General features: G+C 35.6%; 5 protein-coding genes and 1 non-coding gene across 22 annotated transcripts in view; 3 read left to right on the top strand and 3 right to left on the bottom strand.

Moving 5' to 3' along the window:
• Positions 1-16,775, top strand: part of limch1a (LIM and calponin homology domains 1a) — a 50,431-nt gene extending 33,656 nt beyond the window's left edge. For 4 of the 6 annotated variants that reach the window (XM_026203919.1, XM_026203923.1, XM_026203924.1 and 1 more), the window contains 17 exons: positions 1,493-1,522; positions 2,360-2,492; positions 2,574-2,731; positions 3,436-3,892; positions 4,544-4,823; positions 5,794-5,912; positions 6,706-6,784; positions 7,948-7,973; positions 8,634-8,747; positions 9,971-10,063; positions 10,136-10,341; positions 10,557-10,651; positions 11,269-11,377; positions 11,604-11,690; positions 12,892-13,000; positions 13,081-13,183; positions 13,920-16,775. In XM_026203919.1, the coding sequence (XP_026059704.1) occupies positions 1,493-1,522; positions 2,360-2,492; positions 2,574-2,731; positions 3,436-3,892; positions 4,544-4,823; positions 5,794-5,912; positions 6,706-6,784; positions 7,948-7,973; positions 8,634-8,747; positions 9,971-10,063; positions 10,136-10,341; positions 10,557-10,651; positions 11,269-11,377; positions 11,604-11,690; positions 12,892-13,000; positions 13,081-13,183; positions 13,920-13,945 (2,224 nt within the window). In that variant the 3' untranslated portion in view covers positions 13,946-16,775. The remainder of the gene's footprint in view (positions 1-1,492; positions 1,523-2,359; positions 2,493-2,573; positions 2,732-3,435; positions 3,893-4,543; positions 4,824-5,793; positions 5,913-6,705; positions 6,785-7,947; positions 7,974-8,633; positions 8,748-9,970; positions 10,064-10,135; positions 10,342-10,556; positions 10,652-11,268; positions 11,378-11,603; positions 11,691-12,891; positions 13,001-13,080; positions 13,184-13,919) is intronic. The other 2 variants (XM_026203920.1, XM_026203921.1) reach the window with 2 other exon arrangements.
• A 467-nt stretch (positions 16,776-17,242) lies between these two features.
• Positions 17,243-19,346, bottom strand: LOC113043957 (paired mesoderm homeobox protein 2B-like). The gene is made up of 3 exons (XM_026203509.1): positions 19,124-19,346; positions 18,166-18,353; positions 17,243-17,542 (listed from the first exon to the last, which is right to left on the bottom strand). The coding sequence occupies exons 1-3, from the start codon at positions 19,314-19,316 to the stop codon at positions 17,243-17,245; spliced, it is 681 nt and encodes a 226-aa protein (XP_026059294.1). The 5' UTR covers positions 19,317-19,346.
• Positions 19,347-21,356: 2,010 nt separating this feature from the next.
• LOC113044196 (exosome complex component RRP45) lies at positions 21,357-32,914 on the top strand. Its single transcript, XM_026203926.1, has 12 exons — positions 21,357-21,518; positions 21,643-21,737; positions 21,913-22,032; positions 22,141-22,243; positions 22,501-22,638; positions 22,721-22,803; positions 30,401-30,533; positions 30,708-30,796; positions 31,882-32,028; positions 32,220-32,338; positions 32,582-32,645; positions 32,759-32,914. Exons 1-12 carry the CDS (start codon positions 21,453-21,455, stop codon positions 32,787-32,789), a joined length of 1,188 nt encoding a protein of 395 aa, XP_026059711.1. The 5' UTR covers positions 21,357-21,452; the 3' UTR covers positions 32,790-32,914.
• A 198-nt stretch (positions 32,915-33,112) lies between these two features.
• Positions 33,113-33,186, bottom strand: trnai-aau (transfer RNA isoleucine (anticodon AAU)). Its single transcript has one exon. It is a non-coding gene; the product is annotated as a tRNA-Ile (tRNA).
• A 190-nt stretch (positions 33,187-33,376) lies between these two features.
• Positions 33,377-51,342, top strand: LOC113044198 (tyrosine-protein phosphatase non-receptor type 9-like). Of its 2 annotated transcripts, XM_026203941.1 has the most exons (14): positions 33,468-33,530; positions 35,779-35,873; positions 36,619-36,762; positions 36,846-36,935; positions 41,990-42,114; positions 42,203-42,308; positions 44,109-44,219; positions 44,347-45,200; positions 45,293-45,389; positions 47,169-47,238; positions 47,347-47,425; positions 48,196-48,346; positions 48,567-48,774; positions 48,859-51,342. In XM_026203941.1, the coding sequence occupies exons 3-14, from the start codon at positions 36,688-36,690 to the stop codon at positions 49,080-49,082; spliced, it is 2,190 nt and encodes a 729-aa protein (XP_026059726.1). In that variant the 5' UTR covers positions 33,468-33,530; positions 35,779-35,873; positions 36,619-36,687; the 3' UTR covers positions 49,083-51,342. The 2 variants fall into 2 exon arrangements, with proteins under 2 accessions (XP_026059725.1, XP_026059726.1); XM_026203940.1 differs by lacking the exon at positions 35,779-35,873 and having other exon boundaries at positions 33,377-33,530.
• Positions 51,343-52,654: 1,312 nt separating this feature from the next.
• Positions 52,655-119,887, bottom strand: ptprdb (protein tyrosine phosphatase receptor type Db). 11 transcript variants are annotated; one of them, XM_026203937.1, is made up of 38 exons: positions 119,392-119,887; positions 116,854-116,876; positions 114,314-114,395; positions 110,388-110,427; positions 94,298-94,437; positions 92,363-92,508; positions 91,992-92,133; positions 90,950-91,135; positions 85,300-85,410; positions 85,102-85,113; positions 83,498-83,767; positions 82,031-82,612; positions 81,777-81,919; positions 81,556-81,697; positions 77,727-78,029; positions 77,204-77,397; positions 75,073-75,096; positions 74,464-74,581; positions 72,880-73,533; positions 72,265-72,362; positions 70,796-71,052; positions 69,820-69,913; positions 69,430-69,639; positions 69,016-69,176; positions 68,588-68,599; positions 68,363-68,478; positions 64,630-64,727; positions 64,249-64,372; positions 63,118-63,293; positions 61,483-61,602; positions 60,905-61,059; positions 59,448-59,733; positions 59,011-59,189; positions 58,741-58,867; positions 58,255-58,380; positions 57,584-57,738; positions 57,316-57,451; positions 52,655-55,449 (listed from the first exon to the last, which is right to left on the bottom strand). In XM_026203937.1, the coding sequence occupies exons 5-38, from the start codon at positions 94,383-94,385 to the stop codon at positions 55,381-55,383; spliced, it is 5,814 nt and encodes a 1,937-aa protein (XP_026059722.1). In that variant the 5' UTR covers positions 94,386-94,437; positions 110,388-110,427; positions 114,314-114,395; positions 116,854-116,876; positions 119,392-119,887; the 3' UTR covers positions 52,655-55,380. The 11 variants fall into 11 exon arrangements, with proteins under 11 accessions (XP_026059722.1, XP_026059712.1, XP_026059714.1 ...); XM_026203927.1 differs by lacking the exons at positions 72,880-73,533; positions 74,464-74,581; positions 75,073-75,096; positions 77,204-77,397; positions 77,727-78,029 and adding exons at positions 62,199-62,222; positions 68,190-68,228; positions 88,422-88,439; positions 89,890-89,898 and having other exon boundaries at positions 119,392-119,875; XM_026203929.1 differs by lacking the exons at positions 72,880-73,533; positions 74,464-74,581; positions 75,073-75,096; positions 77,204-77,397; positions 77,727-78,029 and adding exons at positions 62,199-62,222; positions 68,190-68,228; positions 88,422-88,439 and having other exon boundaries at positions 119,392-119,875.
• Positions 119,888-121,896: the final 2,009 nt, after the last annotated feature.

The following is a 121,896-nucleotide window of genomic DNA, read 5'->3' on the forward strand; positions in this document are numbered from 1 at the left end:
TCTGATTGAAATGTAGTTTTGTATTTCTGCATGGAATGAGATTGTGTCCCATGCTTGTGTCTCCGCATTTTATCACTGTTTCACCTTAATTTGTTCATTGATGCAATGGTTATCCTTAAAGGTTCTGTAAGAGATTTTATTAGTGAAAAGCAACCTTTTTTATTTTTAGAAGTTTAGATTTGCTTTTACGTGTCATTAGAAGGTGGAATTTTGGAAGGAGCAGATGCTTTAATGCAGTGACTAAACTGGGGGGAGTTCGTGAAATGGCTAACATCACTTACAGCACCTTTAAAGTCATTATGAAATGCTGTTGAGAACTCATTTTAGTGACATGTTTTGTGAAATCAGATTTCAGAAATCAGACATTATATACACACAGAAACATATATAAACTGCTCAAAAAAATTTAAGGAACATTTTGAAAACACCTTAGATCTAAATCATGAAAAATATGATGCTGGATATCTATACTGATATGGACTGGGTAATGTGTTAGAAATGAAAGGATGCCACATCGTTTGATGGCAATAAAAATTAACAACCTACAGGGGGCTGAATGCCATCTGATGGTGGACCAGGGTATCACTGAGCTTCTGGACAGTCTGAGGTGCTGAGGTTTCATCCCGATACCTAATGGCTAATGCCAATCGAGCTGTGCGGGGCAGTGAGCACAGGGCCCACTAGAGGACGTCAGACCCTCAGGCCAGCCTCATGAAGTCGGTTTCTGATTGTTTGGTCGGAGATATACAGACCACACACACACACACACACATAGAGAGAGAGAGATACAGAGCTATATAGATGTACACATACATACACATGTTGAAGTTGCATCCTGGAAGAGTTTGACTGCCTGTGCAACTTCTGTAGGGTCGAAGTATTGACTCATGCTACCAGTAGTGACACTGACCCTAGCCAAATGTAAAACTAGTGAAAAACAGTCCAAAAAGGTAAAAAATGTCAGTTGCCTCCACCTATAAATCCCTTCCTGTTTTGTGGGTCATCTCGTTGCACATTCAGTGTACATGTTGTTAATTTCTTTAACACTAAAGCAGCTGAAACTGATTAACAACCCCCTGTGCTACTTAATTGACCTGGTCTGCGTTTCCCAAAAGCTTCGTAAGCCTAAGATGATCGTAGATCCATTGGTGGCAATGGGTTGATGTACTTAGGCTGCCCTGACCAGGAGTTTAATTGACTTGATTTACTCTGATTAAAAAGTGTTCCTTAAAATAGTTTTGAGCAGTGTGTGTGTGTGTGTATGTATGTATGTTAAAAAATTATTTTTAAAAAATGTAAATTTTAACTGCTTATTCAAATGTGGGGCCCGTTGTGACCGCACCAGTTTCACCCCCCATAAGGATGGCCCTGGGTAGGCCTAATAATATTTTTTTTAAAGATATGTAATTAGTGTTCTATTATGTTCAACCATTTTTTTCTTTAAAGCTCCACTTTATTTACATTGTTTTTTTTTTATCCATTAATGTTTTAGATTCAGAGCTACTAGTGTTTCTGACACAGAGTAAGTTTATTTTCCTTTCTCTCTGTATTTCTACTGTTGCTGCAGAACTGAGCAGTTGCATGTACTGTACATTACACATGCATTCAGCAGTGTCTCTGTTCACATAAAGATACAACCATTTTCTAAACTCTCTCTTGAACTTTGTGCATGCATTTTCAAAAGTCAAGCCTGCCCCTACACATGCATGTAATAATGTGTTTCACTCTTTCTCATGGTTTGCTGTGGTGGATACTTCAGCTCCCTGTATTAAAGGAATATTCAGCCTTTACTCCTCATGTCGTTCTAAATCGATGACTATGTGAGGGAGAAAAACACAAATGTGCTACTCTCTCTTTTCTTTTCCATGCATTTATTATAAATTGGAGTTTACAAGCTTCAAAAATATGTAAATGTGACTCGTGTGCACCAAAGTCATCCGATTTGAATTAAATGAGAACATAAATTTAATATGGTATCATGATAATATGGGTTTTGAACAACATGGGGGTTTCTTGAGCAAAAAGAAATTATGTTGTCAAAAATTGACATTTTTCTTGTAGTTCTGTTTGCATTGGTCATGGTCCCAATAACCATGTGTTGCTCTTGCACTAACATATCTCCATTTATCTATGTCATTCCTCTTTAACATCATACTGTCATTATTTATATATATATATATATATATATATAATACACATACATACTTTTTTTATCAAGAATTTCCTATTTTTGTGCCTTCAGGTCTCAGAGGAAGAGATGTGTTGTTATTTTCGATCTGGCTGTGATTGCACCTTTCCTTCTTCAGCTAAAAACGTTACAGCACTTGTAAACATACCTGTTTTTGTTTGTTGTTCAAAGGAGTATGAGTTTGATTGACATGCGTGATGAAGAGGATGAGATGGCGTACCTTCGGCCACACAGCCAATCACGACATGAGCTCCTACACAACCAGTACAACAAACTCAAAGAGGAGGAGGACCAGTGGCAGGACGTGAGTCATACAAACCCACACAAGCAATGTTTAATGAGCTCACACACACGAGTGTGTACATTCTCTGGCTTCTACATGTAGGACTTGGCTCGCTGGAAGAATCGGAGGAGAAGTGCATCTCAAGATTTGATCAAAAAGGAAGAAGAGAGGAAGATGATGGAGAAGCTAATGACAGCAGACGGAGGATCTGGCCATCGCAGGAAGAGCATCAAGACATACAAAGAAATCGTAGAGGAGAAGTGAGACACAAACTGAAATCTCTATCCCCTCCTGATTTAGCAGATCATGGGTTTAGTGAATATGAAGCATTGGTATTGAAATACAAAGTGCAAAATTGACTGCTTTTTAGTGAAGCAACCTTTTAGAATTGATCAAGGCTTAGGGTGACATCTTGACTAAAATACACCTTCTATGATGAGCATGTTTTAAATTTTTGGATTCAAATCAGCATATAAAAATAATTCGTAACACTGAAGACCAGATTAATGGCTGCTGAAATTTCAGCTTTGCATATTTAAATGAAAAAGAGTTATTTTGAATTGCAATAATATTTCACAGTATTACAGTTTTTGATTAAATAATACTTTGATTAATACGTAATACTTAATGAGCAACTGAGACTTCTTTTAAAAGCATTGAAATTCTTTAGTGTATGTAATATTTTGTTATTTCTTAGAATTTAAAAAAAATATATATATTTTTAGATTTTATAAATATAATATTTTTGTTCACCTAATAAAGCTTGTTTAGTGTGACCAGCCACCTACAGACCATTATGACTGTATGTCAAGGTTAGTAATTATGAAAAAATAGTTGACAATGCAGTGTTAGTACCCCAAAACTTTTTTCACAATTAAACATTTATCATTAATCTATATTGATTAATTAATTATCATTCTACTATGTAATTGACATTCTATTGATCTCACTCTTTGGCTTTCAGAGAGCGTAGGGAACAGGAACTACATGAACAATACTGTAAGGCCTCCACCCCAGAAGAGAAAGCAGCTGTGCTACAGCGCTATGCTCTCCGTTTCACCATCAGCGATGCCATATTGGAGAAACTCCAGCTCCCCAAACTGCCTTCTGCTGCTCCACCAATGCACACGTCACCACTTCATCAACCCGAGAAGAAGCTGACATGCACCACCTTAGTAGAAGCAGAGGTCCCAGAGCCTGAACAGACTACCCAAACACACCACAGTGGTTATACAGACCAGAAGACTGCACAAAAACAGGCACCAACCCCTGAACCATTACCTTCTGAGACCTCCAAAGCTCCAGAAGTCCTGTCAGCACCCACAAGAGTTCCTCCGGCTCCACTGAAGCCTGTACCCCTGATCACCCCAAAGCCCTACAGCCAGCCCAAATTCAGCCAAAGCCTCCACAAATCAGTGAAGGCAAGTATGACGTTCCTTGGACTGTAATATCTAAAGCAAATTCATTTAACAATGGCAAAAAGATTGGGTTGAATGGCTAGAGATGCTGAGATTTTCAAACTTTTAGGACCTCGAAGTGTGATAATCTTTCCAAAGTGATTATCTTACCATGTGATGATCTAAAAAAATATAAAGGCAGTTATAGACCTGTTTATATTGTATGAGAAAACACAAGGCAAAATGCTTTTTACAAAATTAAATATTTGACTTTTAAAATTTAAATATTTCTACTATACCTGAAGCCAAAGTAGAATTATAAACATAAAATGAAGCAAAATAATTAAATCAATTAATTAAAAGAGGTAAGTAAATGTACATCCATTTCATAAAATTCGATTTTATTCCCTCTCTTAATTTTTTTTGCGTAAAACACAACAGAAATTATCTTTCATAATGTATTTTTCCATATATTGAAAATGTATGAGACTGATGACGTTGTGGTTGCCATTGGCTTCCATTCTATGATAAAGACCAACCTAAACCTCTTGCTAGATACAGTAGCTCCTTATGAGTTTCACGCAAGAACGACGTGAAGGCAAGTTAATTATCTTAGAGGTTTAAGCTGATAATAATCAGCTTAAATAAATGTGTGGTGTTGTTTTTTTATTACAGAGTGATGGGCTGATCCGTGTGAACGGTGACAGCAGAGAGAGGGATGACAAAGATTCTATGTTGTGTCCTCAAATCAACGTCTCTTCCTCACCTCCAAAGCCAGATACTCAGAGTCAACAAAAGGAGGAGCTCATTGTTTTAGAAGCCTCAGAACACCAGCAAAACGTACAGACTTCCATTTCTGACAAGGAGAAAGAAGTCATAAAGGAGGGAAAAAAGTGTTCTCTTAGTCCTCAGGAAGAAGACACCTCAACTACACTGTTGCTGTCAGAACCAGAAGGTTGAGAATTCTAATATTAGCCACAGATTTTGTTGTGATGCAACAACATTCTTAGGCCGAGCTGATTGTTTATTGTAACGTTCAAAAATCAAAACTTCTTCCCCAGTACAAAAATAATTTTATTTTGATCATTAAAGGGATAATTCCATCCAAAATGAAAACCTGTGATCACTTGCTCACCCTCTGTAAACTGTATGCATCTCTTTCTTCTGTGGAACATAAAAGAAGATATTTAGAGAAATGTTACAGTGTTACAATGTTTTTAATTATTATTATAATTTTTTTTTTTTGGTCCATACAATGGCTGTGTCCGAAAGGTGAAAAATGATGACACAATCCTGTGCGTCCCATTTCATGATAGTTGAGCTTAAAAAATAAGGATGGCAATTTGTGTTTTATACATAGTTTGTGTACAATGTATGTTTCTGACCAACTCTTGATGTTATTTGTAGCGAGAAATTAGTATTATAGTTATTAAATATTCGCTTTTTTATCACCAAAGATTGGTGCCTTTGAGCACAAACACCTCCTGCTAGTCATTGTCTGATATGGCAGCAGGGCAACAAGTCCGCAGCCCAAGCTTTTGGACACAGCCAATGGAAGTCAATGGGCTACAGTTATGTTTCCTGACATTTTTCAAAATCTTCCACAAAACTAAGACATGCATACAGGTTTGGAATGGCAATAGGGTGAGTAAATAATGACATCATTTTCCTTTTTAGGTGGACTATCATTTTAAGTAGTGAAAGTAGTTCAATTTTTTGCATCTATTCACCTTAATATATTGACCCTAAGCTGCCCATATTTCACTTCAGCGACATCCATTACAGCAGGTGTTAAAATACTTAACCCTTTAGGGCAAATACATACAAATTCTAATTGAGCAAAAACATAAAGATGTGACTTGTTTAAAGCAGAGGTAGACTGAATCATTTTTATATTAACTTATAGTAGTTTCCTATTTCTTCAGGAAAGCAGCCAGTGCCTGACACAATGATGAAGCGCAGCTGTGTTGTTACAACAACCATAGTGACAGAACTCACTCAGACACACCCCGTCCCACCAACTGATGCGTCCAGCACCGAGCAGGTGGGCCTTGATTTCTCTCTCTTCAATTTTAATAAAACAATTATTCAATGATTTTCAAATACATCGGCTGATTCTTGAAGTTAGACCCTTGGGCTGGCTGAAAGTAAGCAATTAGTTAAGAGTAGTCTTTATTATTTTGTATGACATTATCTTGTTTAAATCTTTGAACTTAATACTTTATTCTTATTGGTCGGTGTCTTTGCATTCATGACTACTAAACTGTTTAACTGACCCAAATGTGTAATTTCCCATATAGTTGTATTAGTTTTATGTCCACAGTCTCATAAATAAAATATCCAAATAAATCATGAATAAAATTAAACCAGTTTGCCATGTAATGAGCAGGATGATGGACTGATAATTTTCTGACTGTATGTACAGCTGACTGTATATTATCCCGTAATTATTTATACAGCTAATTTTTGTCAGTGCTTAATACCTTAATAGCATACCTTTTAAAATGGAGGTGAATGTGCTATTGTCCCTGTTGAAAAAAAACAGTATATGCTGGATAGGTATGTTTTGATGCATGGCTGCTGGTTTGAGCTGGTTTAAGATGGTCTTTAGCTGGTCATAAGTAGCTGGTCTGGAGCTTGTCCCTAGCTGGTCATCATAAGCTTGTCGTAAGCAACTAACTCCTGCTCAGAACCAGCTCAAACCAGCTGCCATGCTTCAAAACATACCTAACCATCATATGCTGGATTTTCCAACAGGGGTGTATTCTATTGGAAACCTGCTTTTATTTAAATTTTGACTGTGAAAACAGGAATGACTTTCTTTTCATTCCCCTCAGCTCAATTCGGTCTATAGTTCATGTGATGTGAGTTCAACTGCCGAGTCAAGCAAGACTTCATGCTCGCTCTCATTGACAGGTAATACAACTCCACTTTAATCTTTCATAATGTGATGACCAAACGAATCCCTATTCCAACTTTCCCACTTTTAGTTGTTCGTTTAACTCCCCTAAATCCTCTTTTGGGGTTACCTTTCTTCCTGGTTTATGTTTTTCTATTTTTTTCTCTTGCTTTTTGTCTCTTTCATTGACTTCCCCTCTGTCATTTGGTGTGTGTGTGTGTGGGTCTGTTAGAGTCCTCACAAACCTCTAATAGCTCTAGATTACGCTGGGAGTTCTTCTCTCCAACAGGTAAAACCGATAGATTAACTAATCACACAGGGCTTCCTTCCCCACGAACAGCAAACGCTCCGTCTGCCCATCGCTGGTCATCTCTCGTTTGTCCGCCTCCTTTGACTACTCCTGTGGAGGTGCATTGTATAGTAAATGTTTGTCTGCTGAGGACATTATGAGGCACTACAGATTTATAAACTGGTTTTTGAGTGTAGAGGAGCATGGAGTAAGCTTATTCAGTTTAAACACTCTCACATCTTACCCCACTCTTTCCTTCTAAACATAGAGCTGAGTGCCATTTTGTCCTCATCAGGCATCCGTAGCATGGACCCATGGACATGTGTCAGCACTCTGTGACTATAGATTAGATTTCTTTAGTCGGATCATTGTACAGTCATGCACAGTAACTGAAATGAAGATGCTCTGCGTTATTGCTTTTTTCTGTTGTATTCATGTCTAGATTTACGACTCTCAGAGAATAGATCCTTCTTGTCTTTGCCTCTGCTTATGCCAGTTATTCATATCCATCTCAGGTGATAGAATCATAAGTGGGCAGCTACATAAAACAGAGTCCAAAATCAGTGATTGAATCCCTCAAACCATATTTGGAAGTGGTGAAGTATATAAATATAGTAACACAATGAGACCTGTTAAAATCTGATCATAATTGGACACAGGAGATCAATTGGAGATGCAAGTGAGTAATAATTATAATAATAACAAGGATCACCAGATGGATGTTAGTACCGGGTGTAAATAAAGACATCAAGTCTCAACTGTTTTTTCTTCTGAGTCATTTTAATGTTTAATACTCTGTTTACCTGTTTGAAATCCTATGGTGCTATTGCTTTCATTAGCACATGAAGAGATTTAGTATATGATGAGTTTCCCCTCTTCTTTCCTCCACAGAGGGGATTGACTACTCCATTGATTGTGTAAGTATTTAAGTAAGCCAAAATCTCACCCACTCTTCCTGAATCTCTCTTTATTTCCTCTTTCTGCATTTCCTTTCACTCTTCTTTTCCTTCGTTAGTCATTCATTGTAACATTTTGGTCATTTTGGCTGTTAGAGTACTGGCTTGATTGGAACAGATTGTCTGTGGCATGTTTGCTGTTGCACTGCTTTTCACTGAAGTTTCAGTGTATCGCACCAGTAGCTTTATGCTTTCAATACAGCGTGTCAAGTTCCAACACAAATAGTTAAAAAGTGTTGATGCATTCTGTTGCATTCATATTTTATATGAACTTTTATATTTATTTATACTTTTTTTTTTAATTAAAAAATTATATATATATAAAATAGCTTTGATTTAATTTTTATTTCAGTTTTTAGCTCTTCAACTTAAATTTTTGAAATCTTGTCAGCGGCAAAGTACCACTCAAATTGTTACTTTAACAAATCACAAAATAAAGTTTTGGCACGTTAACTGATTTTTAGTAATTGATCATTACTTATGCTCATACCTAGTAAGAACAGCATAGATGCACCCTGTCTTCTTACCTACTTTCCTTTATTTCCTTTCTGCTTCTGTGTGTGTGTTTGTGTGTATGTATGTGTGTACTTTGTGTGTGTGTGTGCGTGCGTGCGTGATCAGATTGAAACCCCAATGTCAAACCTTGCAAAAAGGGTTGATCACTGGACATGGGATCCTAATGAGGAGCGCAGACGACAGGAGAGGTGGCAGCAGGAGCAGGAACGCCTGCTGCAGGTACAGAAGCCAGCTCGGGGTTAGGTTTGTCTGAGAGAAGTGAGCACCTGCTGTTCTGTAGAGACAACTATCTCTGTTGTTGTGTTCTGGTTAGCAATTTACCATCTGTTCCTGTCTTCCCCTTCACATTCTCTCAAATCTATCACACTTTTTGTTGACTTTTGTATACGTGTGAAACACAAAAGGAGGAATTTTGAAGAATGTGTTGATTAGTCTTGTCCATGCCGTAACAATAATCTGGACTGATGACTGAAGCTTTCAATCTTCATAAAGGTCACAAAAGCACTTGGGTACTTATGTCTAATATACTAATACCTTTTTTTTTAATTACAGGTTTTATTCTCTTCCTATTTTTAATTGGCTAATAAATCAAATATACTGCTGAACAATAACAAATTTGTTTCATTCTATAATATTTTCCTAATGACAATTTTGTGATTTTAGATAATTTTTTTTCCATTTTTATCACAGAAGGCAGCAGTATAGTTTTTAAACTTATAATAATTCCTACTTCTATTAGCACTGCATGATTCATAACTTTATTAATTACATGGGGAGGTTTTGAAAAACACATAAACCATAAAGTTCATCAGTCATACGTTTCTGCTTTGTATTCAGCAATATCTGGATGCTTCTGGGATCAAGATTTTTTGTTAAGAAATTATTACTTATTTCTTATTAATACTATATTTCTATTTTATTTTTTTATTTTTTTAATCCTACACAAACTTTTTTCTATCTTTTTATAAAAAGTAGGCACTCAAAAATGTCAAGTAGTACTGTTCCTGTAGCTAATTTGGTAGAGCAATGTTAGGGGTTCGATTCCCCGGGAACACATGATAGGTAAAAATTGATAGCCTGAATGCACTGTAAGTTGCGTCTGTTAAATGCATAAATTTAATTTAATTTAATTTAAGTAAAGTGCGATAATAATAATATACCACAAATAATACAAAAAGTACAAATTATTGTCAAAAATGTTTACATTTCATAAATAGTTATCTTAGAGTTCCTCCATTTGACCCGAATAAAGTGTATCACAAAAATAATGATTCCCATTCGTTGTTATTGCATGAATAAGGGCAAACAGTACATTTTTCAGAATTTCTCCTTTTGTGCTCCACAGATAAAAGTAAAGTTATGCAGCTTGAAACAACATGAGGTTGAATAAATTATGACTGAAGTGAACTATATCTTTGATCCCTCTTTTTCTTTTTCTGAAGGAGAAATATCAGCGAGAGCAAGAGAAGCTGAAGGAGGAGTGGGAGAGAGCGCAGAGAGAAGTGGAAGAGGAGGAGAGGAGGCACCATGAAGAGGTATGTATTTGAACTGCTTCACATGAGCTCTAATTGGTTCTTGATGAGCACTAACTAGCTCTTAATCACTAGGAAAGGCGGATACTGGAGGAAACCGTGACCCCACTGACCCCTCGGACCTCAGGTTTATCATCCTGTATGGTGACAGATGCTCCGCCCCTCAGCCAGCCCTCTGCCCCACATGACACCATTGTCCTCTCCTTGGCTGACTGGGAAAGGAAACAGGAAATGTTGGAGAAAGAGGCACAGACAAACCAGAGTAACAGACTTACACACAGGTGGAGCACATACAAGTCCATTATAGTAACAAAACCTGCAAACATTTTCAATTACAATTTTAATATCAAATACAATTTATTTTCTGATTTTGATGTACTCTGGCAACCTATCACTTGAAAAGGTGTAATGGTCAAGTACAGATGTAGGTGTTGATATCATAACTCACACAGGATATGTCTGAATGGATGTTTCAGTGTTTAAATAACCTCTCTAGCCCTGATCAAGGAATCACACCGGCTCAGCAGAATGGTCAGAGAACTGAACCTCAGCAGAGCCAAACAGCTAAACCACAACTGCAGTTTATACAGGGTAAGACACAAACACTAGCCCTGGCTCAAAATGGATATTAATTTTCTTTGTTTCATACATTTTTGATCTACAAAAAAGAATAAAATAATAGACTGTAAAATGTCAAGTGAAGCAACCATCATGTAAAAAAGTAACTTTTCAAACACAATTTTCAACATGAATTAATATTATTATAATATTAATTAAATATCATGACCTTGATTTGGAGGACAGGATGTTTTTAGAAATAACAGGTCTTCTTTTAAAATATTTTTTATGTAATAAATTTGATATATTATTATTGTTAATATTATTTATTACTATAACACAACTATCTATGTAACAGAGTGTGTGTTTAAGTATGTTTGTGTGTGTACATTTTTTCATTAATACCAATTTTATTGAATGTACAGTGTACATTTAGGTACTGTATAATACTTATTAACTACATGTACTATATGATTAGGTTTAGGATCAGGGTTTGGCTTAGGGTTACTTGCACGTAATTGTGCATAATTTATTGTTATTATAATAGTAAATACATGTAACATGTAACAAGGACAGCTTAAAAGTGTTACCTAGAAAACACACTGGATACTCAATTAAAACACATGTTTTTTCTCTTTGTGTTATTACAGATGGCTCTTGGAGCTGTAAGTCTAAAGACAGACAAGAAGATTTGAAGAAAACCGCCTCATTGGATCGTAATCAGAGTCCACCTCAGAGCCAGACCACGAGGATGAGGAGGTGTGTGTGTGTGTGTGTCTGTTGTGGGAATGCATGTTGGCTTGCATACACTCATGTGTGCCAAAATGCTGCTTGGCTTTGCTATGAGTGGAGGATGTTTTAAAGATCAGATCACATGAGTTTTTTTTTTTCTGGCACATGGAACATTTCTGCATATGACTTGCTTTCACAGTAGTGTGTCTCTGTGCTTGTGTGTATGTGTGTATGTGTGTGCGGCTGCTGGCAGGACTGGGTCGTATGAAAATGTATTAGAGACACACCCATCAAAATCACCCACACCATCACAAGACACGCCACCTCCATCACCCAGCAGGTATGAGCCTTCCCTCCAACACATACTCAATCACATGGAGATACATGTGTGTGTATGTGGAGGCTTCGAAAGCATTTGTGCGCTTCACCCATACACGGTGATTACGTCATGCTGTTGAACTGGTCTGTAAGATTTCTTGCATTTAATTTAAATGCAAAAATATCGGTTTAAAGGAACAATTCCCCCAGAAAGGAATATTTGCTAAAACCTTACTCATCCTCATACCTTCCAAGATGTAGATGAGTTTGTTTCTTCATTGGAACAGATTTAGAGAGATGTAGCATTGCATCACCTGCTGCAGTGAATGGGTGCCGTCAGAATGAGTCAAACAGCTGATAAAAACATCACAATAATGTACAAGTAATCCATGCTTCAGTCCTTCAATTGGCACCTTGTGAAGTGAAAAGCGGTGTGTTTAAAGTTTTATTTCAACTTTAAACCATTGCTTCTGAACAGAATACATCCATAAGCCATAATAACACTTCCAACCCCAAAAGTCCAACCACTGTTGTTTTCTCACATGAAAACCCACAAACATATTTGTTTAGAACTGATTTTGCTTGTAAATGTTGCTCGATCCATGCATATCACTCTCCTGAATCAGATAAGACAACTGTTTCCCTGAAGAAATGTTTTGCAATTACATTGCAATTACAAACACACATCTTTTCACTTCACAAAGACATTCATTGATGGACAAAAGCTGTTTGGATTACCTGTGGATTATAGTAATGCTTTTATCAGCTGTTTAGACTCTAATTCTCACGGCAGCCATTCACTGCAGAGGACTCATTGGTGAGCAAGTAATGTAATGCTGCATTTTTCGTAAATCTTTTCAGACGGAGAAACAAATTCACTCACATCTGGAGGGTGAGTGAAGTTTCAGCATATTTATAATTTTAGGTGAACGACTCCTTAGTTTAATGCATCCAATTGAAATTTAGGTTCAGCATATGATGATCCAAGTTGTGCCACCATGATAATAAGGCATAACCATTGCTTTCATTTCAGTAGTTACATAATCATGCTAAATGCTTTGCGCACAGTCCTATTTATTTAAATTCCGTGCCTTTATTGCATTTGTTACCTCTCTAAAGTCTTTTTTTTATAATTGCTTTTCATTTAAGACCTGACAAGAAAAGATTGTTAAATGATAAAAAGTTTCACCTTAATATATGGCTTTATATGGCGCCCTCTGCAGGTCAGTAAGTGGAAAGAAGCTTTGCTCCAGTTGTGCACATCCATTGGGTAAAGGAGCAGCTATGATCATTGAAAGCTTGGGGTTGTACTTCCACATTCAGTGTTTTAAGGTAAAACTTAGACACTTTTGGCTCGGTGTGTGCGTAAGAAACTTGTGCATCCTCTTTAATCATTATCTGATGTGTTCTAGTGTGGCATTTGTAAAGGGTTACTTGGAGACACAAGTGCTGGAACTGACGTCAGAATTCGAAATGGACTTCTTAATTGTCAAGAATGCTACATAAAATCAAGAGGTGAGGCTTAATGTGTTTTAATTGCATCTTTAACGTGATCCTTAATGTGCAGGTTACTGTAATTCCCTTTATTCTGTATTTTGTATCATAAACAGGAAAATCTATGATCAAAATCTTAATGACATTAGCTTTTAATCATTTTAATAATTTCTTCAACTATGGGGCCTGTTGACTTTTAGAAAATTAACCCCTTTAAACACTTTTCACAATCTCACTAGTTCATTTGTTGATGTATACGTAAATCAAATGAGTTTTCTGTCAAGTCTTCACCACGTTTCAGATTTTGTATTATGATTAATAATATTCTGTGGTGGAAATAAAATAAACTCCTTTGCCTTGCTTAGTCTAATTTTACTGCTAGCATTTTATTTATCCTAAATACAATTAAATGTTATTATAAAATGTATTGTTTTAATATAATTACAATTTAATACGATTTTCAAAATGTTTACATAATTTGACAAAAAAATATAAAAATAGTCCGGCAAAGTAGTATTTGTATTGATTTTTCTTTTTCTTCACACATCACACGAGATATTTCATATCAATCAGAAATAATTTTAAGTAACAATTTACCATAAAATATATTTTAGAGTAAAAATGTATCATGGTTTAATGCTATTTTCACGTTTTTTTTTATTTTCTTATTTTAAGAATGAACATCTGGCACTAGTAAAAGGTTAAAACAAGCCTAAACATATTTTCAGGACATTTTTAATGTGCTCCTTCTTTGCAGCTGCTGGCCAGCCAACAACATTGTGATGCCTCTGCACTTCTGACAAAGAAATGGAACTGAATTCAGGTTAAACCGACCCAGGACCATACCCAAGAAGAACGGATTTTACGTTTATACCATGTTTTCCTTACAGCACAATCAAGCATAGACATTAAAGTCAAAAATCAGGAATCAAGGACACCTGATGGGTTTTACTCTGGACTTTCTTTGACTGTCATTGTGCTCGATGAAAAACAACTTTATCGCTTACATGATAAAAAGTCCATGAGATATTAATGCGATTACAGAGACTACAGCAAGTCTGTTCATACTGGTAGTTTTACACTTTAGAAATGAGAAGTAACAGTACTTTACCTCACAGTGGCCATGTTACACACATCTCAATAGCAATAAGGCCAGAAACATACTTTACACAAATGCAGATGGATGTGTCAATATCAAACCTCAGTTCTAAAGGCTGAGATAGACATCAGTCAAATGCCTGTGCCATTAACCCCAAAAATATCTAGGTAGCTGTTAACACTCTCACAACACTTGTCAGTGGGGCAGTATCTTTTCTAAATGTCCTAACATGTACCTTAAAGGTACTTATAATATTTTGAGAGTGTATAAACAATATAAAAAACTAAAATCACGATTCTCTTGAAACTGTTGCTTCATGAGAGAGAAAACTGATTTGAAGAAGCCAGTGGGTCAAGGCTTACTACATCATTCTGGGAGCAAAAAGCGTCTTTTGCCATTGACAGCCATTCAAAAGTAGCATTGTATTCTGACTAAATAAGCAAGTCGAGGCTGTAAACATTGGACCACCATTTTTTGGAGGGGGTTTGTAATGGTCTTTTTATTTAAAGGAATTAAATAATTAAAGGATTCTTAAAAAATATGAACGAAATAAGAATTGCGTAGTAAGAAAAATGTTAATTTTTTGTAAGTTATCTATTTGGACAGTTTGGAAATATTTTTATTTAAAAATGTACCACCATTCACTCTTATTCATATGCCTAGGTAAAAATTGGCAACATCATTCAGAATGGCAAAACTGGATATTATTGTTTCAAATATTAAATGTTTAGCTGCTTACCTTGCGCTCTTTTACTGTTCGTTATCTGTGCACAGTCAATGCAGCATGAATTTGTCTTGATGTTTTTTCAACATCAAGAATATCACCTGTTGTCTCTGGTGGTTAAGGCACTTAAGCAATTAATAAATGGCAGATATTACATGTTCATGTTTTATATGTTTATAAGTGAAATCGACGTAATAGTTTAGTATACTCACTACTGAGGGTGCATAGCTAGAATCATCTACTTTCACATAATTGTCTAGAGTATGTTTTGGGCCTAACACCACTGACACGAAATTATAAACTTCCACAAATTAACTACATATTGACTACAACTGTTCATGAGTATCACTCAAGTCCTTGCAGGAATACAGTGTAACATGGGCACTGTAATGTAGAGTGAGACTGAATCCATTTCCATTGTGAGGAATATAAGGTAGCAAATGTCCGGTTTTCTTTTCAAGAAAATTAAGCATTATTAATAATCTCAGTTTTTGTAAAGGTCTTGCCGGTATGTCACACATGTTTTCAAATGTTCCACTAACAGACGACTGCATAATGTGCAACTCTTAGGCCTAGCTGATTCGTCCTGATGCCTTAACTGACAACGTGAAATAAATACAGATAAGATTGTCCATCACTTTTTTCATTTACGTTTTGAAAACATGAACTGGAGTGGTTTTGATTGAAATGTTCTGTTCCTTCCTCCGTTTCTCATCACCTGTTTTTTCTTGTTTGATAAGTGAGGGGTTTGATACTTTATTTGTGCAGTATTGTTTAACAGCATGTTGCTAATGTGTAGATCTAACATTTCCATTTGATTTTTTCTAAATTTGTTAGTAATATTTAAGTTTTGCTCTGCAGTTGAATAGTAAAAAGATTGCATGATCCCAGAAACTTTCCTTGATTAAGCTTTACATTACAATGTCAATGTACAATTACTAAAAAGTAATAACATTAACTCTTCAAAGCAGCTCTGCATAATCAGAAGTATATTATGTAATAACACTGTAATGTAAAGTGTAACCCTTTTCTTTTTTTTCTTTTTTTTTTTCTTTAAATATTCCTTTAATGTATTCTGTTGCCTTTTTCTCTTCTGCGATGTTGTGCCTTAGAAATGCGCTCCTAGATAACGTCTAGTGTCGGCCACCCTTGCATCCAAAGCTTCAAGTTATCAGTGTGCACTGATGAGAGTATTATGCATATGCACTGAGCACTCTGCTTTCACCCTTGTACTTTATTCAAACACTATGAATGTGCAAACAAGAGATTTAAAAATGAAACTAACACCCTCTGTAAACTTCACTTATGTCATGTGAATTAAGAGATGTAAAATTGTTAAATATATCTATATTTATCTAAATCTACTGGAAAGGATTGCAATCCTAAATGTCACCAAAATATCAAATTCAACAACGAGGACAGCTTGTATTCAGAAACACTAGCATATAATTCCTGCTGTTTTAACTTCTGCTTATGCTTTCTGGTAATATTTGAGATTTAAAGACATTGTTATTTAGATGCGGGGGTTTTTGATCGTTGCTTGTATATTGTTTGTTTTATTTCGTGACATTGTTGGAATATGAACTGAAACTGAAGGAGGGCAATAATTACTGGAAAGAGTAGCCAAGGATGAGTGAGATGTGTGTGACACATAACATCATATTCTGTATTTATTATACCATTAAAAAAAAAAATAGTGATATAAGACAACCTACAAGACGCTGAAATGCAATGGCTTTTATAGCAAGTGTATGTTTTTAAATAAACTGTAATAAACTATTTTAAATGCACTAGTGTTTGACCCACATGCTACTGTTTGTGACTGTAATAGGAGCCCGAATTAAGTGGTAAATAATTTTTTCCAATGTAATTTCAAAAAAGAATGTTGCTCTGTTTATGTTAGTTGTTAATCTAAATATTTGTTATTATAAATAACTGGAGCTAACATATTTTCCAGAACAAAAAGCAGTAAAAGATTGCATGTTTACTGATTATATGACACTTCTACTATCCACTTTCTCTTTTTGCATTTGAATAAAATTAAAAAAGATACGTTTCCCATACTTGCAAAATGTATACAAAAGTTCCCTAAGCATTATAGGTATTACTTGTCAATAAATAGACCAATGCATTATTAATTTCCTATTTGCATGAGATCCTAACAGATAAATAACATAAATGAGGTAATCAAATGGCACTATAGCGATCTAGACAGTGGGTTCTGATGTTTGAACTGGCACATCATGTCTTTCATTGCTCAACACATGCAGGCAGTGGTTGCACAGTGAGTTTGGTGACCTCTTGACCTCTGTGTTTCAAGAGAAGAGACCCCAAACAAGGGCAGTTGGTCTGGGGCCTGATCCTCTCGGAGACTGCTGGTGTCCTGTTTGTGGTCTGGGTTTAGGGTAAGAGTGGGTTGTGTGCTGTCTGGGTCAGGGACTGTCATCGTTTTGGAGCTGTCATGGGAAGGTGAACTGTTCACTTTGGAAGATGACTCGGTCCATGTAGCTGCACGCTCCTGTTTGCGAAATTTCGCGCGTCTGTTCTGGAACCAGACCTAAATAAAATAAAATAAAATAAACCCATTTAATGAATCAATACTTCAAAATGTACCTGACCTAATTAAATCCAGTCAACAGATACATTATTTTGCCAAAAGTATTGGGCATCCCCCTTCTAATGAAAAGGTTTGACTACTTTAATAATTTCTATGAGTATTATTTTTTAATGTTTTAATACATGAATTATGTTTCCATAGTGTTGCAACAGTTTTGGAAGGGTCTAAAATGGCTGTACCCATATGTACAGGTCATTGGTGTTTGGTGATGAGTTTTTGTCTCAAGGTCTGTATTTAATGTCACACCAGTGGCAGGCAAATCAATCATTTCTTTTTGAACCCTGCTTTATTCACAGAGGCATTGTCATGAATAGAAAAGGGTCCTATCCAAACTGTTGCTATAAAACTAGAACCACACAATTCCCTACAATATCATTATATGCTGAAACATTTAACATTGTACTCATGGAAATGACTTATGGAAAATACTTCTAATGAAATAGTCAAACCTGTTCATTAGAATTCGGGCTTTCCAAAACTTTTGGCAAAGGGGATCTTATGTATCTTAGAACCCAAAAAGAGCATAGACAGTTGAAGAATGATCAGAGCAGAAGCTCCGATACCTGAACTCGAGCTTCAGTAAGATGGATCTCCTGCGCGAGCCCCTCTCGGGTGTAGATGTCTGGATAATGAGTCTGTGCGAACACGCGCTCGAGCGCTTTCAGCTGCGCGCTGGTGAAGATGGTGCGCACGCGCCTTTGTTTGCGTCTCTCCTGGACACCTCGTTCGTAAGGCAGAAGATTATGATGAACTGGAAATTGAATTAAATTCTAATTAAACACAAATATATATTTTATATTGCAGTAACTGTTTACGCCCTTCAAAAGTTTGGGGTCGGTAAGATTTTTTAAAAGGCTCTTATTTTAAAGATACAGTAAAACAGCAATATTGTGAAATATTGTAACAATTTGAAATAACCGTTTTCTATTTTAATAGATTTTAAAATATAATTAATGAGATAGCGAGAGCTGAATTTTCCACAACCATTACGCCAGTCTTTAATGCCTCATGATCTTTCAGAAATCAGTCGCCAATTCGGAATTTTGTGCATTTATTAATTTATTATACACTTTTCAAAATGAGCGATAAGACAACCAACAAGAAGCTAAAATGGAATGGCTTTTGTAGGCTAGCTAATTTGTGTTTTTAGACGATATAATAGGCTTCATTGTTTTAAATGCACTTAAACTGCATTTGACCAAATGCTTCTTTAACACTTAAAAAAAAAGTATTAATATGCTACATAAGGGAACTTTTTAATAATTAAACATTGTAATATTAATGTATTGGTGCTCAAGAAACATTTATTTATCTAATTTCTGCATGATACGTCGATGAATGTAAAGTTTAAAAGTAGTACAATATTTATTTGAAATTTTTGATCAATTGCTGAACAAAAGTATAGGCTACTATTAGTGTCTGTAAAATAAATGTACAAATATTTTTTCCCTGCAAATGGTGTAGCCAAATCAAATACCATCCTTAATAAATCTGAAAAATGGGATTAAAGCATAAACTAACCTGTTATGAAGCGTGAGGGTTGGTGAGAGCCAGGTGCAAGGAAATGGCAACTGGTTGTGTTTCCCAGATTGCACCTGTTATATTGAAAACTGAAGGGCTGACTGCAGGAGCTGAACTCCGTGGAGCGGCCAGAAGCTCGGCCAGTGTCCATCCCGGACTCGTACCCAGGAGACGTCAGGTAGCTGTACTCCATCACTATTGCAACTCTCGCGAAGTCTCTTCGATGTCCTCGGAACTGTTCTCATGTGAGGGCTCTGTGGCTTTTATTAGCCCTGGAGTTTAGTTGATTAAATCGGTCACTGACACGTGGCGGTGGGGCTCATTGTATTATGTTTTTGACATGTCTCTCCATCATCTCTGCCTCCACCTGCATCATATCAGCCAGCAGTTTAAGAAATGCATTACCATATCCCTTTACAGCTAAAACTATTTATTTATTTATTTTTGGGGGGATTTTGCACTATTGCATTAAAACATTTTTTTTATAATAATAATAATGAAAACATTTCTCAAAGGTCCACACCTCTGATGCCAGGTGATATATATATATATTTTTTACAATTACCGTTATGAAATATGTTTGTGATTTTTCTCAATTAAATATTAAAAGGACATTTTTACCCTACAACTTCTAAAGTTATTAAAAGTTATTAAAGTAATTACTCATTAGTATTAATATACCCTGCTCACGATGACAATTTAAAAACAGGCTAATTAGAGTTTTTTTTATTTTATATATATATATATATATATATATATATATATATATATATATATATATATATATATATATATATATATATATATATATATATATATATATATATATATTATAGCCACTATTATTATTAGGCCTACTTAATAGAATAGAATAGAATAGAATAGAATAGAATAGCATTTTATCAAAATCTGATAAATCAGGAATTATCTATGCTTGCTTTTAATGGTTAAAGTTTCTTGTATCCTTTCTTCCTGATTCTTACAGCACATTTTCGTGGTTCTATGCCCGCTTCAGATTGGGTTTCTGTGCCTTCATCGCGTACGCTATGTCTGAAGCTTTAGCCGTTTTGATTGTATTCATAATATGTGTTCTTACTTACTTTGAACCTTGCATGCCATTTGACATGAGCTCAACCCGTTATTGTGTCTACTAAGTGTATATGTAGGTGGAAAAGAAAGACAGGAGATGATAGAGTGGGTTTTGATGCAAATATCCACGACGCTTTGTGCTCAACAAGCGAGTATCACGTTGAGCTGCTCAAAGGATTGGCGAGTGCACACCCATCCATCATAACGTTATGAGAGCACCAGGCCTACACAAGAGCACCAGCTGAACAATAAAACATACACGCTGCTATGATTAGTCGGGTTTGGCGGATACCATTCGCCTACCAGCGCTTTTAAAAGAGACATCTGCGTACATGTGAATCTGCCACAGGCGCATTACAGCTTAACAATAGCTTTCCAATAATATCAAATAATAAATCACATTATTTTGTTACAGAGTGCATGATATTATTATTAATCAAAATATGAATTGTTGCACTGAAAAGGGGACTGGTCCATAAACAAGTCTGATTGTTTAATATACGCTTAATTTGCTTAATAAATCACTTTCCACACACTGACCCAGCGCTGGGCTGCCAATATGACTTGGGTAAAACAAGTTGATTTAAACGTTTTAGATTAATGATCCGACATCCGGGCTATGTCTGAAAACTACTACTGGATAGAAAAAGCAAGCAATTATTTTTTGTGTAAAAAATGAACACAAGTATAATTATGTTTTTCTTCTTTTTGTTATTTCAAAAATCTATCTATCTTTAGGACATTATGCGTTCTTTTGACCTGGAACTTTTTCAAAATAGGCTAGATACCTTTATTGTAGAAAAAAAAAATACTGTAATATAATATTATTCTAAATAATATAACTTAATTTAATAATATTATTAGTTAGGAAAGTGCAATTATTTATTTATATATTATTTTACACCTTGAACAATGAGAAAGTAGCATACAACTACATAAAAAAAATCTATATCCACATAAATTTATATTCGGAATTCTAGATTTAAAAATGATGCATTTAATTTTTATTCATATTTTCATTTTTGGTTGACCGTGAAATTTCAAACAACGGGACCTGTTTAGCCATAGACTGTTTATTATTATTATTATTTACAGCTGACTCTGGTTTTAGCCATACGCAAATACCGTGCGCCTCCGTTACACCACGTCATAACAGTGCGCGGGTTCTACGCTTAAATAAGCGTGTGAGAGGATACAGTGATAGATTCAGTTGTTTATTTGATATTTTCAGGCTGTCAGTATGAGGGATACTCCGCTGTCTAACTGCGAGAGGCGTTTTCTTCTTAAAGCTATAGAGGAGAAAAAAGTAAGTTACACCTTGTAAATATAATTTTGATGTGATGTCGTTGGTAATAAAAGGTTTTGATTATTGCCCTTCTACAATTCACATCTCTGTTTTACCCGCTAAACAATATTTCTGTATTCTGTAGCGCTTAGATGGGAGACAAACATATGATTACCGGAATATTAAAATCACCTTTGGAACTGATTATGGCTGCTGCATCGTGGAACTTGGGAGAACAAGGTATCAGTCATAGTTGCTTTAACATTTACAGTGTTTACAAACGATGTGCTACCCTACACTACCGATTTAAAGTCATACTCACAACAAATAATCTCTTGCATGGTAAGTGAAGAAAATACATTTTGACAGGGACACTTCCTCAGAAAACCCTCTCTGAATGTGTTTTTCCTTTCAGGGTGTTGTGTCAGGTGTCTTGTGAGTTGGTCCCTCCAAAAGATTCACGTCCCACGGAAGGCATCATGTTTTTTAATTTGGAGTTGTCTCCCATGGCATCGCCAGCCTTTGAGCCAAACAGGTTCACAATTATTTACACACAGTTTTGCAAATTATTCTCTTTGTCAGATTTTTTAATATCCGAATGCCTGTGAGTTTCTCAATGTGTCTCTGTGTGTGTGTTTTGTAGGCAGTCAGAGTTGTTGGTGATGTTAAACCGACAGCTTGAGCGGTGTCTGAGGAACTCTAAATGCATAGACACCGAGTCTCTCTGTGTAGTTTCAGGAGAAAAGGTAATATGGATATGTCATGTAACGTTTATTAAGTGAGGATGCATTAAACTGATCAGAAGTACACTGACAGTAAAGTCTTTTACAGCAACATTTAAAATGGAAAAGTTTACAGAACTTAAAAGTGTAATAATATTTCACTTTATACATATTACTGTTTTTACTCTTATTTTTCATCAAATAAATGCAGCCTTAGTGAGCATTTATCCCATGTCCCGCATGCAATGGCCCTTCACTCGCTGTACCTCTATTATTGATAGGTTTGGCAAATACGGGTTGATGTCCATGTGTTAAATCATGATGGAAACTTGATGGATGCAGCAAGCATTGCTGCCATATCTGCACTCTCACATTTTAGGCGGCCAGATGTTGCTATTCAGGGACGAGACATCACTGTGGTGAGCCTTAAAATCCCAGTCTGTGTTTGGAAGGTGGTTTTTATTCTGCATTAGTTATTTATACTATCATTTTTTTTAACAGTTCAGTCCAGAGGAGAGAGATCCTATTCCACTGAGCATATATCACATGCCTATATGTGTCAGCTTTGCTTTTTTCCTGCAGGGGTAAGAAATATCACATGCAAAAAATCTCTTACAACATGTTTTATTGGTTTTATTCTGGAGCCAATTAGAAAAACAATTGCACTGGAATTTGTTTAGTTAGTTTTTAGGGATGCACCGAAATGAAATTCTTGGCCGAAGCCGAATAATAATGAAATGCTTGGCCGAAGGCCGAAGGCCGAATACCGAACGCGGTGTTTCGCATTTTTTCCATTTATTTTGCCAATCTGTCACCTTTTTCAGGCCTTCTGAGTTTGCAGGTATGGACATGAGATGCAGCACTAAACAGTCTCTCACTGTTGGTGCTTGTGCATGGAGCAGACAAGTACCTGCAGAATAGTTGAACATTTTATTGCAGTTTTCTGACAGTTGCTCATTTCAAAACGAACAATGTCTTCAAGATAATGAAATGGTTGAAACCCAGTGTAGGCCTACTATTTTACTACACTGAAAATAGTTCAGAATTTTCACAAAATACATATAAAATATAGGTAGTAACACTTTATAATGTTTGTTAACGTTATTGCATTAACTAACAATGAGCAATACATTTGTTATGGTATTTATTAATCTTCGTTAATGTAAGATAATAAAAAATATTTAGTTCATGTTAGTATAAGTGCATTAACAATTTTAACAAATAGGCCTACCACTTTTGATACTTTTTAATTCAGAAATTACAAATGTGATACTTAATTTTAATACTGTATTAGTAAATGTTAACATTAAGATTAATAAATGCTTTTAATAAGGGTTTTTCATTGTTAGTTAACATTAAAAATAGAAACTACTTATAAAGTGTTACCATAATCCAAAATATAAATAAAATCTTAAATTAATTTCCCATACAAGGAGCCTACCTGCGTGCCATCTGCGCCAGGTCAGGAAAGCGGCCTTGATTATTGCCACAGCCCATATAGAATCACAGACAGCAATTATTTTATCAGTTTTAACAATGAAGCTATGCATCAGATTTCATCTTCATATAATATCCAATTTTGAATCCTTATCCAACCAGGGTTTAAAATTAGGATTGAGGGGACAGCATTTCCCCATTGTTGCTTTAATGCTTTGTCTCCCATTCTCACCGACATTGTCATAAACATCATAAAAAATTCTTTTAAATGATCATACGCCAGGGAGTTCCGGCAAGATGGCGGGCTGAACACACGCGCCCTCACTAAGCGGCCTAGATATCTCCCGTTTTCTATTACGAAAATAAGCTTGTTTCTCAATTACACCTACCCAGAGTGACTTTAAAGATTTGGTGTTATTGTTGTTGACCTAGAAAATGCGAAAATCTCACCAAACAACTCATCCCAAGATTATTATTCCTTCGGACCATCGCGTGGCTCAAACTGCAGCTTCAGAGATGGAAACAACAACTGATTCATTAGAGAAACGCCGTGATTCCTCTCACTTTACACCCACTAAAGTACATATGTCGAAAAAGCTAAAACCTCAAGAAGAGGACATCACCAACGCTACTCTGCTGCAAGCCATTACTTCCCTAACTGCTCGCTTCGATTCACAAGATGAAAAGTTAGAAGAATTGGCGAATCAAATGCGAAACAATTGCATCATGATTGCAGAGATTTCCAAAGCGGTTGAATTTAACGCGGCTGAAATTAAAGACTGCAAAGAAAAGTGCAAAGAGTTGAGCAAATCGGTCATGGGTTTAACCACCGCACACAATGACTTGGAAAGCAGAACATCTGATCTTGAACGATATAAAAGAAGATGGAATCTTCGGATTAATGGCATGAAGGAGAAGTCTGAAGAGGATCCCCGCAGGGAGGTGATTGACCTGATTGCCGAAATTGCTCCGCACTTGATACAGAAGTTAGACGATATTATTGACACTGTGCACCGGATCGGTAAGAAAGAATCAGGAAGACCAAGACAGATGATTGTCCAATTCGCAATGCGAAAATACAGAGACGAAATTTGGAAATCAACGAAAAACTCATCTGTTTGCCTTAACCGGGGAATCAGATTTGTGGAAGACTTCACGAAGGAAGACCGTAACGCACGTGCCGTTCTGTGGCCGCTGATTGCTCAAGCACGTAAAGAAGGAAAAAAAGCGTATTACAGAGGTCCGTTTGGTTACATTGAAGGACGACGCATTGACCCAACGAAATCCTTCACTTGAACTTTTTACGGGTAGGATGGTGTGAGATGTGATATTTTGGAGAAATGCTAGGTTGCGAAATATGTACTCGGTTAATTGTCATCCATTTAGTACATATCTGATTCGAGTTCGCAATCTGTGTCTTTTTTTTTTTTTTTTTTTTTTTTGTTCTTCGTATGTTTCCAGTTAAGTTACCGTTTTCATTACTCTCTTTAAATGTTCGGGGCATTCAAAATAAGGTCAAAAGAAAGGCTATGTTTTTATTTTGTAAAGGATCTGGTTCGCATTGTATTTTTTTGCAAGAGACGCACTCTACCGTAACTGATGTTGCTTTTTGGTCGAATCAATGGGGAGATAAAATGCTATTAAGCCACGGATCCTCCCACTCTGCAGGGACTGCGATTTTATTTAACAACTGTCCAGGTAAAGTGATTTCTGTTAAAACTGATTCTAATGGACATTGGGTTGCAATTGTTCTGGATATTGAATCTATCTTTTTTATTTTGGTCAATGTTTATGGTCATAATAATGCAAAACAAAATCAACAGCTTTTTGCTGAGGTCTCTTCTTTAATTTGTAATTTTAAGAGGTTATTCCCAACAGATAATATTGTTATAGGTGGAGACTTTAATGTTACACCAGATGAAACTCTTGACAGGCATCCACCTAAAAGTAGTTCATCTCAACCGAACTCTATGATTACTTTTGCAACAATCTTAAAGTATTGGATGTATGGAGACATCTTAACCCTAACATCAATAAATTTTCCTGGTTTAGACCTAATGCCTCTAGCAAATCGAGGATCGATTATTGGTTAATCTCAGATAACTTGTTACATTTTGTGAAGGATTGCTCTATTTCACCAACACCTCTAACGGAACATTGCGCTATTGTCTTGGTTGTTGAGCCAAAGAGTAAGATTTCATATAAAAAGGGGTATTGGAAATTTAATTCTGATTTGCTTGAAAATGCAGGATTTTGTGCAAAGATTAAAGATTTAATTAAAGTAATTGAGAATAATAATGATTTCAGTTCTCATAAAGCCAGATGGGAATTTCTTAAATTTAAAATTTGTGAATTTTCTATAAGCTATAGTAAAATGCTTGCCAAATTAAGAAGACAACATGAATACAAACTTATATCTGAAATTAATAAGTACTGTAGCAAAAATGCATTAAGTAGCATTGAAAAAAGTAATTTTATTTCTCTTCAGACACAATTGGATAACTTATATATCAAGAAAGCTAAAGGTGCATACATTCGCTCAAAGGCCAAGTGGATAGAGGAGGGTGAGAAAAGCACGTCCTATTTTTGTAGATTAGAAAAAAGAAGACAGTCTAAAAACAATATTACTTCCCTAATGGTGAATAATACTGAAAGTACTGATCCTACAATAATAAGTAAAGAAGTTCATAATTTCTACAGTGATTTATATTTATCTAATTTTTCTCCAAAAGAATGTGATGACTTCTTTGAAAAAATTTGTAATTTTATTCCTAGGATTGACAATGAATTAAGAGATCTTTGTGATGCACAATTAGGTATGGAGGAACTCGATCTAGCAGTTCAGAAACTTAAGTCAAACAAATCCCCTGGTCCCGACGGCCTTACAGGAAATTTTTATAAATTTTTTTGGAATGATTTGAAAATGTTATTATTTAATGCTCTTACTGAATCTATTGAAGATGGATTTTTGTGCCCCACAATGAGTCAAGGCTTGATCATTTTAATTCCCAAACCAGATAAAGATCATAGATATTTAGATAATCTCCGCCCAATCACCTTGCTTAACAATGATTATAAAATTTTTACACACGTTCTTGTCAATAGACTGAAAGAGGGCCTTAATGGGGTAATTAATGAGGTTCAATCGGGTTTCCTTAAAGGTAGATCTATTCACAATAATGTAAGACTAGTAATGGATATGGTTGAATACAATCAATTGATAAAGGATGATGGATATATTCTTTTCTTAGACTTCAAGAAAGCCTTTGACACATTAGAACATAGGTTTTTATTTAAAGCTTTAGAGCTCTTTGGTTTTGGTGAGCAATTTCTCAATATTATTAAAATTATTTATAAAGATATGAACAGCTCCATTTCTCTTCCTTACGGTACTTCACAAAGATTTTCTATTAGTCGTGGAATAAGACAGGGCTGCCCTCTATCCCCTCTTTTATTTATTTTGGCTGCAGACATGTTGTCTACTTTAGTTATTCATGATCGAACGGTACAGAAATTAAATGTATTTGATAAAAGTATAGCAATCAGTCAATTGGCAGATGATACTACGTTATTCTTAAAAAACAAGGATCAAATTCATCTGGCTATTTCATTAGTTAATACCTTTGCTAAGGCATCAGGACTCCAGCTAAATTTAAGCAAATGTGAACTCTTTGCCCTTCATCAGAGTGATATCACTTGTCTGAATAATATTCCGGTAAAAAATAAGGTAAAATATTTAGGCATTACAATTACCAAAGATCAGAAAATTTGTACGAAAGATAATTTTGAAAATAATCTACAAAAAGCAAACCGAATCTTAAATTGCTGGTTACAAAGAGACCTTTCAATTTTTGGTCGAATTTTATTAACCAAAATCGAATACTTATCCAGATTGATTTATCCAGCTCTTTCTTTAGCTCCCCCCACAAATTTTATTAAAACTTGTTCCCGGAAAATGTTTAATTTTATTTGGAGACAAAAAGCTCATTATATTAACAAAGTCGACATTGTTAAATCTTATGAACAAGGCGGTTTGAATGTGATTGAATTTGAAAACATGAATATTTTGCTAAAACTCAAATGGCTAAAAATGTTTGTCTGTAATGAAGATAGTTTTTGGTTTACAATTCCCTCAGCTTTGTTTCAAGAATTTGGTGGAATTAAATTTTTGCTCAATTGTGATTTTGATTTATCGAAACTCCCGGTGAAACTATCAACATTCCATCAACAGGTTCTCTTATATTGGAAATTGGCATATAAACACAATTTTACACCTCATACTGTTTCTATCTGGAACAACAAATATATACTGCACAGGAACAAATCTTTATGCTTTAAGAATTGGCTAAACAGAAGTTTATGGTCGGTGAAGGATCTAATGGATGAAAAGGGTAACCTCTTAGACTATAATGCTTTTACATTGAAGCATGGATTTACCTGTCACCCGAAGGAGTTTTTCACTGTCATTAATGCAATACCTTCTGGATTAAAAATGTTGATGAGATGCTCCCTTTCTTATGCTAAAGTTAAACCAGCTCTCCCTACTTTATTCATTGGAGATATTAATTTTAAAAGTGTTCGTTGTACTAACAAGTATTTAAGACAGTTCGTCTTAATAACATGTTATCCCTGTCAAATTAAAAGAAACAAGATAGATAACATGTTTAATAAGAATACTGTAAAATATCTTAGAACAGCTTATTTACATTTTCCTATTCCCCCTAAAGCAAAAGAAACGCATTTCAAAATTCTTAATGAGATTTATCCATCTAATAAATTCTTAAATCAAAAATTTAAAATGGATACTGTCCCCTGTTCCTTCTGTAATATCCATTCTGAAGACACTGACCATATCTTCTTTACATGTAATTTTTCCAAAGTCTTCTGGATATCATTTCAGAACTGGTTGATAGAAAAAGAGGTGGTTGTTGATGGTTTTGCTTTTACTTTACAACATATCTTATTTGGTATTCCCAAAGATTGCTATGTTAACTTTTATTTGATTAATAACATTGTAATAATGGCAAAATATTTCATTCATAAATGTAGATTCTTTAAGTCCCTTCCATTATTTGTGGTGTTTAAAAAAGAACTAAAGTGTTATTCTAAAGCCCTTGAGAGAATGAAAGGTGGGAGTGCGTTGAAGCTGCTTGATCTTTTGATTTCATATGATTTGGTGTGATTTTGTCCCTAAATTTAATTTAATTTAATTAGTTTCTATTTATTTATTTTATTTATCTGACTAAGTAAGTTGTAAGATATGAGATAGCCTCCTTTTTTTTTTTTTTTTTTTTTTTATCCTTTGTTAGTAATTTTTTGGTTAAATTGTGTTGAGCCTATCATTCGATATCTTTATGTCCTGTAGAAGGAATGCAGTTGCCTTGGTTGTATGTATAATTTTGTATTCAATAAAAAAAAAAAAAAAAAAAAAAAAAATGATCATACGCCTTCTTGCTACATGCTGCTGTCGCCTTTTTTTTTTTTTTTTTTTTTGATGACGCGTCGCGCATGCGGCGGACGACTGTGCGCCACTGGTGGCTGGTGTTGCCAGATTGGGTGTTTTTTCGCTACATATAAAGACCCGTTTACGGTGTGTTTTAGCCGGGCTTTCGCCAGGAAGGCTCTATAGAAATCTGGCACCCTATTGAACGAAGTTAACCTGAGAGAGCGTGCCGTTCACAGACACCAGAATGAACGAGTTGACAGTAACGTTCATCAGGTAGTAATACAGCACGTTCAGTTCACGTTCGCCCAAAATATGAACGAGTTCATGAACTATCGTTCAATGAACGCGTTCAGGCACAACACTGCCCATCTAACGGTTGAGCAGTCGAGCTTGTCCTCTGTCTTGCAAATGGGTTATTCTCTTGGAGGATCTCATCGAACATGTCAGACAGCCAGACTGTGCGCGGCTCATCTGTAGTACGAGCCAGTTTACTCTCTGAGCTGTTTTCATCTCCAGCGCTGTGCATCACCTGACAGTCTCCATCACCTAGCGGCTTTCCCAAATCCAGAACAATGTCTGCAAACGGCCGTTTTTGCATCTTTATCTGACACTTTTTAAAGTGTTTCCACACTGCTGACATGTTTGCTGCATAAAGCGCGCGCCTATCACTCTACGCGGGTTATTTGATTGCATCATTAAAAACGTCATTGTTCGGCAAAATTTATTCGGCCTTTTTACTTATTCGGCCGAACACCGAAAGTGCTTTTTTGGCTATTTTCGGCCGAATAATTTCGGTTGCCGAACATTCGGTGCATCCCTATTAGTTTTTCTTTGTTTATAACTGACAAAATGTAGAACATTGACACTTGATGGAATCATCATTGAACTGACTTGAGCTGAATAACAACACTTTCTTCAGTTGAGCTGTTTACTGCTGAAGTTAACTTACATTATTAAACTGAACCGAATCAACACTGACCTGACTAAGGCTGAATACATACACTATTGTCTTTTTAGTGCTGCTTTACAGCAGAATTTGCATTTGCCTTATATTTGATTAAGTTTGCATTTTTGATTTTGTTTCTTCCCTATTTAATACTGTGAAACTGCTTTGAAATATTTTCTGTTGTGTAAAGTGCTATATAAAAAAGGTGACTTGCCTTGTAGCAAACACTGTGTTTTGAGTTGCATTTTGAACTCGTCTTGCCTTTTTGTTCTATATTCATGCTGTTGTTAATGTAGTTTTCAGTTGACATAATAAAAAAAAAAATTGTCATTGTTTGTTCTTTCTTCCTAAGCTCTTATTTGCTTGTGGACCCTTGTGAACAAGAAGAGCGAGTGAAGGATGGATTATTGGTGATAGCAATGAACAAACATAGAGAGATCTGCTCCATTCAGTCTAGTGGAGGGATCATGCTTCTGAAAGACCAGGTATTGTTATAATATGTCTTAGTTATAGATTTTTAGTCTAATTTTACTAATTTTCAATATTTGACTGATTTATCACATAACTCTAGGATGGGCTTTTAATCTTGACAGATGTGCACTGTACAGCACAGAGTGTACAGAGTGTAGTACAGTCACAAACATTTAGTTTTCATGCAGGTTTTAAGATGCAGCAAAATAGCAAGTGTGAAAGTTTCTGAAATTACAGAGCTCATCAACAAAGCCTTAGAGAATGACAAAAAAATCAGGTATGTTTGTATTTTAAAATGATTTTAAATGTAAATTTGATCTTAAAAGGGTTCGTTCACCCAAAAATGAAAATCTGTCATTATTTACTCACCCTCATGTCGTTCTAAACCCGTAAGACCTCCGTTCATCTTCGGAACACAAATTAGGATATTTTTGATGAATTCTGAGAGCTCTCTGAGCCTTCATAGAGAGCAATGTAATTACCATGATCAAGGTCCAGAGCGTATAGGAGATTCTCCTGCACATCACCCTAGCGCCATTTTGGCAAGTATCTACTGAACATAAATTGTGTTTGCTGTTCTGTGTCAGCTGTGTCCCGTTGTGACGTTTTCTATGTTGTTATGCTTTGATTTGAATGAAAACAATATATCAGTGTGGCACAGCTGACATAGAACAGCATACGCCGTTTATCAAGTTTTTCAAGCACTTTGGTCGGCCTGTGGCTGTTTTTAAATGTGCTTTATAAATAAACTGAACTTGAAAATGGATTATTTTACCGATCTCCTTGCTACATTTCTGGACATTGATCGTGTTACTTACATTGCTGTCTACGGAGGGTCAGAGAGCTCTCAGGATTCATCAAAAATATCTTAATTTGTGTTCGAAAGAAGAACAAAGGTTCAGCCAGACCCAACAGAGGACAACATGAGTGCGAGCAATTAATAATTTTGGGTGAACTATCCCTTTAAATTTAAAAGCTGGTAGCACTTTATTTTACAGTCCTGTTCCTCATGTACATACTATGTACTTTTTATAGCAATTACAATAACTATGTAACAACTAGGTACTAACCCTGAACCTACCCCTAAACCTAACCCTACCCCATGCAGTTACCTTGTATTACCAGAACTTTCTTTGATAAATACGCTGTAAGTACACTATAAGTACATGTTAGTACACGTACTGTTAAATAAAGCGCAACCGCTTTTTTATTACAAGATAAAAGGCATTTTATCATTCTTTCTGTTTTATTACATCAGATATAAAACAATGGAATAATTTACATTTATATTATACATTTAGATGAAATTCATTTACTGTTTTATGTATTTTTTTTTTTTTTTTATCCACCTGTTCTTTTTAGAAAGGAGGGTGGAAAGTTTGGCTTTGCCGAGTCCATGCCCAAAGAGCGAATCACAACCCTTAAGAGAGAAGAAGCCCCAGTGGAGATGGCAGATGTCAAAGAGACTGCCAATGAGATTGTGAATAGAACAGAAACTCCCACAGAAGTGTATCTATTTGGCTCAGACGTAATATTTAAAGATAGTTTTAGAAGAACTCATGTTAATTGAGAATGTTTTAATATCTTGTTTAGAAATACAGAAAAAGTGATGTTCTCAGAGGAGATGCATGAAATATAAAGGTAATATTGTCTTATTGTATTGCTGTTACCCAAATATTACTCCTTGACCCCAGTGCCAGTGTTTCCTCGCCTGTTCTTGTTGCAATGGGAACTGCACAGGTAGGTGAGGGCATCGTGAACTCATGGGGACTCGATGAGGACGAAGAGGATGAACCTCAGACAGAGGACACAAAAACAGGTAGTGTGTGAGACTTGTGTGTTTTTCTGTTATAGACTGATTGTAAACACACTTTATATATCTGTTCTGAAAAAAAAAAAAAGTCGGTTTGTGTATATGGTCAAGATATTTTTTGTTTGTAGGGACTGAATGTCACCACAAGAATAGTAAAGCTTAAATTTTGATGTTGTGGCTAACAAATTTTGTCCCTATGAAGAGTCCTCATGAAAGACAAATCCAATCTGTGTGTCTGTGTGTACATAGATGATGTGATGGTAATCTCTGACAGTGAAGAGGAGGAAGTTGTCATTCTTAATGAAGAAGCCCAGTGAGTAAAGTCATTAAATCTGTCCTCTTATCTCAAAGTACAACATCGCAACATATTGCAACTTATACAGTCTGATATAACCAAATATAATCTTTTTTTTTTTTTTTTTTAAGGAAATCCACAAAGCTTTCTAAACGAAAATGAACTTCAGCACTGCAGACAGAGGAGAGAGATGATCATATATCAGAATCCCATACCAATGGACACTATTTGTTCCTTTTTGTATTATAAAATAAAACATGAAAATATTAAAACATGAACATATTGAATTCTTTGTTTTTCAATTACTGAAGAAAAGTTGTAGTGTATGTGAAGAAATTAAATAGATGGGAAACAGGTAGTTGAAGAATTTAGTATGATGTTAATTCAATGTTAAGTCATGTTAATTCAACAGAATATCACGTCTAGACTAGATTTATAAAGCCTTTCACTTGTGAAACAAGTTTGAAAATTAATAAATGTATCTGTGGCCAGTACGGGGATCGAACCCGCGACCTTGGCGTTATTAGCACCACGCTCTAACCAACTGAGCTAACCGGCCAGATGGAATATAAGGTGGGCAAATAGATTCACAAACGTAAAGTTCAGTGAATAATTCTTATGAATTATACTCTAAAGGATTATACTCTAAAGGATTAGATTTGGAACGTTTGTCTTGAAAATATTCTATCCCGGCCTTTTGCTTTCATGCCTGCTTACTCAAATTCATAAATATCTTTATGTGCTAGCTTCCAACTTCTAAGCATGGGTTTTGCCACATCACTGCGCATGCGCGCCATCCTGACGCGCGCGTCGCTTGACAGGCATCAGCGGCGCGTTCCCGACAGTAGACGTTGCTGCTCAGGCTTCAAGATGGCGGAAGCCCTGACAACTCAAGAGGAGGTGGTAAGATACCTAAATATTTCCACCAAGCCCTTCGTAAATTCCTTGGCGTTCCACGCTGAGCCGCCACCAGCTCCCCTGTAGCAAGTATTAAGATGCATGCCATATAATACAGTTATTTTTGTATTATTAACAGAGATGTTAATGAGAATCGCGGCCCAGTGGCTGTTTTTTAGGTAACGTTAGCTGAGGTAAACGCTAGCCCTGTTAGCGAACTAGCGACGCTCGACAGGACAGTAACTTGCTCATACCGGGTTAATAAATATTTATTGGCCGGTATTATTGTAGAATTTTAGGAAACTGGTATATAGCATTGTATAATGACTTAACAGTTACGTGTGTTGGATTTAACACAAGCAGAAACGTTACCGTAAAGTAACATTGGGTTGACATAAAACGTGAATGTGGTTCGCGGTCTATCTAACGTTAGTCTGTTCACGTTAATATTATTACAGCTTGACTCCATTAGAAAAGCTATTATAACAGATCTGCGTCGCTGGTCTGTCAAGCGCAGGGACTTGTGAATCTCCATGTCACTGTTGTTAACACGGCGAGCCGGGTGTCTAATGTGCTCCTGTGTTGAAAAGTGTGAGACAGCTCCCAGTTCTGTCTGTCTTACCGTGAGAACACTCAGATCTAGTTCTGGAGGAGCCATTTGTTCTGACTCGTTGAGGAAACGGTGTAATGTGAGTGTAGCATAACGTCTGTCAGCACGAGCGTCTCTCTTTACAGCTGTCAGATCATCCTGCATTTGATTGAGTGGTGTCATCTTAAGGTAACTTACTGCAGAAGTCGTGCAGCTTTGCTTTTGGACACCCTTTGGAAAATCCGGTGTTTCAGAACAACCTGCATTAGATCGACTGCTACATTATTAGTGCATTAGGATTCATTGGCTGGAAATATGGGTTAGAGAGTGGGATTGCTAGCGTAATGTTCTAGCCTTTCAGAAAGATTTAGATTATTACAACTGAGATGTAAATCTATGCATTATCTTTAGGATTTTTTTTTCCAGTGGTCTTTTATGCTGACCAATGCTATTTGATGACAAATGCGGTAAAACAGCAATGTAAAATATTATTGAAAATTTACGTTTTCTGTTAAATGCTTTTTAAAATGTAATTTGTTGTTGTGATGGCAAAGCTGAATTTTCGAGTCAATACACCAGTCTTCACTGTCACATGACCCTTTAGAAATCATTCTAATATACTGATTTGCTTCGCAAGAAAATTATCATCAATGTTGAAAACATTTTTGCTGATTTTTGTGGAAGCTGTGATTGCATTTTTTTCAGGATTCTTTGAAAAATACAAAGTTCAAAAGAACATTATTTATTTGAAATAAAAGTATTTCATAACGTAAATGTCTTTAAAGGGATACTCCACCCCTAAATTAAAATTGTGTCATTAATCTCTTACCCCCATGCCGTTCCAAACCCGTAAAAGCTTTGGTTGTCTTCAGAAAACACTTTTTAAGATATTTTGGATGAAAATCGAGAGGCTCGTGAATGTCTCATTGACTGCCAAGTAAATAACAGTGTAAAGGTCCAGAAAAGTATGAAAGACATCTTCAGAATAGTCCGTCTGCCATCAGTGATTCAACTGGAACGTTGAATACTTCTTGTATGCGAATAAAACAAAAATAATGACTTAATTCAACAATTTGTCTCCAAAATGGCGCTACGCAAATGTGATGGGACACAGAGGAGACAAATTATTGAATAAAGGCGTTTATTTTTGTTTTATTTGCATACAAAAAGTATTCTCGTCGCTTCATAACGTTCCGGTTGAACCACTGATGGCAGATGGACTATCCTGATGACGTCTTTCATACTTTTCTGGACTTTTACACTGTTATTTATTTGGCAGTCAATGGGACAGTCACGAGCCTCTCGATTTTCATCCAAAATATATTAAATTGTGTTACGAAGATGAACAAAACTTTCGTGGGTTTGGAACGACTTGTGGGTAAGTGATTAATGGCACGGTTTTAATTTTGGGGTGGAGTAACCCTTTAATGTTTGAGCTGTTGATCAATTTGTTGTGTCCATGTTGAATAAAAGTGTTAACTCTTTTGAAAAAAATCATAGTGACATCAAAATTTTGAACAATAGTGTTCACTGAATACATTTTTTAACCTTAATCATGATTTTTGCTTTTCTCTTTTTGTTAAGCGTAATCCCCTGTGCTATTTACCTATTCGTTATTTATACTGAAACAAGCCTTTCTCTTAAATTGATACATTTTCTGCTTAGTGGTTTACTTAATCTACCCAACCGGGCAACCATGCGAACATGCTTTCTCTGCAATACAGAAAAAGCACAGATGAGCTGAATACATTGGCAAACATGTAAGTTGGAGCAATCTCTTGAGATATTCTGCTTACATAAATGTGTAATAAAGAAGGTTTCCTTTCGCAAGATCATTTGTATGGTTTGCTGCAAATAAATCTGCGAGCACATTCTCCTGATTTGTTCCTAGGTGAGAATTATGATAATGTATTTTTTTAATAACAGGAATTTTTTGTTTTTTTGAGCAAAACAATGTGATTAACCATTAAAATGCAACCCTACATAATAACCATTCAAAATTTACTACAACTATTAAAAAACTGATTATTCATTGATAAAGACATTAATTCATTTAGGTTTTTACACAAGGGAGAGCTGACATTTCTATTATAGTTAATACCTGAAGAAAGCCATCCGTTCTACGTACCCATTCATCTCCACTTGAGTTTCCAGAATAAACATTTACTTTTTAATGTCTGTCAATAGAAAAGGATGTTATTTGCAGCCAGATGGTGTCATGCTAATCAGCCATACTTTGGTCAAGCCAGCATGTTTATTGGCAATGCTGATCATCTCAAAATGCCAAATATCAGCTGATTTATCTGTGAGGTTGATACATTGCTTTATCACTAGTGACGGCAGCCAGAGCCAATCAACACTATGAAGTACAACATGCGTTACAATAAATATACAAAAATAAAAAATAGATGCTGAGAGTGTGATGTTTGGCTGACATTAATCATGCTTTTTCAGTACTGGATAGTGTAAACCTCCTGCTGAAATGAATGTTTGTGTGTGCGCCAGGCGGTGGAGGAGTTCCTGGCTGAGCTGAGGTGCCGGGAACAGTCTCAGAATGCAGATCTTGTCAGTCAGATGACAGCAGTTAAGTTCCTCATGGCAAGAAAGTTTGACGTCTCCAGAGCCATAGACCTCTTTCAGGCTTACAAGGTACAGTATACAGTACAGCTCAGATGAAAAACATTAACTGTATGAGAGAGTCTGTGTACATTTTGATCCTTGTGTGTCTGCAGAACACCAGAATAAAGGAAGGCATCTACAATATTAACCCGAATGAGGAGCCTTTAAGAAGCGAGTTACTCAGTGGGAAATTCACAGTTCTGGTGAGTATAGTTTCAGATGAACATTTTCAGTAACATTTTTGAATATTACTGATGTCCAGGTCAGTTTTTGGATGCTGCAGGAACAATTTAGTTGTCCAGATTGGAGATGGCATAATTTGCAGAATGTTTGAATGGTCAGACTGGCTTTCTCAGTCAGATATTTAAAAACCATTTGAAATTTTAACAATTAACGCTTCCGTTTAAACAATTGGGCTCATTTTGGGAATTTGTTTAAAGAAATGAATACTTCTACTCAGGGCTCCAGACTCATTCTTCCCACTGGTCACTCTTTTGCGACTAACTTTCTCAGTTGGTGGCATGAGCACATGATTTGGTTTCAATTGTTTTTTTTGCTGCAACATGGAATTGTTGATGCTGTTTAAATTTTAGCATGGTTTATAGTTATATCGAAACAAAAGAGGTCAGCATTCAACCTGTTCTTTTTCATTAGTAGTAGTATTTGTGATTTGAATTTAGTGAACGGGAGTTCCTCTTTCACTATGTTATAAGTTGTGGGCTTCAGATGCTTTCTCTTTTGAATTTGGGAAACGCTTCACGTTTTACAAGAAAAGATAATTGTCTGCTTTGCTTACAACTATAACTTTCACTTTTTAAGACTAAAACAAAAGATGGATTCATTGTTATTAATTAAAAAGCACAACAATAATAAAACTAATACAAATAATCAATGACAAACAAGCTTACAAGACGTTTATTAACAAAAATGAATAAGATGAGGCATGTCATACACCACGTCATGCTGTATTATATAATTTGAAAACAATGCAAAGTTTCATGTTAAGCATTTTCCTCCCATAGAAAAGTTATAAAGAACAAAAAACTTAACGTGGCTTACTGCATTAATAAAGTAATAATAAAAGGCCTGCTCAGTATACTGATGATGCAAACTATATGCAGGCAAGCAGCCCAGGATATGAACACAAAGTGAATGCATGTAAAGTGTTTTCCTCTAATTGAAAACCATTATAAAAAACTTAATGTGGCTTAATGGTTAAAGACCGTCTAAAATGGCACCCTAAATTTAATGTGTCTGGCTTCCAGTCTCATCTGCTTCCAGCAATTTTTAGTTGTTAAAAACAGCTCGTTTTGCTGCTTGGTATTGCAAACGGCACAAACAATTTTACTTATTTTGGACTATTGTTATTTTTATTGTGCTTGATGAAGTGGAAGTCTCAAGCATTGACAGATAAAAACCTTACTTGGTGGTGCTGTCACAAGGTTTGTTTGAGATGAGGAAAATCTGTGTAGAAACGATCACCGCGCGATGCATGCCAGTTAGAAACGTGACAGAGTTGCGTCCGACTTGCTCTGATGTCATGCTGACGTGTGCCAAAAAACTGTTGTGACAGTGAGGTGGTTGTGTCGGATTGCCCAGTCGAGTGCAGTTGCTCTCCATCGACTGTGCTGATCAAAAGCATAATGGGAAACTACTGGCTTGACAATACAGCTTTATGTTTGTTGGTTCAGACAACCATGATGTTGAGTTCTCTTCTAAAATGTTTAATTTTTTATATCTGATTATATATGATTATATATTTAAATTATGCGTGAATATTCCAAAACACTATTACAGTGCGATCTCTGTGTGAGATATGTGATTGTTGTCATATTTCTATAAAGATCTAAAATAAATGTTTGTATAAAAGTAAAAATGTGCTTTCATATGGAATTAAAAAGCAAGCACTTTGGGTGTCTTGTTCATATTTATTTTCATATAAAAGCTACAGAACTGAAATCATATCATGTTTATCAGCATGTTTCAGAGCTGGGCGGTAATTCGATAACGATACTTATCGCAATATTATTTTCCTTGATAAAACCATATGAAGAGTATGAGGAACGAAACAGCGCGACTCATTTAAATCATACAACACAGACTGTTTATCCACTCAGATGACTGTTTATCCACTCAGATCAAAGTTCAAACTGCACAGTTCACTAGAGCAGATGCGTTTACTTGATCATGTGACACTAAACAGCGCTGTGAGATCCATTGTGAAACACTTGAATTCAGCGATGAACACACATGACTCAGTAAGTTAAACTAGATTAAAGCCAAACAGGAGTAACACCTGGTTCACACATACATATTTTTTACACACCCATGTTAACGGATTAGAGCGTTCACACTGCGCGCTGTTGCGCTCCTTCAGTGCGTTCCAGGAGTAGTGCGTCTGCAGCAGTGCAGCAATCGTTTACGCACGGAGTCTATTTTTGTTGTGCTGCACATGCTGAATTAAAGTAAAAAAATAAACATGACATGGAAATGTAGTAATTTCACAGTAAATTGATATAATTAAAGTCCACTGTGTTTCAGAGTCAACATGTGGCTTTTTTTTTAGATAAACAAGGCAATTAACATTATAGATGCACTTGTGGAGGCAGAAAAACAAAGTTCTTTAAGACCCGCGATATTGCTTGAAATAAAGATTTAAATGCAAAAGGCACAAGAGTCGACTGTTTCTGTCAGTGGTGAGTTTTAGTTTTAAATGTGTTGCCACTTGCTTAAGCAACTTAAAATACAAACCTAGAAGTCAAACGCATAAATAATGGTTTTTATAGCTATTTGAGTTTAAACCATGTAGTATAAAAACAGGTTTAAAAAAATGTCTATGAAAGATTATAACTGTACTGTGATAAGAGAATCACAATGAAAAAACATTTTCAGTAACAACTTTTGATTTAAAATCAGAATAATGGATAAATGTTGTGTTTGTGGTAAGCAGCCTCATATCAGTATCGAACTGCAAACGTGTCCTGTGTGAAAGCACAATGAGTCCGTGTTGCTTCTGCACTGCATACATAATGCACACGGACTGCATACGCACTGCAGACGGAATATGTGTGAAACAGGTGTCAGAAGGCTTTTCAGTCTAAAAATCGCCACAATTTACCATGGATTTATTGTAGTAACACTCACTGCACCATGTTATTGGGGCAGAAATTTGGGATATTCACATTTAACTTTACTAAAAGAATAATGGTATATAGTTGTAGTATGTATTTGTGATTAAGCTATAGCTTGTGTGCATATATACTGAATGTTTTTCATACAAATAGACTACCTAAAAACCATATAGTTATATTTTTACCATGGTATTGAGATGCTATATGTATGGTTTTAATTATGTTTATCATGCTTTAAATGTATTCTACTATGGGATACCAATGCTTAATTAAAAAAATAAACTAATACAAACTTGGGCAGAGTAAATATAACCATATAAAACTGAGGTTGCTACAATTTCACAGTTTTCAAATTTTTTTGCCTTTCTAAGAGACAAAAAATGATATTATTAATAATATTATCAAGCAACCCAAACCTGTTTCTTGATTTGAAAAAGTAGCACTCACTAGAACAGTGTTACTCATTGTGCGGCTCGCCAAGCTTTACTTTATGGCTCGCATGGCATTACAATTAGGGGTGCACCGATCGAGATTGGTCGATCGTTAATATGCATCTCGTCAGTAAAGCCGGTTCTCTAATCAGTGGGAAATTCCCCCAGATGCGTGATTTCACATAGAGCCGCTGTTACTACACAGAGCCGTTGTTAACTGACTAGTTGCGCAAATAAACTCTGATGATGAACATGGATTTGCGCAGCTTCTCAGTTAAAAACGGCTTTGTGTAGTAATAGCTGCTCTATGTGAAATCACGCACCTGATGGAATTTACTTCTGGTCTCAGTAACAAATTTGACTGGTAAATGATAAAGAGTGATAGCACTTTTGTATTGCATTGCATTGGATACCAGTGATGACAGATTGATGAAAAGGCATGCTATTTATGACTGGATGTAACTTTCGATACTTTGTGGTAAAAATGGTTCTCCGATTGACTTTGCCCAATAATTGCGGCTCCCATGAAGAAAAATTGTGAAGACCACTGCATTAGAACATGCAGAAACTAAGAAATATTTAGATATTTATTTTAAAGAAAATTAATCTTCTGGTTTCTACAACTTTCAATTTGGAGCAAAAATCTGGCTTTAAACTTTAAACTATGAAGAAGAAAAAAAAAAGATTTGACATTTATCGTGATAATTATCGATTATCGATTATTTCCTATCGACTGATAGGAAAACATTTTTTAAATTTTAAAAGCCTGAAGATTAAATTACATTTTGTAATATGTTCAAATAGAAAATTACCTATTTTAAATAGTTTCATAATTTTACTGTTTTTACTGTATTGTTTTGATATATGATGTTGTAGCCTTGGTAACCATAAAAGACTACTTTTACCTACTACAAAATCTTACCAACCCCAAACGGTTGAACTGTAATGTATAAATAAACCTCAGCTACAAGAATTTGTATTCACTTTAATATTATGCTATCCAAAAACAGTGCGTCAGCGAAATCATTCATATTTACAGTTCCAGTAAATAAAGCAGAAAATAAAGGCCAGCATCATTGCTAGTGACGGCTAAGGAAATTTAATCTCTGATCTCACACCATCACACACAGAGCAGTTCCATGATCTTTGTTTAGTCTGGGCTTTACTGTTTATTTCAGCCATTTTTCATTCAGGGCCATGCTGTATACAGAGTTTGCTCAAGTGTTTGTGTAAGCAGTTCTGATGTACTCATCACATCTTAGTTTTCAGAGCACTAAACATATGAGAAAATTCTTCAAATGAAAAAAAGATTAATGCAACTTTTCTATTACATTCTTGCTTTAGCTTACTGGATCATTCTACTTTTCCCGGAGTTTAGCAGCTTAAAATGATCCGATCATAAGCAGGGAAGCAAAATTGGGTTAAAGGGTTAGAATAGAAATTGTGCTTCAGTAATTTTGCGTTATTTGCATTAAATCAATTTAACAGGTTAAGGATTGTAAAATTAATTGCATGCATTAACGCATTAACATTGACAGCCTTAATTTATACATGTATGTAATTTAGATATCATGAAATAAAATGTATCATATTGTGTTCATATATCACAATTCCCCCCACCCCCGAATTGATCTGGTCACGCTGTGTATGTTTTTACAAGTTGTATATGCATTAATTTGGCTTCTGTGTGTATAGCCTGGTCGTGACGCGAAAGGTGCGGCTTTGGCACTTTTTACAGCACGTCTCCATCGGCCAGACCTCACTACCCATAAGGCCGTTCTTCAGGCCATTATATATCAGCTGGACAAGGCCATTGAGAGGTAAAATAGACCACATTCATAAATCTGATCAAATTTAGTATGGTTAACAGCTCTGCATTTTCATCTAAATCATCTTTGTCTCCCCCAGCGTTCAGACACAGAGAGATGGGCTCATTTTCATCTATGATATGACTAACTCCACATACGCCAATTTTGACTATGAGCTTTGCGTCAAGATTTTGAATCTGCTTAAAGTAAGTGTTTTTATGCTGTCAGAACCATCTGTCTGTTTCACAGTGCGTCCATATGGCAATAACAGAACTCAGTGGAGCTTGGATTTACTCTTTTGATGTATATGAAGCTTTTCGGCTGTCATCTGTATTTTCTGTTATCCCTCTAATATGTGAATAAATGGATGTTTATTAATATTCAGTCACATACAAGTAGGGTTTGCTTATATATTTAATATTCACAATATGTATTTAGGATAATTTGTTTACATATTATGCCAGGATTTTACACATCGCTATGATCTTTATTTGTTTAAAATATATATTTCTCAAAGATTTTGTCCTTAGATTAATTTCACAATCCTTGCTTGTCTTGCAGCTGTCGAAAGTGTTACGTTGTTTTTAATAGTGTCTTTAAATTGAAATGGAAATAATGACTAGTTCTTGGAATATCTTGAAATATGTTAAGTCGATAAATCCTGCTATATTAGGGAGACAATTGAAGGGATAATTATAAAAGTGCATGACATCAAGTTTCTTTGTTTTGTCCAGACTTTATGAAAAGTATGCAGACATCCCCTTTTAATTAACATATTTTGCTGTTTTAGCTCCACCCATTACAGGTGCATAAATCAAGCACATATCCACAATCCTCCTTAGACAAATATTTTAGTAAAAAGAGACGCTCTTTTTGTTCCAGCATTACAGTGCCCCTGTGCACAAAGCTAGATCCAGAGAGATTATTTACTGAGTTTCGTGTGAAAGAACTGCACAAATCCCAAACCTGAACCCCTTGAACACCTTTGGGATGAATTGTACAACAGATTGTGAGCCCATCACTCATCTTCACTGGCTGACCGCAAAGATGCTGTCGGTTCTGAATGTGTCTTTTTAGAACAGTGGAAGTTTTAAAAGCAGCAAAAGGAGGATGAACCGGCTATTAATGCATGTTTCTGAAATATAACATTCAGCAAACATACTTTATATGAGTACAGTGCTTGGCCGTCCACACACTTTTATGCATAGTGTATTTACTGATACACTTCACTAGCAAGGACAATAAATTGTGTCCTGTCCTGACAGTGACTGTCAGTAGTGACAGTAAAGACTTCTACATTGGTTACAAATATATTTTTACATCAATTTTAAATAAATGCTGTTGCTGAACTTTCTATTCCACAAATATAGACCCGTTGACACTGAGGACAATTACTATAATGATAAATGTAATGTTTTAATAATCATTCTAAATCTTTGAGAATAGAAATGTATACATCACAACTATGTTTTTTTTTTAAACAAATCAATAATCTCTAGAAGATTTTCAGATTTTTTGCAACTCTTTTACATAAGAACATCTAAAAAATGTAAATCTTAAAATAAAATGTTTGGGTTAACCTTGCATCTTTCTGGGGAAAAAATTTGATTGATGTATATTTCTTATTAAAAACTAACCAAAATGAAAAATATTTTGCTTAAAATTTCTGCACAGGAGATAATTGGTGTTATTTCAAAACAAAAAGAGATATATCGGTATCGGCCAAAGTGAGATGAAAAATATTGCCAAAAATGCAGTATCCTGCATCCCTAAGAAAATCATAATATTTCACAGTATTATTTATTTGACAGCATTTTGATGAAATACATTTTACTTAGATGAGTGTAAAGGACTGCTGTAAAAAAAAAAAAAAAAAAAAAAAAAAACCTTATCAACCACAAGCTTGTTCTTGATTTTTCAGAGGGTTTGTTTAATGGGTGGGTCTGTGGATGGGATTGGCGCAGTCCTTTGTATGTTGTGCTTACTGTCTTTTGTTGTGATTTTAGGGGGCTTTCCCTGCTCGTCTGAAATGTGTCTTTATTGTGTCGTCTCCGCTGTGGTTCAGAGCTCCGTTTGCGGTACTCCGTCTGTTTGTGAGAGAGAAACTGAGAGAGAGGGTATGTCTAGAGCTCTGTACATTCAAACATTAAACTTTTTCAAGTGGACGGTGTTACATTTATCATTTTTACAGGTGCAATACATTGAAAATGATTGCATGTTTGTATTCCTGTGATACCTCTGCAGGTGTGTACTGTAAAAGCCCACGAACTGGTCAATCACATACCGGTCAGCTCTCTTCCAGAACATTTGGGTGGCTCGTCACAGTATAGTCACATTGCTTGGATCCAGTCCTGTGTCAACTCCAGCCCCAACCACCCCAGTAACTCACCCTGCGTCACTGCGGACTGCTTGGGCAGTCTGCTCCGCTCCTACTCCATGGAGCATGGCCAGAACACTTCAGTAGACCCCTTAACTGCCAATACTTCAGGGGCCACTCTTCTGGGGGATGGACTGAACTCAAACTGCCCCATACTGGATGACGGAAATGCCAACCTTCAGAACCACAGGACAGCGGGACATGCACATTGGAACGGCTCTGTACTGCCAGGTTCAGGGGGACTCTTGGGGTCCAACGCCAATGTCGTCAATGGCCGTGGCTGGCAGCCACCACCACAGTCAGACACTCCCCCAGACACACCGCTGCATCAAAAACACACAGCAGGTGCCATAATACCAGGAGATAACGGGACTGTCGGTGTGGAAGGTGCATGTTTGGACTACAGTAGGCAGGATGGCAATGGTGCTGAGGACTACCAACAGGATGTTGAGTTTCTGGAAGAGGAAGTGGGCGGGGGAGATGGTGTTCCACCCCTCCCGCTGAAATCAAGGCCGGCTCCTCTCCATCACAGCTCTGCCCCAGATATGAGCTGGTTACCGGGAACGGAAACGGCTGCATTGTCGGTACATGTGTCTGAGCCAGGCGGAATGAGTGTGCACGATCTGGTGCAGCATGTCAAACGTAAAAAGAAAAAGGGAATTTATCAGGAGTATGAGGAGATCCGCAAAGAACCTCCTGCTGGAACCTTTGACTACTCTAAGTAAGTGACTTCTGCTTTCAAGGAATGGCTGAAAAGATAAAACATTTACAGACAAAGAACTGCTTATGTAAATATAATGCTTATTCTGACAGGAAAGCCTCTAACCAGATAAAGAATCGCTACAGTGATGTCCTTTGCCTTGACCAATCACGTGTTCGACTTTGTCCGCTCAACAATGAGGATGATGAGGTCAGAGTAATGGGCTTTTTCCTTTATGATTTACATTGTTCAATGCTATGCTATTTTATAATTATTTATTTTTCTAGTATTATAGTAATTCATATTTTTTATTTGAGCTATTTTTTTTTTTTTCAGTTTTAATTTTCTTTCTTTTTCTTATGTGCTTTTGTCATTTTTATTAGTTTTGTTTTAATATTTCTATGTAACTTTAATTTATTTGTATTTCAGTTTTAAGTTTGCAACCCTCTACAATACAAATAAATCGCTCATATATACGATGAAATTTCCATGCTAGGTGACTAGGGGTGGAGCGGTTCAACTTTTTCACTTTTCGGTTTGTTTCACAGTTTTAGAGTCACAGTTTCGGTACAGTTCGGTATGTGCTATGTTTATGGAAAAACTATACTTTTAAAAAATATATATTTGATCATATATTATTAAGAATATACTATCTAACTACAAGCAACATCATAAATAAATACAATAGGGTAAAGATACAAATAAAATAAACAGTGATTTTTTTTTTTTGGTAGGTCTAGCATTAGTTTTTAGGTACAGAATTTAATAAAGTAATCAAATGTGAAACAGCATTGCATATTGGAATCGTATAAACCAGGGGTAACCAACCCTGCTGCTGGCGATCGACTGTCCTGCAAAGTTTAACTCCAACCCTAATCAAACACACCTGCTTTTAATTTTTAAGTGAGCCTAAAGACCTTAATTAGTTGCTTTGTGTTTGATTAGGGTTAGAGTTAAACTTTGCAGTACAGTCGATCGCCAGGTTCAGGGTTGATTACCCCTGGTATAAACTAAAGATTATTCTCAATTAAAGTTACAGAAGCTGTTCAATCAAGAGCAGTATTTATAGCAAACCGTTTTACTGGTGCTTTGTCAGATTTAAGCAGAAGCGCGGTCCCAGCGCTTGCCGAACCGTGTGTGGAGAACCGAACAGTTCAATTTTTTTCAGTGAACCATCACACCCTTATAGGTGACCAAACAATGTCTATTGTTAGCCATTAGCTATTAAATTATTGTTTGATTTCACTCACCAATGTTTGACTTTAAGGATAAGTACAATTATAACACGGGCATTCACTTGCCTTCACCCATTTTGAACACTTGAGTTTCATTCTCTGTCTTTAAATCACATCAAAAAATCACCAACACTTAGTTGAGAGTACTTTGTTTTTTTTCCACACAAGCAAGAGACAGAGCAAGACAGCCTTACCACATAGAATTTATACATGTTACGTGTAAATTACATATTTTTTTATATTTTAATTATAATTAAAATGGTGGAGTTAATGTGGAATTATTCAATTTTTAAAGAAACAAGCAGAGGCTGCTTCCCTTTTCTTCAGTAGTAGGCAAAACTAATGCGCAAATCTCATTGGCTGATGTTCACCTGTTACGGTCCATGTTTTGATTTCAGCAAATCAGTTCAAGTGAATGCAGACAACAATATTATTACTCATCTACAATTGAACGACAGATATGCATTCATACGTTTTCATTCGTACATGGTTACCATGGTTTAGTTTTAAGCACACAAGTTCTATCATAAAATTGCTTGGTTGATGTTAAAAGTGTACTTTCGGATCATATCAAACAGTAATGCATTGTCCAATGACCACACCAATGCATGATAACATTCTATTTATTAGTCAAGTGTGTTATGTTTGGCTGTCAACGTCAGCTGGAATCGTCCAAATAATATTTCCCTTGTGTTTTGGTTAAACACTGGTTCATTTGACAGTTTTCTTCATCAATCTGATGGTTTGCTTTCAGACGTCTGACTACATAAATGCAAGTTTCATGGATGGTTACAAGAGGAGCAATGCTTACGTCGCCACTCAGGGTGAGACTCTTTGTTTTTTGAGCTAAACATTGTGTTGTGGAGTACACATGCATGCATGGGACAGATGGCAGTGTATGTGTGTAAATGTAAATGTCTGGGTTGTTTCAGGGCCTTTGCCAAAAACATTTGGAGACTTTTGGCGAATGGTGTGGGAGCAAATGGTTTTAATAATTGTTATGACTACAAGGTTAGTTTCCCTCTGTAAAGGTTGAGTTGCTTTTCCTTTAAGGAATGTGTTAATGATGCTTTAACAAGATGTTGGTCAGGATAATACAGGGCTGCAACTAACAACACCATTCTTAAATATGGGGTCAATAAGATGTTTTTTAAACAAATGAATAATTTATTCAGCAAGGATTTTTTTGTTGTTGTCACAAAAGTGTTCTAATATCATTAAACATTAAATGGAGTTCTCTCTCAAAATTCATGAAAACCATGCAGTTTCCACAAAAATGATTTGTGAAGGATTGTGTGACAATCTGAGAGACTGGAGTATTAGCTGAAATTCACAGGAATAAATTCTTATCTTGAATTTTTATTATCTTTAAATTATTTTAAAGTATATTTTACAATGTTCATGTTTACTGTATTTCTTACTGACCCTAATTATTTGAATGTATACCTTAATTTTTTTTTATTTAATTGAATGCATTCTAAATGAGCTTTAAGAAATCTAAAGGTATATCATTTTATATTATATAATGTCCAATTACAAACTGCATCATAATGAACATGTAATTACAATTATGGTAACTCAATGTTTGTTATTGCAGCCCTGCACTTTTCAGTTAATGCATATGCATACTAATTTTGATAATAGAATGTCTGTCCTTTATTCAGGGATCATTTCACTGAATTGAAAGATATTTTTCATCATCACATTCAAAATGAAAGATTAAAATCTGGCGAAGACGACCAGAATGTCGATTCTTGATCATCTTTCTGTCTCTGTCTCAGAGTTGTGGAGCGAGGCCGAGTGAAATGCGGACAGTACTGGCCATTAGAGGCTGGCCGCACTGAGGATTATGGGTACTTTTTGGTGAGAAATGTCAATATTGAGATGTTTCAGGACTTTAAGCTGTCATACCTGGAGCTCTTCAACACTCAGGTCAGCATCTCAGTCACTGTTTTTATCCATTCTTGACCATTTATTTTTATTTGATTTCATTTCCGTGAGTTGAAGTTCTTCTCACATAACCAGTTATTATGACTACTGACATAAGGTCTGGTCAACCTTTTTGGCTTATTTTAGCCAAGAACAGCACAGTTGCATCACAAACTGATTGTGTAGTCGAAGGCACACAGTGATCCTGAAGCTTCTCTTTCAGACGGGGGAATGTAGGGAAGTGTCTCATTATCTCTACATGAGCTGGCCAGATTTTGGTGTTCCGAAGTCAGCGTCGGCCATGTTGGATTTCCGGGCACATGTGAAACAGAGACAAGAGTCCTCATTACGAACACTGTATCCTGATTGGACGGGACCCCCAGAAGGCCCCCCTGTGGTGGTGCACTGCAGCGCAGGCATCGGCCGAACAGGTGACCACATGCCTTCGTTTTTGATCTAATTTCTTAACTGCACTACAGCATTCTTACATGTTTCCTGCTTTTCTTCACCCTCAGGCACGTTTTGTACTTTGGACATTTGTCTCTCTCGTCTGGAGGACATCGGGACAGTGGACATTAAGCAGACGGTGCGTCGCATGCGGACGCAGCGTGCCTTCAGCATCCAAACGTGGGACCAGTACTACTTCTGCTATAAAGCAGTGATCGAGTACGCCCAACAGAGCGGCTTGCTGCAGCCCGTGGAGTGGTCCGACACCGAGCTGGAGACCGACAGCGAGTAAAGCAGGAAAAACAGAACTCGCACGAGAGGGACACAAAAGGCACAGAAGGAAAAGAAGCCGTCTTTCCCCTCTCTTGGCCACAGGTAGACTCCACCTCCGAGGAAGGAGAGGAGGATGCTTTCGTCCTGCCACTTTTCAAGCCCTTCTTTTCACTCGGATCCAGACGACATCAGAGATTGTGGCTTGATGTACGAGTTGTAGCAATTTTTCTTTTTTTTTCCATTTTGTCTTTTTTTATAAACACTGACTTGCACATGTGGAATGACAAACTTGAAAAATCCAGTTTATCCTATTACCTGATCTTTTTTTTATGCTCAAAGTGTTGTCGAAATTCAATATCGCTCAACTTGAGGGTTAAATTCACACTTTTTATCAAAAGTGTAAAAACACAAAACTTGAATATTCTTTTTTTTTCGTCACATTGAAATAGCAACTACTTTGTGTCTGAACAGGTTTCTTTCAGTTGTGTACTTCGTTAAACTAATCTTCAAGCCAAAGGTATGTTTTCGAATGCTTGGATGTATCCGTAATGATTGGTGCGACTTAAACCCTTGTATATCTTGTAACATACATTTATATAATGTGCATAACAGCCTTGTTTTAATATAATACTCTTAACTTTCTTCAGAGTTATATATATATATATATATATATATATAAAATATTCTTTATGTGTATAAGTATATGTTGGGTTAAAAACAATATGAAAGAGGAGGAGGAACACAGCTATGCTATATATATATAATATATATATTATTATATATATAAGGTATGTCTTAATGACTGTTCTGGTCCTGCAGTTTTAATTTTCATCTAACCATAATCCAGGATTATCCAGCCTTTATGCAGGCCATCTATTACTTGCAGAGCATCTCAACTGCGACGATTCTCTGAATTCTGGCCCTAAACCTTCAATCACTGCCTTGCTCCCTCTAAAGTATGAACTTTGACTTTTGACTCAGCTGGTCTTTTTCTTTTTCTACTTGTTTTGTTTCATTTAAAGAAAATCTCCTTCCACTGCAGGCCCCAAGTTGAAGTATCTTGGCCCACACGGACACTGATTCTGTTACCGTGATTATCTTAAGTGTCCGTACTGATGTGAAGTGTTGGAGTCATTTGTTACGAGTGAATTGGGCTGTGCGTGCGTGTGTGTGTGTGTGTGTGTGTGGAGTCTTGGGGTCAGAAAGCCCCAGTTTTTGTGCCTTCCAAGTTTTCCGTAGCGCAATGTGTAGTTTCAGGCAACGAGTAGAACAACTGGTCTCACGTGCATATAGGGAATTTATTTTAATCTCAGGGGTATACTTGGTGTTCCTGCTCTCAAAAACGGCATTTGCCTCTCTGGTAAATATCATTTCCAAAAAAAAAAAAACGAAAAAAAGTGAAAGACAAGAAACAAAAGTATACAAATTTTATTTCAAGTTTTATACAGCATCCTGTATTATATTCTGTTTTTATTTATGCCTTTGTAGAACTTCAGCAGTATTGAAATTTGAATGTTGGTACGAAAAAAATGGACAGATAAGCTAAAGAAATCAAAACCGTGTAACAAAAGACTGATCAATTTTTTTTTCCCCCGTGTTCAGTTCAGTGTGGAATTATGTTACCCGTCATTGTGTTTTGGGAGATGAAATCTGTTATTTTTCCAGATGCCTGTAGCAGAACTTTTTTTCATACTCTGTGAACTGTTAAAGGGCCAAGACTGAAACAAACATGTTTCCGATCAGCATGGCTGCCACTTACAGTTTTTAACTATTTGCCAATCAAAAGAGACTGAGGTTTTACATGTAAGAAAACCAAAAAAAAAAAAAAACAGGATATGAACTTGAATGTTATGATTAGATAAAAATCACGTCATCTTTGGGAGAACTTTGGAATGCTTTCTCCTTGAATATCGATGCTTGTACGATGACAGATGGTAGTGAATGTGTGAACGTCCCACTCATCTAATGTTTACTTGTTGATCCAATGCAGGTGTGCAGAATGTGCTTGACTGTTTTATACAGCTGATTCCTGCTTGAATGAGACTTAAGTGGAAGAGACACACTTGGCTCTGATTTATTAAAGCAGTCGGGAATGCGATTTGAGTGTTTTTATTTTTTTATTTTATTTTAAGTTCTTGTGATTGAGTAATGGCCTTTTTACCCGACATCTGCAGTAGTGTCGTAGTAAACATGAATATTATTCTGAAACTGAGCATGTGTTTGTGTGTTAAAATGAGTTGACGAGAATTGAAACGTGAAATAATGACTTTATTGAAATATATAACCCTTGTCAAAGGAGTGATTTATTTCAGAGCTGGCTGCGGTTTGGTGTTTGTTTGAGCCAAACAGCACGTTGCTTTGACTGGTCTCACTTTGGACACGACTGCTGATTTGAAAGCTTCACACAAAAATAGTAAATGGTTTTGATTGGCAAAACAATCAAATTGAGGCTTGGAAGCGAAGAGCTTTGTTTGTGTGCAATTCCAGCAGAAAGAATTCTAAAGTAGTTTTGTTGTGCATTAGGCTTCATTAGGTCAAAATGTTTTTTAGCTTCTGTAAGGCCGAAAAAAGGGCCTGGATTTAATATAAATCCCTACCAGCACTCCAGATATTGTTAAGCTAAAATATACCCCGTTTATATATAAAAAAAACAAAAACAAATGGGGAACCAATGGCTATAATGCTGAAATGCATCTACAGTTTAATAGCAAATTAGATATACATAATATTTACATGAGATGAATTTTGCACAAATTTACTAAAACTGAAAAAGGTTCTCCATTGTTAAGGTGGTCTTAATAACATTGGTTTATATTGTTATTATATTGTAAAGTATACTCATTGTTAAATTGGGCGCTAGGGGGCGCTAACGACTTTTTTTCCCCGTTAAAGATTGTTGGCTTATGGCCAAAAATAAGATGGACTTCTTATAGCTCTGATAATAAATCAATGGGATTATACAACAGTATAGCAGACTACTTACATAAAATGCATAGAAATATCAGTTGTTATGCTATATTTCCCAGAAATATGGCTTAGTAAGGTTATATGTAAATACTTATTTTTAAACTCAAAGCTAGTTTTTTTTTTTTTTCTAATAATGGGGCAAAACACGTAATGCAATCCAATATAATGATGAATGAGAGATTTACACATAGTTATTAAGTCTTGTGCATTATATTTTATACTTTTTAATGTTTTCAGTTTATTTTTATTTTTTTCTAAAAATGATTTATGGATTTAGTACATTGAAGTTGCTTCACTCCAGTAAGTGTTAATCTTGAAATATTACTTATAATGTAAAAAGTACTCCTACTTTATAACATAAGTAAAGAAAAAAAAAAAACTACAACTACACAGTTGGACCCTACAGTTACCCCTACAATGATAAGGTAAAAATGATACTTAAAGTAAAAGATATAATTAAAAATTAAATCAGTCTCAGCAAAGTTTTGATGAGATTGCTCATTTAAAAGCCTTAATTTGTATATCAAAGATGATAGAAATATTTGAGTTTTCTTGAATATTTTTGCTCGTCAGTATAAACTAATCACTGCTCATGAAGCATGGATAAATAAAGACTCATTAGACTATTCTTACCATTTTATTTGTAACAAATAAAACTTTTCCAATACAATTGTATTCTCACACACCTGTCCTTAAAACATAAAGTAGGAAAATTAAAAAAAAAAAGAACATCCTCTGAAATATTTACATTTACTACAAAATCAGAGGTAAAAGATTTCCCTTTTGTGTTTCACATTAATTGATGGGTGAAATTGTAAAACCACTCACAACGTTCGACAATATGAAAATGGTGATACAATGCATATTTGGTCAGATTACATGATATAGATTGTGCTAGTTTATTTTTCACATGAAACAATGTCATGATTCATCAAAATCTAATGGTGCCTTCACATCTGTACAAATGGGGACTGTCATGCACTGGAAAATAGATGATTTTTTCTTCTTTTTCCTCAAAACACTGACAGATCAGCATAGACTGAAACGCTAACTGATATCCTCTTGAAAATATAAGCATAGCTAGTTTCAACTAAAGTTGAAATTTGAAAAACCCTGAAACTTGGTTGTAAAATATATATGTTGTAAAGTGTAACAATATGGAGAAGGTAGATAATGGAAGAATTGCATGTTAGATTTCAAATACAAAACTGACTCAACTCCGGTTAAAAAAAAAAAAGTACACAAAGACAAAGATGCTGCAAAGAAAGGTAAACATTTCTTTACACCGAACGTACAATGAGCTGAAGTTCGCAGTGACCAGACTTTCTTGGAATTACTGAATGATGACTATTACCACTGGACTAGAAGGACAACCACTCATATTAAACCACTCTATCATCTAAAGTTTTCAACAATAACAATATGCACATATTGTCTTAAGCTTTGGAACCAAAACTCATTTTTCTCTTAACATGCACACACTGTGAAATTCATCTCATTCAATACAAATAACATTCTGTGTTGAAGAAATAGTAAGGGTTAGTGCATAGAACAAGAGTGCAGTTATATCCCAAACCATAACCATACGACTGTTACGGTCCATGATATTGATCTAGACACAATTGGGCCATTTCTATGTGCAAGTTTGTTCCCAAAGTTGCAGATCTAATTTATCATGCAATGTTTTATGAATCAAAATCTGGACATCAGACTTCTAGTGAAACGTCTTTTAAAATGTAATTTAGTTCAACTGGCTCTGGCTTTTAAAATCCCCCTTTCGAATGCATCCTCACCAGCATGAAAAATGTTCTTTATCTTGATGTTAACACACTAACATCATTAATACTATTTCAAGGCTGATAAACCAGATTGCAGACATTAACAGTTAGAAATACACGTTTCCTGCAGCGGTATGGACTGAAAGTGAGAAAACTATTTCCTGTTCTATACTCAGTTATAATTTCAATTACAAATCATTTATAATATAATCGCTATTATACATGAAATGGAATATGCAGTTCTCTTGGCCCAATATAGATTCAATAAATGTGTGTCCTCTCAAAAATGGACACATATTGGCTTTCAGTAATAGAATTGTCTAGTCATCTTGGCAGTACTTCACTTGAATGAATAAACCACCCCGGTACTTAAAATTGGTCTTGGTGTGAAATATATATTCAAATTCACTCTGTAAGATGTAACTGTATTTACTTCAGGTTTTATTAAGCATTATATATATATATATTTATTTATTTTTTACATAAAAGCAGGTTAATATCCATACATGTGGAACATTTAACTTTAATAGCGAACCATTTTAAACATGTGACTATGATAAGGCACTACCAGTGTCAGATGATCCATTATGTCATTGTTTTAAACGTGTCACCTCATGTTTAGAGTGCAACATTTGTTCTTCCAATCCTGCATGTAAATAGTTGTTTTGGTAAGTTTAGTGGAAAAAAAATATATTACTGCAAATGGTACTTTTCATACCTTATGTGAACTGACAAGTACCTCACTCACATAGTATAAATATCACTCAATACATTGACAACTTATTTATATTATATATATATATATATATTGTGCTAATATGCATAATGACAATTTGTTTTATATTTTATACTATATAGGATTAAAGAGACAATATAATTACAGTGAGAATATGTTTAATACTTGAGTGGTTTTAAGCTTGAAGGTGCGGTTCACGTTCAATATTGCACAGTTTTTTAGACAAATCTCCATTTTCAGCTTGTGATTTTTCCTTGTCTTAAATCTGTGATAGATATGTATCTATGTGTATATATTTATGTGTGTGTGCAACAGATAAACAAACAGGATACTGGCATAAGCACCAATACTTGGGGTGTCGTTGAATTTAATTTCGTATGTATGACTTTAGTGAGTTGGTGGATCCACTATACGACTGGTGACAAAAGCAGAGGAAACTCTAAACCCTCAATGCATTCCTCAATAAACTGTATTTTTGGGGGGTTCTGGTATTGAAACAAATGATGATACCATCAAACTGCTTGATTGTTTTCTCCCTCGGTTTTGGTCTGTTGAATCAGTCCAGACAGCACATTGTTGGGTTCCTGTGATTTCATTGGATCTGCTGGCCGGTTGCCAGAGTTTTATGACCTGACAACTTTCAGCTATATGATTGGAGCAACAATTTGTTGTGACAAATCTGTATCCCAGCTGCCCTCCCTGTCTGGCTATTAAACTGTGTGCTGTCGGGAGAAATCAAACAGACTCTTGAGCTGTGGGCAACAGAAAGAGGCTGTCAGATTGATCAGACGCAGGTCTCGTGTGTAATGATGTGGCCCTTGGTCCAGGGGAAGGTTTTATGTTGCATAGTGATCAAAACTGCCCAGGTATTCCAGCGCTGCTCGATAGCAGAACTGGTACTGCTCCTGTGGAGGGCGCACACACACACACACACACACACACACACACACACACACGCATCATTTTAACTGAATCACGGACTGCTGATTAGTACACTATTGAAAACTGTTTGGTAAAAAAATACAACTGCAATTCTGAGAGAGGGTTAAAATTTTAAGTGACATCTGTGAGATATGAAATTAAAATTACGAGAGATAAAATTGCATTTACTAGAAAGTCAGAAATTTGGTATATAAAGTCCTAGTAACAAGTAATAAATGTGACATTTGAAAGAAATAGTCAATTATGTACGACAGTGTTTTAGTGCCATGAAAAAAAAAATTACAAGAAGTCGAAATGTTTCGAGAATAAAGTCGAAATGTTTCGAGAATAAAGTGCTAAAACTACGAGAATAAAATCCAAATATTACTAGAATAAAGTCGAAAAGTTTTGAGAATAGTTGAAATGTTGTGAAAATAAAGTTGAAATATTTCGAGAATAAAATCTAAATATTACGATAATAAAGTTGAAATATTTCGAGAATAAAGTTGAAATGTTTCAAGAATAAAGTCCCAGTTATCACAATAATTTTGTGCTTTGTTGCTTTGACAGAATTAGAAAGCTGAGCTGTGTTATACTCGTTTCATCACGAAACACAAATTATAAATGTCTTTTTCCTCTTTATTTCAAGTTTATAGCAAGATATAAAAGGAAGTTCAGAAGGCATGAAAAAACAGTAGCCTATATCTTAATTTATAATGTATCATTATTGTACCTATCGGAAAGACTCACATGCCACTTAAACTGAATAAAATACAACAATCTGTCATGCCACATTAAAGAGCGTGAAAAACACACATTATTGTTTGTATTTCGCTATGAAAACTGACATATTTTGAAAGAGAGATTTTAGAATATCTCCCGGTGCCCCCACTCCGGGAAACCTGCATGTGCAAAAACCCAGAATATACTCTCAAAATATTTTAACTTTAATCTTTATTCTCGAAACTTTTCGACTTTATCTTCTTAATATTTTGACTTTATTATGGTAATTTCAACTTTATTCTCGTAATTTGAAACTTTATTCTAGAAATATTACGACTTTAATCTCGTAATCTCAGATTTGTATTTTTTTTTTACGTGGCACTAAAACGCTGTCATAATTATGAGATATAAAGTCACAATAATGAAAAAAAAAAGATTAATTATAAAAAATATAGTTTTAAGTAATAAGTAATAACAATAAAGAGAATTATCGTAGCTGGAAGAAATGAAGTTAGTTATGAATATAAAGCCACAATTGTGAGAGTTGCAGTTGTGAGATACAAAGTAGCAATAACAAGTAATAAAACACAATTATAAGAAATAAAGTCACAATTATGAGAAATAGTTGCAACTGTGTGCTATAAATTCACATGACAACCAAAGCTGTAATTACGAGATATAAAGTCCGAATTGTAGGGGTCAGATGCAGTTATAAGCAACAAAGTGGGAGAAATAATGAGAAAGTCACCTGTAAGAAATAAAATAGTAATTATGAGATATAATGTAATAAAGAAAACTACGTGAAAATCACAATAATTCTAAGAAATAAACGGAGTAGTCGTCACAATAATGAGAAACACATGGCCAGAGTGTTTGAGCCAGAGTTGGTTGAAATACAGCAATGCTGAAAGCATTATAGACACTTTTTATACTTTTATGGCGAATTGACCTAGAAATGGCTTTGCATGTTTAGTTAAGAAATAAAAAAGCATTTTAATATACATCAAAATTATGTGGGGCTGTCTGATTTTTTTTTTTTTAACTTGTACTAGTCTAAAGGAATTATGCAATTATGAGATAGAAGGACATGAATACTGCATCATATGGGATACAGTGTGCAAGTGTACCTCTGTCTGCACCATGGCTGGTCTTTGAGTGCGCAACATTTTGACAGTCTGGAAGATGTCAACCACTCCTTCGTATCGCATCCTCTCCAACACTATACTCAAAGTGATAAATACACCTGTCCTCCCAACACCAGCACTGCACACAAAATGTGACATTGAGTAATGCATTAAATACAATAATGTGAAAGCATTCATTTTATTTCGCAGCTCTTTGTAAGACTTGAATTTTTTTTTTATCCATCCTAAATGCCTTCATTGTTCTCCTCACCTGCAATGTACCGTGATCGGTCCATCCTGACCAAACTGCTCCTTTGTTTTGTGCACTTGACCAATAAAATCAATGAAGCCTTCACCAGATTTGGGTACGCCCTGCTCTGGCCAGTCTGTGAACTGAAACTGCCGGACTGTTCTGGACTGACCGTCCTAGGAGCAAGAGACATGTCGTGAGAGACAGAGAGTGGCAGCATATAAACCAAGTTATATTAACCACGGTATTGGATTAAATTTTCATGATAGTTCTAACTAATAAATAATTTCTAATTTGCCAGCTAATAAGTTCCAGGCATTATATAATGTGGAAACATTATTTAATGTTCTGAATGAAAGTTTAATAAAGTGTAATTGAGAAAACCTAGCTTTTTTATGCTGTAAAAATCCCTGTGCTAATGAATAATAAAAAACAATCGTTTTGACTGAATCATTCAAAAGAACTGACACAAAGCACTTAACAGAACTAATGCAAGTTATACACAAACATTACTGTCAAATAAAATAAAACAAAAATATTTTAATGGATATGTGGATAATACATTACAGTAGGAAAATGTATACTCATATAATATATAATATAATATGGTTTCCAGGATAAAAATAAGACTATGTATTCCAGGTTTTCATGAGCATGGGAAGCTTAAAGGTTTTAACGAGTGCTTGACATACCCTTGCATCTGTGACTTTAAACTCTCGGAGTATATACTGAGGCATGTTGTACTCCGCCATGGGGTCCACCACAAAGTACTGATAGCGTGCTGACCTGTCAGACGGCCAGTACTGATGACATTTCTCCTGCGTTAGAAAAAAGTTAATCAGTGTTAATATTGTTATTCAAAAGTAAAATGCAGCTGAAATTAAATATAAATATCAGATGATAAAGTGAAACTTAAACAACTAAGTTGATGCACTAAACATGCTGACTGGATCTCAGTTAAAATTAAAATCAAAATAAAAACAAATGAAACCCAAATAGTCATATTTAAAAAATAAATTAAAAAAGACAAAAGCAGATTACAAATTAAACTAAAATGAAAACTGAAAATAAAAATAAAAGTTAATTAAAAATATTTATAAAATAGTATATAAATACTTTACACTGATCAACCAATCACAATAAACACCACTGATAAGTGTATGTGTGTGTCAACTAACCCTTCCCATTTCTCTGAGTTTAGTAAGCATAACTACTATAGTAGAATTATGTTCCCAAAGCATTCTCCAGTAATCTTCAACGGTCTCCGCCAGCGGCCCCTGAGTCGCAATATACGCCCTCTGTTGCCTAGAATGACGAGAAGGAAATGAAAACTTCAAGACCTGAGATTTTCACCAGCTTTCTTGCAAATGTTGATGTGGGCATGTTTTGTGGATGTGTCGTTTTATTTTGACTAATAAATCTATAAAAAAAGAGAGATCACAATGTACCTGTAGCCATCTATAAAACTGCCATTGACATAGTCTGAGCCCTCCACTCCTCTGATTGGCTGCAGACACACACGGGTGGTCTCATATGGCATGATATTGACCAATCGGTTTTTGAACTTATTGCACGGAAGGCTTGCACTGACGAATCGGGAGTTATGCGCTTTGGCATTAGCTAAGCGCTGAAAAAGAGATACAGAAAAAAGAAATAAACATTTACATTTTATGAACAGGCAAATTACAAAGCTGCCAGCAACAGGAGACAGTATTTTATATTATATATATATATATATATATATATATATATATATATATAAAACTAATGAAAAAGCTGTAACAGTGTTGTGGTCTGCTCCTTTTGGTTTTTATTGTTAGAGCTTCAGTTAATTTGTTACTGAAAAAAGTAGCAAATATATGTTACATTCGTGGGAAGTACTGACTTTAAACTCCTGCTCCATTCCGCTGATGTGCTCCGGCGGTTCTGTCTGTGACAGTCTCTGGATGTAGGCATAAAGATTGCGTGCTGGGACCTCTGTGTTGCCGCAGGAAACAGCCTCCAGCAGCGCTTCATAAATAAAGACGTACTGCTCCTCTGTCTGCACCATGTAGTTTCGCTGAGATCGCATCAGAGTCACGTGACCATAAATATCTATCGTCTTCTCCTGCTTCACACGCTCCAACATGGCATCGATCACAATGAAGCAGCCCGTTCGGCCCACACCAGCACTGAGAGAGAGAGCGCGAGAGAGAGAGCGAGAGAGAGAGAGAGAGAATGTTTGTCACAAGCACTCAAATTAGCGGATATTCCAGCATAATGGTTGTATAAAAATTACTGACGTGTGAAAATTATTTTGGGATGTTCTCTAAATGAACAGTTTCATTGAATAAAACCATTAGACAGATACAGACAAATATATAAATTCTGCATGCATTTAAACTCTACTGTTATAAATGCTGGGCTTTTCTTTGGTTTTGTTTATAAGTAGTTGAGATGAGTTGAGATGATAAAGATGAAATAGTAAAAACATTATTTGACTTTTATCTTTTTACTTATAACTTATACTGACCCTGTAAAAAAAAATCAACTAAAATTGAAAAAAAGAGAAAATCCTTCAAATGTATAGTTTATATAAGTGTTTGAAAGGAAGTTAAGCAGTAGACGAGAACCAGAGGAAAGAGTTTGGGGGAGCTTTCTTATAGTTTTAAGATAGTTTTAAGTCTTTTATTATTATTATTTATCGATTTTGTGAAATTTAGATTCATACATCATACATCTGAAAGCTAAATAAATAATCTTTCCATTGATGTATGGTTTGTTAAAAAAAAAAATTGTGAAAAAAAATTCTAAATATTGAGAAAATCATCTTTACAGTTGTCCAAATGAAGTTCTTAGCATTACATATTACTAATCAAAAATTAAGTAATAATAGATTCACAGTAGAAAATTGACAAAATATCTTTATGGAACATAATCTTCACTTAATATCCTAATGATTTTTTGGCATAAAGGGAAACCAATAATTTTGACCAATATAATGTATTTTTGGCTATTGCTACAAATATACCCATGCAACTTAAGGCTGGTCTTGTGGCCACATATGTAGTTTTATGTAATTTATTTCCCCTGTGTCAGTTCATTTGTAAAAACCATGCATGTACATATTGTAGCAATGTTGCTTTGTTGTGTCTAAGCTAAATAAAACACACAAAAACACTCAGGCTCCACTAAAAGCTGCAAGTCAATTCTGTGTGATATAACACCAATTTTATATAAATCAACACAATTCAGGCTAATGATTCGAAACTCTCTACAGTAAGAGGCCATTCATTTTCCAGAATCTTTCCTTGTCATGTCTGACTGGATATAAACGTGTTAGCTCAGTTCTGTACTAGTTACCTGCAGTGGACCACAATAGGCCCAGCGTCTGGGGGATTGCAGGCTTTGACCCGTCTGAGGAAGGCCAGGAAGGGAGTGGGGTGTTCAGGTACCCCCTGATCTGGCCAGGCTGTAAACTGGAACTGACGAACCTCCCTTTTCTCGCCACTCCCGCTCTGCACATAGAAACGACACAATTCAGCCCAGTACAGTACCATATACTAAAACAGACTACACTAGACTAGAACAGAAGATGATGTCAGAGAATGCTTCTCACCCAAGCAGTAATGTTATTTTATTCAACATATTTCCCAACAAATGTGTATTCAATGTGTACTCATTATCTAGCGCAGAAAGCACACTAACAGTGACAAACTAAAACTAAAAAAACAAATGCACAATTATTTTAACTCTTCTGCATGATTTTCTAAAAAAAAAAATCAGACATTGCCAAGGAGATGAAGATGTCAGTAAACGTGTTCACACTAGTGAGGCCTATTTCATGAAAATGTCAAGGTTCTAAAAAACCTATGGGTCGACCCTGCCATTAGGTTAACTTTGGGAGTGTAAAAATGTGCTGATCACTGCTGCTTCATTACCTTAAAAAGAGCAAAAGTCCTGACGCAGTAGGTCGCGAGCTCCACCGTGTCCAGTAAATTGACTTGCATCAATCCGTACGTCTCTGTGCCTCTGCTGGGCCAGTACTGATCGCATTTATTCTGCACACAGTTCAGCAGACACTTAGTAAACCTCTCACCGCTGCATATGTCTCAATGTCAAAGGAGCCTTTAGTGGAGAGCTGAAGAACCAGCTGAGATCAACGCTGACAGTCAGCTGCTCTTCAGCCTTGCTGCCTTCCATCAACAACAGTACTCACATGGTTATGTGTCATTCCGCTCCCTAGTTCACCGGTAATTACACTACCAAGGGATTGGGTTGCCTCATTGTCAAAATCATTCCAGTGCACTGAACAGTTCTCTCTCTAGAAATCAGCAGGATGCTTTTTAACCTATTTTTACTAATTCCCACCAAAGGGAACTAGGGAATAGACTGAGACACACCCTTTGAGAGTACATTTCAGCATGCAGTGAGAGTGTGATAACCAGCCAAAAATTCAAGTTACACTTTGGCGAAATGTGTCTCAGAAGTCAGTGAGGGGAAAGAGGAAGCGAGAAGAGACAGATCAGAAAAAGAGAGAGTGGGTGTGAAAAAGGGATGAGGCAGAGTTAACAAGGAGGAAAGAGGTGAGACACGGAATATCAACCATTCAAGTGAAAAGTGACAGTGGTCTAATTAGCCAAGTGAGACGTCTTGCCTTTGAGAAGAAATACGAAGGCATCTGGAGGGTAATAGACAAACAGCATAAGACTTACTCTGCTCCGTAACACCGCACAACAGACTCACTGAGAAATATGGAAAATATCAATGCTGTATTTGATCCAAATGTTAGTATGGTAAGTATGTGTGTATGTGTGTTTTTATGAGTTTGATTAAATGCTGTAGTGTCTCAGTAGTTCTGTTTCAAAATCCAGTCAATTGCTTACCTTAACAGCATTTTAAGCATCCTGATGCAAACAGTTTGAAATCTAATTAATACATTTTAGTTCATCTAACATTTTTGGTGGGCTGCATAAATGATATATTGCAGACAAAAATAAGATTTTGACAAGGAACCAATTGTTCATGTTGTTCTTGCGAAACATTTGTAGTTACATTTCAGTAGTGCACTTAACTGTATATACAATATATATAGACAAACAGTAAAAATTAAAAATGCTCAGAATGCCAACAATTTCTGACATGGTTTTGAACGGATTATATCCTGCGTGGGGTCAGGAATGGTGAAATCAATCAGTAACATTTACGTCTCTTTCATGTCTACACTCAACTATTGTACTTCACAGATGCTCCACTGACTTTACTCACACTGATAGTCGACTAGGGTGAGCATACATACTCTTTTTCCTGGTCAGGTCCTTACCAGTATTTCAAAATTGCCTAAAATGTTTGGGTTTTGACTTTGCTTTCCTATTGTTTTGATTCTTGCTGAAAGTAATAACTGACCAAGAGCGTGCATGCATTGTTCATAAGGGACCGATCATGTCACATGCTTTCTGTAGTTGAAAGCAAGGATGTTTACTAGATTTTGGAACAGAGACTGTGTTTCTGTCTGTAAATGTGTGACTGCACATGACTTGAGTGTGGTCTGTATTTGTATGATTTAGTGCTCTTACCCTGGATTTCTCCTCAAGTTTGGTAATCATGATGATATTTGCTGTGTGTTGTTCCCACACCATCCTCCAGAAGTCACTAAACGTGTCTGGCATGGGGCCCTGGGTGGCGATGTATGAGCCCTGTCGGCGGTAACCGTCTATGAAGTTGGCATTGATGTAGTCACCGCCAGGAACACCTGCATAACAAGAGGGAATGACAAACACTTCATCACTTTCAAACTGACAAGAGGATACAAAAAAATGCTCTTCATACATTTTAATGGATGTAAATAAAAGATTGAATTCAGTTCCATTAGTAGTGTGTCAGATCTAATATTTCAAAATGACGAAGCAGCATCAGAGCTGAAATTTAGCATAGATGCACTTCAGGCAACCCGAGTTCAAGTCCCGTCTTGATGCCATACCTCTCTGTCCACCAATTTGCTTCCTGTCTATCTATTCTGTCCTATTGCGATAAAGGAAAAAAATGCCCAAAAATAATAAAATACAAAAAGTGAAAAAAACTGAACAAATCAAGCAGCTCAAAAATAAACAATATAAGGCATATTAGCAGTACAAAAGCTCTTAACTTCTGCAAATGTATCACAAGTGATCTGAAACCCCTTTGACAACACCAATCAGTGTTACTTTAAATTAAAATATTATGTCTATACTATTATACCACTTATTAAATTTAAGCTTTTTTAAGTGTTTTTAGTCATAATATTGTATAATATTTGAGTAATTTGTGTGTTTTTGTCATTTACATATTTTTTTATATGTATTTGTATTAGTTTTAGGAATTGTCCTACTAACTTATTTCAGTTCGTTTTCAAGATAATTATGTTGGCAGATTCCAATGTTGGCAGATCCGATTTTTTAAGTTTATCAAAACTTGTATTTTATTTTTAGCTTTAGTTTATGTACGAAAAAAATAAGATTTAGTTTACAATAATAATACTGGTAGAGTTATGTGTACATTTACAGATAACAAGCAGCAATGGTGCAAGATGCAATAAATGTGAACAGGTAATTACATTCTCTTATTTGATTTCCCATGATAATACCCCTTTAAGATTAAAAATGAGTTATTTCTCATGAATACAGATATTGAAAAAGCGATATTGACATACTGAGCACACGCAATCTCACCATCATTGTTGGAAAGTGCTACTCTGGTGTGGTCGTAGGCGATGACGTTGGCATATCTGTTCTTTGGTTTGTTAATCTCAAGGTTAGAATGTTCCCATGAGAACTGCTGCCCTGGATCAATAGACTACAAGAGAAAAGAACGCCATGAATTACACATCACACTGGACAAGTCCCATACTGCACTTCACATGTTATAATAAACATCACATGGCCTATGCATTGAAATTAGTGCTCACACTACAAAAGAACATAAAAAAGATTTCAAAGCATATTATAGTATGCTGAAAATGTGGTGTGAATATACATCATTCACAGGCTAATATGTTTTTAATGTACACCCGTGGGGTGTGAATGTCAGTGTGTTTATGTGTGAGATCGGACCTCATACTCTTGAGAGAACCTCAGGTTGTCATTGGCTTTCATCCTCTCTATGTGAGCTGGCAGTTCTGAGACGGACACTGGAGGGTGGCTGGTCATGCCTGTCAATCACATCACACAATCACATCAGTTCAGACCCTGAGAGCACGGCATCCTGCTGGACTGAGCGCTCGGAGCAGTGTGGGAGAATGTTAGTGATCTCGACTATGTTTTAGCACTAGGGTTCATGAGTTTATGTGTTGAAGAGAAAATATCACCAGAATTTAACCCTGTAAAGCCGGATATATGAATCTTTGAATTTTTTTTTTTTAATGGAACAGTTTATTGAACGTTTAAACAATTAAAAAATGTGTTTTTGCCTATCAGGCTATTATGGCTTATAGAGTATTAAATAAAGAGAATTTGGAGCTCACACTGATGATGGAAAAAACACAGCAGTTCTATTTAGAGGCCCAAACTGAGCACATTCAGTGCAATTGCTAATATTTGTATGGCCAAAAAATAATATGAAATTCTGCATGTAATGTAAATCAATGAGATCTTTATGACAATAGCAGCTGTTACTCTATATTTCACAATAATGTCTTATTAAGGTGATATTTAAATTAGTGTTGGCAAAATAATTAATCACGATTAATTGTTTTCAAAATAAAAGTTTGTGTTTATATAATATGTGTGTGTGTACTGTGCATATTTATATGATATATGAATATACATACACACATGTAATTATTTAAGAAATATGTGTAATATATATTTATATATGATATAAATCATATTTATATACATAAATACAGAGATGTATAGTAACGAAGTAGAACTACTTCACTACTGTACTTAAGTACTAAAAGGCGGTATCTGTACTTTACTAGAGTATTATTTTTTTCTCCTACTTCCACTTTTACTTCGGTACATATTTTCGCTGAGTTTAATACTTTTACTCCGATATTTTTTTTATGTGCTGCATCGTTACTCGTTACAATTATAATAATGTTACGAATCATTCCATTACAAACCACTGCCAGAACTGTAGATGGCAGATTTGATGAAGCTGGCACATCATTGAGCGAATCAAGCGATTAAGAAGACTGCGCGTGCTGACTGAACTGCTGTGAAGAGTGAGATGAACACCGAGCCGAGCCAGATAATGACTCGTTCACGAGTCAAGAACCGGTTGCATCGGTTCTCGGATGACCAGTAACGTTAGTTCTTTCCAAGACCCTTCTCGTTCTTTCTGACAGTTCGATTCAATAAACCAGTTGAAGAAAACAGTTAACCGATTCTTTTGCGCTCGATGCAATGGCGTCATTGGCGTTGACTGCACCTGGGCTCATAACATTAACACAGAATAAGTTCAGAATCAATCACCAAAAGAATCAGTTCGGTTCCAGACGCTCTGTGTGTCGGTTTGCTTCACGCTAAATCACACATGCGCAGTATCATCAGCTCCTCGGTTCACGAATCGGACGCGGTTCTTGACTCGTGAACGAGTCATTATCTGGCTCGGCTCGGTGTTCATCTTCAGTTCTCTCTTCACAGCAGTTCAGTCAGTGTACTGTTTGAGTCAATGAATTACTCCGGGATATTGGTTTGTTTTAACTCAGACAGCTCAACAGCTTAATTCATCTGTGGATTAATGCGTATTGGAGACGCGAACCGTTTAAAACGATTCAGTTCGATTTGGTGGACTGTTTCAAAAAGATCCGGTTACATCGAATGATTCGTTCGCGAACCAGATATCACAAACTGCTTTGTTTTTAACTGTCTTACAACAGACACAGAAGAGAAGACAATGCTGAATAAAGTCGTAGTTTTTGCTATTTTTGGACCAAAATGTATTTTCGATGCTTCAAAAAATTCTAAATGACCCTGATGTCTTACTGGTTTGAAACAACATGAGGGTAAGTTATTAATAATGACATCATTTTGCAAATTGGGCTAACTAACCCTAGTAACCGTTTTTTTGTTTTTCAAGAAGTTACAGTCTAAGGAATTGTGATTGTCCTTTAGGTTAATCATTTGAAATAGTAAAAAATGTTCAAACTTTTGACTACTTTCTTTAATAGCTACATATCACAATACTTCTACTTTTACTTTCAGTACTTGAGTAGTACATTTTAAAATAGACTACTTGCAATACTTAAGTACAAAATTTTTTGAATACTTTAGTACTTCTACTTAAGTGTGGTGCTTAAAGAGCACTTCTACTTCTACTCAAGTCACTTTTTTGATAGAGCACTTGTACTTTTACTCAAGTATGGGTCTCTAGTACTTTATACATCTCTGCATAAATATATACACAGTTCACCCACACATATATATTAAGTAAACACACATTTTTATTTTTTTATGCAATTACATTTTTAATTCTTAATTTTATGATCAAACCTCTCGGTTTTGGGGGGTTATAGTTGCGGACATATAATGGTACAAAAAATATTTGACAATAAACATCTTGAAATGATTTAAGATGCATGGATAAAGTTGTTTTAGTCCAGTAAGTATTCATCTTGAAATTTTACCACATAAAAGTTATTCTCACGCTTTCGTAATAAAAATCAGTAAAGATCTAAATAGAATGGCCACTTATGAATGGTATATATATATATATTAAATGTTTTATACATATAATGTCCATTATAAAAACAACTGATCAATAATTAACAGCTCAAAATGTAAGATTGTCATGGTTACACTCTATGATACACTAGGCATCTATAAACTAAAATAAAAAGTATCATGTTATTTAAAAATAATTGTTTACCATTTTTATTGTATTCTGTAGTGAAGTAAACAGCCTAACAGAAAACATATAAATTATTTCATGATATATAACTTATTTTTGATTGTGGGAGGGGACTGGTCTTCACCGAGACAAATATTCATATCCCACTCTAAAATTTCTATAAATAAAATCTTGCAGAAGTATCAAGCAAGATGAAATAAACAATGAAACAGCTGAATCAGATCAAATAAAACTTAAAGCAGAAATCAATATTGCTGCAATTAGAATATCATTGAGAAGAGTTCATGTCTGCAATAGTTGCCTGTTCAACAAATTCAAGATCAACATTGATTCAACACTGAATTACTATAATCTCTAACATCTTATGTTTTATTTAAAAACATCTCTGGTGTGTCTTTATTTAGAGAGCTAGCTGTAATTGTGTGAGTGTGTGTGTAGATCAGTTTTCACCATTATCAAGGGGAATAAATCCCCCCACATGTAGGGTAAAGAAACATCTTAAACACTAAACATTGTCTTAATGAAAATCTAAAAGTGCAGAAAGTTTGTGTGAGGGTTTAGAGGTTAGGAGATTAGAAAATAGTATTAGCTAAATATAAAACGGGAAAGACAATGGAAAGTTCAACATGACTGAAAGTGTGTATGTATGAGTGTTTGCTGGTGTGTGTGAGCTGGTTGTGACATCAATCAGAGCAGAGAGAGAGAAGCTTCACACGCTTCACACCTCTGTTATGAGCCAAAGGAGTTAAGAGGATGAAAAAGCCATAACATGAATGGGGTTAAACAGTCAATATAGACTTCAAAAACCACAACTAACTTGATAACCGTCGATAACCGATGATAGATGCACGCAAACCTAAAAAAAGAGATAACACTGTGTTGACACCGACAGTGTGTGTGCATCAAAGGGGCACTGAGAGTTGATTCTTGAGCACTCTGTACCTGTACGTGAGTGTGTTTGTGACATGTCTTTTCATCAGTATATATTACCCGCCGTTGGGAAGTTGATTCTACGCAGCTCCACTGGGTCAGATGGATGCTGGGAACTCATGGCTTTACTGCTGCTGGGAAAGCTGCACTTCCTGCCCTCCAGCTCTGCCCGCTTCCTGTAACATCACACATGCAGGAGCATTAAAGCAACACTCACTTAGTAGGAAAGAGTTTATATTGCATTTCGGTCGTAATAAGATTTAGAGAGAAACATAATACACAGACCTGTCTGGTTTGCTGGTTTGTGCACAGATAAAGCGAAGGAAGCAAAAAAGGATTAAGGATAAATAAAATCAGCTTCTGCAGAAGTGAAATATAAAGCATATATCATTTTTTATTCCTTTGCTAATGTCCCTCTCGTTCTTTTCCATTTTCATTCAAACGGCTAATTTGTGAATCGTTCAAGAGATTCATTCAAACGGACTGACTCGAATGAATGACTCACTCGCAAAAACTCTACACATGCGATATCTAGAAGATATAACAAGTTGTATTTCCACCATAGATCTATGATTTTTCCATTTTAAATGTTTTAATTGCCTGGTTTTTCATGAATGTGCTACTTAATTTCTTCATCCATTTGATGTAATTTAATCTACATTCAAATCATCAAATTATCAATCATTTTCTGCTCAGTTCTCTTTCACTCTCACCTTTTAAAGAGGAGGATGAGGATGACAATGCTGATAATGAAAATGACCGCCAGGACTGGCCCCACCACCCAAAGAAGCCCCTCCTCCTCATCAATGATTGGCTGTGGCTCAACATCAGAGAATAGCACGGCATCAGAGAATGGACTCGTGGAGTACACGGTCTGTCAATCAAAAATCAAAAATATAGTTCTTACTATAGTTTTTGCCCCCATATTTTCTGTTGAATGTCACAATTCCTGCTTTAAAAATAAGCAGTACATCATAATTTCCTTTACTAAATGTTTCAAACTAAACTATGTTTTTCTCAGAAATGATTTACTCACAATATGATTATTTAACACAGTGTATCTAATCACAAATTTGTCATAATGGACCCCAAGATACTCTAACATGAGAGAGAAAAGAAGGACTTACATTCTGGCCCAGTTCAAGAATAGCCAGCACGAAGCACACACACTCCTGTCCGTTTACAAGCGGCCGGTTTAGGAATGCTCCATACACGCGTCCGTCTCCTAGTTTGAATTCAGCTGGAAGATTCTGGAAATGAGCGCTGATGTATGCTTTTGCCTCGGCCTGCCTCCGTAGACGCACAGAGCGACCGGTGCCATTAATCTCCCTCAGCAGCTGGAGAAACCAGAAAACAGACAAGAGCATGACACTGAGTTAATCACAACAGACACTGCAACTCCCCTGTGTTGAATGTGCTTTAAACTTTGAACAGCTCTTCAACAACGACAGTCAACAACTTGATGAAAAATTGTACAAAATTACAACATCTGCAACTCAATTACAAAAACGTATTACCTCATCAATGTTCATCTCATCTGGATCACTCCATAAGTTCTGGAAGTTTCCTCCTCTCTGCCTCTTTAGGGGGACAACCACAATGTAGAAACCCCTTCCAATAAAAATATGATAGTAATTATTATGGGTGAATCTCATATAGAAAAGTCTGGGGTTGCTTTTTGCAACAAAAAAAAAAGTTTGCACCATAAAAATAATATTTTATACCATAACAGGAATAAATTACATAAAATATATATTATGATAATAATATTAAAACAGGAAACCGTTATTTTAAATTGTATTGCCCTATAGAAAAAAGTATACTAAAAATGTAGTTTTTTTTTTTGCCAAGTATATTACAAATACATTTACATATTTATGTACTTCATAAAAATACCTTGCAATTGTACTTTTAGTATAAGACTGGTATACTTGAAGACTGCTGAACTGGAACAACTAACTTTGTACTTAATGCATTTTAATTGTGCGGAAGTAGTGCAGAAGTGACTATATAAGTGAAGTATATTTGATTGTGCTAAAGTGGAACTAAAGTATACTTTAGGTACTCATTAAATATCTTGCATTTAAAGACTTATTATTCAAAGATCATACAATTTTCACCAATAGTGGCATTAAAACAGATTTTATGCTTAATATAAATAATATGTGCATTGTGCACAAGTAGTACTCCAAAGTTGTATCTGAATTTTTATATCAGCAAGTCTTGAATGATATGTCAGTAAATATGTTAATAGATTTGAACCATACTTAGTATGAAATGAATGCAAATACATTTCTTTTTTATTAGGGTAATCTTTCACAATATTATTTTTACTGACATTTTGATCAAATAAATGCAGCTTCTGTTAATTTTTGAGTTTAGAATTCCGAGACCACAATAGAAATCTGGAAATCCAGTTTAGACCTGAACAAACAGTCCAATTTTAAGCTTTTAATAAATCCCACCCTCTGTATTCATTGGTGTATTCCTGACCTGACATTAGCCTGTCCCTGGACAGTGGGCAGCTGCAGGGTAGCGATGCTCTGAGAGCTGGTCTTGTCCAGAACCTGGGGTTTCCTAGTCAGCAGGTTTGGAGCTGTCATTGCATCTGCACGGTGCTGCAGGCCTCCAGTGGCATCAGCTTTACTAGTTAACATGAAGGTGTAGAGAGACTGGGGCTTCAGCTTAGTCACCAACTTCTGCCCGAGCCGCCCATCCACCTCCACACTCTCACCATCACCATATGAGATCTGAGTGAGAAGCAGAAAATAGAAAAGCAAATAAACGTAAACTGCACACTTAACCAGCCAAGACTTTGAACATCTTGTGGCACGCACACATTCGAAGAGGACAGAGAGAAAGATTAAGCCTGACACCTCAGACACTTGCTAAATGTGCATGCTCACACGTTTATACAAACACTGTCATACACTATTTCATCTCAATATGTTGCATGAAGTGTGAAACAACACACACACACACACACACACACACACGTTTGTTTGTGGGTTAAAGGGGGGTGAAATGCTGTTTCATGCATACTGAGTTTTTTTACACTGTTAAAGAGTTGGATTCCCATGCTAAACATGGACAAAGTTTCAAAAATTAAGTTGCACGTTTGAAGTATTTTTGTTCCAAAAATACCTCTTCCGGTTTGTCACAAGTTTCGTAAAGTTTTTTTCGAGTATGGCTCTGTGTGACGTTAGATGGAGCGGAATTTCCTTATGTGGGTCCAAAGGGGGCCACAAGATGGCTTAAAATCATAAAAAAAGATAAAACATGCTTAAAAAAAAAAAACAGCAAAAAATATCAGATTTCTTATTAAAATTTATCTCGTGGTCATGGAAAACATATGAGGGAATTTTAGAAGTGTGATTTATAGACATGGAAAAGTCTTTAAAAGTCGTTTTTCTTTTTTGGTATATATATATATATATATATATATATATATATATATATATATATATATATATATTTTTTTTTTTTTTTTTTTAATCTTGGAAAGTAATGTAAATTTCTATAGTTTCTAAAAGTGTGAACCAGGAAAAACATTATTTTCTCGAAACATCTAGAATTACTGAAGTTATTTTAATTAATTATTTTATGCATATATTGCCACTCCTAGTTTGTGTAAATAAAAACATCTGAAAACAAGCAGCTTGTCTTTACAGTGCTTTATAGTACATTTTTAAAATTGAAAGCAAAGATAACTTCAAAATGTTTTTAGTATTTGCGTGTATAATTTATGATGTAGAGCAACAGACAATTAAAAAACTCCTATTATATAAACCCATACTTATAAACCCATTAGTCCTCCAGGTTTTGTTGTCATGATGGCTTTTGGAGTCAAAATGGTTGAACCACATCCCTAACCTATTCACACATTAACTTTTTCAACAAAACCAGACTCATGCTCTCACACACACGCAACAGAGTACTGTATTTCACAGTACTGTACTCACAATAAGAGACTGTGCTTTATTAGTAGTGGTTCGTGACTCCCAGGTCAGCAGCACTGAACTCTTCATAGCAGCTTTCACTCTGAAGTTCACAGCAAACACTATTAAAGAGAGAGAGAGAAAACAAGAGATCAACACATCAATGCTTCAGCTCACCTGAGCCGATTCTCTGGCCTCCAGCATTGCTAAAGCATTTATGAAGAACATCAAAGAATCCTTTCAACTGTTTCTACTAAAATCATTTAGCACATCAGGCTGTTATCTGTAAAGAGTGCACAGAGCCGCCAGGAGAAAAAAAGAGCTAGTAAGTTACTTTTTCTCATAGCGCTGACAAGAATTCATTACTCTTTTCTAAAGGCTCACCTTTACCATAGTTGTCTTATGAGATAATGGGGCACTCCACATTCACCTAGATCCATTTACAGAAAGATGCTCACCTTTTATCTGCACTGAATGGAGGCCACCGAACAAGAGACCCAGACCAACAAAGACAGTGAAAAATAACCAGACATAAACAGAAAACATCCTTCTAGAGTAATGAAAATGTAGTGGTTTTGTTTAGGTAGGCTTGCCTGATGGTAAATGTTTGTGTGTGAGAAGGATACACATGAGTCCTACCTTCCTGTGCTGGTTGTGTTTTGATGGATATAGGGAGACTATAGGGCCCAGGGCCGTGTTTGCTAAGCACACACACTCTCGCCACATACTCAGTGTTTGGCTTTAGGCCATGAAGAACCACTGTGGCCTCCGAAACGTCTGATTCCATGGCAATGTCCGTGCCATTACTATAGGTGACAGCGAACCACACACGGTAACCTCGGATCCAGTCATAGTTTTTAGGTCGCTCCCATCTCAGGATCACAGAAGAGGAGTTGATGTCTTGGGCTGTTAAGTTAGCTAAAAGCGGAACGGTTTCCTGTACGCTCACATTTAAAGCATCTGTTGTCCACGGGGCTGTTACCATGTCATCTGTGGTTGTCTGCACCACGTTTGGTGTTAAAAGGGTGACCTGAGCGCTTGAACCATAACCCCAGATGGTACGCGCGGCCAGACGGAACACGTACAGCACCCCTGCGCTCAAAGATGGGATGCTGTAGGTGCGCTCCTCTGCGTTTAGCTCTTGCACCATGAAGGAGTCTGAGGTCGGGTCGGCCTGGCCATATGAGAGCCTGTAGCCCAGCACTGGGGACAGACCCACAGGAGGAGGCTGCCATTTCAGCAGTGCAGTGCCATCTTCTGATGGTGCAACTGTAAGCACGGGCATACCTGGCACTGTGGAGGAGAAAATAATACTGCTGATCAACACTACGTATGCAGCATTGGAGATAAGATATGTGTAGGGTTAAGTGATACACTTGATTTAGTGGTTACTTCAATGATTAGTTCACCCAAAAATTAAAAGACTTTCTCGTGCGATACAGAAAAGAACAAAGTTTGCATGGAATTACAGTGAACAGGGACTAAAGATTTCAACCTTTAAAAATGACTCACTGAAATCCCCAGCTGAATGAATTGACTGGAAATCTTGACATTCACCAGAGCGTTAATAAGAGAAGCACTCTTTTGAGTGAATTGTACAGTATGATCCGGTCACAAATTGGTTGAATCGAAATGTCACAGACTCAATATTTAATGATATTCACTAAAAATCTTGACATCCACCATAGCTTTTTAAGTGTATAGAAGTAGTGTGATTTGTTAACAATGTTCTTTTTTTATTGAGATCTTGTCAGTGAATTATTTGATCTGGTTCACAATATCGGTCTGAATGTTTCGTTTAATGATACAAAAGTTGAACTCGCACCTTATTATTCAAAAAATGTATATACTCTGACTTGTTGGAAAATAACTTTGAGTCAGATCTTTTCAGTGAATCGTTTGATCTGGCTCACAAAACTGAATGATTAGTTTATACATCGAAGCCCTTATAATTCGAAAAGCTGAACTCATTCAGTGATATTCACTCTTGACATCCACCATTGCTTTCCATGGCACATTTTTGAAAAGTGCAAAAAAGCTATCCTTTAAACTGTCTCCCTTAGTGTTCTATATAAGAAAATGTAATGCAGGTTTGGAATGACATGAGGGTAAGTAAAATATTTTCTTTTTTGGATGACCTTTCTCTTTAACATTGAGATAAACATAAAAACAAGTGTATATACCAATGCATTAGCATGTATGTATGTTGGCGTGTGTACACACGTGATGGTTTAGTTCTGATGACTGTAGGTTTGCTACGTGCTCCATCGCCTTTTGAGTTGAATGCAGCCACAGTCACAGAGTATTCAGTGTTCGGCCATAAATCAGTCAAAATTAGGTCCTAATAAACAAATATACATTTTACCATAACACCAATTCAACAAAAACAAAACACACACACACACACACCCACACAAAAACAAAGAAATCAAATTTTTTTGTAATACTGCAACACATAATCTGTATTTATATCAGAGACTGAGTAAGGAGGCAGGCAGGGAATTTTTGCAAAATTAATGGGAGAAATCGCAATGCTCAATGTGATGGCAAATGGATGTCCAGCTTTTAGGTTAAAGTTTTACTTTGGCACAGTGCAGACACATTAGCTAAAGAAGCTTTTTACATCATTGATATCTTAATGATTTGACTCTTGACAAACAGGCTAAATTTTTAGTCCACACAGGTATATCTCTATTCATGCCTACTGCCCAGATAAAATAAAGCTGCCTGAAGGCACAACCGCAAAGTGAATTGATTTGTCTCAAAGGGGTTTTGATTCATGTAAATATATGCATTCAAATTCTGGGTCATGTTCAAAGTAGATATACTCACATATTGTTTCGAGCCGTTCTGTGGCTGTTTTCAAAAACAAGAGTTAAAAATAGTTAAAACTGATGTGAATGCCAAGATGTAATATGATTATTCGCAACAACACAATGAATAAAGGTCTGTTAAGAATAAACAGTGTGAAAGGTTCACTGGGAGAATTACATGGTGGTTTTAAGGCTTTTCGTTTTTGAGATCGTTATCAGAGGTTCTGTCTCAGCATGCGGATAATAAGCAGATGCTGATGTTATCTGATGATTTAGGCTAAATTAAAGTCCATTTAGAAAGCAGTAGCTGAGCTAAGAAGCCTAATTACTGACAAACAAACAACTCGTTCAGATCAAGTGATAGCTGGGATCTGCATCATATTTCTAATTGATGGGACTGATTCTTCAATTAGCAGCACTAATTGAAACCTTGAAAAATAAAAAAATCTTCAAACTGTTTGAGCCATCACATTATCACATGTACTTGATCAAGTTATTTTATGTGTGAGGATTTTTATATTTTGTGTGATGGAAGTGACATTTTTCAGGTTTCCACATATAGGTTGGATAAACCTTACACTTATTAACACAACAATCGGCTTGCAGTAAATTATACATTAAAATATGAGTTAATAAATATGAATGAAAACTTTTTTTTAAATGTTTATAAATGAAAACGTTCAAATACTGGCTGCTTAGGTAATGACATTCTGTAAAAATACTCTCAAGATGTTTGACCATTTTTTTACAGTGCATATATATGTGACCAGTTCTGGGAAAATTAGTTGAAATGAGCAAATTTTCTAAAATTAGTTATTTTTATGTTTGCATTCTCCATCGTGAATTGGACAAAAAAAAATCAAATTAAAGTTTTTTGAAGATTCCAAAGAAATATCACCAAGCAACATTGCATATTTTCCTCCAATTCTTTTCTTAATGATAGTTATAGTATTAATCTCAGTATAGCTGTTTTTCATTTATCTTTGTTATTAAAAATAAGAACAAAGATGCAAATAAACAGTAGTTTAATCAAGAGCAGTGAGTGACTCCGTCTTTTCTTTTAATGTTTGATTAACTTTGAGACAGATTTATATTAAAGGGATAGTTCACCCAAAAATGGAAATACTGTCATTATTTAATCGCCCTCATGTCGTTCCAAACGTTCCAACAAAGAGTTGCTTTCTTTTGATGAAAATAAAAAAATATATTTTGAAGATTGCTGGTAATCAAACAGTTGGTGGTTCCCATTGACTTCCATAGTAAGAAAAAAAATACTATGAAAGTCCATAGAAACCACCAACTGTTGGATTTCTAACAACCTTCAAAATATCTTATTTTATGTTCTACATAAGCACCTCATAAAGGTTTGGAACGACATGAGGGTGAGTACATGATGACAACATTTTCATTTTAGGGTGAACTATCCCTTTAAGACCAACTGTAATGCATGGATCTAATATAATGTTACATATCAGATTATTCCCCAACTATTAACTAAACATTCATATAAAACATAACAGATTATGCATGTGTGGATTTTGCCAAGAAACATTTCACAATAATGTACTTTATACATGTTCTTTGCAAATGTCATTCAGTGCAATAATTTTATTTTCATTAGCATGGATTTGAAAAATCATATTTCACTGGTTTGGAATAATATCATCAAGAGTTCGATATGAATATTCACAAAGCAGGAATGTTTCGCTTTGCAAAAATTTTACTAACAATTTTTGGTGAGAAGCAGCAGCAGTAGTCATCCAGAATTGAGCATAGAAAAAGTTACTGCTCTCAGAAAACATACAAATAAAGATCATTTTAGATGTTTAATTACTATTTGAAGCATTGGGGTTGCTAGAAGAGGGCTTAATGAACTCATTTTTGTGAAAACCTTTTTTTACTTCTTTTCCCTGTAGCTCAAAATTAGACCCTGTGGATTCTGACTCATTTTGTCAGCACGGGTCACATATCGGTGTCAAAAGAGTGAATACTGAGAGTCCTTGATATATTTCAGATTAAATTATTCTTTATGTTTATCAAAGTGAGAACAACTCGACAAAAATAAACACCCCATTTCTAAAAATTGGGTTGCAGCACATACTGACTAAGAAGTGTATATGTGTGTGTGTCAGTGAGGTGAAGTCTCCTACCTGCGGGTCTCTCAGTAGGAGTTCCCTAATTCTGGGAGAGACTGTTCTCTCCCCTGCTGTTCGTCTGGCGTATGTCACCTGGTAACCTCGAATCTTTCCATGCTGTCGCTCAGCAACTGGAGGTTTCCATGACACTCTGGCAGAGGTGGCATTTAAGACCACCACATCCACACTCTGCGGCGGTGCGCTGGGCACTAAAGGGGCATTTTAGTAAAGGACATGTAGTCACAGCTGAACAATCCTTCCAGCTCACAGCAGAAGGATGGAAGAGGTGAGGAAAAAAGGTATGGCAATTCATCTGGAAAAAGCTTTTGCCATGGATGAGGATCAGACAATGTTTTTATCAATACAGATGGAAAAATCCTTCAAGAAATAGGAGCTTGGGGGAAGTCAGGAATAATGCAACCACTTGGTTCAGGACAAGGCAAATGTTGAGAGGACAAATGTGCCTTTGGTAGATGAAGGAAGGGGAGGCTTAGCTTCAGGTCAAAGGTCAAATTTAAGCACTGTTATATAGACATACCGTCTTCTTCTGTGCGGATCAATATTGGTAGGCTCTCAGGCCCTTGACCTGTGTCAGTGTGGGCAGCAACTGTCACAGAGTACAGGGTCCCTTTCTTCAGCCCCTCAACCCGATATCGGAAACAGTTAGATGGGATGTCCGAGATCTTCTGTACAGGGTCTTTCTCCCGTTCCACTGCCACATATCTGATGGAGTATCCTGTTATGCATGTGTTTTCATCTGTCAGGGGTGGAGCCCAACTGAGCAATAGACTTGTGGAGGAGGGGCTTATGCATGTGACTTCTTGGGGAGGGGGTATGGACTCTGATTGGGTGGTTTGAGAAGTGGGTGGGTTTAATTGTGTGTGTTGTGGTAGCAGAGGTTAGTTTTAATGTTTTAATGGATGATAATGCATGAAAATGAGATGAAATGAGAGATAAAGACAAAAAAAATAGAAAAAACATACATAAAATGTTGTGGTTCTATCACAGACAGGTAACAAAAAAAACAAAAGATCAAATTGCAAACGATCATCCACAAATGGTGAACTAAAATGAAAAAGAAATATTTTCAACATAAAACTTACTTGTTTGACTCCATCTTTCCAGATCCTTTTTAATTGAGTGTCTCATGGTCTTACCTGCCGTTTACACTCGGGACAATATCATGTGAGTCAGAGGGAAGTCCTCTTTCTCATTTAATTTTTTCTTGCATAGGGAAAAGCTAAATACACCACTCTAAGGCATTATATAGGTTTCAGTGGCAATAACAAATAAAGTCGCGTTAACACCAAGACTGATAAATATACCGATAACTATAAAGATAAATTAACGTCCACACCAGCGAACAATATCATCTGTTTATTCTAAGGGCATGCTTGTCTGCCACTTTAAATTCTCAAGCTCGTTATAGCAGGATGGATTCTGAAGTTTTTTATCGTTCTTCAGCTGGAAAAAAAAATCATTCTGATAGTAATTCCAACGATATCGTTTCTCTGTGACTTTATCATTATAGCTGTGCTGTGGATTATTGACAATGATTTTTAAAACTATATCTTTATCGTTATCTTTGTAGTTATCATTTTTGATGATAACTATTCCATTATAATTTTCTTTTCACTGACTTCCATCCATGTGCATGCATATGTGAATGGGTGGAAATGCAAGTACATGAGAAGCTGTTTTGCATTTTGCTGCTTCCCATTACATTTGCCACTTAAATAGCTTTAATATCATTAGCAACTTTCATTTAGTTTACCCATACTTTAGCTACACTATTAAAAATAAAGGTGCTTCAAAAGTTTCTTCAAGCAAGGCTATAGAAGAACCATTTTTGGTTCCACAAAGTCATGTCATTCAGTCAAAGGTTCTTTAAAGAACCAACTCTTTCTTACCTTTTTATTATCTAAAGAACCTTATTTTGCCACAAAGAACCTTTTGTGAAACAAAAAGACCTTTAGGAAAGGAAAAGGAAAGGATGTGATGCTCTTTTCACCCATCCAAGTGCACACTCACAGCAGTGTGTGTACACACACACACACACACTGTGAACACACGCCCGGAGCAGTGGACAGCCTCTCTAACCAGGGGCGATTCTAGGATTTTTTCAACTGGGGGGCACAAGAGGGGCCACGATTAATACAGAGGGGCCAATCTTGTGTTGTTTGAACTGTATATTCAAATCATTTCAAGAGTTCAGTAACCTTTAAAATCAGTAATAAACAGTGATACCCTATTATATTTCAATAGCAGTTATTCACTGATCTAAATCAAAACAATCCAATGTGTATTAACTTTTCACTTTACAAAAGTGAAAGAAAAACTGTAATAAATAAAAGAATCCAATGTATGAATAGTGTACAACTCACAAATAATAATAATAATAATAGAATTTATTTATAATAGCCTTATACAATATATATATTAGCCTTATTTATATAAATGCAGAATAACATTAACAATTCATAGAAATAAATACACAATTAATTAATTAATATAACTAATATAAATTTAATATAATAAATTGTTTTTGTTTATTATCCACATCCCATTCAATTTGCATAGCAGCAGTTGCAGTAAATTTGCATTGATAAATAAACAAAATCTACTTATGTCAAGGCTAATTAATCTTGAGCATATTGATTTAAAAATATCATATATCCATACTTTATTAGATAGCTACTTGTTCAAAAAGGTAAATTTAGTTTAACATGTAAAATATGTGGATCCTATAGAAACAGTTTAGAATAGCTTAATTAGTCCAGTGTTATTTTAGTATTAGTTATTTATTTTTCTATTTAATCATGCATTAAATATTTATGTATGATTTTTTTATTTGAGAACGTTTCTGGGTGTCATCAAATGACGTTTTGTCAATAACTTCTGTGAACACACAGTACACACCGAATTTGAGACTTATTTTATTTACTTTGATTGACACAAAATTCAAGAAAACTACAATATATTATATAGCAAGTAAAAATCAGGTTATAGAAATTACATACAATTCATTTTAGAGAGAGAGCTTTCCAGGGTGCAGACAGCAATTGCGGAGCACCATGGTGATTTAGAACACCAACTGAATTTATGAGAAATCTACAGACGCAAATAGACTAAAGGTGTAGTAAAATAAAGGGCTATATGTGTATTTTGGACTTTTTTTTCACCACAAGTCTGAAAGAAGACATGTTATTGAAAACAAACAGCCCCAAATCTCAAAAATGACCAGTAAAAAAAAAACGATGTTTTTGCATGTGTCTCACCCATAGACTGTAAAAACAAGTCTCAAGTGTGGAGCGTTAGATAAACATCATACGATTTGTTTCGTCACCTCACTTAAGTGAAAAAAGTTGCTAATCGACTGCATGATTCAATAATGACTTTATTAGAATTGCAATTATACTTTTTTTTTTAAACCATTGCTTTAAATTGCGTTGTTGCCTATATCGGCGCGTTCGGCCGAAAAATAAGTAAATCGTAACGCAGTAAACCCCTTTTACATTCAGCATCAGAGGAGCATAGTAAATATAATGATTAGCATCTTGGTTTGCTCTAGGAGATAACATCGTCATCGAACCTGGTCTAACACTGAAAGACGTTAACGTTTGTACCAAACACTTCTTGCACTGCAACAACTGGCTAATCGAAAAACATAAGCTATATAAAATAGATCAACTTAGCGTGTGCTTTTTTGTTGGAAAACAGCAGCTCGCTATTCTTGGTCCTCGTTGAGAAGCATCGCGACGCAATCATGAGTTATTTACTAAACTGAAAGATTATGATTTGAATTTGTGAGTGACAGACAAGTAGAAGGGTGGGGGCACACTGGGGGGCCAATCAGTTTTCAGGAGGGGCCAGTGCCCCCATGGCCCCTCCCCTGGCTACGCCACTGTCTCTAACCATTAGGCCACGGCTGTTCCAAAAGGTTCTTTTAAGGTTCTTTATGGAACCATTTCGACAAAAAGGTTATTTTATGGCATCGTGAAGCAACTTTATTTTTAAGAGTGTAAGTAAATTTAAATAGGGGGATGTTAGATTGCAGACTGAATACTTTAAAGTTAAATTGAATAAACGCTTGTAATTTGAGAAGCTACAGTTTCTAGTTTCCCAACATCAGTGTGGACCATGTTGAAAAGCTGAATTAAGCTGAAAAATGTTGCTGGTTAAGCTGCTCCACCATTATGATCTTAATAGTCAAACTGACTGAGCTGATTAAAGGACATCCTGCTGGTAAAATAAGTTGAGATGCCTGCCAGCACACCACTATTTAAAATACATAGCTTGGTGTTTTTAGCAAGGAGAAAAGTCTCTGTGTCTGTATCTGTTTTATAAAAGCTTTACACAGAACATACGTGTTTGTGGAGTCTGAACGGTGATTTCACTGGTGAATGCCCCCAGGCCGTGTTTGCTGCGTGCTGCCAGTTGAAATATGTAGGTGGAAAACGGCTTCAGATTCTTCAGCAGATAACTGGAGCTCGGATCAAATGATATTTTCTGGAAGAAAGAGGTTTAAAGTAGTTAGCATTAAACCAGACACTACAAATTCAAACGTTTCGTATGCGTGTCTGTGTACCTGCTCTGGCTGGTCTCCAAGCCTGTAAATGAGCTCATAACCAGTGATAGCGTCAGTACCACTGTGAGCAGGAGGGATCCACGACAGAAGAATGCTGGTCTCTGATTTCACCTCTGCCTTCAGTTCTGTGGGCTGGGATGGGACTAGAAATTAGAGGAGGCAGAAAGACGATGCTTAGTGAATGATGCAACAGAAACAAAATAGGCCGCAATATTAGAATCTATAAAATAATCCCAACTTCACATTCTGCACACCTCCTGTCTTGGCAATGATGTGCAGATCACTGGAAAGAGGTCCATCTCCCACTGCAGTGAAAGCGAGAACTCTTATATAATAGGTTTTGTTCGGTGTCAGGTCTCGTATGTTCAGAAAATTCGTCCCTCGAACCATTTCCTTCTCCCATTGGCTCACAGATAGTGACGAATCCGAGGTGTAATACACCCTGTAACCAACCACCTGACCGTTGGCTTCCTCTGGCTCCTCCCACTGCACCATTGCTGTGGAACCACTCAGCATACGACCTCTGACACGACGAGGAGGGGAACTAGGCGCCTGTTCTGCTGTGCGAGCTTCCACGGTTTGACTCGGTGGGCCACGGCCAATCGAATTCACCGCCACAACCCGGAAATGGTATTGCGAGTAGGGGCTGAGTCCACCCACGCTGTATCGAGTTGTTGCTATGGCATCAATTTCTTTAAAGGGGTCGGTGGAGGAGGCGGGACGATACTGAATGATGTAGTAAGATACAGGAAGTGGATTTCCACTGTCCCACATTAGAGTAATGCTGGTGGCAGATCGCTCCATGACAACCGGAGCTCCTGGAGGATTGGGAAGGGCTACGGAGGAGGAAATGGATAATTTAAAATAAAAAAATTGAATTTATATTTTTCTGTACATTTATACTTTTATTAAGCATGGATGCATTAACCTGATCAAACGTAAGAGTAAAGACTTACAGTATATTTGTACATTACATGTACTAATATTTAGTTTCAAATACTGTTAATTATGTTCTTTTGGACTTTCTATTTATCAAAGAATCATGAAAAAAATGTATCACTGTTTCCACAAAAATATTAAGCACCATGACATAAAATATAATAACATATAATAAGAATGTTAGTTGAGCATCATATCAACATATAATGATTTCTAAAGGATCATGTGACAGATGAATGGGGTAATGCCAATAAAAAAATCAGCTTTGTCATCACAGGAATAAATTACATTTTAAAATGGTGAACTTTTAAGACATATATATTTTTCATTGAGTATCATCTTTACATATTGTATAGCACGTAAGGTTGTTCCAAAATGTAGCAATGACACCTCCTAAAAAAGCTTCTTCTTTTTTGGCTAAATTCTAAAACAGAAATGCTTTTTTTTTCTTACAGAGAAGGCAATCTCAATGCATTGAAACCAGCTCAGATTAACAAACATTAAGGTGAAGGAAATGAGACAAAAGCTGATTTTGTGTACACCCAGAGTGAGTTGCTGCCAATAAGGAATGTTCCAAGTCATTGACTTATGAGGTCATATTTCAGTTAGCCAGGCATTAGACAGCAAGCCAGATAGCTCACTAGGCTTTGGAACAACCATCAGCCACCCTGCTTCCTAAATACTGGCTCTGCCCATGTAACATATTGTTTAACTAAAAGGTTTTTCTTACTTTAATAAAATTAAACATCTTCAAAGAGCCTTGTAACATCACTCCTGCGTACCTTTAACTGTGATCTGGGCAACAGTTTCAATAACTCCGAGAGTGGACATGGCCACACACGTGTAGTTGGCAGACTGGCGTACATCTGTGAGCTCTAAAACATTCCGCCCAATAGGCATGTCATCTTCTGGAGTCAAATCCTCTGCTCCCAGCATCCATTTGACATATGGCATGGGAACGCCCACTGCCTGACAGGAGATATTCACACTTCCTCCCGGCATGATCTCATAATCCATCGGTGGCACTGAGAAGCGAGGAGGGATGCGACGCACTGAGGGTGTGAAAGACAGTGAGTCATTTATTAACTCATGCTAAAGACATTATTAATGCTACAGAGAGCACTGCGCCTAATAAGATACACCCTCAAGATGTTGTACGCTGCAGGTTATCAATCTGTGTTGTAGTGAAGAGTGGGATAAGACGTGGCTGTGTCTCCTCTTTAATCTCCCAGACTGTGGCTGGCCATATAATTAGAAAGAACCCATCAAAAACAGCTGCCTGTGACCACATGAGAAAAGCTCTACACATTTTTTTTTAAAGCTACACACTGATTTTGGCATGACGAAGTACACACTATACATTGTAAAGCAAATGTATGCAGGCTTAAAAATATATTTCATACAAGTTGATGAATTGATAGAGTACAAAACAGGGAAAAAATGTGTACAAATTACATGAAGAAATAAAAAATAAACATTTTTCTTAAAATGGTAGTTGTGGGGTTAAGTGTACCAGACAGTGATGCTGAATTTGTCATTTAAATGTAATGAAGAAAAAAAAAACAAAAAAAAAAACACAAAAGCACTTTTACTGCCTGGTTTATGTAAATGCTAATAATATACAGCAACATAAAACTGTTATGCATTAGTTCATAGTTCATTTTCATATTAAACATTGAATCTATTCCTCAAAACAGAAATTGTATTCTAAATCATATTCATATAAAAAATGTAATGTTAGTTAATGGACCATTAAATAATATTAACTAACACATAAGAAGTTTATGCTTTAGAAGTTTATTTCATTGTTAGTTCATGTTAACTAATGCATTTAACTGATATTAACAAATGGAACCTTATTGTAAAGTGTTTCTTTAGTAATATTTCTTTTTTATTTTCTTATGTTATGTATGATTTCTTGTAATTTCATTTGAACCATTTAATATTTTATATATTATATTATATTATAAATCCTTCTAGTGTATCAAATTTTTACTTGCAAACAAACAAAATGTTCTTTCCCTTGCTTATAAGTTGTGAAAATACAGAAAAATATGGTGCTGTAATGTCACAGTATTCTATAGCATAAATGCCCTTATAATATAAGATGAATGTATGAATATATATTTTTTTTCAGATGGACACAAGTTTAAATGGGTATACATCATTTCTATGATATAATTTGCTATTAGCATGATGTTATGAAATGCAGTTAAGTAGGATCAGGTGCAATATGGTGGATTAGTGTCAAATGACGAATGTAGTATTAGGATCTGGAAAGTGAGTTAGATCGTCCGGAGGGAGGGAATTCCAGTGGAGGGGAAGGATTATGTGGATGTGAGGGTCTTAAACTTAGGTTAGAGTAAGAAAAAAGAAGAACACTTACCATCTCTTAACTCTACAGAGGAGTCCGGCAGTGAGAAATGAGCATTGAAAAAGACAAATAATGACAACATTTCTAAGGTAAGAGGAGATGATCTAAGAAGAATCAGACAGATCAGACTACACTATTCATAAAAATGTGTTAGTTACAGGTTTCATTTTCTAATTCTACAGCACTCAAATAAGTAAGACAAAGTTGTACCTCTGACATAAAGGTTAGCTGGTGTTGAGTAGCGCGTTCCTTCACTGTTGGTCGCGACACACTCGTATTTACCCTGATCGGTTTCTTCACTCTGATCAATCTGAAGTGCACCTGGATACATATGCACATATAAAGGCATTTACATTTACAATAGGGATGCACCAGTTTATATTTAGCCGATATTTATCAGCTGTTTCTTTTCTCAATTTACAACCATCGGCATAGCAGCTATATAAAGAAAAAGTCCGATATAACAAACCGATGGTTTATTAATTAACTGCATGAAGGCACTGAGCTGTATAATATCTATTGCATAATCCTAGCACTGCTGTCTGCACTTTAATGCTAATCAAATAATCAAAGACAAAAGATTGTATGCCGTTCTTGACTAAATAACTTTTGTAACTTTCATAAGTGTAGCGGACCTCATCTAAATGATGACCAAAACTTAACTGATGTTTAAAGTTTATTGTGTCCTTTTTCACTCATAAAAATCACCATAAAAGCTAAACGAAACACAGCACAAGAAGTGCACATTAAACTCTCTCTCTCACATTACCATCAACATACAGCAAATTAAACAAAACACTTATTACAACTAACAGTAAACACATTTGTGACCCTGGATCAAAACCAGTCTTAAGTCGCTGGAGTATATTTGTAGCAATAGCCAAAAAAACATTGTGTGGGTCAAAATTTTAGATTTTCCTTTTATGCCAAAAATCATAAGGATGTTAAGTTTAAGTATTTCCTACCATAAATATATCAAAACTTTATTTTTGATTAGTAATATGCATTGCTAAGAATTCATCTGGACAATTTCAAAGGCAATTTTCTCACTATTTAGATTTTTTTCAGATTCTAGATCTTCAAATAGTTCTATCTCGGCCAAACATTTTCAGATCATAGTAAATCATACATCAATGGAAAACTTATTTATTCAGCTTTCAGATGATGTGTAATTCTCAATTTCGAATAATTGACACTTAAGGTTGGTTTTGTGGTCCAGGTTCACATATATACAGACCTCATGCCTTTTCAGGGGGTGCTTAATAAACTATTAGTCAGTTTATTAAGCACTCCCTGAAATGGCATGAGATCTGATTTAAATCTGAAGAACTGCATGCTTTCATTAACCATGTAGCTTCGTAGACTCAAAATAAGAGTCTCGCCTTAGTAGAAGAGATCTCATACATATTAATACATATTAAAGATGGATAAATATGTACTTAATTTAAACAGTGAAGTGTTATTTTACATTTGTTTACTTTATTTCTGTACCTTAAAACTGTTAAACCTACCTAAAAAGCACTGTTTATTTAATATGTATTTTTGTTCTGTTGTATTTATGTAGGCCTGCTGAATGCTTAATGGATCCAATCCATGTTCATTAGAAATTATTTGATGATGGAGCAATAAAACTGCTAGTATAATTTAATGCAGGTGTTTTTTTAACTTTGCTGATTAAAACATGATCAAAATATTATCTTTTTTGATCGCAACATTTCTAATAAGAGAGGAAGTGACAAATATCGGTATCGGCTGATAAGTGTTAAATCGGTATCGGCCCCAAACAATCCTATCGGTGCATCCCTAATTTACAACATCACAACACATAACAACACAATTTGTCACCAGCTCAGTACTTTGGAAGAAATGTTCTGGGTTGTGTACAAGTTAAGCTCTATTGACAGGCATACACTTTTTCATATACCATTTTACAAAATCAGTAAGCAATTATATAATGCTAGTGTACACTAGAGCTACAATTTCTGTTGTATGTATGCATTCTACAGTTTACCCTGGTACAATACATTACCTCTTTTCTCTGGAACAGCATGTCACAGATGCTTTACATAGAGCTTAATTTGTACTAAACCTGTAACATTTTGTTAACTGTAACTCAGACATGCCAACACCACACAAACTGGTTTGCATGTAAATATCGGCACAAAATGAAAATAGTTAAAGAGTATAACAATCATTACAGTATAAAAATTTTCAAGAATAAAATAAACCAGATATTGCATTAAAATCTCAAAACAACCAAACAATTGACCTTGCCGAAAAGAAAAAGAATAATCGGCCAGCCTATTTCAACAATGTTATTTAAATATTAATAGTTAGATAGAGACACAAACAGACAGAAATGACTCCAAGAGACACAGACTGTTGCACTGCATGTAAAGTGGATTCTAAAAAGGCTTCATTAAAAAGACAAGATATAAATATAAAATAGCCTGATTTATCATCCAAGTAGAAATTTCTAGCTGAAAAATGAAATGGTGTTTAATTAGAGAGAGAGAAAGATGTGAGAAGATCCACAGAGTGATCAGAAGAGCATGAAAAAATCAGCGAAAACAGGAAAAAATGCTTTAATTTGTGCAAAACAACAGTATTTCACAAAAACGTCAGTATTTTCTGTAATGTTAGTGACAGCAAAATGTGTCACTGAAATTGCTAACTTAATGGTCTACATTTCACAATACAAGATAATATAAGATGATTTAGTCAGTCTCATCTCTATTTAAGTGGAGAACACAAGCCATCTTTCATATCTGTACCCTTTAGTTTTCTGCTGTTAGTTCTGAAGCCATCTAAACACTATAGTGCGCTCTTACATAATATACACATTTAAAATCTATAGCCTTTGGGGACAACAGACCAAAAACTATAGATGACTCATCTATCAATTTTTTATCCAATAATATGTTCTACAAGGGGAATGTCCCTCCTACTAATATAATGAAAGGGATGAGCCTTTCAATATGTCCTGCCTAAGCTTCCTGTTTCCAAAAAGTAATACCACCACAGGAAAGAAAACCACTCAAGTAAATCCCCTTTAAATTATTTTTATCAACTCACAAAATTAATGCCTATTTGATTTTAATTTACCATGAAAAAAAAAAAGCACTGAGATAAGATCAATGTAAAGGGGAGGAAGTCTTATCATGGACAGAACATTAATCATGACAAACAAGTCTCTGAAAATGACACGGTTAGTCAAACAGAGAGAAACAGAGAGAGAGATGAAAAGAGAGGAGGGGAAAGGGAAGAGGAAGATAGAAAGAAAAAGAGCGGTAAGGTAAGGAAAGATGTGCTGGGTTGCTTTAGTCTCTTACCTCGGATAGGTGTACCCCCTGGATGTGTGAGAATGAAAGCAGATGGGAGATTAAAGAGAAGACGAGTTAGTGCAGCGAGGGAGAATGAGAAAAAGACAAGAGTGACAGAGAGAGTGAAAAAGATACAGAGAAAGAAAACAGAAAGATAGATGGATATAATAGAAACAGCAAAAAAAGAATGCAAGAAAAAGAGAAAAAGGGGAGGAGGGAGACTCTTCATGTCTTAAGTGCAAAGTGTACGTTGGGTTTTTATGAGATGACAAAAGAGGTTGACTTAACTGAACAGAAAAGGACATTTTCCATCACTTAGCATGTTTTCAAAATATTTACTATTAAATATTATTCTTTTTTTTTACATTAAAAATAATGAAATTAATAAAGACTAATAAAATAAAAAATGCTTTCAATTAATTTCATTTTTAGCAAACAGAAGGCATTTGGTCTGTATCCCTGTTCCAGAAACCATTTTTTAACATTCTCCTATTAAAATAGACAAAGAAGGATTATAAACAAAGTAAAAAGGGGAAAAAGTTTGAAAGCACCCCTGTGAAATGTAATTAATGAGAGCATATAACGATTTCAAATGCAGTCCAGTTGAATAATTCATGAAATATTGTTTGTATTAAAGCTGCAGTCCGTAACTTTGTTGAAAATGTACAAAATTTATATAATAAATAAGTTATGGACTGCGGCTTTAAATTAGATGTCCAGATTACAAGAAGAAGAGTGGAATAATAAGTCAAGAATCTGCTACTCTGTTATACTGTTGTGATATCAATGTCACACTATAAATACCAAGTGTTACATGTATTTTACTAACAGAAAAAAAACTGACAGAACATGATGGAAAATGTACTAACAAGTCTGTCAGTGGCAGACAATGATTTGTAGCACAACCTCTGAATGCCACCTCCTTTTTCCAAGAAAGCAGATCATAAAACCAGTTCAATAGAGAAAATATCTTTATGGATGATAATTGAAAAGAACACAGAGACTTAAGACAGGCAGACTCGAGCCCAGAGAGAGAGGAAAGCCAATAAAGGCCACGGTTTTGGGTGAAAAGCCACTGTAACATTCAGCATTAGGACATTCAAACCTATCTAGGCAACAAAGTGAAAGAAAGAGAGAGAGAAAGAGAGAGATCAGAAAGAGTGAGGGGGTAGTGATGCAGGAAATCCAATGCCGAGGGCAGTGAGTGTTTGGAGAAGTGAACGAGTGAGCCAGTGAAGGAGGGAGCCAGAAACAGCGAGAGGCTCAATATCACACGTTAAAGGGGCAGCGCTTGGGTAAGGGGGACTGTATCTACTGTACGTGACTGCTGTGTGACTAAGTGTGTGGAGAGAGGGTGACTATACTGTTAGGGGGAATACAATATAGAGATATGTCATGCGCTTTATCAATAACTACATGTTTGTTTGTTTTGTGTTTGAACGTGAGTGTGTGTTGTGCCTCAGAATAGCACACTTACCAAAGGACTCTGTAGATTAAAACACAGAAAAAGAGACAGCACATTTATCACTTAAGGTTCTCGCACAGCAAAAACAGTGTGTTTGAGACTTTCTGTGTGTGTGTGTGTGTGTGAGAGAGAGAGAAAGCATATTAGGCTACAGGATTTCTTTAAAGGTGTACTCAAAGAGGTTTTTTGTGTACGTTTGTAGCATGGGAATCGTTGGCTGTTATGGTTTGGTATTGACTGCATGACAATTGATTTTTCCCACTGTTATGATGAGTCTTGTGTATGTGTACTGTATTCTCTGGTTTCCTTGTTCTTTTATTTCCATGATTTCTAAAGTATATAGCATTGCATAATATACACATATAAAAGTTTTGGTATGTTTTTGAAAATTCATTTAAAAGTCTCTCATGTGTACCAAAACTGCATTATTTTATCAAAAATACAGGTAAAAATGTTAATATTGTGAAATATAATTACAATTAAAAATAACTTTTTTTCCTATGATCCTTCAGAAATCATTCCAATATGCTGATTGATGCTCAATAAATATTTGTATTATAATCAATGTTGCTTAATATTTTTTTTCCAGATTAAATTATTTGTAATTGAGATCTTTTGAAACATTAAAACAAGTCTTTACCATCACTTTTGATCAATTTAATCCTGAAAAAAGTATTAATTTGATAATTGACCATAAACTTTGTATGAATTATTACCATGGTGGTATAAATTTCAATATTGGTGCATTACTAATCAATTATGTATCTGAAGTAAACATATTATAATAGCATCATAGATATTTGTAACTTGTAACTTGTTTTTACAAGCAAAACTGCTGGTCATGTAATTTCAACCTGACAACCTGCTCCATGTAGAATAAAAAAAAAATTAAACTACTGATATGACTCTTTATCTCATGTGAATGTACATCATTTAAAACATATATGTGAAATGTATTATTTATTTTTTTATGTGTAAAACATTTTATTGAGACACATTTGCTAAGTGCACCTTTAAACATATGACACAATAGGAGCACAGAGACTGTGTGAATCCTCCAGAGCACACAAACCTGAGCGTAGCTGTTTGATCCGGCCATGAGTGTGTGTATCTATGGGGAGGAAATCTTTAAACCAGGTGATCTCAGGGTCAGGTGTTCCACTGGCTGCACACAGCATGGTAGCGGTGCGAGAACGCTCCACAACCTTCAGCTGAGGGCCCATATCTATAGAAGGGAAACCAGTGGGAAGCTGGTCCTCTGAAATAAACAAATACAAACAAGCATTACACTCACACCTCTGCCTTCGATGGAGGGCTTCGATCTTCACAAGATGAAGGTGATCTTATGCAGATGTTATGCAAAGTAGCATACATTTTGTTTTTTTAAAGAGATGTATATAGCTTTGTCAAAGTTATTTAAATTTAAGATACTAATTAAAATTTGTTAAGATGACAAACAGATGCACAATATATGTGAGATCAATTTTCATTTTACCAAAAATGACTCATTGAAAATATACATTTTATTTGTGTTAAATGTATTGTTTTAAATATAACATATTAATGAAAATATAACCATTAACATGAACCTGGACTATATAACCATTTTAAACATTAAGAAATAACAAATATATATTCTGTATAAAATACTCTTCATGTAATATAAAAAAAATGCTTTGGCTTACAGGGAGGACATAAAACCTTTTAGAATTTAGAAAATAACGTGCATTTACAACATGCTTCAATTACACAGCTACCAATAAATTTTAGGAAGTGGTAAGTGAATCATTACTTTTTGGGGTCCTTGGAATAATAATAAAAAAAACACACAGTTTAATACATGATCTCAAAAAAAAAAGTACCCTGGAGTACAGTTGATTCAAAAATTCAGCATGGGCCTAAACCTGTATATTCTCCAATAAATCAATTATTATTGACCGAATGAAAACAATTATCTTCTAATTGGTATTTCCCAGACATTCTATGTATGTGCATCTCTAAAAATAACAGTAATACTCAGAGATGCCATGTTTTAAGTGAGCTTGACAGAAATGCACTTCAGGTGTCCAAGTAAGTTAACTCTTAAAGAAGCTTCTAGTCAGATCTGTGCCTACCGCGGAGAACACTCAGACGGGTGGAGGCGCTGATCTCTCCTGCTTCGTTAGATGCCACACATTCATACACAGCCTCATCACGGGGGGTCCGCAGTGGCTGCACTCGCAACACAGACCCTGAACCATCCTCAAAGTCGATCACCTACACAACAACACAGAGGCAAATGTGTTAGTAACTCCCCGAGTAGCTGGTGTGTCTTTATAGACCATGTGTATGGCATCCTTTGAGCCAGGGCAAATGTGTGAAGTTACGGAGAGCGCACTGTGGAAATCTCACTTTAGTAGTGTTACAACCTTGTATCGCTGATCGCAGCAAATGTGTAAGCAAGCTGTCTGTATGGTTTGTGTTTGTTCAGTTGAGGTGTGTTTACCTCAAATCTCTGGTTGGTGACTTTTTTGCCTTTTCTGCTCCATGTGATTTTAGGCTGTGGATCTCCTGTGGCTTGACATACGAAGGAGGCCACGCCCCCCTGTACCCCTATCTGATCAACGGGTGTCCGAGTGAACTGAGGAGGACCTGCAGAGAAAGACTGTCTTGAGGATAGGGAAACCCTTACTATTTAAAATCTCCAGAATGAACATTGACAAATGCATCTATGAATCATGAAGTTTACTTCTCACATAGAGTAGTTTACAGGCAGAATTTAAAGTGAACAATTATAATAATACAATAAATGTACTCATTATTATTTTGACAGTCAGGCCAACAATTATTTTCATGTTGTACCCAACATTGAAATTCTATACTCCTATGTTTAAATAAATAAATAAAAACAACACTACAAATATCAAATCAATTGTTTTGGATTATATCGTTTTAAATAAAATAAAATATAAAAAATGTAGTATTTAGTATTGCAGCTCTAAAAACTTTGTGGGTCCACTGGCAAGAATTTTTCACCTGCATTTTGCGCTTGCTATATTTTAAACCCTTCCTGCAATTTAAGTCTATTGTTATTTTTACATTGTACTAAATATTAAATTCTATACTTATCTCTCTATACTACTCTGAATAAAATAAAAAACTCAAACACTAAAAACTAAAATAGTTTATATATATATAATTTTTTTTCTTCTAAAATTAGATTAAAATGTATTCACAATTTACCATAATGATTTAGGAACTGCAGTATTAAATGCAGTACTAAATACTACATTTTTTTGCATTTTGTTACCAGTAAAAATCATGGTAAGAAATATTTATGATTATTTTTTCCCCATAGACCAATCAATGGCAGGAAAGTTCTGGTCTGTAACTTAAACATGTTAGTTTCTAAATTGGACTTTGACTTTAAAAGCATAAAACCTATTTGAAAATCAGGCTGTGACTTCATGCGTGCATTAAAAATGCATTACAGTTAATACAAAAGATGGAGTGAATTAACTCTTGTAGATGAGGAAAGTGCAGATAAGCGGTGTGATTGATGCAGTCTGCAGTGCTCGCTAATCCACTCGATCTAAGGATGATGTCACATTAATCTGCACCATAACCCAGTGACCAGCAGCTCTAAACTAATGGCATGTGTAACTAACCAAAGGCTCAGCTCAGGTTCAAACAGAACAATGTAGTGAGTGCGTGGGTGAGAGTTCGTGTCATCACCCCTGATGATGCACAGTGAAATCTCTTCATCTTCACTTTACATGCTTTAATCTGCAAAAGCTCAGATAACGTTTACAAAAGAAAGCCCTTGAGTGCAACTACCCTTGCACTTCTATCAAACACAATTACAAAGACCAAAGAGAGAACCATGTTTATAATAATTAATATAAAATAATTTAATAAATTCAATAAATTAAATACAAATACAATTGATTGTATTTTTTATAAAAAAGTAATCTTATTTTCAGCATGTAAATTCTTAACAACTAAAAAAACAATGGTTTTTCCTTTCCTCTTCTAATAGAGAATAACATAATGCCGGCCTGATTATCTTCTTTAATGTTTTTTTCGTGGGCATCAAATGAAAAGTAAAAAATCCATGTATTAAACGTTGACGTCATTTCTTTACGTAGTCAACGAAGGCCACAGTTGTTTGGTAAACACTGATCTGGACATTTGGTGCAGGGAAAGAAACAAATGGAGGATTGCATTATAATCCATTCGACTGGTTTAACATGATGAAATTGCTTAGCATGTTCAAAAAACGTATTTTTTAATTACATACTACTTTGTAAGCTGCATTAAAGTGTGCCTTTATCCTTTGGGGAAGAAGAATATTTCATAAAAAGAGCCAGCGATCATTCTGAGTTTCAGAGGATTCAGCCTCCGTTTTATATGTTTATATATTTGATGTCTGTGTACTCACTTTGTGTATGCGCCAGCTGGAGCACGCTCAGTAGAATCAGTAGTACCGGCTGGTAGGCGCTTCTGTAGATCATGTGACCTCTGGCCATCCTCTCATTGGCTTGTCTATGTGGATCACCAAGCTGTAAGTGCACTCATAACCTAAAGTAAACATGTGAACAAGCAAACATATCTGTCAGTCACATGTGCAGGCCGCAGCTCGACACGAGTCGATTGCATTAATCAATTAGTACTCTGTGTGTAAGACTTTCTCTGAGGATCAGATAACAAATTACTGAGTGGTCAATCAATCCGTGAACATATCATTTAACATAGAGCCTTCACAGACAGAGTAGTCTAGCTTGCATTAAAGGAACAGTTCACCAAAAATGAAAATCCTGTAATCATTTATAAACTCTAATGTTACTCTTAATTGAATAGATTATTGTTGAGCTCCAAAAAAATAAGTGCAAATAAATAAACACATAAATAAATCAGCATATAAAAAAGTCCATATGATTTGTGATATTCAAAGTCTTCTGAAGCCATAAGATCTTGCTGTAATTTGTGGCAATGGTGGTCATTAACGTACATTTACATATGGTGCCTCATGGCCGAGTGTGACTGACATCAAAACTGGCACCATGCATCTTCGCGCATTAGTTTTATGTATGAATGTGAATGACACTAAAAGCTACAGCAGAAGGAATGATTTTTAAAAAATGACTCTTTTACACAGAAGGCTATCATATGGCTTAAGAATATTTAATATAATGCAAAACTATATATTGATTAATTTCATAGTGATTGTTTGGACACTTTTTGACTCATTAATTTCCATATAATAGAAAATAGTCACCAGGAAATGCTAAATATCTTCTCATGTGTTCCAAAAAAAAAAAAAAAAAAAAACCTATAGTGCACTACATCATTTAAAAGTTTGGGGCCATTTTAAAAAAAAATTATTGAAATTATTATACTATGAAAAATTCTTTAATACTTTCATTCAACAAAGTTGCATTAAATGATCAAAAGTTACAGTAAATACATTTATACAAAAAATATATTTGAAATAATGGTGTTATTTTGAGTTTTCTTCAGAATCCTGATTTTAAAAGGTTTCATAAAGACACAAATCAGCATATAAAAGTTATTTCTTAGAGATCATTTGACAAATAAATAACAATTTAAAATATATTTCAAATTTATATAACATATTGTAATATCAATACTTATACTACTACTACTACTACTGATAATAATAAAGAAATAATAAATGCAGACACTTCTTTTACATACATTACAAAATGTTACCAACACCAAACAATTAATGGTGTTTGGAATTGCATGAGGGTGAATAAATGTATTGTCAAATTTTGTTGGTTTTTGTGTTTCAGAATAGTACTTTTACAAGCAATAAAATTACAACAATCTGCCATTGCACAAACTTTAAAGCTGTCAGCTGAGATTGCAAAAAACTTTTTTGGGGCATAAATGAAAAAAAAAATGCACAAAAAAAAAATACAACAACTGATAACAGCTGTCTTGGTTATGACAAACGTGGGAAGAAATATAACTCGAAAGTTAAACAGAATTCAGATTATAACTTTATTAAAACATTGCTTAAAAAATCTGCATTGAATATATAATAATACATGACAGCTCCTAAAGGCATCTCTCTCCTGCACGCTGGAAAACTTTAACACAAACTCAATAATTATAACATTCAGCCCATTAATGTATAATGTATCTTACTTCTGAAAATATAAGGTGAAGAATGAGAGACAGGTCGAGAGAGACAGAGAGAGAGAAAGAGAGAGGGAGAAAGAGTTGGGTGGGCAGTTGAACTGCACTAAGTAAAAGTTGCATTAAATATGAATGCTGTGCATGGGAGATTGCCACAGATGGGGGGCGTGTTGGGAATCGCTATGGTAACTCTGCCCCCACGAGCACCGCGCTTGTCACATCACATCACATCATTAGGAGAGAGAGTGGTTGCAGACCCCCTCATCCGTGCTGCCTCCCCCGTCTCCTATCCATATTTAATTCCTCTGCTGCACTCTGAGGCTTCCTTCACTTTTACAGGGCTGAGAGAGAAAAGACCACACATGTCACTTCCTGCAGGGAATCATGATGATGTAGGAAACGGGGAGTGAAGGAGGGGAACGGTGACACACACAAACCCCAAATGTATGTGTGTTTCCACATGTCAGGATTCTGCTGTGGAGGAAATGGGTCAATCTGATCTCTGACTCATGTAAAACTGAAGCCCTTCAAACCTCTAAAGCCACACACACACACACACACCATCTGCCTCATTTGGAAAACACTCCACAGCAGCTTAACACAATCCCTAATACACATTATTATCATGAAAATACATAGATGCACGCAAGGGATACACAAACAACACAAATACATTGAGTATATCCACCAAATATACATCACATCTAAGAAGTCTAAGAAGACAGATTGGGAAAATGCTCCTATTTTTAAGAAAGTTACATCAATTTAACATAAAATAAAAAATAAAAAGAATAACAAATAAATGCACCAAAAATATGTTTTTGACTTGTGCTACTGAACATTTAAAATCAGAATATTTGGTATTATTTATTTTTTATTTATTTTGAGTTTTTTGAAGGCATGCACTCAAGCTGGACTAAACTGATCCATGCTGTCCAGCATGATTTGAAAGAGCATCTTCTGCTTGAGTGGAAGCAAGAAAAATTGACCTTTAGCACAAGGGCCTTAACATTGTCACAACATTGCAGAATCTTAAAAAAAAAAAAAATCTTCTTAATTTTCATAATTAAACATGTTTTTGTTTAAAACTACACTTATTTGTTTGTTTACAGATTTAAATTAGAATCTAAATCCTTGATTTTCGATTTGGACTGTGCAGACAATGTGGATTGTTTGTGTGTGTGTGTGTGTGGATTATTTTCCTCTCTCCTGTGTTGGAGCCATACGCTACCCTGTCTAATCTGGAAAGAACAGACATCATGATGATAACCTGATATTTCCTGCTTCAACTCCATTTGTGCCAAAAGTCGATAGCTAAGCTTTGTGGCTATGTCTGTGTGCACATGAGAGAGACAGAGTGAGAGAGAGAGGAACATAAGAGACTATGAAAGAAAGCCGACAGCAAGTGTGTGTCTATGTGTGATATTTGTGGAACAGTGAAACATAGCTGCTGACTAAACAAATCTGCATCTTAATTACTTATTCACAGATGCAACGAGTCAAATAATTGATATTTATTACTAAGGCACCAATCACGTTAACATGCATGGACACAATTAGCCTGCAGTTAGGTGATATTTAGCCATGATGTGAATGAATAAAAAAATAAAATAAATAAATAAAAATTCACCCTCTGCTCTCCACAAAAAAAAGAGACTTATATAAATTCGAATTGACAAGAGAACTTGGATAAACTATCCCTTTAACGTCTACAAAACAGTTATTTTAAACAACATCCCCTGTATTTCAAGTGAAAAGAGGATCCAAAATTGCGTAGGCTTTAAAATGACTACAATCAAAGCTCAACAGCCGAGCCACTAAACTCCCTCTCAAATCCTGACTGAGCGATGTACTCTTATTTTGCTGAACCATGTCAGTTTTAACTATTAAATCAATTTGTGCTCTAAGAGTCCATGGACATGAACAGCAATTTATAATGCAGCTTATTAACTATAGATGGACCTGCAATGCCATTAATATAACTGTTGTACTATTAACGCTGTACAGCAGGGGTCTTCAACAGGAGGTTTGTGACAGTACTGCAGTCATTTTATGCGGAAAAAAAAATAGTAAACAAACATCAATCAAAGCTAAAGTTAAGAAACTGAAGCTCAGCTAAATGTTTCATTATTCCTCCCACATTCAAGTAAAATTAAAATGCAACCTATATATGACTCGTTAATGATCATTTTAATGACTTTGCAATGTAAGCACCATAGAAAAGTGTATAAGTGTATTAATTTGATACAATATGCATGTTATTGTAATACAGGCTTCAAATGTAACAGAAGGTCTGTTATCCATCAGGGGGTCCTTCGCCTGAAAAATATTAAAGACCCCTGCAGATCTTATAAGTAAATCTGTTTGGGAATAGCGGTGGTTACATAAGGCGATTTGCAGTATTGGGGAGGAAAAATGCTGTGTGTGTTTCCCAGAGGTTGGTTCACAAACACACAAAAACGCACACTGAATCGGATGTAATGACTAACTGAGAAGAGAGTACACCTACAGGTACTAGGAACTGAGTTTTCTCATTTACAAACAGCTTGTCATCTCTAATATGCATCCCATCACATGAGCACTCAAACATATAACAGCAAGCAAAGACAATTCTTTGGCCATATGGCCGCTGTAACTCAACACAAGAACGTGTTAGTGTGTTACAAACACAAACTCTACAAAACCCTTCATTAAGTCTCTGTACAACAGATGCAGCTGTCAGGGCAAGAGACAGATGAGGACAAAATGACATGTAGATGTGGGACAGTCTCGCTGGCGGGCACTCATTGCCTTGACAACGCAGAACTCCAATTAGAGCTCCTCTGACATGGAGCAGCTGTGACAGTTAACAGGTACACACATCTGTCTCACCCTGGCCAAAAGTGACCTGAAGCTTCTGCATATGGAACACCCTGCGTGACACAATCACACGGGTCCTCTGCGTATTCCAATCTTCAATCTGTTTCAATGTGGTACTTCTTTGCAACATTTAAAGACCTTCGATGTTTCACTTCCTCCAGAGAAAGAAAAGAAATATTGATTTGTTCGACAAAATAAACAAACAAAAAGAACAGCTTGTCTGGATATTTTGGGCAACCTAAATAATGCAATTCTTACAATTCACTTACAGACCCAGTGTAGGTCTTAAACAGAGTAAATAGAGGAATCATGGAGCTACATTTAAGACCTTTTTAAGACAATTTTCATACATATTAAGACCTCATCGCCACTCCAAGTTTTAACTGGTTACATCAGCAACATTTTAACTTTTTACTATATATTGACTGTAAGATAGCACAGCTAAACAGACTTACTTTGTGATAACTCCTTATCAATACAACATAATTCAGAAGGGGGGAACGAAGCACAAGATAATTAACTGATTGACTAACCAATGCAACCCAATAAACAAGATTTAGACCAATAAACAAAACAACTGACAAAACCTATTGAAGAGGGAAAATAAAGCTCTATGTGCTAACAGGGCAATGAGTTCATACAGTATTTGAAACATCGACTCTTAGAAATGTTTGCAAACCATAACTGTTCTGCAGAACTCTTCTCGTGACAAACATCTGACTGATCAGACAGTTTAACTGTGATTATGTATTGCTTGATTTGATGCAGACTTGACAAGAGTGTCAGTAATACTGCACCTGATCGTATCTAAATGATCATGGAAGGTGAAATAATAATCACAACTTTTACATTTTTAATTGTGCATCCCAAGCCCATGCCAGTTAAAAACAGCCCAAAGTAGCACAATAACCATGTCCCAAATATAAAAATGTGATTTCCATCCCTAAAATACACATTTAACGGTCACTGTTATGCACATTTATCATAAACACAGCTCAAATGCTTCCTATTAAGCACAGTTTTATTACAGGCAGAATGCAAAATGTTTCAGTGCAAGCACTTCAACCAAATGTAATTATGCAATATTTCAAACCTTTAACCCACTGGAGAAAATCAACCGATGTCAACAGTTTAAAAGCAGACAAATTTTGTGGAAAAAACAACAACAGCCCTGCACACAACACGGGCTGCAGAACTGTTGGAGGATGTTGGAGGATTTGCTCCTCAACAAATACAGAGCTCATTGACAAATACAGATGTGCTCCCTTCACACAGTGCGCATGCCATTCGCGAAATCGAAAGTGAACTGCGACTGCGAGCGCTAGTTTTTAAGACCCCGTGGACACCCTGAAAATACATAAATAAAAAAAGATATCTAATAGGGCTGCATTAAAAAACTGACATTACGATATTTCATTTTTCTTGCAATATACTGTATATTAAAATATGAAAAATACTATTTGATTAAAGTACTATTTCAGAAATATTATTAGAAAGTTAGTTGGGTGATTTTGTAAAGGAAGTCCATCTGCATATACACAAATAATAATAATAATAGTACACAGATTTTTTTATTTAAAGATCTTCACCTCTTAAAGCAACCACTTCAAAATTTAAAAAATATATTTCCAATTCTATGATTCCATTTTTTTAATTTTTCATTTCCAATTCATTATGAACAATAGGAATATAAAATAATAATAAATGCCATGCATTGTGATTATTGACAATAATAATGAGATTCAGATTATTATGAAATAAAAATAAGATATAAATGCCACACTTGAAACCAGTAAAGAACAATATTGCAGCTATCTGTATTATACTAAATAAATAATATTGCAATATCGTTTTCATAATAAATAAACACAAATACATGCCTGCTTATTTCAAAATGTCAGTTTCCATTTTTATGGAATAAACAAATATTTTCTGTAATATTATACAGTGATTATATTGTAGCTCTTCTTTCAGGTGTTTATGGGTAATTTGATTCTGTCTTCAGGGCACAAAAACCCGTCAGTTACACTCCTTGGTGATTGGGCTTCAAATATTTGTTTGTTATTTATTGTATAACCATGTAAATATGTGTTTGTTATTTATTTGGTATTGTATAACCATTTTGCTATAAATTATTTAAAAATGGAAAAAAAGATTTTAAAAAATGGATATCCCCTAAATACATATTCTCAGAATAGTTGCTTCTTAAATAGAAACACTTCAGAAGACAAACCGCTTGTATACATGGATTACCATAATTTAATATTTTATATCCTACAAATGGGATTTGTCGCACCAAGCTAAAACAAACCATAATCATTATAACAAGCCTTTTTTAAATTGTCTGGTCACTATCAACTGAGAACCATTCTTTTTTCCCTCATGCATCTGTATTTTTGGCTGCATTTAAAAAACTGGACCATGGTATGCACGGCATATCACAACAGTACTTTCTATCTTCATAAAGCTGGCAGATAAACTAGCAATGAAATAGTTTGTAAACAAATTATTCCAAACAGCAAGGGCCTGTACTGAATCAAACATCTCAATTCAACAGGAACAGTGCTGTAAGCAACAGCGTGTTTCTTTATGTGGCATGAAGACAGTAACAATTAGACAGTAACTGAATTGCAGCACATGAAATTACAGTCATTATGATATGTAATGATCTAACTTAATCCAAAATACAGCAGTGATATTTTATTACCTCATACGCTTTTACTTATGTCTTGTTAAAATGCCCCCAGGGGCTTCAGGGAAAATTTTGGATGACGTAAACAAATTGCTGAATCCAACTGATACATGAAACAACCAGTCTGAAAGAACTGAGAGCTGCTGAATTGACTTAGCATTAACACATAAGTGATTTAGACCGAGCCATTGTGATTTGAGACTGAATCAGTTGCACTGTTTTATTAAAACAACTTCAAGTTCAGAAAAACTTGTATTGACTACCACATTAGAAGCCATACTGTGAGTAACACTAGTTGTTTCTTGTTTGCTCCTCTTCTCCTCACATTTGACTCTGCTGTCCAATAAAGAGGCAAAAATGCTTTTAAAAAGAGATCTGAAACACTAGGCCTAGTTCATGAATTGTACATCACAAGAAAATCTCCTTGATCACAATTCTTTGATGTTTATCTTATAGGACCCATCCTATTAAATTAAGTCTGAATCTGCTTGCAAACAAGTTCTCTACGAGTTCACAGAACCTTGCATGCTTTATTGACTTTTTAAAGGTAAAGGGTGTAAATGTTTCACTGTTAATGTACTTACTCTCATATCAGCTTAATGTACAGAGACAACTAGGAGCTATTTGTAGATTAATTTACAATGTGGCGCTTTCAAAACATTGCTCTGTTTACTTCCCCAGAAGCCCAACATAGCAACAATGGCTCAGCCAATGGCATAAATCTAGGGCAGGTTTAAACAATGGAAGACGCAGAGAACAGTTTGGGAAACCTCAATCAGTACAGTCATTATTTTTGCAATGCTAATTGGTGACAATAGTGTTACAGAAAAGGATTGTTTGAAACTAGCCTTCCAAACAGATGAACTAATACTCCAATAATAATAATAATAATAATACAAGTAAGGAATAATGTACAGTCAGCCAATCATTACTGCAAAACCCTATATTCTGATCACCCTGTTGAGGTTCACTTTGCAATAATGACCACCTACAGTATATACACATTATCCTACTGTACATTAGAAAAGAAAAAAGAACTGTGAAACTAACACAGCTATGTAGGAAATTGGTTGTCAGCTTAGCAGCCATTAAAAATACACATATTAGAGATTCCATAGAGCAATGCTTCCGCTTAACTGTAAGCAACACCAATGTTGTCACATGTTCATCTTGCAGTGAGTTGTTTGTGCTCTCCATGTGAAAATACTACATAATACAGTGATAGCCAAAGCAGTACATAATAAAACCGATTTTTTTTTCTCTCAATAAGCAACACATTTCTGCCCTTGAGTGAAATAAAAAAGTAATGCTATAATGCTACATAAAACATTTAGATTTCTGTAATCTGTATATATGATTTATATATTTATCATATAATAGACAGAGAGATAGATTCTGCTCCCATGCTGTACTTTTTAACTTTTGGTCTACTTTGGTCATGCATCAAACAGGCGTTGTTTTTTAGCATCTACCAACCATGAGCGTAAATTTTTTTGTAACTGTGTCAAGTACAAAAACTATTCAGAAGTTTTGTTCCATTTTATTTTGTTTCGTCTAGCTGTATTCAAATAAAGACATATATCACATTTGACAACATCTCACTCTTTTGCATTCCTATTCGCTCAACATTAGTTTTAAGCTCATGTAAACATAACTAATGCATATAGTATTCCATGAACTGACTTGAAACACAATCATACTTGCCCCAGTCCATCAGACTATCTACACCGCTATATAATGGCTATTGTGTACACGTTCTTCTTAAGAAGGCTAGAAATCATTTCCAAAAAGACCCCTTAAACCATATGGTTTTGACAGTAATGCACATGCAGAACACTTGAGCTGATCAAGCTTTAAGCACTGAGCACATCAGTGCTATTAAACTCTTCTCCAGTTTCAGGAAGAGATTTTACTGCTAGCTTTCAGCTCAGTGTCATAAGCACAACATTCACTAGCAGAAGCACTTAAGACCCACACCTATAAATGGTATCAGAGACGCACGTCTGTGCAATAAGCACAAGGACTGTGCCTCTGTGACGTGTACATTATTAATATAAACCATATGGCACTGAAGCTGAAGCAACCTGCTTTTCAAATAGTGCAAGTTTTCAAGTGTGCTCCAAGCAGCCTTTAGTCTGCAGGTATGGAAAAGAAATAAATTATTCACAACTCAGAAAATCACTCTCTCTTACTTCGTCCATCTGTCATTTTCTCACAGCTCTGGCCATTCGGGGTCAAACACTTACACCTCACCCAGACCAACCGCCAAACTCGGCTCCACACTCCGTTCCTTTCCTCCAAATTTGTTCTCTTGTATAAGCAAACCTTAATACCCTAACATCATAATATCCCTTGCTCGTTCCCTCCCTCCCCTTTCTGTCTATCACACACACTAAGAGCATTAGGAGGTATAGCAAAAGTCATCACACATAATCCCCTTCCATGCGAACTTTGTTCAAATGTAGAGTCATTCAGTTTATTGGTCCATTAAGAATATGCTTTTAATGATCCGTGGAGAACATTCTGTCATAAACAGTAATACTTTAAGCTCAGCATAATGCCCCCGAGCACTGGGTTCCCCATACAGCACTGAATGATCTAAAAGGCAGTAGTGGGGAAACCACAACAAAAATCCATGTCATTTAAGACAATAAAGCAAATGCCTAAATTATCCCAAACAACTTTTTATATATATATATATATATATATATATATAAATAAGACTATGACAAAAGGAAATATTATGAACATGTAACATGATGCAATACTGCTTATCAAAAACACATTATGTTAATATGCTAGCAAAACAGCAGCCAAAAAGTAGAATGTGCATGCATGCAATGTAGTCTTCTGTATTAGCCTGCCTGATTTACAATAAAGGATTTCCCATCGATTCACATGCAGTTGTAGCTCGAGTGGATGACTGAACATTACAATGAAATTATTTAGTCATTTCCTCCATAATAACCGGGGAGCGGGTGAGCTTTCACTCCTCGCCTACCTGATCAACATCGCTGTCAGGTTCAGGTCTTCATTCGGGTCTCACCGGCTCGGTACCGCCTGTGCATTCATCTAGAAGCACCAGATATATAATCCAGAAGCCCGTCCGCTCTCTTGTGAGATTCACCGGTGCTCGGCTCAACTATAAAAAACACAACAGCAGCAGAAGCGCTGCGTGTTTCCAGCGCTAGTAAAGGGCTCGCAGGTCTCTCTTTTTGATGATGCTGATGCTGTGTGTGCATCCGAGCGCGCGAGCATACAGAAGCGCTCGCTCGCGCACACACTCACGCGCAGCGGAATATAAGGGGACGGGCTCGAGGCATTTGGCTTGCCATACAGGACAGAGCGGCGGCGGAGTGACGTCAGGTGCCCCGGAATGAATCTCCGGTTCAGGGAAAATAAATAATTTGAAGAAACTGCATTTGCACATCGGAGAGACTTAAGGCAAACGTCTAGAAACTGGGCCAGGCAAATTTGACAGATTGTATAATGACACAAGGTCCCTATATCTTTAACATCCTGAATGTTTTTTTTTCTCTTGTAGTTCTGAGAGACCATGACTGTTTCAAAACGCACTGTACAAAATGATATGATAATATTCGCTAATATGTGATATATAATCATGATTTAATGTCAGCTAATAATTTTGATAGGGAGACTTGAGTAAACCCAGGGCATGTTAGCGGGATGCAGAATAAATATGACAGGCATATGGGCCCAGTGTAGCTATCGGGAGCTTTAAATCACGACTATCGATTTTTTTATTTCATTTAATTAAGCGCGTCTTCTTGCGCTTTAATAGAAAAATACACCTATCCAATTTGAATAGTAAACCGTTTTTTGCGTATTTAAGCAAAACCACGTGCGAGTAACGACACTATTCAGTGCGCTGTTACTCAGCCGCGTCTCTGTAGATATTTAAAAGTGCTCTATGTTCGAAGAAAAGTGGATATTTAAGTTAAGTGTGTCAAGTTCACGAGTCAGGTAAGTAGCATTGAAAACATATTTGTATTTAGACTGAATTTATCAAAATATGTATATTAAAAAGGTGTCAACGTTTTAATTAAAACTTCTATATACAGTACACAGACGTTCAATAGATATGCAAAAACATCGAATAAGCATTGTATGAATTATATGTCAGAGGGAAATGAACTGGGAAAAGAAGAGAAACAGATGAGTCCTCTGCTCAATCTATTATCTAACCTGTGTTGCAGCCTGGAATTAAACCACGCTATGCTGGTTTGGTCTGGCCAGAGGAGAACTGGCCCCCGACTGAACCTGGATTCTCTAGTCTAAAGGATATTTTCTCCATTACTGTCACCGATAGAGTTTTGGGTCCTTGCCTCTGTCGCCTTTGGCTTGCCTTGCTTATTTGGGGATGCTTGACTGATTACACTATTTGCAATGCTGAACTGAACTGAACAATGAGAGCTGAACTGGATGATGATTTCACTCAATCATCAATTAACTGAATTTAGTTGGAAAAATGACTTATTGTCCTCTTGCATTATTGACAAACTATTTTCCTGTTTGACTGTGGAAAGGTGCTTCGACACAATCGGTATTGTAAAGTGCCATTTCAATATAGATGACTTGTCACTTGACTTGATTTTATATAGGCTACTATAACACTTGATTAGTTTTTGTAATTGTGAACAGTAGTAATATTTGTAAATGTTTGTTTGCTAACATATAGTTACATTTTTTTAGTTTATTAAACAAAGTTTAAACTGAATTTTGCAGTTGTTTTACAGATGTAATGTTTGTCAACTAGAGCTTTAGGGGGATAGTTTGCCCACAAATGAAAATGTTCTGTTAATTTACTGTCCCTTAGGCCATCCAACATGTAGGTGACTTTTTTTTAAGCCTGTATGTTTAAAGTGTGAAGTGACGTGACATACAGCCAAGATGCTTCAAGAGATCTAACTGCAAAGCTACCTGAAAAACTATGTGTAAGTGCACCTAGGGCAAAAGCAAAGGATGGTCAGACCAAATATAGAAGTTAATTGATAAAGAAAATCTATTTATGACATCATTTTTGATAGCATCCTCATTTTACATTATTTTTACCCAAGTGACTAAAACTTTTTATAGTACTGTAAAAGTAACATTGCCACAGTTCTTCTGGATTGAGTCTGTCTCAGTTTGTTCTGTTTCTTCATGTTATTCTATATTCCATCTATTTTTAATTGCATCAATCTATCTATCACTGTGTGTGTGTGTGTGTATGTATATCATTATATCATATCATAAGCATCATTACATGGAACTGGCGAATGTATGGAAATGGCAAAAATGCACAGAATGCAGAATGTTTTTTAAAGATCATTATTTGGTGTAACAGAATATGTTGATGCTTTAATGTAAAAAAAAAAAAAAACATAATTTTTTTAAATACACACGCAAACTCTGCATTTAAACATTCACAATAGCAAATACTTACACTAATAACAAAACTTACAGTAGCTGATTCAGAAGCGCCAGATTGTCGTTGCAAAGTCAGAATGACCTCCTCTCCTAGGTTCACGAAACAGTCATCTATAAAATGCGTTTCTGTTCTGTAGGTAATCTTAAAGATTCCTAAATGCATGTAGTTTCGGAAGGCCAAATAAAGTGCTTTTGTTTTCGCCTAGATACACACTGCATCTCTCTGACATGGCTGCTTCAACACTAACTGCAGTTACTGAAACCACAACTTCTTTCTTTTCAGATATTTCCACATAGTGATGTAGACATGTGGGGGCGTGTTTGAATGAGCCGTTGTAGGGGGCGTGGCAGAGTCTTAACTTTGATAAAGAATATCTCTTTGGATTTGAGACTTTAGTCTTTGCATCTTTACGGATCTTTGTTATGCACCAAGAGCTTGTAACACTCCAAAGAGAAAGGAAAAATTGAAATCGCATCATATGACCCCTTTAAACAAACTGTAGAAGGTTTTATTATAACCTACAAATGGCTTGCTTATGCAAGATGTATAGCAAACATGTTTAATAGTTTTTTTCAAATTACATATAGTTTTATTGTCCATGTTGTACCATGCACAATAAAAAACATCTTCATCCTAAGATGTTTCATTCATTTATTCCTTATAGTTATAGTTATATTATGCAGTCTATTGTACAGTTGCAGTCTATTGTACAGTTGTACAGTACTATTGTACAGTTCATCATAACTTATGATGAACTGTTTTAATTAACTGTTTACTGCAGCAGAATTCAATTATATGCAAATTAAGGTGCCAGTTTTTCTAGTGAGCCGAATTTGAACAATACACAAAATAAATGCAGAATGAAATTTGTTTCCCTCTCATGCTCACTCTCTCTCTCTCTCTCTCTCTCTCTCTCTCTCTCTCTGTCACACACACACACACACACACACACAAATACATACACACACGTTCACAGTCACAAAGATGTATGCATCATCAGTACCCCAGTTCCCACAGTGATATGTAAATGAGGGCATTAATTTGCTTTAGTTGCAGAAAGTGCTCAGGTAACCACAGACCCGGCAACCCTTGCATACAAACACTCGCACACACATAAAGAAGAGCTATTTCTGGATACATCATTAATCTACCATGTACACATGTAAGGTTGTATGTATAATGCATCATACCCCCCCAAAAAACAGGATATATAGAGGTATTCAATGCTCTCAATCAGAATGTCAGCATAAGAGCAGGAGACACTCGACATTTTGCACCAAATTAACACACAGCGAGACACATGCACTCACACACAAACACAACATCAGTGCTGACATTTAGTTAATCTTGAGCTGGCCTTTGAAAATGAAAGAGAAAAAGGAGTAAGAGAAACTGCTATCATCTGTGGTGTGTATCCTTCGGTGAACTGTTGATTAAAGATTACTCAGTGTTCTTCATCACTGTTTAGAAGCTCATACGATTTATGTGCGTGTGTTTTCTCTAAAAAGGTTGGTGCTCTGTAATCCTCACACTAATCTGATTTCTTGTGTTAGTGTGAGCACGTGAAAAAGAAATAGAAAAAAACCCACCAAACCCGTCCCATCCCCCATATATTCATCCCTTCTATCTCTCTCTAATGCACACAAACTTGTGCACACACATACACACATAGAGGGCATTATGGGTCTATTTTCCTTTTTTTTGTCAGCCAAATTCATTGCAATGTAAGAGACTTTCTCACATACTGATGAACTCCAGCTGACTTCCTAATACTGTACATGAACCCATCTACATTTATTTTAAATAAAAAACAAATAATTCAACAGATTTGCAAAACGAACACACATTTACAAATACACACAAAGGGCTGTTGGTCACAGTTCATCTATGTGTGAGCTTAATCTATTCTTATGTGCAACTGAAGTGACCATAATCGGATATTTTTATTATATTCACTCTGTTACACATCTGAAAACCCACACACATGCTCCCACTTTCTCTATGATTGAGTGATTACATTTATGTGGTTTCTCATATTTTCTGTCAATCAAAGATATACAGTAGTTTTTGTATACATTGTGTATATTTAACATTAGGCACAAATTTGTGAACAAAAACTTTTATTTTGTATGTGTTTAATCATGATTAATAGTTTGACAGAACTAATATGTATATGTATATATATATATATATATATATATATATATATATATATATATATATATATATATAAATTAGACTAAACTATATTTTATGTAACTGAATTGAAGAAGTTATCATGCAGTCTTAAAGAAAAAGAATACATGACTTAGCTACTTGTAAGACTCTAAACATTTTATGCAACTGGCCACAGAATTTGTTAATTCTCATTTTGAACAAAGTTTCTATAGCTCATGAACTGAGTTTTTGTACTACAGTATATAACAGGATACTAAAACTTGAATTTTTTTTTTTTTTTTTTTTTTTTTACATTGTGGGGTCCAGCCTGTAAATGATGTTTATCTGGAAGTTTAACAATGCCAACAGATTTTCTGTAAAGGGTAGGTTTAGGGTTAGGGGATAGAAAATATTGTTTGGTGAGTATAAAAGTAATAGATGTCTATGGAAATTCCCCACATTTCACAGAAACAAACGTGTGTGTGTGTGTGTGTGTGTGTGTGTGTGTGTGTGTGTGTGTGTGTGTTTAGTAAACAAGAGAGACATATAACCAGCACTTTTAAATGTCTGGGAAAGTTATTTGTGTTTTCTTTGGCTCAAAGACCACTCTAAATCCCTCTCACACAAGTGAGCGTAGAGCAAGGATGTAAAGATCTGAGGTGAAGCTGAAACAGAGTGATTACAAAACTCGGAGCGGAGAGGGGAAATTGCTGTCAACCCACTCCCACACCTTGGATTCTATTGGGAATATTTCCATGAGCAGAGAAAAGAATCTACCAGCTTACTGGCCAAATTTTGTCTGAAAGTGAGTCACTCGATATTAATTTCCTATTTATTGAACCGTTGTGTAAAAGCAATATCACACTCGCTAAGTTAAATCTCTGCAACCAATCTCCATTTTGTTGTTTTGTCTGGCTCCTCCAGAATATTCTGGTGCCTTTAACTTAATTATCTGGCCATTTCTATTTTGGGCTACTCCTGGGGACAAAAATTATCTAGCCAGTCAAGTTCATCTTTAGAAAGAACATGGCAGAACTGTTCCACTTCCTTCCATTAAATCAAGCACAAAACTGGCTGAGGCAGGCATGGTTGAATACATAATACATATGATTTTCTTTATAAGAAAACACAGAACAACAATCTATGAACCAGGAATGGATTAACTGATGTTGGATTGAGCTTGAGGATATAAAGGTGCACTTAATAAAAGCATGAAGGTGTTCTTACCTTTTGATGTCCCACATGCTGCTGGTCAGAGTTATGGAAGCTGGTATGACACAAAAAGAAATTTTCACATCTTTCAGGTTTTACAATGTTAAAACATCAGCCTCCAGAGGAGGGCAGTAGCAGTCTCACAGCATGTGATAATGCCTTCAAATCAACAGAAAAAGTTTTGCCAAACAGAGGAGGACAGCCCCTGCTGTGTGTCTGCTTTCTATAGTGGTTTATTTGCACCTTCTATTTATAGATGATCTATGTGGAATATACTATCTTCATCTATCACTTTAATGCACTACCACATTCATAAGTACCACCTCTAATAAAGAGATGGAGAGAAAGGAGAGTGAGAAAAAGAAAGGGATAGTTATTGAGCGACTGAGAGAGGAGAGGGGAAAAACGATCTAATGCATCTAATGCAGCTCCAGTTTAACACATTAAAGCAGACAAACGCAAACACACACACACAAGCAAGACAGACATGAGGAATGAATCAAGGAGTGAAAGAAGAGAAAAAACAATAGAGAGGAAGAGAGAGAGACAGAAAGAGTGAGAGAAACACCAACAGAGGAAGAGGGAGAGACAGAGAGTGAGAGATGAGGTAAGTATGTATTTTTAGTGAATTACATCTTCAGCGTCAGAAAGAGTTGGATGCATCTGTGAGTAGCTCTCAATAATGCAGCAGTGTATGCACTATAAAACACACGCACTCTTAACGCGCTAAATCCGCTGAGGTTTTATGGTCATATACAGTATTCATGTGCGCGTTATTTGCTGCAAGGCTTGACAGCAGCTGGTCAGAGAGAAGCTACTTCAGGACCAACTGTGTGAGAACACAGGAAGAGGGAAACAGGGGTTTGGGGAATATAGAGAGGCATTTGTATTGCACATGTTAAAAGGGAAGTGGTCTAAAGCATCTAAGAGTGGCTCTGGTCCAAATCCTAATGAGCTGCCTACTGAGGCCACATTTTAAGACATCTTCATACTTACGATGGCTGTTACACAAAGTAAGCAGCGAGACTGTGTTATTTTTGATATTCCTCATTTAGGCTGAATTGTAGGGCATGTAGCGTAAGACTCCAAAATGCATTGCAAAGATCTAAGTGAAAACTCCATCCAAATTGCTGGATGAAGTTAGAGAAATGTTGCCTGTAAGTTGCATTTATTTCTTGAAAATACAGTAATATTGTACTGTGATTACAACATAAAAACTGTTTTTTTATTTTTATATTATTTATTTATTCATGTGATGGCAAAGATGATTTCTCCAGCCATTTTTTATATGTTACGAACATTCATACTTGTTGATTTGTTATGAGCAGCTATATGTGCCAAGAGAATGTGCGTATGTCAATTACTGTATATATAGCCTTATAAGTAGGATATGACAATATCTTTATCCATACACCAATAATTATATCTTCATATAGGAGCAAGATGTCATATATCACACGTCCGTATGGGTTTCGATAGTGCCAAAAAATAGGTGTGTGCAATACTGAAAAAAAAGAAAAAAAGAAATCAAAATATTTTTTGGGATTTAATCGCTAACGATAATTAGACGATATTTTGTGAGTGTGTTATTGTGCTGGTATCTTAAGCTCTGCCGTGGACAATTAACTCCTAAAAATTTTTTATATTCTTCATATTCTGTGTGGTGGTCAGTTCACACTTTAAATAAAATAAATTTAACATAAATTTATCTTTTCCAATAAGTTTAAATTTACTTTTAAGTTTACTTACAGTTTAATGCAAGACATGATTGCATTTAACCCTGCAATTACAAATGCATAAATAATGTTTTGGTACAGGTATATTAACCATAAAACATTGAATACTTATATTTGAAATAATTTAAATAATAAAATACATTTTGAATGTGAAATCAAAACCGCCAGCAGGGGGCAAGTGAGTCATTGCGAGTGAACCGAATAATTTAAATGGTTGATTCATTTAGGAACAAATTTTTGTTGTCGAAATAGAGCAAAAACAGACAATATGGTGTCTAAAATGTAAGTCTCTTAATTAACATCTTGTTTATTGAACTGCTGTGAAAAATCAACATCACATTTGTAATAATATTTGGAGAAAAACCGCACTCTTTGTGTGAAATTGATTATTAAGTATATAAAATGATATAAATGTATACTGCCCTACAAAGGCAAAGTGCAGTAACTATGCAAACACTAAACTGAGAAAAATGGCTTTAAAATTTTTACATCAGCCAGTCAAACATGTTGTGGGTAAATCAGTGGCAATGCATTCATTTAAAGCCTTTTTAGGTTTAATTTTTTTATAGACAAAAACCATGACCATTGATGTGACCTTTGACCACTAAAATGCAGATACTGCACTCTGACTTTGTATGACCTTATACAACTAAAACACTATTGCAAAAGCAAAGTGCAGTATCTACAAACTAAATCAGATAAAAAAACTAGTTTATCCAGCTTTCTTTTTGTGTTTCTTACTACAGGATGATTGTTTTTATTAACTTTAATATGTTTTATTGGTGTTTGCATGTTGTGAATGTTAAAAATGAGGTAAGCCTCAAGATTATCTTATCGCAATGCTCCTTTCACCACAAAGAGTTTTGCTCATTTTATTTAAATAGAATTAATTACAGACCAAGTAGTTAAAATCCACACAATTTAAACGTTTCCTATAACTAAGGATGCCATAAAGGAAAATAAGGGATAATTGTAATTCTTTATAGGAAAATAAGGGACAGAATAAGGGATGCTCAAAATATGTGTACTGTACCACATCAATATCTGCAGTTAAGTATATAAAAGGTGCATACAATTTTCTCAGAAAAAAAAAATAATAAAAATATTATAAATCAGATTATTATTACGTTGTCAGAGTGGATATGAAGGCTGTTTAATTTGATAATGGATGGCTAGTTAATGATAACTGACTATAAAGCTGTCATTTGCCTTGCTAGGAGTTAATATTTTGCTATCTACCTTACCCATCTTTGGATATTTGCATTTAAACGCAATTTCAACCATCATTTACCACGAGATACCAAGGCAGACCGTGCAGTATCTGTGGTGTCTATCTGTGGGAAAACAAAGCCAGAATGCAGTAACTTCACTTACTGGGGTTTGCCTTGGTATTAGTTTGGATTTTGTAGTTACTGCAATTTTGACACACTCGTTTCTGTGATATGGGACAAAATTGAACCAGGAGACTTTGTCACAAGACAGAACAGATGTCACAAAGCCCATTTTAGGACTTAACTCAATTGTAGTTACTGTGCTTTGCCTTTTTACGGCAGTATACATATTCTGCCATCATGTCTTGAATTTGTGATCATTCTAAATGTATTTTAATAGATAGAATCATGCAGCAAAAGAACACACTCTCTAAATGTGCTTGCGCACTAGTCTAGACTTCACGTAATGTATGCGTGTTTTGAATGTTTTTTGCTAAATACTTGATAATGTCAAATTGCACACCATTAAAACAACAATTAGGATATTATCGCAGACGATATACATCGCAAACCCTTAATAGCTACTGTATATACAGACTATATCTGATAAACTGACATTCAATAAGGTGAATCACTTTCACTTTCAGGCTTCCACCCAATTTTTGTATACATTGATTTGAGGCAACGTTATCTGACAATCGGCACAACACTGAACAAGGCAGGTTTTTAGAAAAAATCATAATTTTTTAAATTATTTTTTTTAAATTGTAGCATTTTATTTGTTAATAGATTAGCAACATGCTAACTTTATAAATATCTAAAACAATTATAGGTTGTGTATTTTGGAAGCTGCTGTTGCTGACCTATTCTTTGTGATGTAAAGTGTTCCAAATCAGTCATTTATGACTTGGCATGCTGCCTTAGTTAGCTAGCCTCATTGGGTTTTGGACAGAACCGGTGTGTGTGTGAATGTGTGTGAATGCAAACAACTTACATGTGCTAATATGAGTTTAAACTGAATATAAACTCAGCAGTCTCTCGCTGGGTGAAAGAAGGACAGACTCCACAGGACTCTCCTGAAAGATGAAAAACTCATTAAACACACACACACACACGCACACACAGCCCTTTTAAATCCTTCTCTCTCAAACATCCACACACTCTCTGAAAGCATTAGTTGGGATTTGACTGTTTTATGATTTTTTCGGTCTACTTTGGAAACAGCTGACTCAGGTATTCTCCCACTAAAACTCTGCGATCAACAGACATCTGTCTGAATATGGGGGTCTTACTGTGAGCTTGTCACTCGAGTAAAATGGAAATTTTGTCTATTATAGACTCTGCATGACAGAAAATGGTCATATATTCTTCATTGTATACAGTATATAGACCTATACAATACCATTCAAAAGTTTGGGTCAGTAAGCTTTTGTTTTGTTTATTTGTTTTGAAGAAATTAAAACTTTTATTCAACAAGGATCCACTGAATTTATTTAAAAACGTTTACATTAAAGAAATTTGATAATGTTACCCAAAAAACTATATTTCTTGGTGTTCCTGTGGCTCGGTGGTAGAGCATTGCGTTAGCAGTGCAAAAGGTTGTGGGTTTGATTCCCAGAGAACACACATACTGGTAAAAAAATGGGTAGCCTGAATTCAAAATGCATACATGTCAATTTAAAATAGGACTAAATGCTGTTCTTTTAAGCAGCACAAATGTTTTCAACTTTATACTAATAATACATGTTTTTTGAACAACAAACCATTATATTAGAATCATTTCTGAAGAATCATGTGACACATAAGATTGGAGTAATGGCTGCTTTACGGTCACAAAAATAAATTACATTTTAAAATTAATTAAAACAGAAAAACTTTTTTGAACTGTTGTAATAGTTCAGTATTCTTTACTGCTTTCATTGTATTTTTTTTATCAAATAAATGCAACCTTGGTGAAGAGATTTATTTAAAAAAACAGTTTTTTTAAACATTAAAAATATTACTGACCCCAAACTTTTTAACAGTGTGTATTTTCAGTGTATGTGTATACGTACGGTGAGACCCAAACATCTGAATTTTTTTCTAAATGAATAAAAGGTACATTTGAAAATGTAATTGCTATTTGATATTTCCACTCAAGCTGACATCGTCCCCCACAGTTTCTGCAAAACCTGATGATTCCTGTTATCCAGCATTTGAGAATGTTCCACTGAGCATCTTATGTGCTTTGATGGAAGAAACAACATCTGGACTTTGGTACAAATTTGTTTACATTTAATCAGTGATTATTAGAAATAATGCAAAAATATGTAATTTCATGCAAAAATAAACAAATAAATAACACTGTAGTCTCAGTGTAGTGTAGAGTTTTTGGCCATACTGTATACTGAACCATTTGCAAACATCTGGATTGGACCTATTTTTAAATGAGGAATATAAATGCAAGAGATCACGCTCAAGTGTGAGATTGCTGTGACAGATGGGGTGTATTTTGGATTTTAAGAGCAGATTGGTGTGAATGCAGTAAGAACTTGTGGCCACTAGGCTGTGCTGTTCACTTTCATTCACCTATCAAAATATTGATCACGAACTGGTTGTAAAATTACCTGAGAAATGTTTTGGGAACAAAAATTCACCATTGCCTATTTATTATGCAATATGTTTACGCAATACATATTCCATAGGGTCTAATATGCGAAGTGTGCATGCTCATATGAGTTCCTAAGTGAGACAATAAATAGACTGAAAAGCCTAAAACAGTCAGCTCTTTGTGTGTGTGTGTGTGTGTGTGTGTGTGTGTGTGTGTGTGTGTGTGTGTGTGTGTGTGTGTGTGTGTGTGTGTTTGAGAGAGAGAGAGACCGAAAGGGTTCAGTGAGAAAGAGAGAAGACATTTCACCCCCTCACTGAATGGAGGTTTTATTGATCTCAGTGGACATCAGCGCCTTCCAGCATGGCATTGTACAGAAAGGCACATTAAAACATCTAAACAGTGTTAGAGCGTGGCATATGAGATAAGACAAGTCTTGACTACCGGCTATGAGAGAAAAAAAAAGATGCAAAAGTGGCCTTTTGATGTTTTTAACTGCACTGGATGTGCATTCTTCATATTTAGAGAAGACAAGTATACTGTACAGAAGATGAAACATGAACTGAACACCACTGTCTTCATGCCAGGCCCAGAAGGAATCTGATGACTTTTTTGCATCTTCCGTGCTGATATTACAGAATTCAAACAAAGTAAAATGTGATATCGAGCTGATATGACTATGCTTATTACTGATAGCCAAAAGCATTATCAAATTATACAAAATATTTCATAACCTAAAACACAAGAGACAGCATAAGTGCATTCCAATTTTGTGGAGATCTGCACAGATTTAGATTGTTACTGTTCACATATTCTAAGGGTTTAAAGTTTAAAGATTGATCTCTGCCATGTGCCTCATTTCAGTTTTCACTATTCATTCCCATTCTTTTTACCTTGCTTGTTAGTTTTTCCAAGCTGTAAAACTACCATATGAAGATCTCACTTACCTCTGTGTTCTATTTGAGTGGATCTGGAAAACAGAGAGAGAAAGAGGGAGAAAAAAAATGAGAGTGAGATGAATACAGTCATCCAAAATGACAGCATTACACCAACACTTCATTATCATGCAACTGTTTACAAAAGATCAAAAATGCAGCCTCCATGAACTGTGGCAACATCAGATGCTCTGTCATAGTTGATGTAACGCAGTGATTCCCAACCAGGGCCATGCATACCCAAGAGAATACTTGGAAAGATTTAGATTTTGCCTTGTTAAACCTCTAAAACAGAAACTATGGCTTTAAAATGAAATATTTTAGAGCTTATTCAATGATTCAAATAATGTTAACAATTTTTGCAGATAATATTTTCAGTTATTTTAAAGAAAAAAATGATGTGTCAGTTTGGTCAATTTGTGTCAATTAAAATAAATAAATAAATAAATAAATAATTTTGAGTTAGAATGCAAAAACACCAGTTAAGACATTTATGTTGTTTCAAATGATTTAGCTTTACAATTGCAGGAATAAATGACCAATTTAAATAATTATAATAATTTAAAAATGATGACAAGAAGAGTTAAATTAGAAACATTTCCAGTTTGGGGTCAATGAAAGGGTATTTAAGACTAAAAAAGGTTGGGAAACACTAATTTAATGTCTCACTATCACACTGCAAAACTGCGATTAATATGTAAAATCATTTAGGGATCAACTTCTCGAAAGGTCAAAGGTCACGTCAAGTCAATCCAAGCGTAGTAAAAGAGACATGCATATGTTTGAGCGAAAATGGAGCAGGTCATGACTGTGACCAAGGCCTGTCAATCTTGAACTCAGAAACAGACCGAGTTTTCTCTGTTGCTCTCTTCTTTTCCCACATATCTTCTCTCTCACATTCGTACACACACTTTCACACCCACATCTTGAGAGAGTTGTTTGACTGTGTGCCTAATGATAATAGATGAGGTGTCAGGATGAAGGTGAGAGACACTAAGTCATCCTCACAGCACGAGGGAGAAACAGCTCATCTCTAGCTCTCTCTCTCTCTCTCTCTCTCTCTCTCTCATTTTCACTTCGCCTAAATCTACAGGCGCTAAAATGGGAGAAAAAGCTCCTATAGAGCTTCTGTTTGGAAACATCGCTGATGTTTTGCATTTTATTTTACTTTTACTTTTAAATAATGTGGCCATCTGTGTCTGAGTTATGGAAGAGAGAACTTGGATATTCAAACTGGGCTGTCTTTTCAGTACACATTAGAGCAGCGGGAAGAAGTCAGCACTTTACACGAGTCTTGTGAGAAAATGTCAAAATATGACAGGGCTGAACAGAAACAAAAAATTGCTTATGCAAGCCTCTTGTCTCTCAGAGAATCACTAGAGTAAAGTGACCTCCGGTTCTCAAGAGCAATCATATACATTCACAGGCATGAAGAGGTCCAAACTAACATAAAGCATAAGCATTATTTAATGTCATTCAGTTCCATCTTTGCTACATTTTTACAATTGCCAGAACTTCAGTGTAAAAAATACAGTGGCAATGTTTCACAAGATACATTTTGGTGACTGCATACATCATTAAACTGCATTATATTGGTGTAGTATTAAATTTCAGCTATTAAAATGCATTTGTTACTGTAAAATGTACTTATAATTAGCTGTACAATTGCATAAATGTCACATGACGGCCCCAAGATAACTTTAAATGCTCTCGCCAATGACTGTCATCACACAGAAACACCATCAGGGTAATAAACATAACACTAAAATAGCACTATGAACATAACCTAAACAACTTAAAATGTAACTTACAACACACCAATGTGCATACTGTAACTAAATAACATAAGAATATAACTTTAAAATTGTGAATCCTGGGAATTTCACTGTCCAGTATAGGCCTAATTATGAGATTCATATATATAAAATATTACTTAAAAAATCTGAATCCATAACGTACCTGTAGGTTATTGTCTGGTTAAATACAACAGGCTTTATTTTTTATCCATATATAATTAATTCGTTTTAGGCTACTTCTAAAATATTTTACAATGTATTAAAAAATGTATGTAATAATAATGAGACATATATTTAAAATAACATGTATTATCTTTTATAATATAATATAAGATTTTGTTGTGTAAGGTCTCTTACAGTTTTACTGAAGGACGTTATTCCTGATAATATTTGGACATTTTAACAGTGAGGTTTGTAATAGCCCGCAGTCACTGCAAGTTTGTAAGAAAACCATCAAAACTTGAAGACTTTTAATGAGTTCACCCTGTCCTAAAATGCTCGACAGAGCTCGCAACTCTAATAAATAATTCAATTTAACATCGGTCTGCACATTTACGGCTGAATAACGACATGTTCTGTGAAAGCACTATATGAAATCTTGGACATTTCTGAACTAACTGCCTAACAATAGTTTGTCTCTGACTGAATATCACTGCCCTCACACTCACACTCTCACACACACACACACACACACACACACTTGACCAAAGCACCGGACGACCTCGCTTTATTGTGAAGCTGCTGGAGCTCTTACCGGATTCTCCAGGTACAGTCGCGGTGCGAGGAGATCCCGGTGGAGATCCGTCTCTCTATCCGCCCAAGTGAGAGTCTAAGATCTGGTAACTCCGACAAAAAGACGAGTGCGGTCTGCACGGTTCTCAAAGACCCGACGTGTCCACGCGCATTGTCCGATTTAAGTGAAGAGCTTTAGAAGCTTTTGAAGTGGTGCGCTTTACGCGACGCGCTCGCGCTCGTGCCCTGCTTTTAAAAATACTCTCCAGACGCAGGTGGGCTATAGGGTCGCGCAAAGCCAGAGGAGTCAGAGCGCAAGTTCATCTCAACACAAATCTGATGAAGACACGAACAAAGATATGCAGGATGCTGCTCATACAGACACATGCGCGCGCGCGTAAAGGGGGTGACGATTTGGGATAGATTTTTTATTTAATTTTTTTTGGGTTTTGCAAATTTCAATAGCATTTAAGTGGCATTTTAACAGGAAATCCACCTTTTTGTGTGTGTGTGTGAAATGTAACAAAACAAAGAGGACCGATTTAACACAACTTCATGATAATACAAGCCCAAAGGGGAGCTCAGCCCAGAGCAATAGAAATCTCATCATCATTCATTAACTCATCAAAAGACAACACACACACACTCACGCACGCAAAAACGAACACACACACTGTGCATCTATTCTAGGACATCCCATGGCTTCATTAGATGGAGTGAGTGTGATCTCATTAACAACACAACACAATGGTTTAACAGCATACATATTCATGTAAATTCCATGAGCATTATTTTGCCGATGTATGAGATTCAGAATGTGTGTTTGTGCGAAAATAAAAACTAGGTCGTATAGCCCACCCAGAGCTTCCTGTTCTTATGGGGGCTGTGTACAGAAAACACACACAAACACATCAAACACTCAATTACACAACATGCAAACCACACTAAATGACCTAATACCAGCCTTCATCCCATCTCCATCTTTTGTTCACATATTCTGGCTGCCGGAGTGGATATATAAGACACAGATGATAAGAGAAGATGAATGATGAGCAGGCCCAGACATAATCTGTTCAGTTTTTTCCACACTTTCTGTAGTTTTTTGGTGGGGAAATCTGTAGAATGGAAATATAATAATATTTCAAATATGATATATTAAATAAAGGGAGCTGGAAGTACTGGACACTTTTATTGGAAGCTGAAAACATTATCAAATTTGCTGAAATGTTTAAGAAATGAAAGGGCAGGAGAATATGCAAAATTTGTGAATTATGGCATGACTAAAAATATTTACTTCTGGAAATGTATTTGTGTTAAAAGGAATATTTCAGCAAAAAAAATAATAACAATAATTTGCCCATCTACATGTAACCAAATTGTGTGTGTGTGTGTGTGTGTGTGTGTGTGTGTAGAGAGAGAGATAGAGAGAGTACATTAAGAAACTTTCATAATACACTTTGGGACAAGAAAGAACAAAAGAAAAACATCACTGTCAAAAAGTTTTAAGGGTTGGTAAGATTTGTATGCTTTTAATTTTACTGTATATTGAAATGACAATACTTTGGAATAATTACTATTTTTAATTTGTTAGAAAGAAGTCCCTTATGCACACCAAGACTGCATTTATATGATGGGGAAAATATGGTATAAAATAGTTATGTTGTGAAATATTATTATAATTTAAAACAACTGATTAAAAAGCATTATACAATTAGCTAAAATATTCAATAAATTCAAGGGTAAGATAATATGCAGATATTTGTGAATGATGACAAAACTAATAATATTTATTGCTGGAAATTTATTTGTATTTAAAGTCATAGTTCACCTAAAAATCAGCCATCATGTTCTCGCCTACATGATATTCTAAACCTGTATGACTATTCTTATATATATATATATATATATATATATATATATATATATATATATATATATATATATACACTTTTTTCAAAATATCTCATTCTGTGCTCAAAAAAAAAAATAGATGGAAAGTCATGACATGATGTGAGGATGAGTAAATTAATTTGTATTAATTTACTTTTTTGGGTGCAATATCCCTTTAAATCCTTTGACATGCCCCTCAGAGGTCGAGTGGTTGCAACTCAGCACCTAGCTCTAATAGGTGAGAGGTCAAAGAAGCACAGCCATAATTCTCTATGAATCAACCCCCTGGGAGTGTTAATGTGTGTGTGTTAGCCCCTATGTCAAGGAATTTATTAAAAACACACAAGAGTAAAATCAAGAGAGGGAAAATATAAGACTGTGCATGCAAGCCTAATTAAGAAGAAACACCTTTCTTCTCACTTCTTGTCTCGCTTTGTCTGAGTGTGAGATACGGAGACAATGTGCGTGAAGAAGGAGAATGTGTGTTGATTGTGAGCATGTGTGAGAGAGCGCTTATGTGTGAGTATGTGTGGTTGTGTGTGTGTCTCATCACCATACAGCTGAGACTGCAGGTGGTGGATCTTTCAGTGAAAGACAGTCTCACTTCTCATAAGAATCACTGCCAGATAACACACAC

This window comes from Carassius auratus, chromosome 26 (assembly GCF_003368295.1).
Source record: "Carassius auratus strain Wakin chromosome 26, ASM336829v1, whole genome shotgun sequence".
Lineage (NCBI taxonomy): Eukaryota > Metazoa > Chordata > Actinopteri > Cypriniformes > Cyprinidae > Carassius > Carassius auratus.

Bases quoted from the DNA above. Each gene is read 5' to 3' on its own strand.
- LOC113043957 (XM_026203509.1), bottom strand. From the start codon at position 19,316: ATGGAGTACAGCTACCTGACGTCTCCTGGGTACGAGTCCGGGATGGAC. The intron at 18,354-19,123 runs GTTAGTTTATGC...TTCAATTTCCAG, and splicing joins ACCCTCACGCTTCATAACAG to TTCATCATAATCTTCTGCCT. The intron at 17,543-18,165 runs GTATCGGAGCTT...TATTTTATTTAG, and splicing joins TTACTGAAGCTCGAGTTCAG to GTCTGGTTCCAGAACAGACG.
- LOC113044196 (XM_026203926.1), top strand. From the start codon at position 21,453: ATGAGGGATACTCCGCTGTCTAACTGCGAGAGGCGTTTTCTTCTTAAA. The intron at 21,519-21,642 runs GTAAGTTACACC...TGTATTCTGTAG, and splicing joins AAGCTATAGAGGAGAAAAAA to CGCTTAGATGGGAGACAAAC. The intron at 30,534-30,707 runs GTATTGTTATAA...GTTTTCATGCAG, and splicing joins TCATGCTTCTGAAAGACCAG to GTTTTAAGATGCAGCAAAAT.
- LOC113044198 (XM_026203940.1), top strand. From the start codon at position 33,390: ATGGGTTTTGCCACATCACTGCGCATGCGCGCCATCCTGACGCGCGCG. The intron at 45,390-47,168 runs GTCAGAGTAATG...GTTTGCTTTCAG, and splicing joins TCAACAATGAGGATGATGAG to ACGTCTGACTACATAAATGC. The intron at 48,775-48,858 runs GTGACCACATGC...CTTCACCCTCAG, and splicing joins CGCAGGCATCGGCCGAACAG to GCACGTTTTGTACTTTGGAC.
- ptprdb (XM_026203937.1), bottom strand. From the start codon at position 94,385: ATGGCCAGAGGTCACATGATCTACAGAAGCGCCTACCAGCCGGTACTA. The intron at 64,728-68,362 runs GTAATATATACT...TGTGATTGACAG, and splicing joins AATCAACTTCCCAACGGCGG to GCATGACCAGCCACCCTCCA. The intron at 61,060-61,482 runs GTAATGAAGCAG...TTCTATGTGCAG, and splicing joins GGACTTTTGCTCTTTTTAAG to AGCGGGAGTGGCGAGAAAAG.